Genomic DNA, 141,082 nt, shown 5'->3' with positions numbered 1-141,082 from the left:
TTTGAGAGGCCAAGGGCACTGCTGCTGCGGTTGTGTCTCTGCCCTCCTCCCCATGTTTGCTGGGGGGACCTGCCCAGCTCTGGCACCCTGCTTGGCTCCCCAAGGGCAGGAGGCTTCGAGCAGCTGCCCTGCACTCTGGGCATCTCTAAGCTGCGCCCCAGGGCTGTGAGCAGAGCTTGGGGCGGATGCAGCACAGACCTTGGGGTTCCCATCCCGCAGGAAAGTGATACTGGGGGAGAAGTTTAATGCTGAGTTAGATCGAGGAGCAGCACGTTCAGGATACCCAGCAGGAAGGATCTGCTGTGCTCTGTAGTGGGGAGGGTGGAAACATTTTCATTTATTCCTCTTTTTCCTTTCTGCAACCTCTGGTAAGGGGATAGCTGCTGCTCTGCACCAGCAAGGACAGCCCAGACCTCCCAGAGAGCCCAGCAGAGTGGTCACTGGAGAGGATTGGAAAACTGGGCTCTCAGCTGGCATCTCCCACCACAACCTGGGGCTCTGCAGCGCTGGCTGTGTCCCTGCCATGGGCTCCAGGACACGTAGGCTTCACCTCTCCCAAGCAAAGGACTCTTAGTCTGTGTCTAACGCTTCCACTTGCATGGCGCTCCCCAACCACGCTCTCCCCCTCCACTCTTCCCCCAGGAACACTCCCTTTGCCCCACGCTGGTGTTGCAGGTGCAGGTGGCTCCGGAGCCACTCTCCAGTTGCTGCTAGCCCAGGGTGCCCAGTGACAGCCCTGGGTGCCCACCATCACCTTCATCCTGGCCCTGGGTGAGCGCTGAGGCTCATATGGCTGTGGCTGGAGGAGCCTCTTGCACAAGGGTCCAGAAATAGCGATGCGTAGGCTGTCGGGCAGGGGCTGGGCAGATGCCAGGCAGACAGCCAGACACCAGGCAGGCTGCGCGGGGCCAGCTGGTGGTGGGGAGGAACCGCGGGACCTGGCTTTCAGCTCTTGCCGCAGGGATGCTGCTGCTGCTGTGCTGCAGTCGGAGCTGGGGGCGGTTGCAGGGGGGCTTGAGAATGTGGTTGGTAGCATCTTGTCACCCAGGGCTGGTCTGTGGCACTACAGGGTAATGGGTGCCTGGGTGTGGGTGGCTGCACCCTGCAGCCCCAGAGGAGGAGGAGACTCAGCTGTTTTGCAGGTTTTGGGGTGTTGTTGTTGTTGTTTCTGCAAAGGTGAAAAGAGCACAAAAACCAAAGTGAAAATAAAACCCAGGGTTTTGGTGGGGCTGTTTTGTCCAGGCTGTGCAAGGACACCTGCCTGGGTTGGTGTGTGCAGCCAGATAAGGCCCGTTGGGTGCGGCACAGGGGTGGCTCTGGTCTGGGCATCTTGATGCATGGGGAGGTTTTCTGGGACACCCACCTGCCCAGCTGTGGGGTGCTGGCCTGCCTGAGCTGTGGCACTGCCCGGGCCTGCAGCGTGGTGTCAGGCCGGTGGAGGGCTTCCAGGGGTCTGGTGACCTGTGGGTGGCTCATCCAAGTGCTCAGCTCATGCCCTGTGTTGGGTGAAAAGGAAGATGTGCAAAGAGGGGTTTGCACGGTGGCGTGGAGAGGCTGGTGCCATGGGTAGGAGTGGCCAGGAAGCGTGTCCAGCCAGTGGAAGCGTGTGGAAAAACCACTACGTGTGTGCAGAGAGCTGTGCATGGAAACCCAGCCACTCGCGGGGAGGTGTGGGCTGCCTGCGGGCCCCAGGGCTCTGCTGCAGGGGCAGAAGCTGCACCTTGTGCTGCTGCTGGTGCTGGTGCTCCCCGAGGTGCGAGCGGAGCGTGGTTTCCTGCTGAACGGGGCTGATGTGCTGAGCTGAACCGCTGTTGCCTTCCCAGCAGCTCGTTGTGCTGGGTGGCAGGGCCCCATGCTGCAGGGGCTGTGGGGGCACAGGGCTTGGCTGTGGAGGATGGAGGGGACTCTCTGTCCGAACCTTTAAGGGACAGAGTATGGACAGGCCGTGGTACCAAGCTCCAGCCAGGCAGGAGCTAATGGGGGAGTTGGTGGGGGATGGAGAGCAGCAAACACTGTGACACCGTGGGCACCCTTGGGCAGGGCTGGTGCTGCCCGTGCTAATGGCTTGGGGACAAGGGGAGCATCGGCAGCGGGTAGCGCAGGGGGGTGCCCAGCAGCATTCCGTGGGGTGGCTGGTGTGGGGGGTGCGCTCCGCTCCCCAAAATACCTGGGAGTGGGGCAGGCGAGGGGTAGGAAATGACAGCTGGGGGGCTGCACCCTGTGCTGCTGACTCAGCACCCAGTGACTCAGAGCCCATGGGGGCTGGGGGTGTGGGTCCTTGCCACACCAGGGCTGGATATGGCCCCCCGGGGAGGCAGAGCTATGCTGGGGACAGCAGTGGCTCCTCACCCTGGATGCCAGGTGCTGGTGGCTCCCTGTGCCCCAGTCATGCTGAACCACAGCCTTGACATTGCTACGCTTCCCCCAAAATGTATCGGCTGCATCTGGGCCTGGTGTGGACACCGCTGGGAGCGGGGATCGGGTGGTGGCAGGGTCCCCTCAGGTTTCCCAGCCGGGGTGGTTGCTGGTGCCACCCGCGTCCTGGCACTTCATGCTCCAGTGGCTCTACCTTCCCCTTGTGCCCGGTGGAGCGTTATCCCTCCTGCCTGGTTCCCATCTGTCCCCGGCGCCTGGTCCAGGCCCTTCCCCGCATGGCTGAGCCCGCAGGCAGGATGCGGCCGAGGGCACTGGCAAGGGATGCTGCCCACACCGCCGGGACGGGGCAGCGGTGCCGGCACAGGCTGAACGAGGGCACTCTCTGCACTTGAACGCTTGGCTGGTGCCCTGACATATTGGGGTTGATGAATCTGGCACTTTATATTTCCTTTGGCTACATGCAGCTGGGGAGGGTGGTTTAACCCCTGCCTGCCCATGCCCTGCTCTGCTGACCCCAGTTGTAAGGGGCAGGGCAGCTCCTGGCTCCTGGAGGTCCTGGTTCCTGCTGCAGCCACTGCAGGTGGGGGGAGCAGGGCCAGGAGGAGCCTGTGTCCTTCAGCCACAGCGGTTTGCGGGGCTGGTGAGGCTTTGCTGGGAAGGGGGCACAGCATGACTGGGTCATACGAAGGGGAGAAGACCGTGGTGGAAAGGATGGTGGAGCCAGGCTCCCCCTTTCCCCCCACTCTCCTTGGTGTGGCCTGGCGGGCAGCCGCATGTCCCTGTGCCACCACCATCCCCTCCTCCTCCTCCTCCCTGGTCCCCAGACCCTTGCGGAGGGTCGGCGTGGCTGCGTGCGGGGGGCCGCTAAGCTCGGCTCCCCCCGGCAAGGCAGGGGCGGGAGGCGGGACGCGCTGCCATTGCCAGGCGGCACCTCCTTCCCCGGGCACCCCTGGCAGAAGAGCCGCCGAGTGCCTGGGCAAGCGGCTGTGCCCGGCTCTCCCATCCAGCCCCCGCCTGGGCCTGCAGCCCCCCGCCTCCCGCCCTCGCCCGCCGCCTTTGTTGTGAGATGAGAACCGGCTGGCGGGGCTGAGCCGGCGCAGCCCTCCCGAGCATGGAGCCGCTGAGCCACCGCGGCCTGCCACGGCTCTCCTGGATCGACACCCTCTACAGCAGTACGTGGCCTGGGCTGGGGGGCGGCGAGGGGGGGGCGGGGTGGTGGATCCCCTCTACCTGTTGTGTAATGCTGCGTCGCGCTGGGGAGGGATGCTGTGCCGGCGATCCCGTGTTGGGGGCTCCCGGGCTGAGCTGAGCCCTGGCAGGGGACAGGCGATGCTGGCAGGGGGGTGTGCTCCCCTCCCTGAGCATCCTGCTTGCCCCGGTGACAGGGCAGCGCTGACCGGAGTTGGTCCAGCATCCCTCAGGCTCTGGGGACCCTACTGCCCGCTCTGGGGGGCTGCATGAGCAGGATGAGTGATGGTGGCCCTGGTGCCGTGGGGCTCACAGGAGCTGGAGAAGCCTGACAGCTGGTGGCTGCCCATGGGGGTCTTTGAGTGTTGTGGGGGCTTTCTGCCCCAGGTCCCATCCCTCTGTGGCCATGGGAAGTCACCTCTCCCCCAGCCGTGATTTTTGCAGCGAGCTCCGAGGTGCTGCACCGAGGATGCTGTGGCAACGCAGTGTCGGTACCCAGGGGCTGGCAGCCAGTGGGGCTGGGGGCGTCCTGCAGCGGTCTGGGGGGTGTGAATCCCCCCCCCCCCGCCCCCATCCCACAGACAGGCAGCAGGGAAGAACAAACCCCATTGCCGTGCTGGTCTGAGTCCCGTGGCAGCTGTCTTAGCGGTGGCCAGGGGAATCAGGGACACAGCTAAGGGACAGGGCGGCTTGGTCACGGGGTCCCCGTTGTTCACTCTGGGAGGGCATTGAGCTGCATGGGCAGCCCAGAGGTGGGTTTCAGGGTGCAGTGTTGAGCTTGGAGCCTGGTGTTTGTGGGGCAGCGAGGTTTTATGTGGGTGCATGGGAAGGTGGAATGCTCCAGAGCGGGGGGCACGGTTCCCCCTGCATAGATCTGGCAGCTGCTGTGGCCTGGAGGGAGCAGGGGGACACGTTGCATAGCTCTGAGTCCCCGCAAGTTTTCCAACCCGAAGCCTGTGACACCCGTAGCCGGGGGTCGTATCCAGCAGCGGCAGCCCCAGGGTCCAGCACAGTGGTGCAGCTTGTGCAGGCGTCTGGGCTGGAGCCTGGAGGCCACATCTAGCCCCAGCCTCCACGTCCTCCTTCCCAGCCACAGCACCTCTGCAAAGCGATGGTTCTGTCGTCCCGAATCCTGCTCCAGCCACGCTCACCCTGGAGGGAAGAGACACAGGGGGGGCTGCTTGGTGTGTCCGAGTGTTGGGGGATCTGGGGCAGGGTCCTGCCTTCATCACACTGGGGAAGATGGTGACGGCATGGAGGAGATGCTATTTGTGTTGAGCCACCCTTTGGAGGAGGCCTGCGGAGGCAGGTCCGAGGCCAGCTCACGCATCTGTGTTGTCATGGTGAATTTTCACCCAGGCACAGGGAAACCGCAGCGTTTCCCCAAAACCTTGCAGGCTCTGTGCGGATGTTGGGCTTCTCCCAGCAGTGGGATAGGACGGCAGAGTGTTGGCGTGTGCTGGTGCACTGTTGGGGTGCTGAGGAACAGCATATGCCTGGCTGGAAAGTGAAGAAAATGCCATCCTGTGCTGCCTCTGCCTGGGCTGGGCAGGAGCTGGCTGCTGCCTTTGGCTGTGCTTCCCCTTGGGGACCATCGTGCGGGGATTAGCCTGGGTCAGACCTGGGAAGACGTAGCAGAATGGAAATATTGTTCTCCTGGGGAAAATAATCCCCTGTGGGGATGCATTCCTGGCCCTGTCACCCTCCTGGATTCATGTGCCAGCCCACAGGACCCCTGCCTTGATGGGTGTCAGCATCCCATGGGTGCCAGCCCTTGGTGCATCGTGGGGCTGGATCCATCTCAGGGCCGCAGGGCTGCGTGCGGGAGCCGGGGTTACAAGGCCGTATCAGGTCAGGGTGTCCTCACCCCCCCAAAGTGACTCCTCTGGGCCAGGCTGCCTCCCTCCCCTCGGTCCCCACGCCTGGGGTGGAGCAGGAGGATTTCCACTGCTGCTGAAAAACGGGAGCAAAAATAGCGCTGGGTTTTGGCACGGGCACAGGAACAGGCTGCAGGGGCAATGCAGCTGCGGGGGAAGGAGGGAGGCGCTCGGCTGGGGCTGGCTGGGTGGCAGGAGCACCCCACAGGCAGGGAGACGCAGGGGCCAGCGCCTCCATGTCCCCTCACCCAGCAGTGTGCCCCTCACCCTGTCCTGGCTGCTTGGTGGTTCTTGGTTCCCTCCCTGCAGTGGGTGCTGGGGAGGTCCCTCTGCCCGTGTCCCCAGGTGAGAGCCCCATAAGTACTGCAGGGCTGTGGGTGGCACAGCTGGAGACACAGCTGGAGCCGTGGGGACACGGCTCTGTCTTCCCTCCCGTGGGCAGTGCAGGGTCCCTCTCCCTGGGTGCCTGCTGGGGCACTGCCTGTAGGTCTCATCCCCAGCTCAGGTCTGGGACTGGGATGTAGATCTGCTCTGACTGGGAGCAATGGCTGTGGGAGAGCTGGGTCATTCCTGTCCCCACAGGTCTGTCCCTTCCCCCTCCGTGCTGTCAATGCCACCTTCTTCCCTGCACCGCAGCGGGTGTCACCTCCCGGGGTCCCCAGGCGCCTCATTAAAGCTGTGTTCCTCGTTACCTTGCCGCTGAGCCACCCCAGCCTGGGTTGTCAGGTCTTCCACAGTGTTGGTGCCACACTGAGTGCCCCCGTTTTGCGCGTCCCGCCGTTACACCTGGAGCTGCAGACCTTGGCCTTGGTGGAGGGGAGGCGGTGGAGCCTGATGGCCTCTGAGTTGGTCTGCCTGGTGGGGACGGTCAGCTTTGTCCCCTCACTGCTGCCTTGGCTCCCTCTTAGACCCCATCTAATGGGGAAGGGTGCTTGGGCGAGAGGTTTGGGTTCCTCTGGGGCACCCTCAGCCTGGGGACAGCGTCTGGTTGTGTGGGCTCAGGGGAGCTGCATGGGGTGGGTGTCCAGGGGAGGTGGCCATCATGGGGGGACACCAGTGCTAACGTACCTCATGCTGCCTTGCTCCTGACCAGTGCATCCCAGCATCCCAGCTAGGACCCGTTGAAGGCAGGAGGGATGAGGGACATCCCACCATGAGGAGACAGGACAGATTAGAGCTGGGGATCCCCTTTCTCTGGAGCTGCAGACTGGGGAGAGCTACGGGCTCCCCATCTCTGCCCATCCAGCTCATTCATTCCCAGTCAGCTCCTGGGTTGAATGGGGGCTGCAGTGGCCCAGTGAGGGTGGCACCCCAGTCTCTGAGGAATGATTATTAGCTGCTAATTGCTAATGAAGTAAGGTCTGAGAGGGGCTGTGGTGTCCTGGCAGATCCAGGATGCATTTGGTCCATGTCAGGGCTCTTGTCCATCCCACCCCTAGATGCAGGATGGGACCCCCCCATCCCTCCCCTCCAGCACTGGCAGGGCTCGCGACCTCAGCAGGCTTCACAGCACTCTTTGATTTAAAGATTTATTCACTTTCAAAATGCAATATTAATGTGCTGAGTGGTGTTGGTGGGAATCAGGGGAGTCCTCAGCCACGGTGGCAGGGCCATGGAGGCACAAAGTGGCAGCGGTGTGAGGTTTGGTCTGGGATGGCTGCTCCAGTCCCCGTACGCGCCGTTTTGGGCAGGGTATCCGCCGGGGTCCTGGCTGAGGTCTCCCCACTGTCTGTGCCCAGAGAGCCTGTGGGCACAGCCGTGGGGCTGCTGGGGGAGGGGGGGCAAGCGAGGGGCTGGCACGGGGTTGGGTTGGGCAAACTGTGCCCACGGCCTCTTTGGGAGCTGCCGGGGGGATCTTGGCCACAGGCCCTGCGTGGGGGTGCTGGCTGCACCCCGCGGCCTCCCCTGCCGCAGCCGGGCTCCCTTCCCCCTCCCCTTTGTCAGCATCTCGGGGCTGCTGCAGCCGCCTCTTCCCACCACCACCACCACCGAGCCGCTGCCGTTTCCATGGTAACAGGGTAGGATGTACCCCGGTCCCCTGCTGTGCCCCGGGGACCCACCGCAGGCCCCGAGGCCCCCCCCCCCTGCTCCCACTTGGGGCTCCAGCTCCCCAAAATGGCTTCCCCTGGGCCATGGGCAAAGAGGGGGTTGTGGGACAGCATAAAGCATCCAAAAATGGGTGCTGGCCTGGCATGGTGGTGGCCTCATCCTGCTCTGGGGAAAGCAGAGATCCCTTCTGCCCCCACAGTGTAGCCCAAGGTGCCCACCCGCCATGGAGCTGCCACCATCCCCCTTCTTCTGGAGGGGGTGGGGGGGGTGGCACTGTCCTCCATGCTGTGGAGCCAGGCATCCTGGCACCCGTTCCCACGCTCCGAGGAGGATGGACGTGGGGAAGCAGGGAAGTCGGCGACCGTGGCTGCCAGCCCAGCTCCATCCCTCCCCGGGGATGGCACGGGTATAGCAGCCGCCGGGCCGGCATCGCGTGGGGCCAGGGCGTCTGGCAGAGCAGCTGTCCCTGCACAGAGGAGGCCTGTGGCCTCTCGATGTTGTTAATTATGCAAATATGGGGAAGTGTGTCGAGCGGAGGATGCCCTGCGGGGCTGAGGATGCTCTGTGTGATGCCCTGCGTGCTCAGCCAGGCAGAATGCAGGCAGCTGAGGCTGACAGGGCCGGGGTGGGCTGCGGGTGTGGGTGTGCGTGGCCCCAGGTATCGGACCCGGGGTCAGTTGCCCGCAGGTAGCCGCAGGCTGGGGTGGTTGGGGTGCATGTGTGGTGACCCTCGGCCGTGCTGCTGCCTGGATGTTCACCACCACCCTCTCTTCCCCTGGCAGACTTCAACTATGGTGCGGATGAGTACGACGCCGAGGGCAATGAGGAGCCCAAGGCACTGCCGGAGGGCTCAGAAACCATGCCCTACATCGACGAGTCGCCCACCATGTCCCCCCAGCTCAGCGCCCGTGGCCAGGAGAGCGGGGACAGTGTCTCGCCCACACCCACCGATGGCCTCGGCACAGGGGTAGGTGCTCGGGATGTGGAGCTCTGCACCGGGCGTGCTTGAAGCTGGGGCTGCAGGTGCCCGGCTCAGTTGTGTCAGCAGTGTCGGGGTTGCTCTGGTGCTGCTGTGACCTGGGGGACTGTCCCCTGTCACCCCAAACCCTGCTGGCCGTGGCCCTCTGGGCTCCGGGGTGCACACAGTTCTGCTGCTGGTGGTGAGGGTGCCACGTCTGTGGGACACGGTGTGGCCCTGCCCCGTCGTGCCATGCCGGTGGCAGAGCCAGGACGGCACGGGCTGGTCGGAAAGAAGGAAGGGGTGTGGGGGGTGTGCTGGAGCCCGGCCGGACTTGCTGGGAAGCGTGGGGTGCCCGGGGACCCCCGCTCCGGGGAGCCCCGGGGGACAGGGCACAGCCGCTCCGCCGGGCTGCCGGCTCCATCTAGTGGCACTTGGGGACGAGCCGCCGGCCGGGGAGAGACACCTTGTCCCCCCTCCTCTTCTGGGGAATTTGGATTTAACCCCTCCTCTCCCTCCACTTTTCCGAGAGCATCCTCGGGAAGCCCTGGGGGTTTATTCCGGATGCTTCACAGGAGGGATGATTGGAACGCTGCGGGGCGGGAAACCGAAGGGAAAAAAAAAATGTTTTTCCGCAATATAAGTTTCTGTAAACCCCCGGGGGGTGGTGGGGCTGCCGCCCTCGGTGTGTGCCCTGGAGCGGTGGGCTCTTGGCAGGGCAGCGGGTGCCTCTGGCCCCTCGCCACGGGCCTCGGGGCTGGTGCGGGGAGCGACCGACTGGCCCGGGGCTGGGGGGAGCCCCCCCGGCGCCTGCCGCTGCCCGGGCTGGGGGAGCGGCCGGGGTCCCGCAGCGGGCTGGGGCTTGGCCGGGGCAGGATGCCGGGCTGGGAAACGTGAAGGTTTTTGTTGTGGAAAGAGTTAAGCGCTTAACCCGGATGCTGAGGCAGAGGAGGCGAGAGGTGTGGCTTCCTCCGCAGGGCCCGCTGCTGCGCAGCATCCTCCTCTCGGCACCCAGCGCAGGCCCTGGGGAGGGCGGGAAGGCTGACACCCCCCTGCCACCCCCCCCCCCGCCACCCCCCTGCGCGAAGGACCCTGTCCCGGAGCTGGATCCAAACCACCCGGGCTCAGGTCCTCTTGTCCCCCAGCAAGATGTTGGGCACAGCCCTGCGAGCCCCAGCCCTGACACCCGGTGTCGGGCTTTGGCCACGGATGTGCTGTGGGCCATGGGGCTCGGTCCTCGGGGGCCAGCAGGGAGAGCAGAGGGTGGCCCTGGGCAGGCGGAGTTGGGGGGAGACAGTGGGGGACGCTGGCAAAGCCCTTGGGGGCTGGCGGAGCGTTCTGGGACTGGATGCGGGCGATTAAGCTGGTTTGGTTGGCGCTAACAGGATTGGGAAGTGTTGGAGCTCAGCACCAGCTCTGCCTCCATCTCTTTATCTAGAGCTGCTTGCGCTGGGGTTTAGCAGAGCACTGCCTAACTACCGGCGTGTTTAATCCCGCATGTCCAACCTCGCGGTGGGTGTGGGTCCCACTGTGGCCGCTCACACGGGGTGCCAGGCTCGTCCCATCGCTCTCCGGTGAGGCAGGGCTGGTGTCACTGCCTCTGGGGGGCTGGAGGAGGTTTCTGGTGGAGCATCTCTTCTTGCAAGCTCCTGGCGCAGCTGGGACCATGGCTGGGGCCCCCGGCTGCTGGATGCAGACACAGCCTGTCCCTCCCTCTCCCACCTGGGAAACTCAAGCACCGTGGTTATGGTGTGGGGTTGTGGCCCAGCCTCTGCTGGGGTGCTGCTGGGTTTGGCACTGTGGGTGGCTTTCCCCTGGGCAGGGAGTGTTCCCCACTCTGGGGACCCAGCTGTGGCAGGCGCAGGGTCCCAGTACCCTGGCACAGACCTCTCTTAGCAAAGCGTGGGCAAAGCCTGAGTTGTGACGTGGCCACAGAGCTGGGCACGGGCTCTGGAAAGTCCCCGTGTCTGTGTCCCTTCCCACTTCTTGCAGCAGGAGTTTGTTCCACGCTGGGACAGGCGCGGGGAGGAGAGCTGGCTCCTGCGGGCAGAGCACATGCGGCTGCTGGTTCCCCTTTTGCTGCCAAGGAGTGGGGGGAAACTGCTGAAACAGCTCTTGCGTTAGTGTCCCCTCCTCCAGCCCATTCTTGCCCCATTTGCCGGGGCCCACGATGTCTCTCACAGGCATCACGCTGCTGCTCGTGGCTTCCCCAGGGCTGGGGTCAGGCTGGGGCAGCGGCGAGGTGCCAGTCCTGATCCCCGTGGGATGCGGGGCAGATGCTGCGGGAAGGCAGACGTCTCAGCAGCCTCACCCTGCCCCGAGTCCCCTCTGGCAGGGAGAGGTCCGGTACCCTTCTGGGGGTGCAGAACCAGTTCCCCATATGGGACCTGGTGATGCTGCTGCCCTCCAAGGTCACTTCTTGCTGGTGGCAGTACCCGTGGTCCAACTCCGCCTGCCCAGGGGACACGGGGGGGCCGCAGCAGGCGGGACGGGTGCTGTCCCGTCGCTGGCTGCTCTGTCGGGCGAGGGCGCGGGGGGGGCCTGGCAGGGGGTAGGGGCCCCTTTCCCATGGGTGTCGCCGGACACGCCGAGCTCTGCCGGCGTTGGGAGCACCGGCTCGGGGATGGCGGCGGCCGCGCTCCCCAGCCCTGAGCACCCTCCGCCGAGCGGAGCGGCCCCACCTCCAGCGCCGAGAGCTGCATTTCCTGTAGCGAGCGTGCAGGGCGGAGCGGCGGGGCCGGCTGGGGCGCAGGGCGGCGGGCAGCGGCCCTCCACCGCCGGCGGCCCCCCCGGGGGTGAGCGGAGGCCAGGGGAGAGCCAGGCTGTCCCTCTTGTCCCGCCGCTGGTGACCCCGGAGCTGCCGCCGCCGCCGCCGCTCAGAGGCGGGTGTGCGGCCGCCCGGGGAGCGCCGGACGCTGCGGCCGGGACGCCGGGGCCGGAGGCCGGAGCTGGGGCAGGCGGGAGCACCGGGGATCCCGTAATGGCTCCTTTCCTCCCGCGGCAGTGGCCGGCGTCCAGGGCCGAGTCAGGCTGGGCCGGCTCGGCCGTGTGAGCCCCTCACCTGGAGCCTTGTGGGGTCCCCTCTGACCCCGCTGCCTGGCCAGCCATGGAGGAGGAAGAGGAGGCCATAGGATACCTGGATAAAGTGCTGGAGGACGAAGATGACTCTGAGCCGGGAACCCCCACCAGCCCCGCGTCTCCGTTCTCGGCCAGCGAGAAGGTGGGCGGCGGGGGCACCCCGCTCCCATGCTGGGCAGCGGGTAGGGGGGACAAGGGACATCTTGCTGATACTGGTGACGCCCCGGTCTCGGGGCAGCTCCTGGGTCGGTGTGGCATGCGCTTGTGGGGAGCAGAGCTGGGAGGGCAGCGGGAGCATCACTGCAGCCCCGCTGCTCCTCCAGGATTGCCTGAGGCTGGGGGCGCGGGGCAGGGCTGCGCCTGGCATCGGGTGCAAAGGGCTCGGCGGGTCGCTTGTGCAGAGCGGGGCAAGCACCCCACTTTCCTCCCTTGGGGGATCGGGGGCCACGTGTGCTGCTGTGGGGGAGCTGTGTGGCTCAGCAGAGCCTGTGCCGGATGCTCAGGAAGGGGCTGGACCACATGCTGCCACTGCCCCACTGCATGGCCACCAGTAACCCCTGAATGGCCCCAAACCCTGGTGCTGGGGGGTGGCCCTGGGGGGACCCCTGTGCTGGCAGGCACAGCCCAGAACCCTTCTCTCGCCCACCCTGGTGTCCTCAGGGGGCTGGCACAGGGCTGGAGGAGGGCTCCGGCTCCACTCTCCCTGGGGTCTCCGCACAGGGTGGCCACCGAGCCCTGCTTTAGGGTTGCCTCTCTGGGTCGTGGGGGTCCACCTGGCATCGTCCCCGTGGGGCGTTGTGGGCCCTGGGTGCGGATGGGCCCCTTATCGCCCCAGCTCCTGCGCAGGGCCCAGGCTGAGGGAAGCAGGAAGAGCCCGTGAGTAATCAGTGGCACAGAGCCTGTGAACTCCCAGCACACAAAACTGCTCCCCCCCACACCCCCCTGCTGAGCTGGTCACCGAGGCCCAGCCTTAATGGTGCAGCCTGGCAGGGGGCCATGGGGTGGGCACCCCAGCGGGCACAGCAGCCCCTCCCGGGCTGGCTGGCGGATGCCAGAGTGGGACATGGAGATGCTGATCAGTGGCCGCGCCCACCCCAGGTCTGTGCCCCTCTCGGCGTTTGCAGCTTCCAGGGCTGGCAGCGGCAGGCAGCATGGGCAGAGGTGAGGCAGGACCAATATCCCCCTCAAGCCACCCTGAGCGGCTCATTGCCTGGGGCAACCAAATATCCCCGTGGCTCTGCTTGGCCCCTGTCTGTGCTGCAAAGCCTGGTTCCCCGGTGTGATTTTTAATGGGGAAGGCCAAGGTACACTGGGTGTTCAAGGCAGCCCAGGGGCTGTGACATCCATACCTGGGCGCTGGCAGAGCCTCACTGAGGGTCTCAGAGTCCCCCCAGCCTAGCCACACATCACCCATCTCCCTGCCACGAGGGTTGTGCCACCAGCGTGTCAGTGCTGCCACAGAGCTGGGCACAGGCTGAACTGCCAGCAGCTGGAGGCAGCGGGACCCGCACAGCCCGGGACCTGCCCCGGTGCCACCGGGAAATGACCGCTGGGGTGGCACTTAGCTGGGGGAAAAGGGTGGTGCTTGATCATGTGGCAGCACCATCCACTGCTGGGCATGATTTCATCGGGCGCCTCTGGACTCTGCCCTGGGAGAGTCCTGCCGTGCCGCACGCCGCCCTGGAGCGCTGCCAGCAGTGCCGGGCTCCTGGCCAGCTGGGAGCTGAGAGGGGAGCGAAGCCAGTACAGCCCGTGGCTTCCCAGCTGGCTCCAGCCTGGCTGTGCCGCCCAGCAGGCACGTGCCCAGCCCTTGCCACGGAGCTTCCTCAATGCTGGCGGGGACACATGCCCACGCGGGGATGCCGGGGATGAGCTGGTGGGATGAGGGGTCTCCTCCCGTGACGCTTGTTGGCTCAGCCAGACTCCTTGCTGTGTTGCACAGGGCGAGCGAGATGCTGGCAAAGGCCTGGAGATGCGGAAGCTGGTGCTCTCTGGTTTCCTGGCCAGCGAGGAGATCTACATCAACCAGCTGGAAGCACTCTTGTTGGTGAGCACAGCCTCCAGGCCAGACACCCCCTCCAGGGATGTCTGCAAGCAGGGGTGGGTGGGTGGATGGGTGGATGGATGGATGGATGGATGGATGGATGGATGGATGGACAGCTGGACAGATGGATGGAGTAATTTCCTGCTGGACAGCCTCCCTCAGGCAGGCCTGGCCTGGGTGTTACCTGGGCAGGAGCAAAGGTGCAGAAGCCACACCAGAACCAGCCTTGCTCTGGCCCAGCCACCCCCATCTCGCCTCGCACTGCTGCCAGTGTGCCTGGCGGGGAGGTATTTATAGCCCCGCTTCCTCTTGCGGACTCACTGGCCCTTGTGGCAGAGACGCTGTTGCACAACATGGAGGTCACTGCCGCCATGGGGAAGTCTGTAGGGATGCACAAGCCAGGAGCAGCCCCTTGGTCTGGCTGTCGGCTGGGACCTATCCCGGGCAGTCCTTGCTGTTGGCTGAGATCCCCCTCGTCTGTGTTCCTCTCCCAGCCCTCATCTCAAACACTCTTCCTTCTCCTCCTTCGGCAGCCTATGAAGCCACTGAAGGCCACGGCCACTACGTCACAGCCTGTCCTCACCCTCCAGCAGATCGAGACAATTTTCTACAAGATCCAGGATATCTACGAGATCCACAAGGAGTTCTATGACAGCCTGTGCCCAAAGGTGCAGCAGTGGGACAGCAATGTCACCATGGGCCACCTCTTCCAGAAGCTGGTATGCGCATTCGCGGGGGCTTGCTCCACTTGGAAGAGGAGGAGGGCCGGGGAGATGGAGCACCGTGCTGTGGGGCTCAGCCCCATGACAGCTCAGCTCACACCCTGCCACGTGCTCACCGGTGGCCGTGGGACATGTTGCATCCCTTCCTGCAGCAGCTGCTGCTGCCTGCTCGAGTCCTCCCATCCCAGAATGAGAGTGCAGGCTCCGTGCCCCTCGCCGCAGCAGGGATGCCCACAGCTGGCAGGTCCTGGGTGCAACCATGGCGGGGTTTTGGCTGCAGGTGTGTGGTGTGGTTCTACCAAGGGGCTGGTGGGAGCCCAGGTGTGGGGGTGACCCTCTGGGGACAGGCAGGAGGTCACAGTCTCTTTGCTGCCTGTGGACACTGTGGCTGTGGCTCCCCAGGGTCGCGTTCCAGGTCCTGCTGCTGCTTTGGACTTGTGATGGGAGCAAGGGCTGTGCCCATGGGTGCTGTGGCCATGCTGGGGAGGTGAGGATGAGAGGGCAGGTTGAAGGGTACCAGGAAGTGGCTGTAGCTTTAGCCTCCATTGTCCAGGTACTCATTACCTCTCTGCTGGATTTCAGAGGTTTGTGGGAGCACCGGGCTGGGCAGGAGCCCCACCATCCTGCCCTGGGTGAGGGCTCTCCCTGGGGAGCCGAGCTTGTGGCCCCCCAGCTGGTTATGGTCTGGCAGAGTGTCCTGCCAGGAGGGGACAGCTCTGGACAACACCCCTGGGTGGTTGCCTGGCCTCTCATGCGACAGGGGGCTTCAAGCATCCCGCTGGGTGCCTGGCTAACCCCCACTCCCCGCAGGCCAGCCAGCTGGGGGTCTACAAGGCCTTTGTGGATAACTACAAAATCGCACTGGAGACAGCAGAGAAGTGCAGCCAGAGCAACTACCAGTTCCAAAAGATCTCGGAGGTAAGCTGGTCTGGGGCTGTGCCAGGGGGACAGGGCTGCCACGGCTGGGCTGTCCCGGCACAGGACAGATAGTGCTGTCCCCGTGGCTGAGCCGACTGTGTCTGCCCCGAAGAGATGCTCTCCCTGCCCTGGGGACACTCTGGGACTGTCCCAGGGGCAGGGCCATCGGTGGCTGTGCTGGAGGGTTGTGGTCTGTGAATATTGCGAGGGTTTGCCCCCTGCCTTGTGCAAGCTCAGGTCAGGCTCAGCCCTCACTGCCATCATTTCTGGGATGCTGGGACAGCCTGCACCTCCTCGCCCCATCCAGTGAGCTGGGTGTTGGGTGCTGGGCACCTGTGGCTCATCTGCTGGCTGAATCTCCATACCTGGCTCCTCTATAGAAACAGGGACCTGTATGGGTGCAGCCTGGCTTCCTGCTCCCTCCAGCCCCTCCGCAGTGGGGCTGGGTGTCCTGCTCCAGGGTGCCCCATGGGTCCACCATGTCCTGACTGCTGGGCAGCCTCCTGTACAGTCCACACCCCCACCCCGGCACCCATCTGTGACCTCTAGTGTGGCCAGCCTGGGGCTGGGGGAGATATCAGGGTGCAGGAAGGGTGGGGGGGGACCCCATGACCTTGAGCAATGACCTTCCCCCCCACCCCAGCCCCTCGTGGGCTGCTCTGATGGGCCTTTCCCTCCCTAGGAGCTGAAGGTGAAGGGCCCCAAGGACTCGAAGGAGAGCCACACGTCCGTCACCATGGAGGGTACGGCAAGCGCGGGCGTGGGGAGGGGGATGCAGCCTTTTGTGTGCGCGCGGGACCAGCGCGGATGAATTACTGAGCGGCTCCCGCCAGCGGAGCCCTTTGTGTTCCCGTGTGAGGAGGGGGGGCACGCAGCTCTTTAGGATGCTGGGGGCGTGCAGCAGCCCCCCACCCCCTGCCCACCCCCTCCTCCCCGCCCGCTGGCTGCGCCGAGAGCCATGCTGAGGGGCCGATGCCGTGCCGCAGCCGGGCTGAGCTGCCACGGAGCGGCAGAGATGGCTGCGTGGAGACGGGGCTGCCATGGAAATCCTCGTCGTCGTCCGGCTCTGCTGTAACTGCACCTATGGTGAGGCGAGGGGGGCGGCTTGTGAATTCGGGTGCCGGCAGGGAGCGATGCTGTGGGGGTGCTGACCCCGGGGCTGGCTGTCCTTTCTGGGGGGTGGAGGCTGCGTCGTGCTCTGCAGCCTGAAGTTGGGAGCGTCTTTGTTCCAGGCTCTATTGAATCATCTTGGCTCCGGCACATGCGGCCACGCGCTCGCCTTCCCCGCTGGGCAGGGGCTCGTGCCGGCAGTGGGACAGCGAGGGGCTGGGGCAGGCGGGGGGGACCCCTCTGCCCGGGCTGTGCTGCGGGCATGGCAATAGGGAGGGGTCCCCATTTGCTTGCCGGAGGGATGGTGGGGCTGGAATGCCCATCTCTCTGTGGCTGGGGGTGGGGAGAGGCACTGCATGTCCCTGCCTGCTGGTGTTTGGCCCCTTGCTGCCTGCGTGTGGGTCCCAGGCCAGTGGAAGTGCTGGTGAGGAGCCCTTGTGCCAGGACAGCCCCTCCCGGGGCTCCTCCATGCTTTGCATGTGCCTGTAGTGATGGCAGCAAGAAGGTCCGTCCTCCCCGTGGACCTAGGGTGGGGGAAAGCGGGGTGCACCCTGCCTGCCCTCTCCATCCTGGAGCAGGGCTCCCACTGGCAGCCACAGGGAGCAGGGGCATGGAGTGGTGGGGGATGCAGCTTCTGGTTCAGGGTTCAGCCCTGCATCTTCATCTCCTGAGCAGAGACCCACTGTTTGTCAGGGTGGGGGTCCCTCTCTCAGGACTGGGTGCCACAAAGCAGCACCAGAGCTCTGGAGGGGGCTGTGAACCCCTGTGGCTCATAGCACAGGGTGGGAGTGGTTGCACCTTTTCCTCCTCTCTCCTGTCCTGACAAGCCTGGCCCTGCTTGGCTTTGGCAGTTTGGGGAAGTGCCCCCAAGCAAAGGGAAAAACCCAGAGGCATCTGCCTGGCTGTAAGCAGCCTGGGGAGACATGGGAACAGCCTTTGCCTGCTCAAAGAGCCAGGGAGGAGGAGGAGGGTCCAGCTGCTTGGGATGAAATGTGCCTCTGAAGAGCCCCTGGAGCTGGTTTCCTGCTAGGAGGGTGCATGGCGGGAGAAAGGGGGTGTCTGTGCCCTGTGTGTGGGACAGCTCTGTCCCCCTGCCCCGGACGGAGCCTCATGTGCAATTAATTACGGGGGGGGTGCAAGGAGGGAACATGGAGCAGCAGCATTGGGATGATGTCTTGGCCCCTGCGTTCTCTGTAGGTGGGGGTTTTGCTGCTGCTGGAGCAGCCTGGGTTCCCCTTGCACCCAGGGCTGGCTGGGGTGGGGGGACATAGGGTCTCCCATGAGGTGGTAGAGCCCAGCGAGGGCAGGACAGAGATGGGACCCGCCGCTGAGCCAAAAGGGAAACTGAAAAAGCTGCTGGCTGGTGGGAGTGACGCGTGGCTCTTCCTCTTGGCAGCCACCGCACGGCAAGCTGGCCGTGCCAGTCCCCGCACTGCGCCCGGAGTCCCTTCACCCCGGAGAGGGACACACCGGCACAGTCAGGACAGAGCGGTGTTCACAACGGCCCCTCTGGCTTTGTCACCCGTGACCTGTGGCAGCAGAGGGGAGAAGGACATGGTGGCTGGGTTGGTGTCCCCATCATGCCCTGTCCCCGGCAGGGACAGAACTTGCTGATGCGGGGCCGTGCTGGAGCAGAGCACCATGCGGGAAGCACCATGCGGCAGTTGTCTGGGCTTGTCACCCTAGTGGGGACCCCGCAGGCACCCACAGTGCTGGCAAAGCCCCCGGGTGCAGTCCTGAAATCCAGGGGCACATCAAGCAGCTGCCAGCGCTGGGCTCTGCCCTTGCTCCGCACACCGGCCCCGTCGTGGTTTCTCCTGCCCCCAGCACAGCAGGGCGCGGGGCTGCGGCGCTGAGCCTTGGCTCAGCACTGCTCTTGGCAGTAACGCTGACGGTCCAGCTGTCGCTGGCTCCACGTGGAACAGACCCCAGATGCTCACCTGGGTGTCTCTGGGCATCTGGTCTCCCCTTCTTGCCCCCATGGATGCCGTGCTGGCTCTCGTGGGTGGGAGCGGGGCTGGGGTCCCGGCGGTGGGTGGCTGCTGACGCCTCCTCTCTCCCCACAGCGCTGCTGTACAAACCCATTGACCGGGTGACACGGAGCACCCTCGTCCTGCATGTGAGTGTGACACCAGTCCCGGGTTGGGGGCTGGGGGAGGGCTCTGCCCCCATTGCTCCCAGGGACCCGCAGCCATGGGGAGCGCTGCTGGGGGGTCTCAGGGGCGGGTGCTGCAGGCAGGGCAGTGCCCTTGGGCCACTCACTTGTGCCTGTCCCCTTCCAGGACCTCCTCAAGCACACCCCGGCCGACCACCCTGACTACCCGCTGCTCCAGGACGCCCTCCGCATCTCACAGAACTTCCTCTCCAGCATCAATGAGGACATCGATCCCCGGAGGACAGCGGTCACCACCCCCAAGGGGGAGGTGAGCCAGCGGGGTGGGCAGTGCCTGGGCACAGGGCGAGGGCTGAGCCCTCTGCCAGCCCTTGGCTGGTGTCTGCACCCTGAAGAGCTCCATGGTGCTGGGCCAGGAGATGGAGGGTTTCCTCTAGATGCAGTCCTGTGTGCAAGTTAAGGGCTCTACCTGGTTCTTGCTGCCTGCTGGCACCCTGCTGAGCGTACGGGACTCAAAATGGCACCCAGAGGACATGGACCTTCCCATACTCCTGGTGGCTGAGCCATGGAGAGGGACAGGAGCATCCGTCCCCTGTGGTTTGTTGGCCTTTGCTCCCTGCCCGCTCTCATGCCAGCCCTGCTGCCCCACAGACCCGGCAGCTTGTCAAGGATGGCTTCTTGGTGGAGCTGTCAGAGGGCTCGCGGAAGCTGCGACACGTCTTCCTTTTCACCGACGTGCTGCTCTGCGCCAAGCTGAAGAAGACGGCGGTGGGGTAAGGAAAGCGCTGGGCACGGCGGGAATGTGTCACAAGCCCCCTGTCCTCCAGTGGGCTGGGGGACATGCTGGGGAGGGGGTCAGGCATCACTCAGCGCCCATGCCCCGGCCGCAGGAAGCACCAGCAGTACGACTGCAAGTGGTATGTGCCCCTGGCCGACCTGGTGTTCCCCTCACCGGAGGAGTCGGAGCACTGCCCACAGGTCCATGTCATCCCCGACCATGAGCTGGAGGACATGAAGATGAAGATCTCAGCCATCAAGAGTGAGGTGCAGAAGGAGGTGAGAGGAGGGTGCAGGTGGGACCCACTGCCAGGGTGGGTGCCTTCCTCTGGGTCAGGGGTGGGACATGGGGGGCCAGGGGCGCCTGTGAAAGCTCCTGTCTGCTCCCCGCCCGCAGAAGGCCAACAAGGGGCAGAGCCGGGCCATCGAGCGCCTCAAGAAGAAGATGTTTGAGAATGAATTCTGGCTGCTTCTCAACTCGCCTGCCATCCCCTTCCGCATTCACAACCGCAATGGGAAGGTGAGAATCACAGAATCATTCAGGTTGGAAAAGACCCTCGGGATCACCAGTCCAACCATCAGCCCGACTCTACAAAGTTCTCCCCCCCCCCAACATCTCATTTAAACGACCCTTAAACACATCCAGGGGTGGTGACTCCACCCCCTCCCTGCGCAGCCTTTTCCACTGTCTGACCGCTCTTTCTGTGAAAATTTTTTTCCTAATGTCCAGAGAAGGGTGGGCTTGGGGACAAGTTCAGCCCTGCCTGTGCACAGCCTGCTGCATCACCCTCTCTTTTACAGAGCTACCTCTTCCTGCTGTCTTCTGACTATGAGAGGTCTGAGTGGAGGGAAGCCATTCAGAAACTGCAGAAAAAGGGTAAGTTTGGGGCTGCTGAGGCCCGCCTGGGGCTTCTGGCCACTGCAGGGGTCACAAGGAGGTCCCGCAGGATTGCATCCTGCTGCTCTCTGGTCCCCATGGCCAGCGCTGGCTGCGTCCCTCTGAAGATCCTCTCCTGTCCTCTCCCAGACCTCCAGGCCTTTGTCCTGAGCTCAGTGGAGCTGCAGGTGCTCACGGGATCCTGCTTCAAGCTACGCACCGTCCACAACATCCCAGTCACCAGCAATAAGGACGGTGAGTGTCTGCTGGGCTGGCGGGTCCCTCTGTCTCCAGATGATGCCGGAGCTGTGGGGTCTCTGTCTGGGGACCCTGGCTGTGCAGGGGGACAGCTACCCACCAGGTGGCACTGCTGGAGCAGAGTCGGGCACCCAGGCAGAGCAATCCCGGCTGCAACACGGCGTTGCTTTAGAGGGGTCTCCAGCACCCCAAGGTGTCCCCAGGGCAAGAGCCAGCCAGCCCTACTGGGAACCTCCCCCAGGGATATCCAGCAGCCTGAATGCTCGGGATGTTCGGCAGGGATGATGAGCAGCAGGAGATGTGTCCTCTTGTAGACTTTAGGGACAGTCCTCGGGGGGTTGGGGACATTGGGGTGTCACTGCAGGCACCTAGTGCTCGCTGTGGCAAAGGCTGCCTCGGGGACAGCCACCCCGCACGCTGGCTCCGGGGCACAGGATGTGGCAGCTGAGCCCTGACACAGCCTCTGCTCTTCCCGCCACAGACGATGAGTCCCCTGGGCTCTACGGGTTCCTGCATGTCATCGTCCACTCCGCCAAGGGCTTCAAGCAGTCTGCCAGTAAGTGTGGGAGCCCACCCTTGCTCGGAAGGGGCCGGTGTGATTGGAAGAGCTGGGGTCCAGCATGTGGCCCCGCTCTGCCCACAGTGGTCTCTCGGGAGCCAGTGGGGATGTTCCTGGGGTGCTGAGCGGTGTCTGCTCCCCCAGACCTTTACTGCACGTTGGAGGTGGACTCCTTTGGCTACTTCGTCAGCAAAGCCAAGACCAGGGTTTTCCGGGACACCACTGAGCCGCAGTGGAACGAGGTGAGGAGAGTGGGATACAAGGAGGGGACTGTGCCCTCCCTTTTCCTTCCAGCCACAGTTTTAAAGCTGCTGTGGGGTGCTGAGGCTAAGCCACCCTTTCTCCACACTCCAGGAGTTTGAGATCGAGCTGGAGGGCTCCCAGTCCCTGCGCATCCTCTGCTATGAGAAGTGCTACGACAAGACCAAGCTCAACAAGGACAACAATGAAATCGTGGACAAAATCATGGGCAAGGGGCAGATCCAGGTATGTGCTGGGGCTTTTGGTTATCTTCTCATCCAACGGTGGATCTCTTGGGGCCAGGTGCCTGGGCTGGGGTGGTTGCACTGTCATGATGCCTGGGATGGAGATGCCTGGCAGCATGGGCAGGCAGCTCTGCTTTTGGGAGCGGGGTACAGGGATTGTGGCTCGGGATTGAATGGCAGCAAAGTGGGTGATGGTCCCAGGGCGGCTGCGGGAGAAGGTGGGACAAAGTGAGAGGGGGTCCTGTGGAGGTGGCAAGGCCAGCGGCCACCCCCCAGATGCAGGTCCAGCCCTAGCTGAACTGGAAGCATTTCAGTTCTGTGGCCTGGGGAGGCTGCAGGGAGGGGCTTGGCACCCACCCCAGGGAGGTCTCTGAGCGTGCAGCCCCCCTGTCCCTCCCCGACAGCCGTGGATGTCCCCCTCTGCCACCATCTGCCTCTCCTGTGCCTCCATCAGCCGCTGTTATAGCAACAGGGGTTTCCAGAGCAACAGCTAAGCTGGCTCTGATTGGTGGTTGCCATGCAGGGAGGATGGAGGCCTTGACTGCCCTGAGATGCTCCCAGGTGAGCAGGACTGGGAAGATGGGGGGGGGGGGGCAGGCAGCCCCCAGACCCTGCATCCCCCAGACCCTGCCCCTGCTCTTGGCCAGGCTGCAGGGATGCCCAGGGCAGTGGGGGATGCTTCAGAATGGGGGTGCCCCTGTGTTTTCCTGGTGGGGACCCCTGGTTGGGCTCCCTTCCCCTGCTGTGCTGGGGACAGTGTCACGCCTGGGACATGGCCCTCGACCCAAGGCCACTTCAAAGGGCTGCCTGCTCCGTGGGAAAGTGCCCAAGGGCAGGCCCTGGGGGAGCAGGGAGCAGCACGGAAATGCTGCTGGGAAGGGGACAGCACCGCACCGAGCACAGGATGGGAGATGGGGACTTGGCTTCACCAGAGGCTTGTTCATACCCCAAATCACCCGTCTGTTGCCCTCTCCCCAGGGAAAAAGCGATATGGGGGTGGCATTGGGCCAAGAGGGAGGGCTGGGGCAGGGAAGGAGCTCGACGCCCCACGGGGATCAGTCCAGCTGCGCTCTCGGAAATAGCCTGGGTCAACAAACATGAGTCACACTGAGAGACGTGGGGGTCGGGATGGGGACAGCACAGCTTGTCCCTGCTGTGCAAAAGTCGTGGGGGAAGAAAGGGAGACAGGGGAGTCCCTGGGGCTGCTTATCGCAAGGAGGACCTGGCTGGACAGGGCGGTGTCAGGGCTGGGGCTGTCTTGCCATCACCCAGAGCCACAGCTCAGCCCCTGCCCTGGGAGTCGGGGCAGCACAGCTACGGGCAGGACAAGCAGCGATGCTGGTGGAGCTGTGGGTTGTGGCCAAGCCCCAGCGCTGCCCCCTTGCCCTCTGCCCTGAGCTGTTTAGGCAAAGATTCTGCCCTGGGATGGTCCTTACTCCGGCCAGTCCCTGGGTTCATCGTGAGCTGCTGCTGGTTCCAGTTAGCAGCAGGAGTGGGAGACACAGAGCACTGGCATCAGCAGCTTGGCAAAGGCCCATGGTGTGTGTGTGGGGGCTGCCAAGATGGCTGAACCCCCCCTTCGCAGCTGGCACTGTGCCTGCTGCCCAGCTCTAATCTGATGGCCCAGGCATGTGGGTCGGTCACGAAAGCAGCTTATCAGCATCACAGGCTGGCGGGAGGAGGTCAGCGTGTGAGGGGGATGCTGCAGCCCCTCTGTGGGGAGCAGCGGGGGCCTCCTGAGGCTGCCAAGGTGCCATGGGTGGGAGTCACGTCCTGCCAGCACAGAGGATGCGGTTTGGGTCCATGGAGGGGCCAAGGTTGGCACCAGCTTCCTCTTGAGCATGAGGGGTCTGCAGCGTGGTGAGCGTTGGACCCTACCCCAAGCCCTGTCCCCAGGAGCTGGTGGAGAATGGGCACCCTGTGCTGCCTGGGCCACCGTGGGTCTGGGCATGGGGACAGCTCCGCTGTGACTCCTGGTTGGCATCAACCCTGTTTTGTTGTTGTTACACTCATTTTGTGTGTGGTTTCCAAGGCTGGGACGTGCTGCGGTTGGGGTAGAGATGCCATGGGGGGCTCGTGTCCCCATGGAGAGTGTGTGTCCTTGGTGCTTCAGGGCTCAGCCTTGCTCTGAACTGTCCCAGTGTCTCCCAGCAGCTGGGCTGCGTCCAGTGGGTGCTGGCAGGGGTGCCTGGTGCTGTGGTGGGGTGGCAGACGGATGCTGGGGGTGGGCAGAGCAGGCTGCGAGCGCTTGTGCCCCCATTGCAGAGGCTGGATCTGGCCCCCATGCCCTGGGGTGGGCAAGGAGATGGGCAGCAGGTGCATGAGGGGGTCTCGGGGTGATGGGGCAGGATGGAACAGCCCCTTCCTCAGCCCCCGTTTGATGCACTGTTGAAGGAGAGCCTGTGTTGTCATGGGCACGGTGCCTGCCGTACCCACAGGGAATAGCTGCCTGTCCATCTGTCCCCCTCACTGGGCCAGTGGGGGCTCTGAGGGCTGGAGATTTGTGGTGTCAGGGCTCCCCAAACCCGCAGGGATCCACAGCGTGACCTGTGTGGACTCAGGGGGCTGCTGAGAGGTGGACTGGGGTCAGTGGAATTCCCTCCCAGTCCTGCACCTTGCCGTGTCCCTGCCTGTCAGGGGAAGCAGCAGGCAGGGGCCCCTCCAGGGCTGGGGCGCAGGGCAGAACCCTGCCTGCACCCCATCCCCCTGCCCCACCGCATCACCCCCTGGCAGTGGGGCTGACAGGGCCAGGGCAGGCTGAGGGGGCACGTGGGGGTCCCGAGGTCTAAGGGGAGACCCCAAAAGTCCCATCCCCGTGCCTCTCGCTGAGACCGGCAGAGCCAGCCTGGCTCCTCGGTGGAGCCGGGGATGCTGCGGCCAGCAGCGGCGATGCCTCCCGGGACAGCGGCTGCCGCTGAGAAGCGGCTGAAGGAGAAGGATAAGAGCGGATAGCGGCGGGGGGGAGGCCGGGCAGCCCCTCCAGCCTTCCCGAGCGGCGGCGGGCGGCAGGGCGAGAGTTAAACGCGTGGGGGCCGCCGGGGGGGGGCTGCCTTTGAGTCACTTCCTCGCAGGGGGAGGGAGGCTTTTGGGGCTGCCGAGCTGCCTCTCGACAGCCTGGCTCACACCCTGAAGATGAGCCTTGCCCGCTCGCCTTCCTGCTGCCCCAACCGGGCTGCCCTCGCCAGCCCCCGCCGCCCCGGCCGCCGCTGACCTCCCACCCAGAGCAGAAGGGATGTGGGTGCTGTCTTAACGCAGCCCCGGCCACCCTTGGCCACCGTCTGGTCTCGCCTCCCTGGAGTCGAAGCGGTCATCGCGATGACGGAGGTGCTGGTGCAGCCGGACGGCAGCCCCGGCCCCGCGGGCGAGCAGCCGGAGCGCGGCGTGGAGGAGCCCGAGGGGAAGCGGCCCCCCAACACGGGCGCCCGTCTCTGGGGCAGGGTGCGCAGCAAACTGCTCCGACAGAAGGTGCCTCGAGGGGTGTAGCGGGGGGACGGCTGGCGAGGAGGGTGGTGGGCACCAAACGGGGCTCTGGGACGGCTTCGCCGTGTCGCTGGGTTCTGCCGTGCGGGGTGGCTGTGGCTTTGTGGGGCTGGGGGGGGCTCTGATATCGCTTGTGGGGAGAGGGCTGTGGGGTCTGCATGGAGTAGGGAGACTGTTGGAGCGCTTTGGGAGCTCTTAGAAGCAGTTAGCAGCCTGTGAGGTGCTTGGTTTTCCCCTTCCCTCTCCCTCTGTGTGCTGGTGGGCTGAGCTGTTTGCGCTGGGGGGTCCTGCAGAGGGAGGGCAGAGACCCCCCCCCGCCCAGCCCCAGTGGTAGCGATGCTTGTGGGCTGGTCAGGGCCGGGCTTTTGGGGTGCCACAGCGTACCCCCTCTTGCTTGGTTTGCAACCCCCCTACCCTGGGTCCATCCAGGCTTCCCCCAGCTCACGGCTGTGTCGCAGCCACATCAATCCATGCTGGACACCTTCGTGGGGGGACAGAGAGCAGGGGTGGGCAACGGAGGTGACAAGGGAGGGAACAGCACCGTCACAGGCGGTCCCAGAGCCCCTGTGATCTCATGGGGATCTCGGGGGGTTTCACTCTGCAGGGTCCCCCTGCACGGGGAGCTGCTGGCTCAGGGCTTGGCTGCAAGCGCAGGCAGGAGCTGCCTGGGCCCGTGGGGGTTTGGTTTGGCAGCAGCGGGGCCGAGGTTTGCTCAGCCGTGGGGCTGCCTGTGACGCAGTGGCATTAACCTCGATTCTGTGCCGCCGCCGCTGCTCCCGCAGAGGGGATTAAGGGGCAGCGAGGGCCATGTGGGGAGGCTGCCCGGCGGCTGCTGCCGGCTGTTGCTGCATCAAAATATGAGGGGGTTTTGTTTCCCAGTCCCACGTCCCTTCCCTGCCTGCTGCCAACCAGGAGTCACCGGGGCAGGATGCGGCCCCGGCGGGTCTGTGCATGGTCCTGCTGTGCTGTGGGCGCCTGCTGCTTCTCGGGTCACTCTCAGACAGGGCTGTGAATTGCTGCTTTTTTTGGGGCTGTGCTTTGCCGTCGGCAGCATTTGCTGGTGTGGGGGCTGCTCTGCCCCCACGGCACGGAACAGCTCAGGGACCACCTGTTCCCTGGGGATGGAGCTGCTGGCATGGAGGTCTGGTGGGGGCACCTGCTTGCTGGGGCCAGGGCAGCCACAGGAGGCCAGACTGGGGTGTCCATGGGTGCCACACTGATGAGAAGCAACCCTGGTTGTAGCCACTCATTCCCCATGGCCGTGGCGGAGATGGCCTCACTGGCTGAGTCACTGATTTGCTTCCGATGGCTTCACCCCGGGCTGATGGTTGGGTGACCTCATGGGTGTGAGGCGCGGGGAAAGGACATGCCCAGCCTGGCAGTCCCTGCCCTGACACAGCTATCCCGGTGCTTGGGGGCCTGGGGAGCTGCCATGAGGGTTTGGAGCTATCCCAGCTCCTCACCTGCACTGCCTGGGTCTGTCTCTGCTGCTGCTGCCTGCACAGGAGCTGTATCCACAGTGCACGGCCCAGAGGCATCTTGAGGACAAAATCCCAGGATGTGGCCTTGTCCCCTTGAGTCCAGAGTCAGCCTGTGACGAGCAGCAGGCAGGGGCTGCGGGGGGCAAGCACCAGCAGGACTGGGGGGTCCCTCTGCCACCAGAGCCTCCCCAGGATGCACAAAGAGCTGCAGGGCTGCCGGGATGCTCATCGCCTGCCACGCTGCTGCCTTTTCCTCCACAACCTGAGGTGTTGTCCTACAAGCAACCACCTTCAGATAATTTGGGAAACAGGATGATGGCACGTCTCTGTGGGCGGCTGCAGGGGGTGTTTCACCTCGCTATGGATGAGAGCGGTACCACAGCGGATGCTGGCCTGGGCACGGATACCCCCACTGCTGGGAGTCCCCCGAGATGCAGGAGGGAGCAGCCTGGAGAGGTGCTGGTGCCCTGGCTGAGCAGTTTCTCCAGGCACAGGCCGGTGTTTGAAGCTGGTCAATCTGCCAAAGAGGAGCTGACATCTGGGACAGCAGCACGTCACTTGTGCCACTGTGCACTGTGCTGGCACAGAGGCTGTTCCCCAAGGCCCCCAGGCCAGCAGTTCCCCACCAGCCCAGAACATCCCCATGTCTTGCTGGAGCAAAGCAGCTCCCTTTGGAGGAAAAAGAGATGGTGGTGGCAGCTGAGATGGGGTGTTTGCCAGCGCTGTGTGGGTAGGAGCTGCCTCTGGCTCTGTGGGTGGATGCTCCCGTCCGTCCTCCCACGCCTGGAGACGAAGCATCGGCCGTGGCTTTGCTTCCTGCGGGGAGCCGGCAGCGTGGCAGTGTTGCCGCTGCGCAGGGTGCCAGCATGCAGGGCTGGAGGAGCGCTGGGGCCAGGCACCATGGGGGCACGGGGACCTGCCCCAGCTGCAAGGGACCTCAGGCTGGTGGTGCCAGCTGAACTAACCCAAATTCGGGACCGTGCTGGCTGATGGGAGGGGCTGGATGGGGACAATTCTGCCTGACTGGGGGCAAGCGGCTTCACAGGGAGGCGGTGTGCTCAGGGCAAGGTCCACAGCACTAGCGGCAGCCAACCTGGCTTTTATTAAAGCTTGATTCAGAGTCCCGCTAAAGCCTTTCCAGATGTGAGCTACCAGGGCCGTCGGAGCTGGGGGGGACCCGGGGGATGGGGAAGGCGTATTTGGTGGTTGCAATTAAATTTGTGCTGCAGAGCGAGGAGGCCCACATCTCCCAACCTGGCTGAGAGGTGAAGAGCTTTGTTGCTGCAGCCTGGGGCTCTCAGGGTTGGACACTGCCATGAGCGGCCTGTGTGGGGAAAAAGGCCGAAAGCCCCGTGGGACAGGCAGTGTTGGGTTGGTGTTGGCCGTGGTGTGTGCACGGCAGTGCTGAGGGGGGAACGGGGAGTTGGCGAGGCAGGGCCGGGCTTGGCAGCGGTCTGGCTGCAGCCTCCTGGTGTCCAGACCTGCTGCATGGCCCCACGGGAGCCCAGGGCAGCTGCAGCCTTCCTCCTCCTCCTCCCGCCCCCCCCCCCCCCCCCCCCCCCCCCCCCCGCTGCCATTCCCAGCAGCCGCAGGGCTGGTGGGGAGGAGGTGGCGTGTGCTAACCAGCCTCTCCCGTGCGCTGGGTCAGGAGACATTTCTGGGCTGTGCTGGAGGCCGCAGTGTTTCCCATGGCACCACGATGGCCGAGGAGCTGCTTGGGCTCACTGTGGCACCGGGCTGGGCGTGGGACGATGCCACAGTGCTGCGTCTGGGCCAAGAGCCAGGGCAGCTCGAGCCTGTCCTTGGGACATAGGGTCCTGATGTGCAAGAAGGGACATGAGGCACCCCAGGTCCCCCCATCATGATGTGCGGTGGCTTCACGGGCAGCCAGAGGCTGGGGCAGGGGAACAGCAGCTCCACGGCTGGAGGAGCAGCTCTGGATATCTTTGCATTCACACAGAGCGTCTCCCAACCCAGCAGCTGTAGGAAACTCCCGTGTCCTTGCGCAGTGACCCCGCACGCTTGGTGCAAGCCTTGCCCGGCAGCTGCGTGCACATGGTCCTGGGAGCCCCCGCCAGCTCCCACATCCCATCCCCTTCCCCGAGGGGACGTTAGTGTGAGGCTCTGCCCCACTGCCCGCCTTGTGCATTACAGGGATCGATGGGGCTGGATCGATACCACCAGCTGGGGATGGAAAAGCCCCAAAAAGGCAACTGCACCCTCCTCTGCCCAGCCCCAGGGCCCGGCACCCACTGCGGCACGTGCCGAGGCCTTGGGAATGCCAGCACCTCGTCGGGCCAGCCGGGCACTGGGGCAGCATCAAGTCCCCTGCTAGCCCCGAAGCCAGAAATAGCAGAGCCTGTCATTCCCAGGGGTTATAAATAGCCCTGGCTATGGGGAGATGTTGTTTTTCTGCATGGAAAATGCTGCCCTAGTTCTGTTTCATCAATCTGCTGCCAGAAATAATCCTAATTTCTTGGAAATTTCTTGCTGCTTGGGTGTGGGTTAAAGCACCGCCTCGCAGGGGCTCAGGGGGGACAGGGCAGGAGGCTGAGCCCACCTGGCATCAGGGCATGGCCAGAGGGACCCCAGACCTTCCCCTCTCCATCCTTCTGCTGTAGGCAGCACATTGCCAGGGAAGAGCATGTCCCATGTCCCACATCATCTGTGGGTCGGGGGCTTCAGGGGTGGCAGAAGGTCTGGCATGGGGCTGTGTACCCACGGAGCTCACACAGCATCTCTCCTCACAGCTGGACCCACAGGCCGTGCAGACGAAGAACTGGCACATGGATGTGATTGAGATGAACGGGGTAAGCAGGGCCACAGGGACCCACAGCCCCTCGCTCTGATTGCAGCCCCTTCCCCAGGGCTGTGCTGTGCCTTCATGCAACATGGAGGTGACGGGCCTGGGCTGGGCTGCTGGGACTCACCACCTGTCTCCTGCAGATCAAGGTGGAGTTCTCCATGAAGTTCACGAGCAGAGACATGAGCCTGAAGAGGACCCCATCCAAAAAGCAGACTGGCGTCTTTGGGGTCAAAATCAGCGTCGTGACAAAGTACGTGCAGGGCTGGGGGGGGGCTGATCTGCGCCAGTCCCTGTGCGTGTGGGGTTGCACCATGTGCCCTCGCTCCCACCAGCAGCAGAGAGCTCGGATTTTGCCCTCTGTTGGGGACTTGCCTGTTCCTTCGCCAGCTCCATCCTTCCCACCCATCCTGCCCCTGGCCCAGGGTTTGCAGGGCTGGGCTGGCTGCTGCGGGGTCCCTCAGAAATCTTTGCTTATGGTTCCACTTTCCGAGGCAGGCGTGAGCGCTCCAAGGTGCCTTACATCGTGCGCCAGTGCATCGAGGAGGTGGAGAAGAGGGGCATCGAAGAGGTTGGCATCTACAGGATCTCTGGTGTCGCCACTGACATCCAGGCATTGAAAGCTGTCTTCGATGCAAGTGAGTGTCCTGAGGGATGGCTGCCCTTCACATCATGTTCCCCTGGGAGGGTTCACAGGCACCAAGGCCTCCCTCGTCCCTGCCCTGCAAGTCCAGGGTCTGGTTATTGCACTGCAGGTGTGCAAAATGCACCGCTGTGCCCAGGAAGGGCTGGGGGTGAGGAGGGTGTAGCTAGGAAAGCAAACCCCCAGAGGTCCCAGCCTTGTTTGTGCTTTGGTGTCTCTGAGCTGCCGCCCTGCCTGGCTGGCTCCTGGGAGACACTGAGTCAGGGCAACGTTGCAAATGGATTTGCAAATTGTTCCACATCCTATTGCCCAGCCAGGAGGGAACCACTCGGCTCTTCCCAGCCCCAGCCTGGCTAAAAACAGGGCTGTGGACCCAGTGGTGCTCATCCTGCCTTCCAGTTGGCAGCCTGCCTGGGTGACACGGGGGGTTGAGACCCAGAGGGGAAGGAGACGCAGGAGGTGTCACATGTGGGTGCTCTCTGGACAGATAACAAGGACATCCTGGTCATGCTGAGTGACATGGACATCAATGCCATCGCAGGCACGCTGAAGCTGTACTTCCGTGAGCTGCCCGAGCCCCTCCTCACTGACAGACTCTACCCCGCCTTCATGGAGGGGATCGGTAAGGGCTCGGGGATGGGGAAGGGGTCGGTGCCCAAGCGTGGCTCTGGCATTGCCTGCTCTGGGATGGGAGACTCCTGAGGGTCCCTCGCAACTTGGCCCGCTTGGTACTGGCTGTCCTTGCCAGCTCCAGGCTCGGGGCTCGTGATGCTGCTGCCCAGGGTGCGGGCAGAGCCCTGCAGTGCAGGGACAGCCACTCATGCACCAGCTTCTGGGAGGCATCTGGCCACGGTGGGTCCTGTGGCTGCACAAGATGTCACCAGCTCCTGCCCTGAGCCCTCTCCCTCCTTTCCAGCCCTCTCAGATCCTGCTGCCAAGGAGAACTGCATGATGCACCTTCTCCGTTCACTGCCTGACCCCAACCTCATCACCTTCCTCTTCCTGCTGGAGCACTTGAAAAGGTAATGGCTCAGCTTTGCGGCACCTGGGGGCTGCTCAGCGTAGGCAGGAGGTCAGGACAGGTCTGTCTCGCTGCTTTGCTGAGGGGTTTGGACACTAGTGGAGTTAAGAGCTGCTGTCTGATCCCTGGGATGCCTGCGTGGCCACGGGCTGATCCTGAACTGGAGGCAGATGGTGCTGTACTGGTGCAGAGCAGGGCTGCAGGCGGCAGCTGGGGCCAGCAACAGTGTTGGGCAGGTGCCAGAGTGGCCCTTCCCTCTCCCAGCCCCTCCAAGAGGGTGCAGCCCCAGGTGTGTCCCACCTGCCCTGTCTCCCTGGCCTCTGTCACATTCACCAGGGTCCTGGCCAGGCTGCAGCCTGTTCAGGCTGGGACCCAGCATGCCGTGAGTCCCTTTGGCTGGAAGCGGTGTTGGCTTCTCACAGCTCCTCTCCATGGGCCCCGTAGGATGCTGGACACATCCTAGAGCCATTCTGCCCCACAGAGCACCCCCTGGCACCCCAGGACCATGGTGCCAGCAGGGACTGTGCAGCGCACGGCCGTTGATGCGGGTCAGCTCCGCAGGGAGCACACCACGTCCTCTGGCAAGATGCAGCTCTTGGCTGCGGCAGACAGTGTGCAGCTGGTTGGAAAAGCTCTCCGTGGGGAGCAGCTGGCCTTGGCACGGGATGGGGAATAAAGTGGGAGCTGTGCAGTGTCCCCCTTAGCAGAAAAACTGAGGGCTACATCCCTTCCCACCAGCCCTGCAAAACAAGGTGCAATAATCCCTGTAACTTGCCTGCAGTGGGTGGCCAGGACCCAGAGACAGCTCTGGGGATGTGTCGCAGAGCTGCAGGTGATGCCCCATGATGCTCATCCCAGGGCGAGTGCAGCAATGTGTGGTTTGCTGGGCTTTATCTTGGACCAGATGAAGGCCATCTGAACCTGGGCACAAACAGTTCTGGGGCTCACTGGGGGCCCGAAAGCCGTGGAGGGCATGGGGCTGTGGGCAGGGCGGCAGTGCAGCATGCAGAGCCTGGCCAGAGCTGGCTGCGAGTTTGGGGCTGGGGCTCACAGCTCATGTTACTTGCATCATAAAGCTTTTTTTTTTTCCCTCTGGTTTGGCTAAAACCAAACAGAAAAAGTGATTGATGCTGGGGGTGGGGAAGGAAAAATCCATTTCCATCCTGAGAACCGGGCACAGCCAGTTCCCACATCTGCTCCCCTGGCCAGGGCTCAACCGTGCAGCCTGTGCCGGGGAGCACAGCTGCCTCCTAACATGGCAATGTTGTGGCCCTGGTTCCCTCGATGCAGGCTGGCTGGGGTCCCACAGGGTCGGCAGGGTAGGGAGCTGTGGGGGGAGTGGGTGCGGGGAGGCACGGGCTGGTGTGGAGCTCCCCGTACCCTGCCGGGGCTCGGGAAGGGTGGAGGCCCCGCAGCACATAAGCAAGCAAGGGCTTGGTTGCTGCCACATCACACCCCGGGGCTCCCGGCCAGGCCCAGCAGCTCCAGCAGAGGCCGTGAAGGGGGCAGAGCTCCCTGCCCTGCACCTGGGTTTGCCAGGGGCTGTGAAGGGCAATGGCAAGCCAGAGGTGCCCCGGCGGGGCTGGGAGAAGGGAGAGCAGCACTCGCCCCCCACATCGCCCCATGGTTGCCCCATTGCTCATGCTCCCTTTCTCCCCCTAACCCGCAGGGTCGCTGAAAAGGAGCCTATCAATAAAATGTCTCTCCACAACCTGGCAACAGTCTTCGGGCCGACACTGCTGAGACCCTCAGAGGGGGAGAGCAAGGGACACCTCACCCTGGCCTCCGATATCTGGTCTCACGATGTGATGGCCCAGGTAAGAGCTGTGCTGGCAGCGTGGGGCCACAGCCCGCACCAGCACCCTTGGGGTGGGGAGCAGAGGGGTTTACCTGCCTGTCTGGGTAGATTTGTCACTCTTTGCTGGATGTGGCTGCACAGGGACAAGCTGGGAGGTGGCAGCTCTGCCCCTTTCTGGCCTAACACCCTCCATTTGCCTGCTACAGGTCCAGGTCCTTCTCTACTACCTGCAGCATCCTCCCATCTCCTTTACTGAGCTGAAACGCAACACACTTTACTTCTCCACGGACGTGTAGCCTGCAGGGAGAAGGCACCAGCTGCAAACACTCCCAGCTCCCTGCTGGGGGACACGGACTGGATCACAGCCCCCCAGGGAGACCGGCCCGGACCCAGGACGGTGCCGCCTGCAGCTCCTGTACAATCGCGTACCAGTGGCCCGGTCCCATTCCAGGCACCGTGCCTCTCTGTAAAGTAGTCGTGTCTTATGTCCCTTCTTGTGTTCAAGAGTTGTTTTTATGTATATTTGTTCGACGGAAGAGGTAGTGACTGACAAGGGCTGTGGACACAGGCTTCCCCCTCGGCTAGTTTTCTCCTGGACTCCTTTCTGCCCACTCACTCCTACCAGGCAGCCCCTTGTCTCGCCCAGCTCGAAGCCTGCAGCGTGCCACGAGTGCCTGTTCTGCTGCCCGGCTCCCCTGCTCCACGCCTGCATGTGCAGCACCGGCTCGCTTCAGAGGCTGGGAGCTCACGGGCTTCCCTCCCCGGTGACGGTGACCACCAGCTCTGCTTTGGCTTGCTGCCTGCGCAAACGTCGGACCCCGTGCCTGGATTCTGCTCTGGCCCGAGCAAACCTGCGACCACGAGAGCAGAGGAGTAAGGTGCTGCTTCCTCCTCGCCACGTCTCTTCTGGGTGCTTTCAGGCCAGTCCCCTCTACAGCCCTTATCCTGTGCTTTGCCTGTGTGTGTGTAGCGTGGTGGTTACTTGCCTCGCTGTTATCTCGCCTCCAAGTAGCTTTTTGGGGTAACCCATCACACCAGGCTGGAGCGAGGGGTGCTGTGCTGGTCTCAATCCACAGCAGGCTTGAGGGACAGCCAGCCAGTCAGGTCTGCTTCCTCCGCTACGGGCTGACGCCAGGTCTGTGCCCCAGCACCGATGGGGTCCCATCAGGGCACGTGGATCCCACAATTTCCCCAAGAAGCCATGGTGGGGCAGGGAGCGGGGTCCCTGCCGTTTCCCCATGCCTGTACCTCTGCCATAGTGAGGCGCACGCCCCTGCCAGCCCAGCACTGCCACAAGGGTTGCTGACACCGGCTGTGCCCTGTGGCAGAGCCTGCCCAGGCAACCAGCGTTCCTGCCGTGGCCACAAGAACGGGGAGGTTTTTGTTTCCCTCCTTGGCTGTCCCCGCTGCCCCGGGCAAATGGCAGCACGTGGCCCTGCCCCGGTGCCAGCCAGCTGAGCGCTCTGCAGCAGCTGGAAACCAGCGCAGAGGGACAGGAGGAGGAAAGCCTTCGTGGCCTTCGCTACTGAAGGCAGAAGTGCTTCATTTTCTCTCTCACAAAGCAGTTGCTGCTGGGTGAGCCGTGCCCAGCCAGCTCAGGTCTGTTAGCGGCTCCAGTTGCTGACCCCCGAGGCTGGTGGCTGGAGCCGTCACACCACGTCCCAGGGCAGGACGGCCACATGCCTGTGCTTGCTGCCAGGCTGTGCTCTGGCCACCCCAGCGCCTGGCTCCCAGTACACCCCTCACCCTCCCACGCTCACAGGTAGGTGCTGGTACCTGTTGGGACACAAAACCTTTCGCTCTGTGAGCCGAGTCCGTGTTCTCGTGGGAAAAGCCCCCCCCATCCCCGAATGCGTTGGCCCTGTGCTCTCCTGTGCCAAATGGAGATGGATGGGAAGTGACCAAGCGTATCCCTGCTAACAGCAGCGTTGCCTTTACCCTCCCGACTAACAGACTGTTCCCGGTAGAGCCCGGCCGCCTGCCACCGATGCACCAGGTATGTCCTAAGCCCACCCCCCCCCCGGGGAAGGCAGCACCTGCCAGCCCTGCACCAGCAAAGCAACTAAAGGAGAGGTCTTTCAGTCCCCCTCCAAAGGGCTCACACTCCAGACCCTGCTCCTCTTGACTACCAGCTAAACAGAAGGGAAACAGCATTGCAGAAAATAACCAGGCGTCTGTCTTGGCCCTGGACCCAGTAAGGAGGCCGAGTTTTAGATCTGACTGCACAACAGATCCCTCTCTGTGTGTCTGATTTGTTACATGTGTCCAAGTCTCTGTCCACGATACTGTCATTCCAGATGGAGACTGTACAGCCAAATCCCCCCTGCGACAGTGGCTGGAGGCCCGGTCCACACAGCCCCAGCACAACAGGCTGCGGCCGTCCCCGTGACTGGCTTTTGCTTGTCCCTACAGGAAGGAAAAGAGGGGGGGGGGTGGACTTTTGCAGCTACAGGTAGAATAGAACTGTTAATTAATATTTGACTTTCAAAAGTTGTTAAGGATATATTTTTGTTTGTGTTTTGTTTCAATTTCTGTAGATTCTAAACTTTAAATGGCTGTAAACCATGTGAGGAGAAAAAAAAAATGTTAATAAAAATGCAAAGCCCCAACATTTGCACAAAAGGAGCCCTGTGGTGTTGCTGTTTGCACTAACTGATCACCTTGGCATCACAGCTTCTTCTCTTTCTGTCGTGGAACTCTTCCTAGTTGCACTTCAAGCCAGTGGTATAAGCAGAGGCATTGTGCCAGGCAATATTTTAAGAGACATCTTATGGTTTGGGCTACATCCTTGCATTTCAGTACATTCTGGAGGAAAAAACCTGGACTGTCTGGAGTCAGTCTGGATTCAGCCCAGAATTACTCAAGCTTAAAATTCAGCTGACTTGCACAGCTTCTGGCCTGAGGATACTGAACAGGCACAGCAAGGGACATCAGGCGCTCTGGAAACCTCATCTGATAGATCACATGGTGCTGTCTCCCCACTTCTTTCCATGTGGGAATGGGAAACAATATGCCTCCAGACTGACCATTGCCCACAGTATCAGCCAAACCACCCTGCTAGTTTTGCTCTTCCAGGTAAGCAAGTGCTGTCACCATTCTGGGATGTCAAACTGTGGATGCAAAGGAGGGGAAGGGGGTGGGAGAAGCCCTACTAGGTGTGCGCACTCAATCCGAAATCCCACTGTCTCAGAAAGATCAGGGTGGGTGTTTGCCCTTGTGGAGTGGCTCAATGAAGCCTAAACTCTTCTGAGTATAAAAATGACTCCCTGAGGTCTGAGAACAGAGCTTGGTTTGAAGAGCAAGAGGGCTAATACGAACACAAATCAAAAAGGGAGCAGTTCCTTGAGCTAATGAACATGTTTTGACATCAGTACCAATGTTCTGCAGAAATAACACTTTGCTTCCCACAGTGTAACACTGGGGCACTCAGAAGTGTTTCAGGGACGTGATGGGAAACAGACAGTGCTAAGTGAACGCCCAGTTATCTGTCTAACAGTGGTTTATTCTCACAACTCTGCTTTCTAGTCTCACTATCAAACTGCTGGAACTAATGATGTGAGCCTGTGGCAGTTGAAGCAGTAGCAAGATTATTTGTACTCCCACAGTGAGGTTAAATCAGGCTAGCCAAGTGGCTACACAGAATTATACTTCTGCAACAACCTCTTTTTTTTCCCCTTAAACTGTTTTGTTCATCTGCCAGTAACCACATGGTTCTAAGGCTAAGGGTTCATTTTTTGCTTTTCCCTTTAAGACATGGTAAAGAAATCTGGCTCTCATCTCTGTACTTGAAATAAGACAAGTTGTACAGATGGTGGTTTCTCTTCAGCTGGTATTTTAAGAAAAGCCTGGAACAAACTTATTTCTCCACAGGATCTTACCTCTCCCCAACAGAGTAGCAAGCTGCAAACTGGTAAGTGTTAAACAGTTGCAGCATGTTCAAACACACGGTAACCTAAATCACTGCATTTCTTTTTGGAGATTGTCCTTCTGTCTCTTTTGATGCTAGCAACAGACTTAATCAAAATCAGACCCAAAGGATTGAAAAAGCTCAGAGTCCAGGCTTGTTTCCTGGAAACTGACAGTCAGCTGATCCGTCCTGGAGATACTGCTCGCTGCGCCTGGCTCCCTCCTCACATACTCCCGCAAGTCTGCCTGAAGCAGCACACCAGGGCTCAGAGCCAGATTATTGTTAGTCATTCAGGAAGAGCAGCCAACACCATCCAGCTTGCACTGATCAGGACTCCAAAGGCAGTGGGAAGGTAACCCTGATGGTTCTGCCGTGATGCAGGCTCTTAGCAGCAGCACTGGAACTAAAGGGAAACTTTCTCCCGAGGGATCCCGCTGTTACCGCAGATAGTAATCGATTGCAGCGGAGAAAGCAGCAAACCCTCCACAGCCGATAACCCCTGCCTTCAAACCAGCTGCAACGCAAAAAAGGTGGGAAAGAATGAGACAAAATAGGAAATAGATTTTTTTTCCCAGAAACTAGCTTAGGCTGTGCTGGCCTGAAGAGCTTACACCTGCAGGAACCTGGTGATTCGCTAGCAGGGAACACTGGCACTACCACTGCCCAGGGTGAGGCAGGGAACCTGGCACACACTGGACTTAAAACTACCATGGCTGGACTAGCCCAGCACGCTGGCAGGGTGCTGTGTTGCCAAGTCTCCCTCCAAGGGATAGAAAATGCCAGTGGTCATTGCTGACTTGAGCACGCTCTGATCTGAGCGTTGCGAGTGGCTTTGCAGTTGGACTAGGGAGGGATAGGAAGGGCAGCTACTGCTTTGAAAGTGCCAAGAGGATTAGGTCCAGGACAGACACAACTTAACAAGCTCAATTAGAAGCACTCTCAATAGCACTTTCTTTTCTTTTATGCTCTGCGGACAGGTTTTTTTCTTAAGCAGAGGTGAGAGAAGTTTGATATTTCTAATGAGCAGAGCAGCTCTCTTCCTACTTGGGGCTTTTCTCCAGATGTTGTTAGCACTCAAGGCTTCCCAAAGGCCCCACTGGTGCCTGCTGGACTAAAATCCCAGTGTTCCTGCTCTTTCACAGCTAAATAGAATTGTCTGAATTGACACATGAGAAAGGAGGAAACCATTTTACACACTGTGCAAATTAACAGACTTACTGCCAGTGAAATAGTATATATAAGTAGAGCTCTGTTAACACAAGAGCTGTAGCTTCAGTTGCTCAGTATGTATTTTTGGCTCCCTCCCCACAACACCACAGAAGAGTGTGGAGAGCTAACACCATTTTCAGATTTTTCTCTCAAGTCAAATCTGTTGATTTTCCTCCAATCTCACCGTCCTGTATGACCAAGCCTTCTCTACCCACACATATCTTTCAAGCTGACAGGAAAGCAATAGAGAGCAGTTCTGCCAGTCTGGAGTATGCTCTCATGTTGACATCACCATAACACCATGCAAAGACATTTGTAGTGTTCTGTTAAAAACACCGCTTACTGCTTAAATGAATTAGAGTCTTATCAAAGAAATAGTTCATAGCAGGCACTACCAACCTCTGAAGCCGATTGCTCCTCCGGTGATGCAGCCACTAATAACACTATTCTTCCAGTCTGACTTTCCACGATACTATGGAATTAAAAATCAGAATCAACAAGTAAATACGGAAAAAACACTCAGTATCCGTACTAATACCAAGAAAGATTAAATGACCTTCCAGCCCCTTCTCAGCTGAGGATGCTTTTCCCTCTATTCTCAGCAGATGGCCCCCTGCACTCTCAAACACAGGACTTGCAGGGCCAGAAGAGGAAGGAACGGGTCACCAGGAGAGGTAAGACAAATCCATATGGTGCAATGCAGTGCTATGGCAAAGATTCCCAGGTGAGCCAATACAGCCCCCTGAACACAGCGCTGTGCACTGGTGCCAACTCAGAGATTTTAGAGGCACTGTAACTACAGGAGTGCAACACTGAGCCTGGCCATGCAGCCTGGTTCTCAGCACAGGCGAGAGCACAGCACCCTGCTGACAAAGGTGTACTATTTCTACAGCCAGAGCACGCTCAATTTTCACCAGTGCAGAGATCTATTTGTTCTGCTCCATTACACAAGCAAACACACTTTTCTTCTTAGTTAAGAAATAATTGTCTTTCAATTAAAAGGCAGTACTCAAAATTCATAACAGGCTAATTTTTCTATTTAAGAAAACGGATGACAGATCTACCACCGAGCTGTACAAGAACATTTCTTGCTGTAGGGGCAAGACAAAATAGGCCTGTTACTTAAGAACTTTCATTAAAGGATCCCTTTCTGCATATGGATTTTTTAGAGGTTCAAATTACCATGTTGCAACACACAGTTTGATGTTTTAAAGTAACAAGTACTTGTAGCTAGGGTTTTAAAAAGTAATGCCTATACTTGCCAATATGTTCAGGACTTGACCCGAAAAGGACTTCACTACTGCATGCTCTTCTGCTCATTCTGTCAGACAACAACAGTTCTGAAGACATGTCTCTAAGCTGAAAAGCTCTGATGGCCAAGAAAGAGACCAAACTAGCCTACTCTCTTACCCTGTTATAAAGGGGATATACATACTTATTTGGATCTAGTAAAAGAGATTATTAAGCGTACAAGAAAACATTTCATAATGCTTAAGAATTTATTACTCACAGATTCTACCACACATTCGGTGCAGGAGAACATGGCACCCACAATGGCAAAGTTCTTTGCATAGGATATGCCTCGCTGCCCCATATCTTTGAGGACTTCTTTTGCAGTTGGTGTGCGATATGGATCCTTGGGATCAAACCCAACGTTGGTGTCGATGCCAGCTGTGAAGACCCCAAACGCACCTCCCAGAACAAATCCTGTAAAAGACAAACAGTATAAAATGAACCCTGGCTGGATTCGAGCAGTACATTGCCCACAGGAACCAGAGCACCTCCGCTCCCACTGTCTGTCAACGCTGCAGTGTGAAAGGGGCTGTGCAAGAGTGCAAATGGTCTGTCCCTTGATCCTGCAGACACTGTTGCTGACGGCTTATGCTGAGGAAAGGCTGTGAGTGCCTCTTCCTTTGCAAGAAAGGAAAACAGACAGACCCCACCATGCGACCTGTGACAGCCACTGGAGGAGGCCTCGAGGGAGGAAAATTAAACACGGGGGTTGCTGTGCTGCAGCCTCTTTTCCACCCGCCCCTCTCCCGATGTTACAGGTCGGTGCCCCCCGCCCCCGCCAGGTGGCTGCCCCGACTACAGCTCCCCCTCAACGCCCCGTCCCTCTAGCCTCCCCCGACTCCCTCAACCGCCCCCGCCGCACCTCCCACACAGGCCAGCGCCGCTTTGAAGGCGCAGCTCTCCATGGCCCGCTCCACCATCTTCTGCTCCTCGCTCTTGGGCGGGCTGGGGATGCCGCCGAGAGCGGCGGGGTCCCAGGCGCGGGGCCGCCGCTGGTCTCCCACCAGGTGCTGCAGCAACAGGCTGTACTGCAGCGGCGGGGGGGGCGGCTCCGGGCCCCCCGAAGCGGAGGAAGGTGGCACTGCCGCCATGACCGGCCCCGGCCACCCGGCCCACGCGAGGCGCCGGTCCCGCGGCTCCCGGCAGCTGTGGCGGCGCGCGGGGGCTCACGGGAGTCGTAGTTCCGCTGCGGGGAGGCGCCGGCCGCGCTGCGCCGCGCGGTGACTACATATCCCAGCGTGCCCCGCGGCAGCGCCCCCGGAGAACCACAACTCCCGGCAGGCTCCGCGGCGCGCCGGCGGCGGGCGGGCGGGCGGCGCGGTGTCTGACGGGATCGGCAGTCCCTCGGGACAGCGGGGACTACGTTACCCGGCGTGCTTTGCGCCGGCCCCCTGGCGGCCGCGCGTCCCGCTGCAGGTGAGGTGAGGGCTCCGGCTGCCCGAGCATCTTCGGCGGCGGCGGCAGGTGAGCGCGGCTCCGGGCTCCGGTTCCGGCCGGCGGCCTCGCCCGGGGCAGCCGCAGGTTCGGGGAGGGCTGAAGTGCCGCAGTGCGGGACCGAGTCCCGCTGTCCTGGCTGAGGTGCGGGGAAGGGGGGCGGGAAGCTCTGGAGGTGTCGCCGCGGCGCCGTCCCCCCGCCGTGCCCCCTGACTGACTTCTGGCTGCGCCGGTGTCTGGGGTTGGGGAAACAACAGGTCCCGCGACGGGGCGGGCGGCTGCAGCCTCTCCCCCGCCAACCCTCGAGCGGCCGGCAGGAGGGCAGCCCTCCGCCAGCGGTAACCGGGGCGGGCGCCGAGCCCGGGTACCGCTGCCTGTGCGGAGCGCAGCTCCCGCCGAAGCCCTCGGCCCCGCGCTGCGGCTCCCTGAGGCGCTGCCGGCTGGGGCGGGGGGAGGCTGGAGCGCGGGCAGCCCGCGGTTTTTGCCCCGGCCGCCTTCAAGCGTCGTCTGAGGCGAGAGCTGAGGAGCCTCATTGGCACCTCAGCGTGTGAGCTCCTAGACTGAGCTCAGAAAATACATTTCCACTCTTCCGTGTTTTCCACAGGCTAGGTGAAAACTCCAGAGTATCAGGCCACCTGCGATAGCTTTTTTTGAGGAAACCCTCCCTGGCTGCCTCTGGCGTCAAGCGGCAATTTTACTTCAGGACCTGTGTATCTCAAAAGGGCTTAGAGGATAACTAAAATCTGTCTTTCTGTTGTAAAATGCGAGCTTAGCTCGTGTTAAATCACATAGAAACCGTGGCTCTTGTGTGCTTGCTCTGTTTGGCAATGAGGTGAGAAATGTTGTGTTTTACCCTTGGTAAACAAGGTGCCGTGAACATTAAAAATCTTCTGCATGCTTTGCTTGTGTTTCACTTTGCTTAGCCTGTTGTGCTTTCATGTTTTTGTGGACTAGAACCGGTTTTCTGTTCAGGTCGGCATAAGTGAAGATAGGTATGCCTTTAATATAGTATTCTTGACTTATTTTTTGATCTTTTTCTATTTTAATTTTAAAGTTACCCATAGTCTTTTAACTCCTGAGAAGTAGCTGTGATGGTTTCAATGGTATGCTTCGAAGTAGTGTATTTCAATAAGTGAAAATTATTTAAAATATTTAATAATTATTTTTTAACTATGTATTAAGTATGGAATCTTCCTGATACCCTGAAATGCAGCTCTTTAGAGACCATTAAGTAATCAAATTTCTTTCTTTTTTATCCTTTGCACTTTATCTTGTTTCTGTCTTAGTTTAGGACTTCATCCGTAGATTCAAATAACAATTTAAATTGATGATTTTACCACTATAAGTATCTCATTATACAAAGTTCGTTTTCAACAACTTTCCTCTTAAATTCCACTGCCCTCTACTGGCTGGATTAGTAGGATCCACCTGCCCAGTGCTCTCCCCTCTCAACTATTTTTACTCCTTTTTTTTTTTGTTTTTTGGTTGGTTCTCTTTGTGGTTTTGTGTTTTTTTTTTGTTTTTTCTTTTCTTTTTTTTTTTTTTTAAGGTCAGAAACTGTTGAAAAGCACGCTGTTAAAATGTACTAAACCAGTATCTTTACAAGGTAGAGAAGGTTGCTGGCAGGACGATCTCCCTAAGGAGCCCTGAACTTTAGATTTCAATCTTCTCCTTGATCCAAAATAACCTAGTTAGGCTTTGCAGTGTGACTTCAAGATCAGCCCATTTTCCAAACGCATAAATGGAAGAAAGGCATGTAGAATCTGAGCACTGAGAATTTACATGTATACCTGGAATATTGTTTTGACTCTATTTTCTCTGTTCCCGGGTTTTGGAGAAAATGCAGGGTTACTCTTTTTTTGGTAAATATAATATTTTTATAAATATCTTGTAAATATAATTATATAAAATATTTTTATAAATATAGGTATGTAAAATCTATATCTATTTCTCCTGCTTGGGTGTTTGAATAGTTTTCTTATTTTCCCATTCATGCTGTTCTGTGTTTTACACATGAACAAATACATGTGTTTGAGTATTTGAATAATCTCATCTGCCTGAACAGACTTTTCATGTGAGTGAAATCAGATGGGGGATTAAGGCTTGGAGAGAGAATCTGAGAGTTCAACATATCTTTGATAAATAAGTTTTTCAAATGAAACTTCCAGCTGTTTCTTTTTTATAGACCTGTGAAGCTTTGTTATTGCAGACGTGTATAGCCAATGTATTTGATCCTTTTCCTTCACCAGGCTCTAACTGTCTGAATGTTGTCCCTGAAATGACACTTTCATCTTGGAGCTGTTAAGTCCAATATAAGATCTTAGGTTATTTTTAACCTTGCCTAGTCCCAGATGAAACACTTTCGTTTCGTGTGATGACAGCATTAGGTGCAGATGATCATGACTTTTTCTACAGCCTGCAGTGGACATGATGCTCCAACATGCTCAGCATCTCTTTCAGCAGAGGGCAGCACATGGGATATTAAATAATCTCATTTCACTTGACCTTTACAGTGTCTCAGTCTTTCTCCCATACTTCAATATTCTCCAGAGAGGATAACCCTTGGAAATTTTGTCTGAAATCCTGTTTTTGCTTATGTTCCTTACTTGTAGAGCTCTTAGGTTTTGAATAGGCTTTGACTGTCACTTTTGGCATTGCTATTTTTTTTTTAATTTTTAAAAAACATGTTTTCATAGCACTCAACTTTATTTTGTAAAACTGCCTGTTCCAGAGTCTTTTTTGAAGTTATTTAACTGGACAGGAAGTGGCTGAAGGAAGTCAGCAGTAATTAGATTAAATCCATGGTTTTTCCCTCATGCCTACCTGTCTGCACCTTTTTCCTCTTACCAGAACTGTGATGATCCAGGGAGATGAGAGGAAGAGGGGATAAATTAATGGATATTTTAATGAAAAAAGGAAAAGCTTTCAGTCATTCCACCAGCAGAAGAAAGTATGGCTGCTTTGTAGTTGGTCACACTGCTGACCTTGCCCCTTGTGTGGTAAAGAAGCTTCCAGTGGCTACAAAAGGAAGTGTGCTGGGACCTGCTGGGCTCTGATTCTGTTTCCAGAATCATTCCATTTTATAGTCTTCTCGACTATATATAAAGTCTGATGCTTTCCTGCTTCTCATCCAGGTTGTGAATGTAGTTTAGGTTTTTGTTTGTTTAAAGGATTGTTAGATTTAGAAGGGCATTAAAGAAGTGCTTTGAAATATACCTGAATTCAGTGAAGGAAAGTTGCTTTAATTAACTTCTGTACTTCCCTTGGCTTATATGAGTTTAACCAATTTATTTGAGAGTGCAGTTACTTTTTTCTTCTGAGGTAGCAAGGCTTTCCATGTTGGACAGTACTGTCACTACCATGGCAAACAGCATGAGTACTGAAGAAAGGTTAAATTGTAGCTAGATGGCAGGTATATGGGAGTTAAAACTGAAAAGGCATCCTGACTCACTGATTTATTTTTTTTCTCTAGTTCAATATAAGATAGACTGCAGAGAGAGATATTTCAATAAAATCTCCTTTTAGGATCAGCTGACTTGGTCCTTGTGACTGTTCTGTAACTCAGAGAAGGAGCAGGATGTGGGTTTTCAAGATGATTGTTTGATCCTGCTTGCTCTCTTTAAAGTTTTATATCTCAAAGTGCACGTCCTTTTTGAAAGTAAGGTGGTTTCTTTGTGTTTGTCCCACTTCAGCAAGTTTTGTTTTCACCTATGAAGTTTGAAATGTGCTTGTGTTGTAACTCATGGTCTAAAAAAAGATCTGTGTAAAGTTTCAGACATCATCATCATCTCCCAGGGATTTTAGCTGTTGCTATAGAAGCCTAAATTATCTTTTGAGAGACCTTTCCAATAGAAAGAAGTTGATACTGGAGGAGAGTCGTCATGGAAATATGCAGCAAAAAGAGAAAGGAAATCTCAGTTTGATGACTATTACATAGGTTTAGCCAACTTGGTGAAGTGGTTTTACATCTAGAGATCTGATTCTGCAGATTCTCTGTGTTACATTCCAGTGGACTGGAACGCTACAGACTAGAACCTAAAGAAATAAAATTATTTAACATCTATATGATGAAAGATACATCTTCAACTCAGCTTCATGTTTATCCAGATTCAAATTTCCTCACTGCATAATACCATCTAAAAAAGCAGTATGACAGTATTCCTGGTTGGTACCCAACCCTCCGGATGGGGACACAAGGTCCCTTTTGAGCCGAGTTTGTGGCTGCATTGCAGAAACAGGGCTCGTTGGTTCCCTGGTGTCAGGCCATTGGGGTGGGTGCAGAGAGCAACATTTTTGGCAGCTGCCACCAGTGTTTCTCTGCTGGAAAGGTTCCCTCCAGGTGATGTTGGTAGGCCAGGGAATTTCCCAGCAGCCTGGTTCTAAAGTGGGATGAGCTGTAGCACAGCTTTTTATTATGCTTCTGGCAATGACCGCTCTGAAAGGATTTATAGAGCTACCACTATTGAAATGAGGCTTTCGGAACCAATTTTTAAATGACTAACTAAAAATAGTTTATTCTTGCAAGCTTCAGTGCCCTTTCAGGTTTGAACAGGAGTACTTTGTGTCCAGCTCAATGGTGGTATAAGCAGATTTTGCTACATAAATTTCTTGCCCACTTATACCATCACTAAGCCTGGTTGGTTCCCTGGCCTCAAGCTTTTTGTGCCTTTCTTACTAAAGCCTCCTGATATCTAATAGATGTGATTATGAGTGAGCTGCCTTTAAATATCTATTACCAGTGTCACCATGGTAACTGCTGTAAGAGTTTCTTGCTGGTAGAAGGTTTCCAGCTTCCTGAGATACAACAGGACAAAATGCTTAGGCTGTTGTTTTCACAGTTTGAATGAGATCACATGCAATATCAAAGAGGAAAAAATAACATATTTCTTACTTTTAATAACAGTGAATGTTAATGGTACTGAAAAGAGTAAGATTGATTCTGGAGTCTGTTCTCAGAGAACAGAGGACAGTTCCACGGGCAGGGACAGACCAAGCTTTCCCTGCAGAGCATGCCTTCTGCAACAAGCTCCTGCAGGAATAGGAAAAATGTTGCTTTCCTTGACTGAGCCAACACTTGGCTTTTCTTTTGATACTGTCAACAAGTGAACTGATTAGTCCTAATGAAGGATGAAAAATCGTGACATTCCACTTGCCACAGAAGCAGACTTGCTGAGTGATTCAGTGCGGAGTAGAAAAAAATTGAGCTGGCTTGCGTGTTTTCCTCATTTCTTTGTATTCCCCATCAGCTCTAGGCCCTCAGCTGCAGTGTACCAGGTTAGCAGTGTTAGTTGGGCAATATCCAGAGTGACTTTCATGCTGTCCTGGATTTCCTAATCTTCCCCTTTCCTTCTCTCACATCTGCTTTCTTTCCCAAGTTCTTGCTGTTTGGCCAGTCAGTGCTCTTTTGCTCTGTAATGACAGTTGTTTCTATAGGTGTCTCCACATGACAGGTTCACTAATGTCCCTCACGCCAGCTCTGTCATCTCAGGGGGTCGATTTGCTTCCTTTTTTTATTTATTTATGGTAAACAGGTCAGAAACTCCATAGGATACTTCTTCCTTTTCATGCCATCTGTTCTCTTGCTTCATTACCCTCCTATTTTAGTATCTGCTGGAGATTTTAAATTATCACTTGCTTTTATAGAAACTTGGAAAGCTGAGCACCTATTTCTGCTGCTCTCCCACTTCATTAACTGTGCCTGCTGCTTTTGGCATTTAGGCCTTCTACCTTTCGGTAAGGGAGGCTTCCATTTGTGTAACGGGCTGCTCAGTATAGTTGTTCTGTGCAAGAAAATGTGAGGCTGAGCTCATGGGCCTTGAGGACAAGTGCAATTTGCATTCACTTTGTTTGTGTGTGGGGACAACTGACGTGAACAGAGCCAGAGCGAGCGATACTGTGCACCTCTGTGATGGAAAGAGTTCTGCCTGTCTGGAGGATGAGTTCATGCTGATGAAGCGCTGATATTTGTCCTTACCTGCCTCATAGGCAATATGATCCATATACTGAGATCTTTTTTTGCTGAGCTTAAAAGCACTCATAATTGATTTTAGTTATAATGTTTATTGTGTGCCAAATTTTGGCTGAGGATTTGAAGTCCGAAGTACTTATGATTACTAACCAAGAAATCCAAGGAAATAATTTTCATAAGAAATCTTGAAAGCAGAACCTGGATCTCAGAATGGAATTTGCTTGCATTATACCACTGCATGTTTCTTAATAGTTATTCTGTAAGACTGTGGTTAATACTGGGAGGATCTCAGCTACTTCAAATTTCGTCTGAAGAGTGCTAAGCTGATTTAAAAGTTTAAGCAGCAGCAAACATGTTTGTTCATACAAGCTGTCTGGAAGCAAGGAATTGCTGAACTTGAATTTAGATTATCCCTTTTTTCCTGGATTTAATTATGTTACCAAAGCTGAACTTTTATGCTCTGATTCTGAGTGCCTATGTGTAAAAATATGCATGTCTTCTGCAAAACTGCTGTCTTATGAGAGCTAAAATCAACAGGCACTGTAGATCCTTACTAGTTTGTGATATTTTGTCAGTAATCTAGGTGCCTTTGTTTCCTTACCTGTAAAATAGATGAGTTATTAAGATGCTGCAATGATTAGTTGATTCTATTCAAGTAATCTATAAAAGATGCAGAGTAAGAACAAGACAAAATTTGAGACTTTGCTATATGAGGAATTAAACCTTACCAATAGCTTTTTTTCTGAAATCCTGATCTACATTAGAGGGCTTGTTCGTCTCCCGGGACTTGTACTCTTTGTGCTTCATCAGTTTTCTCTTAATTTGTCCTAGTTTTTGTTGCTGCTGGGCTCCCCGTGATGCACTTTGTGCATCTAGGCATACCCCACAGTTCTGCTTCCATTCAGGGGCTGTCAGCAGTTCCAGTGCAAGTCCCTCTGAAACAAAGCTGACAACTTGGGTCTTTTATTTGCATCACCCTGAAATGCACCAAAACGTTCAGAGCAGTGGGGCATTCCTCCACCGTCCTGTTGGGGTTTTTTAATTCTAAGGCAGCCTCCAGCACGCATCTTCTCCAGTCCTTAATTTTCCTGCACAGCTCTCCATTGTCAGGGATCAGCAAAAATTAAATGAAATGGTTTTCTGTTCAAGGCTCCTTAGTGTTTCTAATGGATACCTGTTGTAATTTGTTTCCTGTTAAGTGATAAAACGCGAGATTTTCCAGCATGTGATCCCTCTCGGACAATAAGGAAAGGGAGAAAATAGAGTTGTGTAGTATTTTGCCTGAGTAGGTAGTAAGAACTTGCTGTGCTACTTGAATATGGTAATTCTCTATGAATTGTTAATGAATGCCACATTATAACCTATATATCAGAAAACTAACAGTGAGGAATAATAAAGAATGGAGATATTCCCTTTTCCTTAAGTCTCTCGTTTAGTCATTGAAATAAAAAATTTCAGTTAAGTAAAAAAAGAACACAAAGTCTTATCTTCCCCTTTCAGGGAAGAGCACCAAGTATTGCTTTTTTCACATACTTATATTTATCTGCATTTTTCATAGAAAAGTGGCTGCAGTAAGGCTATCTTTGGTTTACTGCTGTGTCTCTAAGGCCTGAGAAAGTGCTGATGTTTGAAAATGGCAGAGAAAAATAAACTTTGGATAAATGTGTGCAAAGTGATCGGGGACTTTTAAATATATCAAATACAATTAATATTCCTTTACCACATAGATTTCCTTCCTCATTTTGCCTTTTTCAGTGGGGTGGCTTTTTTTGGTAGACAGATGTCTGTTAACTCTTCAGTGTTCTAGTTGGGAATGACAGAAATGATGAAAAATGCTGGCGCCTCTTACAGGCTCTTACTTTTGAAACAGGCAGTTTCCTAATTCTATTTTTGACTTACTTAGTGGCTGTTCCCTTGGAAATTTTAAAGTTGTTGTCTGGTCTTCTGAAATTTTGGCAATAGGCACCAGAGGAAGCTGTTTTTCTTGTCTCCTGTAGCACTCCATGTTCCATAAAACATAACTGCTTTTTTTTTTTTTCCAGATTTAATGATTCTAGTCTCTTCCAGCAACAAATATTTTTCTCTAGTTGCAGGTCAGCTGGTAGCCATGCCATAGGCTGAGTTCCTCAGGTCTATGAGTGGGAACATGAAGTTGTAACAGTCTCTTAAGCGTGGGGGGGGGGGGGGGGGGGGGAAATCAGAGTTCTAAAAGTCAGCACACACAGCTTTCCTGCAGTGGCGGAGCCTTCTTGGCAACAGTTACAGGAGTTCACTCTTTATATCCACCCATTTGATCAGCATCATCCTGTTAACTGAACAGCAGTTGTTTTTGTCAAAATGAAAAGTGGTGCCCCATGATTCATTCTGCAAATGTCCACTAGCTGCTTGAACTTCCTGACATCTGTAGTGGAACTGAGAAAATAAAGACGTTTGTATCAGTTATGTACAAAAAAGAAGAAAGCATGGAGTAAATGCTGTCCCAAAGCCATGGCCTGACTCCACTAATACCCACTGTTTGATGCAGACTTTCCTTTGTAATTACTTTTGGTTTTGTAACTCCAGACAGCAATGTTCCAAGCCTTATAACTGAATTAGGGACTTGCTTTAAAAAGACGTTGTTATTGACGTAATAGCCTTGTTTATGGAATTTCTCTCCTTTGTAATTAAGATTGTTGCATGCATAAAAGAAGTTAAATATAGCATAAATATCTGTAAATGCAAAGATATTTTAAATCTTGTTCCTTGTGTGAGCCTTTCTTTTTTTCCACATTTTTTCTGTGCATTTGCTTCTCAAATGAACTATGCCACTAGAAATTCTGCCCTTTGCCCATTCCGTTAAGCTGTGTCTCATCCATATTCGTTCTTTTAAAATTGCACAGGCAATGCAGGATTTAAATTCCTCAAATGCAGTATTTTAAAGTTGTATTGATTAGTGGGGTTTTGGTCTTACTCTGTCATACCTTGTTGTGGAGTCGTGGGAGCTAGTGGATTGAGCAGCATGCTAGCAATATGCTCACTGTTATTTTGTCTGTCAACCAAATTTACCAGCTGGGTGAGAACCTGGCAGATTCTTTTAAAAAGTTTATATCACTACTTGAAATTGTTTTCTCATCCTGGCTGTGTGAAAGTAATTATGGTTAAGGCCCTGGACAGGCCACAGGTTTGCTTTATGAGCCTGGCCAACTCATTTTAGCTGTCTGCTTCTGAGCTTTTTGTTCATTAAACAGAAAGGCAATTTTTCAATTCAGAGTGTTTTGTGCTGATTAATTCTTTAGTCTAACTAAAGAGATCAGATAATTATAGCAATAAGTGCTACCAGCAAACTTCTAAATAAACAAATGTACTGTCTGGTCTTGTTGGGTTTTGGGAAATTGTATGTCACTAATCCAGCCTGTCTACCAAAGTTGAAACATGTAAATTCTGTGACTGTCTCACCAGGTCCAAGCATTTTCATTTTTAGGTTTTGCCCAAGTTATATTTATCAAAGCTAAAGATATATTTGTGAATGAAATACAGTAGCTCATCTCCTTTCCCCACTCCCCTCATTTCAGTCCTTTATTTCTCTTGGCTGAAGGATAAGAAAACCTATTGAACTGACAACTGCTCTCCCATATGAACTCACCAGTGGTACAGAGTGTGCTGCAGTCCAAAAAGTGGGTTTGTTTTCTTCAGGCAAGCTATTCAGCAAGATGTATGCAACTGATGTTTCTCCCATTTATGAGTTCAGGGTGCAGGGACCTTGGTTGTTTGCTTCCGAGACAGCATTTTTCAGCTGTATCTGTTCAGTTTTGAAGGTGGTCCATAATCAAAGTGGAGCGAGTAACTTGCAGTCCCTCTGCTGAGTACCTAAGTGACCTTATTGCCTATGGATGCATCACTGGAAGTAGTGTTACTGCCTGAGGGAGGAGGAGCACCGTGCATGTACATCATAATATCTGCAAGAATATTGTTAATATGAATGACAAAGTACTGCCACCTTATCTGAGCTGTGAATAATCTCAAAAACTCTGTTAGATATATAAAAATACAGAGTGGGTATGTTGTTCTACCTGTTCTATGATCACACAGCTTGTCCTCGGGTTCTAAAGAAACTGGCAAAGTAGGCTGCATTGAAGGATTGATACTGTGGGTGTTGGTGAACTTAGAATAGCACCCAGCACAACTGGTTGGATGTTTAGGGACTTATAACTAATAGTGTGTGCTTGAGACCTGCCAAATATAGACCATTATCACATGCTAAATAAGTCATGGAGTGGTCTTTTTCTTGTTCTGGTGTTTTAAGATCTGAAGGCAAGAGTTCCTCACTCTTAAGAATTTATCACAGGAAAGGCAGATCCCAGTTCCACAATCTTCAGAAGGGATTCAGCTTGAACTCAGTCTGTGTCTTAAGGTTTGGTTACTCTGTGATAACAGCGGTGGTGCCAACACTGAACTGAAACATAAATTTGCTCTTGACATAACATTACCTTCCTTTAAGCCCCTTTGGCACCAAGAGTAAGGGGTTCTGGAGGGTGTGGTAAGGTTGAACTGTTCAGATGCAGCAACATTTTCCTAGACTTGTGTTGTAAATCTTCCCTCTCTATTATGAGACTACTACTGTAGCATCAACATTGCTTATATGCTGGGTTCACACTGCTGGGAACGGACCCCTCTCTGCTGTTCAGGAGGGAAGTCCTGATGTGTAGGCACAGTCTCAATGTCTTAGGTCATCAGAGAGTCAACAGCCCCCTCTCTGAACAGTCAAAAAGCCCAGCTGTAAACACCTTAGGTTTCTGTGTTTGAAATTTAGACTTGGATTTGATTTCCCTTTGCATCTCCTCTGTTTCCTCCAACTTGATACTATCTTTGCCTGCTTTAACTCCGTTGAGAACTGTAGCTCTTTTCTTCCTGTTTTCAGACATCAAATTCTCTTCAGAAAGCTTAAGAGGAACGTTCTTGAGCATTGCTCACTCTTGTCCCTTATTTGCCCTCTTCTAAATAAAGAACAGATTGACACTTCTTAGATGGCTCAAGAGAAATCACTCAGGACTGATTGTAGTTACTTCTTGTGTAAAAACCTCTGTCTTAATGTATCTTCCTTCCCTGCACGCACACACTTTTCCACTTTTTTGAAGCAATGATGGAGGCAAGGGAAATGTTGTAAGGTGTCCTGGCTGTGATTGCTGGCATTCTGCGGAAGAGATTATTAGTGTGGAATATAAAAGCTTCTGACAGCTGCTTCAGTGGTTGCCTCTGAAAAATGCCTTCCTTCTATGGCCACCTCTTTGCCCTTCCTACACTGTATGTACCGCATGGTTTTTACATGGTTGGATCATGCAGACTAGTCTGGGTTTTATGCTCTCTGCCCAGCGTCCAATTCTGCTGTTGGGGATGATGGGATGCTGAAAGAAACTTCGTCTGCTCTACGGATTGAAGCATCTCAGTGTTTTGTAGGTGGGATACAAGTGGCTTTCTTGCATAAATCCTCCTTGCTTTGATGAAAATATAATTATTTCTCATTCCCCTGAGTAAGCAAGTGTGCATATGTGTGTGCGTGTGTGTGTTGAATGCCAAAGCGCTGGTGAAGCCAGCTTGCTTCCGTATGTGAATCATTTCTCAAGCAGCTCTCTGTGTCTCACTGCAATGTGGTTTTCCTCTTAGGGAAGCACTCAAGCCCTGAATTTTCAGTCTGGCTTGCACATGCTGTCAGAAGCTAGTGGGAGACAGTTTTCTTTTTATGCAGAATAAAGGACAAGCTTTTACTGTAAGTATTTTATTTTCTTTTATTTTTTCAGGTGGGAACTGTATTATCTCTAGAAGTGCTCTAGGATCAGTAATGTGTTCTGAGTGAATGGACCTGCTTTGCTCAACAACACTTTTTTTTTTGGTAGTATCTCTAAAACTAAATTGCATGAAACAAAAAAAATCTACAGTGCATACAATTCTGCATGAACTGAAAATGGGCTGAGGGTGGTCTAAAAGCCATTACAACAACAACAAAAATCCCACCATGTGAGTCTGACAGCTGCTACTGTATTTTTCTTCTGCTCAGCTACATGGATGTAATGACAGAAGGGTTGAAGCTGTTTCTGTGCCTGTTTCTGCTTTCTTCTCTGGCAATTGAAGGTTGTACTCCAACAGTTAAATGGAGCAGGAGCACAAGCAGACTTTCCTCTGCTACTGCATGTTCACGTAGTCCAGTCGAGAAAGGGCAGAAAGGAGCAAGCTGCTAAGCAAACAGATTTGCAGCTAGCGTCTCTGCAGGGGACCGGTGAAAGCATCAGGGAGCACGCCAGGCGGGTACCCTCTTACAACACTACAGCAAAGAGCTGTGTGGAATCTCAGCAGGACCCTTTAATTGTGGCACTTCAATAGTTGTCCTTAAAATTGTACTGTGGACTGAAGCTTGATCATAAATGCTATTCTTATTACTATTGTTATTATACAGCATGTAACATGGCAAAGTTGTAGAGATGTTAATTAAGTCCTGTATGTGTAGCAGTAAAGGATTACTGGTAGAACTGGTTTGGAACCAGGGATTCTCTACCCCCATCTCTTGTACACAGTTTGTTTTTCTAGCTGTCCCCTACTAATCCTTTCTGTCTCACCTCCAAAAGGGACAGGGTTGTGTGGTCCTTTTCTACCCTAAGTTATAAAGTGCTCTCTGCCCTTGTAACCTTAGCAGGAGGGAGGATATTTGATTTGCTGAAATATAATGTTCTTTGCACAATTTGACAGACAACCAACACAAGAATACCTCATCCTGTCGTGCGCACATGTAGGTACTATCCCTTCCCTTTCTAGTTCAGTTCTAAAACAGTTTCATTTTATCATGTAGCCCACCGAGGTGGGTCTTTCAGTCCATCAGTGGTCCCCTAAGTCACATCTGTAAACCACCAGTGCTGTTGCCTAAATCTGTTCCTGTTCAGTATGAATATTTTTAAAATGCAGAAGTCCTCTAGGTTCTCCTGCAGTTTTGAAGTTATGTCCTCGTCTTTGCAAAGAACTCTTTCTATTAGAAGTTTACACTGTCATTCATATAAATGTTCAGAATTTAGCAGTTTATTAACTTTAAGTGATCTATTCTGCACTTTAATGGAAGATAAATATCTCCTTATGGGATAGATTCCAGATCTCAGTATTTCTCTGCATTGTGATGGATGGGAAATGGGAGTCAGGGAAACATCCCAGCATGTGGCGATCTGTGAGGCTGCTCACTTGCGTACTGTGTGGCAGATGTTGATTTATATTTATTTTTATTTTTTTTTCTGTGGGGTTCTTTTCCAAGGCAAGTGAATGAATGTATCTTTGTACATACACTATTTAGTGAACAATTATGATCCTATTTTTATAAATGGAAAAACTACGGCATAGAAAGATTACATGGCTGAGGTAGTATGATAAATCTTTGCTGGGGCTGTGGGTAGAATCGGGTGGAATCCCCAGCACACATTGACTGTGGTATCATTTCTCCGTGCTTTGAGGGGACAGGGAACCTGCCAGTCTGTGTGCACGTACCACTCAGGATTCCCATGTAGCCACATGCTGTGTGTCTCTGTCGGACATTCCAAAACCCATGATGGTTGCTTCTCTTTCTTGTAGATGCATCTACCCTCTATGCTACAGAAAAATACAATGACAGGTAATTATCAGGCAAACCACTTGTAATTATTCTTAATTTCTTTAGCAATTATATAGCTCTTGCTCTATCTAAAATGAAACCTTCTTTTCTTCCTTCTTGTGGGTTGGCAAAACATGAAGTGTTAACCGTATGTGTCACTTGCTTTGTGCTGTATTCGCTGGGACAGTAGTTCAAAGAACCTGGATTTATGAGCAGTAGCTACCTTGAAATGGTTCTAAACCATTTTGTTCTTAATATGCAATATACTGAACGTAAATTAAACCCATCTATTCAGAGCGGAGTCATATTGGGGAAAGCTCATAGTGACCTATTTCTTTGTGATTATAACATAGTTGTAACTTCAGAAAGGAAGTTTGGTATCAATGCATCGCTTTTACCTTTCCTGAATCTTTTCTTTGACTTAGGTCTTCAAAGAGCAATGTTAGCACTATGAAAACTGGTATTTCTTTCCTTGCTTGCTGTACGTTGAAGTACTTATAACAATGCGTTCTCCAACTTCTATAGTGTGAAATTGCTTCCTAGATATAGCTTTGATGTGACTTGATAAAACTTGGGACTTTATTACATAACCTCTGGGTATGCATTCCACCACTACGTGCTTTCATACACTCTCAGTATGAGAACATGCTGCCCCTGCCTGTCTCCCTACAAATGCATGTTGCCACCCCACCCTTCTGATTATGTTTTTTTTTTTCTTGTGTGCATCCATCAGCAATGCGATGAACATGATTCAGAATTTCTGTGTTTAAGTCTACACTTCTGCCCTGGAGTTAGTGAAAGATCATATCAGTCTTTTGTCCTTTCAACCTTACCAAGACAACGCATCTACTTAACCAGAGAAGCATGGTGAACTGCTTAGTGATAACCAGCATACAGCTGTGCTTCATGGCTTCTTCCCACCACTGAGCTGCCACTGTCTTACTGGAGGGTTAGTGAGCAGAAAATTATAGACAGGTTGGGATTTTTGTCTCCTTATCCCCATATTGTTTATAAGATCAGGGTCATAGGGAAGTAGCATAGTTTCTCTTCTGAGATGTGTAATGGTGACTGGTTAGGTAATCAGTATGAGGGAGGAGGAGGAGGAGATTGGATATCCATGTACAAACAGTGTAATTTAAATTACAGAAGCATGTTCCCAGACATTTCAAAGTACAGCTTTGGCTTGATTCTTAAGCATCAGTCACTGTGCTGGATGACAGTTCTGGGTATTTTATTTAGAGAAGTAGCAAAGATATCTGTAGTTTCCTGTCTTATAAATGGCCAGTATTATGGAACAAGGACAAAAGAAATGCAGCTAAATAAGTCCTTTGTCCATATGCAGACATGAGGATTTTGTTGTAATTTCTGCATTTTTTTTCATGGGATCAAACTAAGAATAAAAGATTCATAAATCTAAAACTCCAGGGAGAATTTCTGTGGAGGCGGGTAGGCAGGCTTCGCACTGTTCTCATCTCTCCATGCCTGGAGAAGTCATCAATGACTCTAATGGTTGCTGTGGGAGAGGATTTTTAAGCAGTGTTGAGACACAGTTTTGCAGTTGCTGACCTGGACTCTGGCAGTCTTGTTGGGATGGTTTCAGAAGCTGAGTTGATGGCCAGAAACCTGTCATTTGTGACTGGCTGGAACTGTCCTCACCTAGGCTGTTTCTGGTGTAGTTTAGACATCCTTGTAACCATTCAGTATATTTATGTACTGGTTAATAAATATCCATTTTAGAGAATTATGGAAAACACACCAAGGAAATAAGCCAGAAATGCCTTAACCAAAAATGTGAGATTGTCTCTTACCACTGTAACCACAGATAAAGTAACTTTGTCTTTGGGAGATCCAAGGGAGTTTCCGTTGTCTGTGTGGTTCCATCTGATAACGGGAAGGGAAAGGATCTATCTCCGCAGGAGTTGCTTATACTGTAGAGAAGGGAACCATGTGCCCTGTAAAGAAAAATCTCATTTGATGCCATATTGAAAGTGCTTCTTCTGAGAGGGTTTTTTTGAGTCCTGCAGAAGAGGAATTAAAGCAAACAAATGAAGTGAACTAGAATGCAAAAGAGTAATTTTCATACAAGGATACAATCTTCAGGCTTCCTTAGTGTGATGAAGATTTTGAAGATGTGACTCTTAAACTGTATCAGAGCCTCTGATAGTTAAATCCTGGTATTTTATTTTATATTTTCCTAACGATCAGTTGGGTGACCTTGGGCATGTATGTGTCTTAATTTATGTGTATTTGCTTCACATCTAAAATTTATCAACATTTTTAACTCCTTGCAAAAGCACCTCAATTCTATAACTGCCTAGCTGTACATAATTTTTTTTTTCTCCACTCTTGAAAGTTTTTAAAAAAATAAAATACTAAAACCACCTTTGCTTGAGGCATGCATAAAACCAGCAGAATTTGCCCTGTTGTAACATGCAGTCTGGACATGAAAATTTTGAAGTGATGTCTTGTTTCCTGGTACTTTACTAGCAAAACATGAAAATTCAGCTGCAAATGAGATTGAAAAGCAAGTCTGCTGAGGTAGACCAGAGGAAATTCCTGCTCAGTGTTTGGAGTCAGGTTTATAACTGATTCTCTTTCTTTGGCCAGCAAAAGCAAGAACCACCTTAGAGATGAGGTTTTGGGTAATGGGTGTATCTTGTCTGTTTCTTTGAGTTGTGTTTGGGTGGAAGAAGGTGGTTTGGTGTGTAATTTTTTTTTTTTTTTTTTTTTTTCTGTCGGGTTTTAATCCAATTCTGATGAAAGCTAACCTTTGTACCAGCAAGTGTCTCCACTTGAAGAGGTAACGGAGGAGGGTTGCACTGAGATAGCCTCAAAGACACTGGCAACAAGGTAACAAGAACTTGAGAAAGGTTTTGCTGTGCCATCTATCTCCACGTTACCAGTTTCTGTACTGGACTATCAACTTCCCTGGTTTGTGACCCTGGCTTGATTCCTGATATCAGCTAAGAAATCAAGATGAGTCATATGGAAGCATCTGTCAAGCCTAAAAATTGTTGTTTGAAGTGAATTGATGTGAAAGGCAGAAAAGAATTCTGTTTCAGCCCAGCTGGCTATCCTGCCATACAGCTTCCTACACGCCACTAGAAAATGCGTTACAGTTTACTGAACTTGTTAGATATTTCTATGTTCCAGTTGATAGTTGGGCTGAAAATAGAGGAGATTGATTAGGTTGGAAGGAAAATAGTGTAAGCATGATGCTGATTTTACGTGCTAAAAAAAAAAAAACAACTGTGCTTTGATTTCACCAGAATGTGTAATAAAGGTTCTGGAATAGTCTGACCTTTTGATGTAATGAAAAGTAACTGAATTACAGGAAAATGGCACTGGGGACTGTGGGGTTTAACCCATCAAAGTCACAGACTTCTGTCCTTTGAGAGTCCTGTCTGCAAAGTTGGTACTTCTGACCTCATTTTTCAGAAATGCTGGGCATTCATAGGTCTCAATGAACCTGCCATCTGGTACATTACTCTGTAGATCTAGTAATGAGTTTTCATAATTCTTTTTTTCATTCATTTTCCCAAAGCAACTTGAATGACTGCTTTTAATTTGACTGCCCTGTTGAGTGAGTAGCGTTACACACAAATGAGCACCAAAACCCAGATTGTGTAAAGTACTTGGGGTACAGAGAAGATAATTTTTATCTCTAGCCCACAGCAGGGCTTCTCCTGTATAACTTTGTTTCTGCAGATATGCTACTAATTTTTATTTACTTAATAGTATAACTGCTAGGTTTCCTAACTGTGAAATAATATTGCTTGTCATCACTCAAATCAACCTATCTATTCTTTTTAGTTATTCAAAGTAAAATAGCCCTTAATAGTCTGCAGAATGTGTTTCCTAGAAATTTGTTCTACAGGACTGGTGAGTTATTCCTTTGATGGATAGTCAAGCCTTAAGATCCAAGAGACCTAGCATTGTTTCTGCTGATGCTGACTGCCTGTGAGAGTTTGGATGAATTCTTAACCCAGTTTTTTCAAGCCATAAAATGGGAATAATTCTAGGCTGGTTCTAAAGACTTATTAATAAATATGTGTAGTGACTAATAAAGAAATGCCTAGGTTCTCAATCTTTAATAAACCAGTAAAATTTCAAGTAAAATGGACTATCTTTCCACTATAAAGCTTCTGCCAACTGCCAAAATCGCCCACATCAAAATTTTCCAAATACCCTGTAAAAATACCAGTGAGAAAGAATGAACTATATAGCATGGCCTGAATTTTTAAAGATTCCAATGCCTGCAGGGAATTTGGAGGATTACTGAGAGAAGAAGCTCTGTTAGGATCAGCTTTACATTTTTATAAACCTGATTATCTCATTTGCAGCACCTATTTCAGAGGAGAGGGGTATTCAGACACCAGCCCTTTTGAACATAAAATATTTTAAAAACAAAAAGCCCCCTGAAAAACCCTGCTGTTCGAAAGTGGCTGGCAGTAGAACTGATTTTGCTGCTCTGAAGGAACATATAGTTGCCATGAACGCTCATTTACTACAACACGGAGCTGCTTCTTACCTTTGTTTCTACATGTTTTCAGAGTGAGCTCCAAGCAGAGCATGCTACAGGAATTTAATTATGGCCCACTAGTGACCTGCTCTGGCTGATGCCAAAGAAAGACTTTGAATCTTGGGATGGTGGCATTGTTTTTGCTTCTGAAGGAAAGTTCCCTGTGAAATGTAAAGAAAGAAATGAAAAATAAAATCATAGAGCTCCAGGCATTGCTTGAAGTGAGTCATCTTCCGGGAAAGTGAGCAGAAGCGTGTCTCATCTGAAATGTATTGAGACATAATGGGCATAAAACTAGAGATTTTTGCCATTGTATTTGCAGAAGCAGCTTAGTTGCATCTCCTGTGGAAAGCTACTTCTTTCTGAGATTACTCTATGGGTAGCCTAGAGATCAAGTCATTGCTCTGGGGTTGTTTCAGAAGGAAGTGCTGATCTTTAGTTAAAATATAGTAGACTTACTTCTATCAATATATTCTAAAGCCACTGGGAGCTATTATCTGGTGGCAGTTTCACAGACACAGATACACTAGGCTTGTGTGCAAAAGGGTGTTAAGCAATATTCTGGTTTAGTAGTTAGACTGTGAATACATACATGCTCCCTCTGTCCTTACTCATGAAAGCGCCTTCCGAGTTGCGTTCAGGTAGTGGTGATCCCATTCCCAAGTTCTCATTCAAGGATAGTTTTTTAGCCATGATTGGCTACTTTTAAAGTAATTTCTGGCTCGGAAAGATGGTCTCTGCAAGTTACTGTTGCCAACCTTGCACTGAAAATCTTATTGACGAAGCAGAGGCTGCCATTTAGTCATTGCACTGCTCTGACAAGCTGGTTCCTAGTATAAGATTTGGAATAGAAGGGTAAATTCCCACGTCTTTTAACTGATGCGTCTTCAAAAATGCTTTTTATATCTTTCTGGATTTAAAAATTATGTTGGCTTTTAATTGTTCATCTATTAAAAAAATGGTGTGTTGAAGAGAAGTAGGTAAAAGTTCTATATGACATTTTTAATACAATTTATTACAAGTTGTCTCTATATGTGCTGTTCCTACATCAGAATTAGAGAAACTTCTTTGCTAATGTTAGGTTTCCTGAATGCTAACTGGCTGCAGCCATTAGATATATCTAAGTTAGTATTTTGGTTAAGTTCACTGCTGCCTACTTACCTCAGTCCATGAGCCATCTCATGATACTGAACTTCTGGGTTTCCCATTTTCCCAACTTCCCACAACTTCCATGAAGCTTTTTTGTTTGTTTATTTTCCTGTAGAAATTTAATTTGGAAGAGAGGAAAAGCTGATGTTGACTCTGAGAATGGGTTTCCTGCTCTCACCAAAGAACAGCAGGACTTCTTTTTTTTAAAAAATTTTTATTTTTTTCTGGAAGTAGTTTTATTCAGTACTTCTCCTGAAGCAGTACTTCTAATAACTTAAATGTGTGTCACTACCTTGGAATGAAAGCAGCTTAAGATGTGTGCAACTTTGCTTTATTCTTTGAAGTACATATAAGGCTTGTGGAAAGTATTGGCATCACACTTCAGAGACTGACATCTTTATCTGTAAGGCAGGTTCGTGTTAGCCAAATACATGAGAAGCCTTACCTCCATCTTTTACAAATGCTGATTCGCATATAAATACATGGGAAACTAGTAAACACTAATAAATCCAAATACGCTCATCTCAATTTTAGTTTCATCTGCTTAGCACAGTAAAATATTAAATCGTCATGCACATAATTCAACTATCATTACATGAAAAAGTTTGCTTCAGGCTACTGGCTGGATTTACTGAGTTGTGGTTTGTTGGGGTTTTTTAAGTACCTCTTCCTTTTACTTCTAACATCATGGTCTAATGAGTGTATCACTCCACTTCAACTTTAAATGTCATGGTTGACTCAAAATTAAATTCTTTTGGATATCAAGAAAGCATCTGTACACCTTAAGGCAGGGAAGTATGAGATACAGTTATGAAGAAATCCAGAGGGTATAAGAAAGCAAAATGCATGTGCAACCACTGGATCTACAAAAAACCATAATCTGCATAATCTGGAGATCTAATCAGAAAGATAGTTTGTGTGTGTAGTTGCTTGTCACCCATATAAATACAGTGAATAGTATACCCATTAAAAAATAGTTTATTAAAGAATATAAATTACCAAAGGCTTGCTAAAGTAGATCATGAACTGTGAGAACACTAAACACTATTATCTAATGTAATATAGCTTACGTATCTGTCAGGGCTTTAAAAAAGGAGCCAAGTGATCATCACAATCATCAACCAACACTACTCTCCTTTTCTAATGAGATCAGTTGATGGCTCCGCACTGTATGTGTTAAGAATTTTAATGCAGTAATGATTATACTTGGTAAAAATAACTACTCACTTTTTTTATTTCTCTATTTAGGAGCTGACAGGTTAGAGCTGTGGAGGACGTAGACAGCCCTCCCTGGAAGAGGCACCAAGGATAAATAGAGGAAATGTCACTTGCTAGCTTTGTTCTCTCTAACACAGTAGCAGAGCATTTGGCATTCCCTCTGCCTCTGTGCAGCAAAATACTCCTTAAATAGGCCATCGTGGCACCTGGAAGGTGCTGTCAGTGTCAAATACGACTTGGGCCCAAACAGATTTGTTTCCCCTGAGTTCAGTGAGTGTTCTTATTTGTGAATGTGAAATACAGTATAAAGCAAATTATGAGATATAAAATGTGTCCTAAGCCCTTCTACCTCAGCCAGGAATAAATTGTTTCAGCATCTCTGTCAAAGGGTTGCTATCCAAGTTCACACTGTCTCAGCTGGACTCCTGTGTGATAAACACCGTGTGCTTACTGCAGGCGCGTTCCCCTGGCTGAGGCACCAGGCTGATCTCTTTGTACATCTTTTGGTTACCTGTTTAACATCCAAGAAGCAAGTTAGCCTCTGCCTACACAAGACTGGTATGCAGCTACATCCTGTGTCTGTTTTAGAAAATGAAGCTGTGGAAGAAAAACATTGCCCGTACTGAAGTGGGGGAAGGGAGGAGGTATCAGGCAATCTCCCCCCCCCAAAAAAAAAAAAAAAAATCAGCTGATTACTTTATTCTGCTCCTGTTTTGGATTGGGCAATGGCTGGTGAAAATTTATGGCTTTAGATCCACAAGAGTTGAGCCAGTTAGCTAATTGCCAGCTGTCTACCTACTGAGAGAAACAGACTAGTTGTTCTTGCTTGCAGTTTGAATTTGTCCAGCTATATCAAAAAAAAAAAAAGAATTCATGTCTATTTGCTGATTCCTGGCAGGATTTCTCCCTTGCATAAGCTTATCTCTGAGGAAGAGTGGATCTGGATTTTTGTTTGCAAAGAAGTTGTTATTTTTTTTTTACCATATTGTGTAAATCTTGTTATTGTGAAACATTTTTATCACTGTGGCAACATCAACTGCTTCTTCTCTAGAAGACTCTGATAAGTTAGATAGCATATTTTCTGTACAACTGAGGAAACTTGCTGCTTATGTGACCTCTAAAAAGTGAGTATTATTTCAGATGAAGATGCTGGATCTAACAGAGAAGTAGTTTTCTTTTTATCCCAAGGTTGTCTTCAATTGCTGTGGAATTTAGTGTTCTCAGTTACTCTTTCAATGTGCTTCAAGCATTCACAGGTGTTCTGTTGTGGCTGATAGAGGTCTCTGGCTTATACAATCCCAACAAAAGTCTGTGTTCCTTCTGTGGTGTTCCGTGTTACTAATCAGTATGAAAAACAAATGGCTGCAGCCTGCTCTGAGGGATTCTCTAGGCTGAGTTTTGATGTGTATGAGGGAATAAAGTTTAGCATGGTCTTTTCAGCCCTTTAAACTGCTCTTTCAGATGATATAAAGACAGCTTATATTTTTGTGTATACAGATATATATATATATATGGTATTCTTTTTTTAGGGTCTGTAGACCAAGTTATTTGGGAAGAAAATGAAGAGTACTGCCAGGCCTTGGAGTGCAGTGGCAAAGCAAGGGAGCCATGGGGTTGACAGAGGGAAATCGCTTTCCACGACCTCAACAGGAATGAAGACATCCAAGTCCTCGACTTCACTTGCCTTTGAATCTCGTCTTAGCAAGGTACTAACCAATAGGGACTGTGCAAGCATTACTGCCTTGTTCCTGGTTAAAGTTTTGGTTTAGTCCTGGAACATTACCATACCCTGAGACTTGGAGTGGTCTTGGCCGCTGTATTAAGCCTAGGGAGACTAGAGTTGTGTTGTGTATTAGACTAATGCACGTTTCTGAAAATATTTTGCATGTCATGTGGGGGACACTGTATCTGTGCAAGGTATGAGTGGGTTCTTTTACACCATCTGTGTGTGAGGGAATTGCCTTAACTTTTGAAGACGGAGAATGAAAAAGTAAATTCTTAGTTCAACTGATTGTTATGCATGTAAAGAACTTGAAAGAGATTTATTAATGGATTTCCAGAATTCCTAAAAATCTGTGCCTCCCTTCCTTCAAGGGAAAATATATTAACAAAAGTTACTACTTGCAATGGAACAAATGCATTTTGTGAATCCTATCACTCTATACTGACATTTTTAAAAAATATCAGAAACTTCCGTCAAAGTAGTGTTTTTAAGAAAATGGAGTAATACACCTGAAATGCTTCTGCATCTGTACCCTTGCAGCCAGCAAACAAAAATAACCTTGTCATCCAAATACAGACCAAGATATCAGTGATAAAAAATAAACTAAGGGCTTCCTGGTTATAACTGTTTCCGATAGTAAAGTTTAGTAAACAGTGAGTAACATGTACAGCATTTTAATCAGAGATCTAAACTTCATTAATTGTCACAGTTTCTCGAGTGAAGGATTAATTTACTTAACTTGCTTTGTAGACTTGTAGATGCTTTGGGCATCTTATCAATGGGGTATTTCAATCTAGTGCTCCAGGCAGGTTCTGTTTGTCATTGGAGTATGTGCTGTATGGCTGAGGCAAGCATCTCTGAAGGAACGCTACCAAAGAGACTAATCAGGGAATCTGATATGATTAATTAGTGTATGGTGTTAAATGCAGAGGGTTTTCTTCCTAATTACAGCTAATATCTTTAAATTGATCATCTGCAAATGCAAGATCATCAAAGTGGCTTCCTTGAAGAAACAGGGTAGAAAAAGGCACCATAGTGGCTGCTGTAGAACCACATTGAAGAAATTACATTAGAGAGGCTGCAAAAGTCTCTAATGGTCAGGAAGTCAGCTTGTTCCATTCTGCTCCTAAGACAAAACCTCTGCCGGAAGGCAAAACGTTAGCTGTTCAGTGTCCTGGAGCAGATCAACCCTTCAGCTGTTGAAACTTATGTGCTCACAGGGTCCAGGAAACCACAGACTCTGAGTCAGAGGAAGAAATGAAAGAGAGAAAATTGGAGCTGAGAGACTTCATTTTGCTTGAAGATTTTACATTCAGGAATGGCTAAATAAGGAGAGTGCTGCTTGTGTACTCTCTTTTCTTTTAACCTGAGCAGTGGTTTTCAGTCTGTGGTTCATGGACCCCTTGGGTGCCACGGCACAACTTCAAAGGAAGTGGGTTTTGATTTGTGAAAACAGTTTAGGTATCCACAAACTGAAAAGGATAGGAAAAAATACTGCTCTAGGGAGACTCTCCAGAGCTTCAGTCTTTTAAAATGCTTAAAAGTATTTTTCCTGATATCAATTAGAGGCTGTTATTAGAAGTACATAGACTGTTACGAATACACACAAATGGCAAAGCAGCTGACCAAAGTTCTGAGATAAATTGCTACTTCTGCTTGTTAAAGCAACATAATTACATGTTTCTCCTTGAATCTTCAGTTCATTGTGCTTGTGTTGCATGGATTTCTCAAGTATGCATTTAGAGTAGACTTGCTTTACCAGAGATCCCCCTCCCTGAAAAAGACCACATAGCAGTGATGTTCCCTTGCTTTTTCATGTCCAGTAAGTCTTACTAAGTAAATTATAGTGATATCTACTAGTATGTTTTAAAAAACATATACTGTAAAATACCCTGTAAAGCAAATAGTTTACCTTCCCCCAAGCTTATGAAAAGTATCAGTATTAATATTTAGAATTCTGCAGCTTATCTGTTCTGAAAACCAATGCTTTTTTTTTTTTTTTTCCTCCAAATGATTTTCTTGCTGGTCACAGGAACAACATACTTTCTTGTGAACAGCCTTTTCAGTTTCTCTTCTACAGAGTCCTACAGTTCCTAGTAAACCAAATAGTATTATGTCCCACCATGAGATCATGGGCCATTTTTGCTCACAGCTTTTCAACAAACGGGGTAAACAGCTGAAATCATACCATGTTTAATTGGGAAATTAAATTTTTAATAGGAAATTGTGTTAGATCTTGCACTGACTGCTCTTGCATTTTATTGTGGCAGCCTGAGCTTCTCAGCCAAATAATTTTCAGATCTTGTCTGGGTCTCCAGCATGTTCTTTGTTCATGTCAGGTAAACTAGTTTAGGAGGCCATGAAGTTTGGTTACTCTTGTTTGACAAACATGGGAAGAAATTGGGCAGTTGCTTGCTGTTGGAATAGCCCAGAAATCTCTTCAGAGGGTTTAAGGTCACCACTGGGGCAAATCTGTGTGATCCTGAGTAGAGAAACAAGAACCAGCAGATACTTTTAGGATCTTTTTTTGACAGACAGATCAAGGGCCAGTTATTTGCTGCTTTGACCCACTCTTGTCAGGCTCTGTGACTGGCAGTTATTGGCACAGGCCTAAACAGCTGACTAAATGTAAATCAGTGAGGAAATATGATGAATGCTGTTCAGAGCAAGATCTGAGAAGCCGCAGTTGCCAGCTAGTCTTCTCCTGAAAACTATTTTCTCCCCGCCTTTCAATTATTTGCTTATCTGAATAGTCTTTCCCATTTTCATCCTTCACTGTTGAAACTGTGGTGTACTTTAACCCACTTCACAAATATTTAGAATGCAAAACAAATACAAAAACTAATAAAAAATTTAGTATGGTTATCAAAGCAATATTCCCACTGGGTTATTTTATGAAAATGTTCCTTTTCTCCCAGGAACCTTGCATTTTGGACTACTTGGTGGGAATATTCAAGGTCTTAATGTTCTGGTTGCTCACAAAAGCTTTGTATTGCAGCTGAAGAGGGCAAGCAGTGATGACATGCTGACAAAACCAGGGGTGACAGCAGCTTCTGGAGTCTCTAGACTGAAGAAGACCATTACAACAGGAGCGATTTCTGAGCTTGCTGAGAGTCGACTGAGGCCCAGTACAGGTAGATACTAAGATTCTGGAAGACAGTCTACTTTATATGAAATGTGCTGTGAGGGTCACTTGACTTACCAAGATACTAGCGGAGTTTTTCTTATCCCTCCCTCGTAGCACTTCTATAACTTATCTGCTGTAATATTCAGCATACAGACGAGACATACTGTGCCTTGCAGACTGGCCTTGCACTGCATCCCACACCCCACGAGTCAGTAAGCTAAAGTTAAGGGGGAGAAGCTGGAGGTTTCCAGGGGTGGTCATGGGTGAGCCTGGCCTGGGCTGTGAGACCTGGGCTGTGAGGCCCGGTCCCGGCCTGGCCTGGCCTGGCCTGGGCTGTGAGGCCCGGTCCCGGCCTGGCCTGGGCTGTGAGACCTGGGCTGTGAGGCCCGGTCCGGCCCCGCCTTGAGCGGCCACGCGGTGGCGCCGGCGGCCCGGTCCCGTCCCGGCGGGGCTGTTGGAAGTGCACAGCCCAGTGTCTCGCCAAGCAGTAAATCCATTTTAAAGCTTTCATTTTTTACGTTTTCACTGCACAGCAATAGCATTCTCTCTTCTCCCTCCACTGAATGAGCAGAGCGGTTACCCTGCTGTTCCGGGGACGCAGCAGAGACGCAAGAACAAAGAGCCAGCCCTAGCATCTCCATGTACAGCTTGTGCTCCTAAGCTACGGTGTGGCATGCTTTCTCCCTCAGCGTTAGCCCCATCAGCTTGTTCCCATTGGTTTCAAATCTAAGCCTGTTTCTAAAGGCAGCGACACCATCTGCATACCAAGGGTTTCTGTGCAAACACTCTGCTTTCCCCCAGGAGCTCAGCAAACGCTTGCTTTTGTCTGCTCCCTGGTGGCATTTCCAAGGGAATGTGAGATCTTATTAAATTTGACCATGACCTCCCTATTTGTCACAGCCTCTGCAGTGTTTGACTGTGTAACAGAACAATGTTACGAACCAGAAAGGGATTTCGGGGGGAAAAAAAAATAAAAAATTAATCTTTATACACTTTCCCTCACCCCTTGAAAGGAAATGATGCGTCTTCTAACAGCATAAATGCTTCACGGTAACCCAAAGACAGATCCTGTTCTGTGGTTAATCGGTGTGTAAATCCTCAAATTTAATAGTGACTAGTGGTACCAAAGGCATTTGAGATTCACCAGCCAACAGAGAGGCATGATGCTGGCAAAAGATGTTTGGGAGGAGTAATGAGGGGAGAAGAAAACCTGTTCGGATGATGCAGCATAGGATCCTGGGAATGCAGCCAGGGAAACAGCACGGCAGGGAGTCCAGAATGGAATACATATGTCAGCTACAAAAATACTAGCACTGGAATAGAGAGCCCCCTTCTGCATGCATGTATAATAACTGGGGTTGGGGGAGGGTAAGATTTATGGTGGTGATTAAATACAAAGGGTAAAATGGTTTATGGAGGTCAAGTTACATCTGGGTATTGTTTTGCCAATTTAAATTACATCATCAGATCTGACCTCATATATTGCTTTGCATCAACATTTGCAGTATGAATGGGAATATTAGTGCTGGGCAAAAAGAGTCCCAGTGTGGGGTTGTGTATAGTGTGCAGATAAACACTAAGAATATATGTGCTACCTGTCTAAAATTTCCTTTTAACTCAGAGAGAACTGTCCCAGGTCTTACAGGGTCTATCTACAGGTATGCATACAAAAAGACATGTATCTTACATATCTTTATTTTCACAGTAGTTCCATAGTTCAAAAGGGTGCTTGGAAGTCTAGCTATATTCCGAGAATGTTGCTATCATGGCCACTGAAAGGTGCTAGATATTAGTGAGCAAGGTTAAAGATGAATGATACTTTTAGATGATTACAGTATGAAAAATACTAATCAGCGTATTATAATACAGTATATTGTTGCTAAGAGGAATCAGATATGACAGAGGGCACAACATGTGCCTGGGAACATTATGTAGAAAAGGAGAGAACATTGTTTCAGCTGCTGTATTTTATTGAAATGGCATCCCACATAGCCTTTGATTGTGATCAAGGCTATATGGCAACGCTGACTGTGGAGCTAATCCAAGTAAGAACGTTCCTGTAGCTGGGAAATGCAGATGTTTTTGTACATAGCCAACTGTGTAAATCTTGAAATTTTGTTTTGAAACCACTTTCTTTGGCTTCTTTGATTGCCTTCATAATTTCTGTATTTTCCTTTCATGTCTTAACTGCAGACATCATGTCTTCCCACCCCCTTGTGTATACTTCTTAGATTGGTCTTTCTTTGTCCGTACTCTAGTGATTTGATTATTTTACTGAAAATATATTAGTTCTAGCTACATTCTGGTGATACTCGGTATTATGGCGTTAAAAGAAACAAGGTATGAAAATAAAAAAAAATCCCTTAAGTTTCTTTTTTAGATGTGACTGTCCAGCATTTGTGTGTCGACCTTGAGCAATAGCACGTGTTCCAAATGCTGCAGATAATAAGTACTTGACATCAAGACTGCTTGTTTAAACAGGCTTCTCTGTATGCTGCCCTTGGTGGAGTTTAAGTTATTCATTCTAGCCTTTTGCTGACATAACTACCCCTGCCTGCCTTGTTGGAAGCTAATGCAGTAAATCAAAAGTGACTTAAAGGGAGATGAGGCCAATCTCATGTCTCCATTCTTGGCGAGTGGAGGTGAGCAATGGAACTGGAGACAGATTCTGGCTGGAATTTCTGTACTGTGATGTTTGGCTTTAACTGCTTTACAGTTTTGAAATCCCAAGCAATGGGAAATGACGTGCAGGGAGGAATACATGTCTTGGATTCAGCTTCCTTATCCACAGTGTTATGTCTTTCCATGTACTATCCTGGAGCAGCAATTTGGTTTTATGTTAAAACCAAACTTACAGAGCTCTTGCATTGCTTTTAATGTTGCAGTAGAACTGGAAAATTTGAAAAGGTCACTAATCTTGAAAAATGTTTATTTTAATGCATGCACTTGTAAAGCCATCCAATCTATGAAGCCACATAGTAAATAAATTATTTTAAAATGTTTGAATAGAGAAATTTATATCTTCATGAGAAACTGGGACTCTCTTCTCCTTAAGGTTCAGGATTATAGGAAATCAGTGATATTTCAGATTCTGATACTTTGAGGTTTGCAAACCAAATAACATTAAATAATGCGACTTGACAGAGAATTTCAAAGCTTCTTATGTGATCATACTTCTCAGGAAGAGCATTGCATGGTAGTGCTGGTATGCAAATGGAAAATTTGAGGTTTAGACAGGTGAAGTCACTTTCTCAATGGATCCCAGAAGTCATTCCAAATACTTGCTCTCAGTTCTGTCTCTCACTCCATACAAACTCCTAATTCAAATGCTTTCTGAAAATTTCTCTCTAGGCTGTCTAGTTTAATCACATTAAAATTAGATATAGGCAGGATGTGTGACTGGACTGAGCTGTGAGCCTGTAAACTGAAATCATTCAGAATACTTTGGCCATCCTCATTTCTTACAAATATGTTAATTTTTATATGAAGCTCTGCTAGCTCCGGTACAAAGTATCAGTTATCCTTGAAATGTAAGTAAGAGATAACTGTATTTTATTCTCAGGCTCGTTCATCAGTTTATTTCTTTATTCCTGAGTAAAGTCTGAATCTATATAGGCCTATTGAATTTGTCTCAGAAACACTAGGAAACTGTCAATAACAATGCTATAATCATCTAACTTATTACTTATAGAGATCCTTGGTATTTTAGTGACAAGTTCAGGATCTCTCTAAAGCTCAAACCATGTTAGAAGACAGGTATTATACCTTCTCACAACAATACTGGGATGTGTTACATCTCTGGAGACCGGGAGAAGCCAATGTAAGGGATGGCCTACTGTGTCATCCTGTGCTCTGTTAGAAATGGCCATTTGTTTTATGCACAAAATGGTAAAATCAATAATTGGTACGCACTTTCAACCATAGCAGCAAGAGTGTTGCTTTCTGTGCGTGCCTGCTGAGTTATTAACATCAATGGTTGGAGAAAGTGCCAATACAGAAGTGTAGAGGAGACAAACTCAAAGATATTATGAGTTTCAATTATCTCCTAGGCATCTAGTGTCGAGACACTGAACTCTGCAGGTTACCTGGGCAGAAGCTACTAATCCCAGAGTGGAACATTGCCAGCAGTAGAAATGAAGCTGTACAAAGCATGCTGTTGTAATAAGCCCAGAAAATTAGATAGTAAAATAAAAATACCAAGAAATTTGGCATAATCAGTGAAGGCTGTAGAAGGACCTGAAGGTTATATTCTGTTGTGGAGCAGTTTGGTTTGAACAACGTTTAGTTTCAATAAGGAGGGCCTCTGTTTTGATGAGTTTTTCTGTGAATTGTCATTTGCATTTCCTGCCCAATTGTCAGAGTTAATGTCCCAATGACTAAACATGATACCTATGTATCTTCAATTCCTTCCTAGTTCTGTTAGAGCCCATACCATTAGCCTGTTTGCCCATCACTGTTTGTTTGCCATATAGTTTATGTAAAAAGAAAAATTTATTTCCTTTGAAAACAGTTGCTTGTAGCTTTTCTATGATGATAGTGATGATATTCAGAAAGGAGAGGCTTTAAATAATAAGGTCAGCTGGCCACTGCCAGCATTGGTGGTAGTCCTGGGGAAGGTATGAGCGTCACTTGTGAAACCTGAACAAGTTCAACTATGATTTTAGAGGGGAGACTGATGTATGGTTTTATTGTGCATATCACTCATTAGATACGCTTCTTTCTCATCAAAATTGAAAATGTGGCAGACTACAGATTTCGGAGCCTCCTGCACATTTATAGAATTGTCATTTCAAGATTCCTGTTTGAGAGTAATATATGGACTCTACTGAATTTACTGTCTGCTTGCCTCTAACTTCTCTGCTTGGCAAGTGCTTGTCACTTGCTGATGTGGGGTAACCATTTAAGTTAATGTGAAGCTAATCCAAACCAGAAGCCTTCTCTACGTGGTCTGAAAATTTCAGAAAAGTATTTTTTTAATAAAAGCTTTCTTTAAAAAAAATCCTTGGAAAAAAAAAATCTAATTGACAGTTTGGTTCTTCATAAGATGCTAATGAACCTCAATTTAGAACAGGAAAAAAGAAAGTGATTTCTTTTGAAGGACAGCTCTCTGACCTTGAGGCCCTCTTACTCTCCCATACATCAGTTTTTGACGGGGCCTGCTTTTTGTGATCTGTCACATCAAAGGACTACCATAGGTTTGTAGAAAGGTTGCTGCACTTTGCATTCATTCTCGTTACTGTCTCATTTTTCTTGTGAAAGATAGAGACAAGTGTGAGAGACACTAATGAGATTGGTACGTTCTGTTCCACAAGACTTCACTAGAAACCAAATGACTGATCTCATCTGGGGTTTCCCAGGAGCAATAAATGTGATTTAAAACTTCATCTGGAAAGCTAGTTGTCTTTTTCTACCCTTTCTAGGTACAAGACACAGTTCTTGCATAATTATTTTCTTATATATATATAAAAAAAAGATATTCTAGCTCCAGAAATTATCTAAAAAGGAAAGGAAGCCCCTAAAAAATTGCTTTGTCAAGCTGTCATTCAAATAGGCAATATGTATTGCAGGAATTTAACATGCAAACCAATGTGGAAATATGCCCACGTTTACATCCATAGCTCTATATGTAGCTGGATATGCATACTGGCGTCTACACACACAGAAATATCTGCAGAGTAGTTTGTAACATATTGGTGCAAATGTGAATCTATACTTTAATCTCTCTGACATTACTTAGCAAGATAGTTCCTCTAGCTGTGATTTCCCCAGGTATCAAGTAATTGGACTAAGTTTCAGCATCATTTTAGAAGATTTCACCCACTAACCTCTAAAGTGAAGGCTCAAGAATTGAGGTAGATCAAATTTGGCATTTCAGATTCAGTTTATGGCACCTACTTGTCAAGTTGCTCTTATTTCTTCTTACAATGATGTTTTTTCTTGTGATAGTCTACGTGCTGAAATGCGTATGTTCACTTCTGATGTCTTTGCTGAAAATGTTTCTGTATGACGTTTGTTGCCATGTTAAATTTTCACATTCTTCTAGTCTCTGCTCTTTCTTTCTCTTTTGTCTTTCCATGGACAATTCTACATCCTAGAACAGCTTGGAACAGGCACAGCTTCACATGACTGTCCTTCAGGATTGTTTTTCCCCTTTGAGAAATATGTTACACTGGTAGGATATTTTAATCAGAAAAGGCACTTATTCCAGTAGCACAGAAGGAACTCAGTAGTTCTTTAATGAAAAAATAGCAGTAGTCATCACTAAACTCGGATATCTGTTGGGTCAACATCTCAGTCCTATGATTCCTTGAACTAGAAAGATCTACTGATGGATGCCTTCTTCTTGTTCTGAAGGTGGCATATGAAGGTTGACTGACATTCTTTTGTTCTGTTGTTGGCTGTATCATATGAACCTTCTTCCATAACTGGGAAGGGAGTGAGAGCAATGCATTTTAGTGACTGTCTGTTGGGATTTCCAGTACCTGATTCTGTAAGGATAACAGTTTCTGAAAGGGATTCACAGGCTGTCTGCAGTCATCTTGCATTATTAAACGGTAAGAATTAACTTCTGCTGACAACACTGTCTGCAGTATGTACATTTTTCAGTTTTGTTCCTGTTCTAACCTACTGTACAATTTACACTTACTGCACTGAATCTGTATTAATACATTCTAAGATTTTGCATGCAATCTCTTGTTAAAGCAGCCTGTGAAATAGAGACCCCTTCCCCTGTTGTACAGTCCCCTGAGAATGACTCTGTTGGCACAAGTTTACCACCCTGGGACCTGAGCCAATTAGGAGGATTCAGTGTGTGGTAAGGATACTGAAATGCTCAATCTTAAAACTATAATGACTCGAGTCATTAAGTTGTTGACAGTTAACTGGCTCAAGCCAACATGTATAGGGAAGATACGTTACAGGTGTGAGCAAACTGTGATGCTCACACAAGCCTTGCTAGGGATACCTAAACAGAAAGGGGAGCATGCTTGGATGGCCCAGCAATAGTACAAATCTATGATCTCTCAGTTTGTTTTCATTTCTTTTCAGGCTTCTTTAGTGAAGCTGTTCAGCAAAGTCAACACAACCTTGCGTTGACTACCTGCCCTAGGTTAATTATCAGCTTTCCTTCAGCTGGTTTGAAGAGAAATGATCCTTAACACAAATTCTCTAGGCCTGAATGTATCACAGCCAGAATGCCTTGGCAGGGTGCCATTGTGTTTGCACTTAAAGAATGGGAGGGAGCAAAAGAAAGGAATGCAAAGCTGGCCTGAGCTAACAACTATGCATATCAGGAGAGGGCTTGGCATTCCTTGTATAATTTTTTTTCCACTGTTTTTTTCAGCAGCTTTTGGCTTACATTAGATTTTAATACTGTAAAGGAAGAAGGAAGGATTGACAGCTACATCTCAGGTGGGTTCCTGGAAGGCTGCAGTTCAGGGCCATGAACTTAACTATGACCTCACCAATTATCATCACAACAAAAATTTATTTTTTAGCATGGTTAAAAATACATTTGCTCTTTATTCTCGGTTTCAATATAGATGCTGTATTCCTAATCCTTTGGGGTCTACTGCTGTGCCTGATATACACATCTCTGTAGATTTCTTCTCCCTGCTACATATGTACTTAGTGCTCATAAAATCTTTAGCATTAATGGAAGAAGTAGAGCATGATAGTGTGAACACTGAATGGGCCCTGAGGGTGGACACTGACTATCAATACCAGTTTGGTTCAGTCTTGGCCAGAAGGTCCAGGTTCTGGAGGTCTTGCTCAGCATCTGTAACTTCTCTAGACCTTAGTCTTCTGAGGGGACTGTCAGCTGTGTGGCACTGCAAATCTGAGATCATTCTTTTGAGCATGGATTAGAAGTTGCACAGAAGTTATGCTAATTCATCTGCTGCGTTGTGAGAGTAGGATGCGAGAAAAGGTTATGTCTGGCAAGTAAGTCCTGTCATTTGATTAGTGAGTTAAAAGAATTATTTATGTCGCACCTTGAGTAATTAATTCCTATTCTCACTACATAGAAAAGGGTGTTTGTGGGGTTTTATTGGCAGTCCCACAAGTGGATAGTGCAAAAGGATGAGTCAAACTTCATGCCTAGGAAGAAATCAGATAATCTGCTTTAGAGATAAAATTGTTATTTCGTTTTTATACCTTTATTACTGAGGAAGGGAAAATAATGTAAAATGTTCAGATAACAAATAGTTGCCCAAAGATTTAGCCATGCATCTGTCATAATTTATTTCCTTGTCACTATTTCCTTGTCACTACGCTAGAAGTCATGCTTGCCATTATTCCTTTTTCTTCACTGTGAGCTGCAAGCTCCATAAAGAGTAATCTCTTATCCATGACTTCTGCTCAGGCTATAGCTGTATTTTAAAATTCATACCTTACCTTTCACTGTGGACTAGGGCTAGAAGCCTTTCGCCTGACATCATTCTCCCTGTCATGGTGTTAGAATGTTCTGACTTAATGTTTCACGCTACTGTCAAAACTAACTGATTGGTTCTTCCAGTCATGACTCTTCCACAGTGCTCAGATTTCAGGTGTGTTTGCTCTGACCTGGTGACTACGCTTTATAATTAATTCAGACTACACCCCATACTGTACTGGAACCCTGTTACACTATTCCCTTTTGTGCTACAGAAATAGAAAGCAGGTGCTGAAATAAATGCTCAGTGTCAGGATTTATCAACCCAAGAGATTATCTTGGCTAATGCAATCCCTCTGGTGAACCCTGTTGAAGAAGAGCAGAAGTCACTCTTTAGTCTGTGATAGAAGACAATCTCTTTGTCTTGGAGATATGTTTCAACAACAGTTGGAGGACATTTATATCTGTACCTTTGAGATGGGCAAGCTGAGTACCCATCCTAACAAGATACAAGATTTAAGAGATTGTAAGATGACTTTTAGAAAAAGAATGTGCTATCAATGATCCTTTTTTATAGAGCTTATAAGGCTTATTCCTTAAACAAAGCATTTTATACTTGGCATGTCATAAGATAGAAGTAGACAGGAGTTTTGTTTAATGTCATCCAAATATAGACAGCTGTATGAAAACTTTTAGCTTCCTCCATAAAGTGTCAGAGCAAGAACAATGAAAAACTTGACGAGTCACCCTCTTATACTGAAATATTAGTAAAATTCTGGTTCCACTGTATTGAATTATTTCAATTTTTTTAAATTTGAAACAATGGATTCACAACTAGCTAGACTGAAAATAAAACATACAGAAATTAATCTGTTTTGAGTCTAGGACTCATTAGGTTTGTTTCTGAATTTGTTTTTAACCCTCTTGTTGAAACCAAGACATTAAGATGATGATTCTGTTAATTATCCATGTAATAAAACTGATCACTGGAGTCATTCAGTATTCTTGTTTCCCATGTACATCATGACTCCATTAGTGAGGAGCATCTTGGTTTCTTTCTTTGCAAGATCATCTGTTGGCCAGTCTCTGGGTAGGCTCTTGCAGTGCAAGTCACAGTCAAAGCTACTAATGATAGTGATACGGTATGTAGATCATATTTGTGGTTGCAGCTTCCAGGTATAGTAGTGGCTATCAGGTTTAGTGCTGGGTTTTTTCAGTGCTTGTGAGGAACTATCATGAGGGTAATTTTGGAACAGTTATTATTCCAACTTAATTCTTATATTCTAACTTAAAACTTAATAGTTTTTTTAGGAATAATAAAATACCATGTCCTTACTTCAGCAAAGAGAATCAGGTTTTAATAGTATTCTGTGTATCCTGTACCTTGTTTTTAAAATATGGATGTGAACCCACAATGTGCTGGCTATTCTCAGCACCAGCTGAGGCTAAGAAGAGCTGGGGATGCTCAAGTTTACCCAGGAATAGCCCCGGAGGATATTGGAACAAATCTCATAGACAGGACTGTTCAGAAAGGGTTTATGCTTCATGGTCAGGTTTTCAGAGGAGCTCAGTCTCCATTTCAGTATCTTTTAGGTATTGAAGTTTTCAGAAGATGCTGAACATTTCTGAAATTTGATTCTCTTAATTCTTTTGGCAGCTTAAAGAGCCATCCTTAACCAGATGTGTGTCTCTTCTCAACAGTGTACTTCGAGCTATGGGCAGGGTCCCTTTGCTCCGTGGTGAGCATGCCTCGGGTGCTGTGAACTGGGGGCAAAATGAATTTTGTCTTTGCTTTGGATGCATTTGGCTGCTCTTGTCTTCACTGAGAGTCCTTCTGCCCTTCACCCCGAGCAGCATTTCAGTATTTTGTTTTGGAATTTACTAGTGTGTAGGCTAGAAACAGCTCTCTGGCCATTCACCCCTCTGCAGCCGCGGCTGCTTTGGGGCACTGAAGCTCGGCTCAAGTTTCCAGGCTAAGCTCTTGTCTGCCGTGGAGCTCGGTTCCTGGCTTCAGTGGGGCTTGATAAAATCAGTGCCTGCCTTTGAACCGCTGCAGTTTGCGCTTGCTGCCCCTGGGTGGCTTACCCTGCTCGTTGAGTCACTCCTCCTTTCTCTGCGAGCTCGCTCGCTCTTTCTCTGCCTCTTTCTCCCCCTGCTTTTATTCCAGCAGTCAGGCAGCTAATTAACTGCACAGGCCGGCCTTCAGTGCATAATATTGTAATGAGTTAGGAGGGAGAGCCACAGCTGCTTCAGCATGAGCAGCAGGCTCTGTTCCTGGTGCCAGGAACTAGGAAGGAGCTGACTTCTTTCTCCCTTTTGAAGTTGACTGAAGCGTAGACGTTAAAGGCTGAGCGAGGCAGGTCCGCCTCTGACACCGAGCATGAGCGGGGCGCCGGGGTCCTAGAGGAGCTCGGGGAAGAGCCGGGGCAGTGGCCGAAGATGGGCAACCAGCCTGGGCGAGCGGAGGAGCACGACCAAGGTCTGTACGGACCCTGCGACATGCCGGGGCTGTTACTGCAGGGGATGGGGTCTTGTTCTCGGCGGGGGGGGTTAACCGCGGTGTCCCGCTGAGCCGAAACAGAGGCTGTTGTCAGAGCTAATGCTGGTGGCTTCGAGCCACAGAGAAATTACTGCTGTTTACCTTGTGCCTTGTAAATGCTATTTGTTAGCGCTCCGTACCTGAGATCACAGCACCGTCCTCAGGAAAGCTTTTTCTGAAAGAAATCCTGTGCTGGTTGGAACAGAATGCCGACAAGGGAGGGACCTTATTGCCTGACAGATAATCTTTTACGTAGTCTGCATGATGCAGCTAAAAAGTTAGAAAGCTTATCTAGTGATGTACACACAACTTGTCGGGATCTGCAGCTTGGCTCTCTTAGCCTTCACCATTGTTCGTGGCCTGAGGCCTGAAATTTTCCAGGCCTTAGAATTTAAAATGATGCCTTTGTGGAAGGTCTTCCCACCATTGTCCTTTCAGAAGTGTAGTGCTTAGCATGTTAATCAGTAGCAGATTTTATAGAAAGCCGTGAGCTAGTATCAGGTATATCTAATTTCCCTTGTGCCGAATGTCTACACTGTACACTAGGAAGGCTAGTAATTTGTTCCTGATGCTGTAGTACTGTTTTTGATTGCCTTTTGATTTATTTTGCTTGTTTCTCAAATACTGAATGAGGAAAAACCAGTAGGCCTGCTGATTTCTGGTGTTTATTTCCTACTTTCTGTTCGATCTCAGAACCCTCTACAGCACAGAAAACTGGAATTGGTTGTATTTCCTGGCACTCTGTTTCTTACTGTTGCCATGGGAATTTCATTCACAAAATTCCATTATAGTTGTTATTGCTTGATAAGGGTTTCTTTATAACTTCAGGTTGGTTATGTAGCTATTGTTTTAAAAGCAAATATATACGTAGCTGATCTCTACTATTGTGAAGAAAAGCAAGAGGCAGACAGCGCTGCATTGCTGCTCTAGGCACAATAGATCAGCTAGCGAGTGCTGGAACAGCAGTTAGGTGTAGTGGAGAACTCTCTAGCAGTATGTTAATCAGCAGGCTAATGAAGAACACAAAAGCTGCCAGTATCCAGTCACCAGAAGAAATGCTGTCCTAAGGGAAACTTAAACTTTAGGCTGGAAAGTATGGCTGCTTACGTCCCCAGGCCCTGGAATCATTCCACTGTCTTGCTGGAACTAAACATGTTACTGTCATTTGAGGAGGGGTAGGGATGGGGAGGTACACTGCTAACTTCTGATCAGAGTTTGAGAAAACTGACTGAATTTGCAGGGTCGATGGTGGGATTTGAACAGCTTATTACCATTAACATAGATGATAAATGAGTGTGCAGACCCCCTGTGGGTTTTGAAAATCTTTCATCCTTTGTTTTCTCTTGTCCTGTGATTTATTTTATTTTTTTATTGAAGGGAAAAGAGTTATGCTTCTCTTGCACCTAAACAGTTTTAAAACTATTCCCAGTTTTTAAGTGTAGGCTGTACTAAGTCTTGTTTTAATATGTTTTCACTGTTTGTAAGGTATGAATATGAGTGAAAAACAGAGAGCATTTTGTACTGAACTACATGCTTAAAATTCTGTTTAAAGATGAAAAAAGTTTCAGGGACATTCCTGCTGACAAAATTAATTCTGACAACATATGCCTTGTTGTGTGAGAGCTCTGGCTTTGGAAGCCAGAGGGTAATGTAAAGACATCTGAAGCAGAGTTTGTGTTGATTTTTGACAACAAGGATGCAAAACCTTTCTTTTCACAGTAGAATGTGATACATGGAGGTGTCTACGTTAGGCTTTGTTTCTACATAGATTAACTTAATTCAACCCTCATTCAGGAACACCTATATCTTGAATGACTGTGGTCCTTTTGGAATAACTGAAATAAAACCCAGAAATGGGCCTCTTTAAAGCTGGAACATAAACTAGATCAATAACTACAAACAGTTAAATCTGACCTGGACACTGAGGTCTTTAAAAATCTGATCCTAGGGTATAGGTTATAACCTAGAGTAAAATGCTTCATATAATGAGAGTATGAAATACTCTTAAAAGGTTTTCCTGTTGAGTGTAAATAGGAATAACAGGCCAAGGGGATGTGTATAGCTTTTGGCTAACAAGGCTACAGTTCTATGACAAAGATATGTTTTCGTTTCAAACTAAATAAAATACAGGTCCCAGAAGGAATACTTTCAGAGTCTGACAGTGCCCATGTGAGTGATCCTGACTCCACAGCTAACAATCAAGATTTGGGTTATAAAGATACAGCAGTGGTAACCCCAAGTTCTGGGTGGGCTGGTCAGTGCTGCCAAGGAACAGGAAGGAAATCATTGCCCCCAAGCTGAGCAGTTTAAAGCTGGTAGGTTAATACAGGGGAATCAGAAAGAAATGTAGCTATCTGAGAGCAGGAGTTGTGGAGAAATGAAGATAGAGTAAGGAGGACATCTTACATTGCGTCTTTCTTGCGAAGTAATCAGCTACTGGTGTCTAATGGGTACGTTTTGAACAGAAGAATCACGAGACTCTTACCAGCTCTGTGTCATCTCTTTTTAAGTTAATCTGCATGTTGCTAGGAGTGTAAACGTGTCTAAAAAGTTGAGATTGTTTGTAATGATGTTAGATTCTACGGGCTTCTTCTGACTTCTAGTTTAAAATTTATTTTCAATCATTTTTACAATCATTTGTAAGAACTTTTGTGGTGTGTGACCCAAGCTTGCATCACTTATTTGCCAAAACTCTGCCTGCTTGCAAAGTGAGTGGTTGCTTTTCCTACTACACCTGGGCGTGCTCCATATTAGTATTTATAAAGCATGTGAAGCGTTTTAGAGTGAAAACACCTATAAAGTAGTACAGAAAAAGATACAAAACAATAGCGAATATTGCTGCATTTCATCAGGAGAGTTAGTTTTCTGCTTCTGAAACAGGCTGCCTCAAGCTAAAGGAACCATTAGTGTATACCAACACAGGCCAGAGCTCCTGTGAAATACTGGAAACGTTTCATGGGAGCTATATGGAAGAATACAGTTTTCTCCAGCACACCAGTATTATTCAGAGAAGCAGCTTTTCAAACATTAGTTTGCCTTGGAAACTGGGAGGCAGCCTGTATTTCCGAACAGGAGCGCTAAGATTCTTTGACATTGGCTGATATCGTAATGGTGGGCTTTTGTTTACCCTCTAATATCTGCAGGTGATGGGATGATTAATATCTTTGGGAAGAGGTGGAACAAATGACTCAAATACGTACAAAAACTTTCTTGAAAGAAGCGGCTGAATGGGAAATGTTAAGTTCACTAGTTGGAACAAGGTGACGGGTGGGGTTATCCAAGGGTTAGACTTTTTTTGGGACTGTGCTTATTTGTAAAACATGCTACATGGGTTGGATGAGAATATCAAATATCAGTGCGTACACTAAGCCAGTATTGATCTGTTTTCTTATGTCTGTTTTGTCCTGGCCTGGGGGGCCTTCATTTTATCTTTGAGGAAGGGATTCTTCAGTGTAGAATATATAGTTTGTACAACATTCAGAGACTTTCAAGAGAAAGGGTATTGTAGAAATATATTATTTCTTGTGATTTCTGGTTTTCTCTTTTTGGGTGTGTAGTCAGATCTCTTCTGGGTGCTCTCTTTAGTGTCTCTCATCTGCTTCTCTTCCTTTCTCCTTTCTTCTAAACATGGGAGCCGTTCATTTTAACTCTGTTATATGTCAGCACGCCATTTCTGCCAAGCAAGAGCTCAAGAGAACAGATGAGTTTAATGATGGGGGGGGGGGGAAGGGAGGGAGGGAGGAGAGGGGCCAGCAAAGCTAATGAATCACATAACAGCTTTCATGGAAATACCGACAGCAAGTCATGTCCTCTTCGAGCTCGGGCAGCGAGCCGTAGACCTTTTGTTCCCAGTGGAGCCAGCAAACCACAATTTGCTCTCCAGTAGATAGTTTAATTCCTTAGTCACCTCTTCCTCCCACGAGTCATTCTTGCATGGGGGATTTACAAATGCTCTCATTCTTCAGAGTAGTAACACACTGTTGATTAAACTGGTATTGAAGATGTTTATTTTCCCCTGGAGGGTAATTTTTACTTGACTTAAGCTTCTTTTCCAAGGCCAGTTAGGGCCAGCTCTGTTGATTAGTCTGGTGATGTGACTTGACTGGACTGACATTATTAAATCATTTCAGAAATACCGACAAACAGATGTCAAATGGCAGTAGTCTTTTCTGCTCTGCAGGCCAGTTGAAAGGAGTACAGCCAAGAAACTATGTCACAATTTGGACTGCCCTCTTAGAGGAATTTAGTCATGTGTATGACTAACTATCTGCCTCTGAAATTATCTATTTGAGGCAGAGTTAAATGATAATCTGAGGTCCCCTCATCCCAGGAGGAGAGGCCAATGAATGCTAAATTAATGGAAGATACCAGTAATTTCTCCTACGCTAAGGCAAGGGCCTTTACAACTGTTTTCAGCATTAGCTGGGAGGATGTGCTGAGCCAGGACCAAAACTTTTACAAGAAGAACTTTTAGGGCATGGCAGGCAGCAGGATGTGGTTTATGCATTTTGTTTTCTGTTAACTGTTTTGCTGATGAAAATTAAAGCTATTCTTGGATGAAGACAGGGAGCTTCTGCTGAGAATCTTACTTGAATGAGCTGGTCAGTAAGACTTGTCCTATGGTTAGAGCTCTGCATACCATGCTTTTGCCCCAGTGCCAGTGGTGTTTTAGGATCTATGAATAATAGATCTAGTATGATAGTAAATGTAAAAGCTAATTTTCTCAACAGTAGTTTTATTAATGTGCTGCAGTTGACTTGACAGTGGCAGAGTGATAAGGAAATAGCCAGTGGATGGTTGTGATTGTGTGTTGGTTCTGACACAGTATTAAAAGCCTTGAATGAGGGGAAAGGGTGAAAGGATGAGGGAATAATGCTGGTCTTAAGGAAAAAGTAAAGCTTGCTTGGTTTTGTTTGAGTTATATTTGGCTTCTCAAGATCTTAAAATTATAAAGCTAGCCAAAAAAATTGGAGCAAGTATTGCACCCTGGTCTTCCCACTGAAACCTGCCAGAGCCCTGGAGGTATTCAAAATTTTGTTTAGAAGCAGTCCTGTATTTTGGAGCTTCTACTAATATTTCAGCAAAGTAATTTATTTTTTCTGTCTTCAGTCCCTCCTCTATTTTACTAATTTACTCTTCATAAAATTTCCTGATTTCCAGTACGTAGCTTTCAGAACAACATGAAGTTGTGAAACTGAAGCAAAGTACTTCTCCGATTTCACTGGCACTGTATTACTTGAAGAGGACTTAATTTGATTTTTCTGTGATTCTCACAGACTGCCACTAGCAGGTTGTCAAATCTTTGATACTTCCATTATTTTCTGATACTTTTCCATGATGTATCTCCAAGCACTTTAAGCATGATGATTAAAGATGATATAAAATTGAGGATCTCTGATTAAATAGACACTGCTAAATTTTCCATGCATCAACTTTTTTCTTCCCATAATCCAAAGTACACGTCTTCACAATTCTCTTTTGAAATGTTCCATCTGTTATATTTCATGGAGCAGTAATATTTTTCCATAAGCATCAGTAGATATGGATGGCATGTTCCAAGGCAGAGTATTCCGTCCTTGTATGATCTGTGCTCATCGGTCAAGTGTCTCATCGGTCATCAGAACTGCAGTTTTCTTCCCTTTTAATCCATCTTTATAGCGTACAGCCAACAAGCTCTATATTTTTATCAACGGCAGAATTTAAATGTAAAGTTCTTAACAGGAAAAAATTTATTTTAATGACTGGAAAAATATGCCCTTGAGAAAATGTAAGGCTAATGTGAGTTTGCAGGGTCCAGCTCTGAGCACACATAGGAGATGTGCTGGCTGACACAAGGACATATATTCTTCCATTTGTTACCAAGATCAGAGAACTGTGTAGGTTTTGTCTTGACTGGAATTTGTTCAACTGCTTAGGAAAAAAGTAAAGACTAAGTAAATATGTCCATGTCCTTTGAGTTATGTTGTTCTCATATTCTTTGGATGGATGCTTTGGTGCCATTAAAAATCATCAGTGAAAGTAGGTCACTACTGAAGCAAGTAAGAATTTTACCAGTTACTTCAGTGAAGTCATATTTATTAATGTATGGAAAGGGGCTACAGGGACAGGGTGCAGTTAGTAATTTGATATACTGTACCTATGTTGGCTGACCTTTCTTCCTCTACTGAATTTTAGTTTACCTTTAACCTTTCTTTTGCATTTCTTTGCCACGGACTGATGACTGATATTCAGGATGATCTGATGAATGGTAATTAGTTACGTTTTTATTGCTTTCAATGATCTGTCCCATTTCTAAACTAGGATGATATCTGAAAATATAAAGGCTACTTCAAAACAAAAGACAAAATGGTTATTGAGGAAACTCTAAATCTTTCAGGACACTGTCCTTCTACATAGCTTCTGCCTCAGGACATTGCAGTAGGATTCTTGAATTTGGCAGAAAAACCTGTAAGGCCATATGATTTTCTAACGGCCTTTCAATTTTTACCTGTTTACCTTTTACAGATAAAAGGTCATTTTGTCTTTTACCTTAATGGTTTCCTTTAGATAGGTTTGTGCAAAAGCATCTTAATACACAGCTGTTTCGATGGGAGTATGTAAAGCAAATGTGAACACACCAAGGAAATGCTTTTGAAATGCCATAGAGGAAAAGGTAGAAGCTGAGCATATTGTCTTCCTAATCATCACTGTTTGAACTGCCTCTGACCAGTCCATCTGACTGGAGAAATCCCATTCTGTACTAAGGATAGAAAGCAGTTTAATTGGCATGAACAAAGTAAAATGCAAAGGTGATTTCTTCCCTGCATCTGGAGGATATTCTATTGTATTTTTCACACCCTAAAGGTCTTCTGTATTTTGACATTGCAGCATTTATAATGAAGGTGTAGAAATCCTTATAATACTCTATAATTATGCCTCATATAATCACTTTTGTAGGGGTTGTTTCTACAAGGGTGTGGATAATAACAAATTTCTTGGCAGGGAAACTAGTTCTCTGCAAGACAGTGAAGAGAAAGACCTTCAAAAGTGTATCTGAATATTTGCTTCATAGACAAAACTGCATATGATTCCTGAAATAAAGCAGAGGTAATTCCCTATGCTTGTGCAGAACAGAACCAGCTCAGCAGTAAGGTTTGTTAGTCACAATTAAGAGCTGGTAAGTAGGGGTGAGACTGAGTTTCCATGAACACTACTCATTGCAGGGACTGGTGTTCTCTGCTTGGAGAAAGCTCACAGCACCATCTCCCTGAGGGTGCAACAGCCCTGGTGTTCATCTATCTGTGACATGGTAAAATAGTTGCTAAATTGCAGCCTGTAGAGAAAAAGTTACATTTTACCTGTTCAAGGGCGAGTTGTCAAAATCCTCTTTTCTCATAAAAGTATAAAAAAAAAAAAAAGACCAAACAGAAGTCAGTCTAAGTCTCATTCCCAAGAGCATGTAATGTTTGCCATAATGCTGTTATTCTAATGCTGGAAAGGGATAAGGCTGTGGTGTCACATCCATGTCTATCTGCAAGTGTCATTACTTGAATGCAAAGAGTGCTCCAGAAAACCAGTGCAATTTGTTTAAATCTTCAAAGGTTTTTAAACCTTTATATAATAGAAGGTTGTGTGCAGAAGACAGCATGTTTTCAGCTGGCTACAGCAATGTACCGAAATATTTCACATTATGTTTCCAGGCCTCCTTAAGAACATGGCACTAACTTTTGCTTAAGCTGAAGCTAAGTATCCCTTGGACTCTCCATCGATCCTAGGTTTACAATATATTTTACCCCAAGGTGGTAGGCACAAACCCCTGATAGTGTTTCTCCAGGCTTTTCCTGAGCAAAAGCTGGTGAGGATGGAGGTGTCAGAAGGGAAAGGACAGTGTTCTTTGAGAGACCGAGGATATTTCCACAGTTGTTCTAGATCTTGATAAATGCTTTCAGAAAACCTTGTTGAGTTTGAAGAATGGACTAATCATGTTAGAAATTACTCTTGGCCTCCTCCACGCATAGTTTCTTTGAGACTGCTTGACTGTGGAAAATCTTTGACTGATCTTTTAATTAAAAGCTCTTTTTTTTAACCAAGGAGTTGAAGCTCTTTCTGCTTTGAAGTGGGCAACTTTTTATAGATAAACATCTCATTATGTTATGAGATTTCTTCCTCTCTCCCCTTCTGTCTCATTTCTTTTCTTGATGCGTCTCATCCTGTGTTGATGGTTTTAATGATTTCAACCCAGTTCCTAGTATCAGCTATTCAGGACAGTGCTAGCTGACTCCCTTATCGCTATACTAGGCAGAGCTAAAGCTCTAGATGAGCACTGGAAACTAAATTGCAGTCCTCTCCCCACGCCCTCACCGAAGCAGTCTGGGAACGACAATAAAACTGGGTTTATTATGTGGTCATCACATCTCAGTAAACAAAAGGCAGTTGTAATACCAATACTGGTTATTAAGCATTAAGCAAACAATTTAAAAAAAAAAAAAAAAAAAAAAAAAGGCTGCTAGCTTTTAAGTTCTGCTTTCTGTTTTAGGGGAGGAGGAACCACCTTTCATGTTTCCATTTTTGATCCCTTTTTTCCCACTCTTTCTGGATTAGTAGGGTTTGAGAATTCATGAGGAAAGAAGTTATTTTGGCTCAGTCAGCCCTGGCCTTTTGGCCGAGTGTGGGGCAGCATTTCCAAGCTGGAGGGTTCAGGTCATGGTTTCCTAATACAAAGCACTCAACAGCAGTGCTCTGTAAAGGAAGGCGTTTGCTGCTCCCGCAGTAGTACAAGCTGAAGTGTTTATGGGAAGGACAGTGAATTAGATCAGGATCTGCCTTTAACAAAGAAAGCAAAAGTGGCAAAAAACCCATGCAGATACTTTTATAGCCATATCAGTCCCATGATTCAATTCACAGCGTGGTCTGAACAGTTAAATAGACAGGTTGAATAAATTAGCCTTCTAATTGTGAAAATGTTGATATTATGCATTTCCCCCACGTAAAAGTGCTTTTTGGTTACCCTTTGTGCTTATAGATGTGATGTCAGGCAGATTTTGGTAGCGTAGAGGAGTTATCCACAGCACCTGGGTTGTCTTGAAGGAGCAGATTCTTCTCATTTCTCTTTCCTGTTAGATCCTTGGACCAGGAGGCTTTAGGTGACTCTTCTTCATTAACTTCCAGCCACAGATCAGATGCTGACATTCAGTTGGGACATCCATTGTATATGCAGTGTATATGGAGGCATGTATCTACTTCCTACTCTGTGATAAGCTTTATTAACTTATATTTATATGATTAATATATTTTATATGTTATATATATATTTATATGTTATAAATATATTTATATGATTAATATATTTATAATTTATATGATTAAATTTAGGGTTGTTTCCATGTTTGTTTGCTTTTTGGTTTCCTGTACTTCTCGAAACATTCAACACTGGTATTCTATCTAGTATAATTTTATTTTCCAGAAATGAAAGTACAACTATCTTGTCACCTCTCCTAACCCAGTAATGGCTGAGCGATGAACTTCTGGGCTAGATTAGCTAGGAAGCAGTTCTGAGCTGAAGAGAGTTATCTACTTGTCTGCAAGCTAGAATCAAGGAAAATCCTGGGATTCTTACTCCAGCTAGCAGTAATTTATCTGAGGAATAATCCTAGTACAGCCATATGAGTTGGAGAAATGAGTTTTCTTCCTGTACCTTAGAGCAAATTCTCTGCTTTTTCTGAACAGCACCCTCCTGGAGGAAGTGTTAGTAAACTTCAAGGATGTCCCCCAAAGCACTTGCTATCACCTTTTGGACAGCAGAAGCCTCAAAACTAACAAGTAGGAAAACAAAGGAAACCCCAAACTTACCAACGAGATCAAAGTAAAAATCCCTTATTTCAGTGAAACATCAGAGATTTTTGTCTCTGTTCACTGGAAGATTCATTTATGGATATTTTTCTCAGGGTTTTTTTTTGTCTAAAAAACCCAGCCCTGAACAGAGTTTGGCTTAAAATTAATTTTGCTGTAGGTATGAGATGATTATACCTGATGTCATCTTGTTTTGACAGGTGCATAGGCAGGAAATGTTCCAGAACAAACAAAATCAGGAAGTGTCACAGTACACAGAAATCCCTATAATTTAGCATGCTAGTTGCACAAGTATATAAAGTCAAGGCCCTCTTAGGGAATACAAAAAATATATATATATTTTTAATCATGAACTTTGATGGTTGTGGAAACTGTAAAATGGGATACAAAGAAGCACCAAATAAGGGTGCCTTTACTTTTAGAAAGGAAAATGCTGGATTCTTGTAACTTCCACCATATTAATTTTGGGATAGCACTACGTATGGAAAGTTTTAATCTTACTTTTTTGGGGGGTACACAAGTAATATAGTTAGCAGGTGACTTAAGGTTTTTGGCAGGCCCACTGGTATTAATGGTTCCCAAAAAAGGAGGCATGAGTTTACCGGAGGGAGTGTATGATATAGAGTTTCTCTGAACATTTGCTAGACCATTTGCTGTGGATGCCTCAATGTTTGTTATGCCAGGTTGCTGGGTACTCTAGAAATCCAAAGCAGCGCAGTGATTTTAGTTGCAGTTACACTGGTAATGTGCACCCACGTTGGCAGACGTGATATACATTGTTGGGTTATTCCATGGGGTTTTGTATACCTCGTTTCAGAGCTGAACGCAGTGGTACCCTCATGATTCTCTTGGTGCCAGAAGCTAATGGCACAGTGAAGCCACTTGGATGCTTCTTGACTCCAGAGCAGATTTGAAAGGGAAACTTGTATTTGTGAAAGCAAAGACTGCACATGCCAGCTAAGGATACATACGCATAGAACAATTCTTGCCTTCTCTTAGCTTTGCCAATGTACTTCACAGATCTCTCTTTGTTCCTTAAACTTCTGATCAAAAGTTCCCCTCTGACAGTACAACCTGCACTGTTTTTGTACTGGGTACAAAACTGTATTATGTTCAAGACAGGCATATCCAAGCTCAAGTTTTCATTTTGAGACTTAACAAACCTTCAGAAAACCCAAGTAAATAGTGTAAGAAATGTTCAGAGGAGCATTTTTGTATGGACATTGGCCTCTGTCTCAGGATAGAGATTTTTAGCTACTCCTCCTGTTATTCAGAGAGGAATTGTATGTGAACAGGCCCATAAAGAAGAAAAAGTCAGCTGAAATTCACAATGAGACTTTGTGAACAGGATTTTGATCAGATCTTGTCTCATTTACCTTCTGAATGCGACCTTGTTTCCCCTGTAATAGCATTGAGCTGTCACACTGTGAACTTGAGCTTCAGTGCTTGTTGTTGTGGCTGTGCTGAGAGCGTGGAACCACCAGATGCCGAGAAGAGCTGATCATCTTTTTCTGTTTGCATTTTAACACTTTTTTGGGAGGGTTAAATGTGACTTTCTATGTGAGAAGGAACAAGATGATAGAGTGGTCAGGGAGAATCCAATAAGCTGAAAATAATGTATTTGTGATCTTTAAGAAATTCCTTAGTTGTGCAGCAGAGGCTCCCTGGGTACCTTCTTTTCTAAAAGCACTGTATAACTTGCTGAAAGGGACGGTGTAAATAGGGCCTTTTGTGGATTCTAAGCGTACTGAACGATACATCTGTACATTTTTGCTTGGTTTAGATGCTAAAATTTGAACTAAATGGAGATGCTTCAAATACAAGGTTGTCTCTCCTATTGGGTTACATTCCTGCCATGGGAGAGTCTCTTCTAGTGGCCACCCTTCAAAAGAATGTCTTACCAGTAGTTCATCTGCAAATTTAAATTGATGAGAAATACTTTTGTCATGACTTAGTCTTTGAGTTACTAGAATAGTGCCTTTTCTTGTGTGCTTCTTGCACTCCAGATCTCTAGACTCATATCTTCTAATTAAAAAATAAGCCAACGTTTACAAAGTCCTCAGCTCTGTCTGTCAGTGGTCTCTGTAATTTTAAATTAGGAATTGCTCAGATCAAGACACTTACTGCTGCTTTTTCTTTGGAACCTCTAATAGTGCAACTTTTCAAATACAGGTATCTGTTTCAAATTAAGGGATCTGTTGTTCACTAATACTTTGCAATATAATTTTAATTTCTTTCTTTGGTCTCTTATTCTTTTCATCTTTGTCAATATCAATACCTGAGTTGCTTCCCTACAGTAATTCCATAGATCAGAATCATTACATTAAGTTTTTAGCCTTTTCCTCCTGCTGCATATTGCACCTATTCCATGGGGAATGTAGTCAGGTCGTCCAGACAGTCCAACAGACCATTAAAATTCTTCAGAAAAAAAGAGTTCATGCTATAATTACTTTTTAATCTCAGTGTTTGCTAGGTGATTAGAAGGCTTTATTTGTGCAGATGCTTCCATATAATTAGTGTTAGATTATCAAAACCACCTTTGTTGTTCTGCAGCCATCTCCTTGTCTTTTTTAAAACTAGGTGGAGTCCAAGTGAACCTTCCCAAAGAGTTGCTGACCTGTAAAGGTGTTGGCTCTATGAGTAATACTCTGCAAATAGATTAATTCAGGAGAACCATGGCTGGCCAAGCCTAGGTTTGCTTTGTTTGCTGTTGGAGAAAGACCAGGTAGCAGAGAGCATTGTCTTTCTGTGGGACCACCCTCAAAGAGGTGGAAAATGGTATGCTCTTCTGAGTTATTGAGGATTATCCAAAGGAGTATCCAACACTCTGGTCACTGAGAAATGCTGACTTGTTCGGCTCATTCCCATTTGTATGTCAAGCAGATCAAGCTGTCATAGTTTCTCAGAGTAAAACAATGTCATCGTTTATCCTGAGTTTTGCCTAAGCTAATGGTGGACCAGAAGTTTTAGACATTTCACTCTTAAATGTGAAGTTCTAAACAGCTTAAGCAGTTTTGAAAATAACAGTAGATGCTAATCTGTGTCTCTTGGCATATATCTCTCTTTAAAAATCTGGCCTTCTGCATCCAGCCCCACCTCATTCTAACCCTGAAGAAGCACTTAGAACTGATTCAGATCTTCATGAGTTGATTTAGTAATGTGCATCCATTCAGTATTTATTATCAAGCTGTCCTACTGTCAGCAGACCTGGATGTTTAAGGATGGAAGCATTAAACAATGTGGCAGAACATGAATAGGGATTTTTGCCTCTGTGTAGATACCTGTGTGAAAGAGCACAGCAGCGCAGGTAAGGGTTGCTGTTATATGTGCCCTACTTCTCAGCAGTTGTTTGCTTTTTCTTATGCCACTGTGGAAATGTGTCAGTTTGTTTCCTGTTAATTAGGATATCAGAAGATCTCTGGTTAGCAGGGAAGTTGGTTTTTAACTGTTTCATTTACTTAAAGGAAAAAAAGGGCAGGGAAGAATAGTGCGTTTCAATGAAGTAGATAAGGGTGCAAAACTCTGAAATCTTTTCATGAAAAAGTACTTTAAAAGAGCCAAATGTACACCAGTCCTCCTTCTGTGCTGTGTAGTCATCATCTCCCAAAGGATATTCCTAGTTCACTCTTAATCAGTCTCAACATCAATCTCAGGATCAGTGCTGGCGAAGGTTGAAAGTGATCTGCCAAGTCCCCTGGGCTCTCAGTTAAGCTTTGAGCTCTTGGTGGCTTAGCCACTTTTGGAAAATAGATTTTAAGCACTAAGTTAATTAAGTTCTTGAAAACTTGACTCTGAGTTGACAGAAGAAGACAGAAAATATAGCTATGTATTACTTTATAGTAGGGAGTCAACAGAGAGTTCAATGACTCTAAGCTAATACCATCTTTTCGGATTTCTCTGTGACTAAACTCAGATCAACAGTGTCATAAAGTCACATATTAATGCATTGTGTTTAATTGTTCATTTCATTGTGTGGCTGGAAATCACCTAAGTGGCACTTGGGTACTGGAGTAATTTTGAAAATGGCACATAAAAGCTGCTATTACGTGCCTTGTAACACCAGCTTGTAAATCTGTTATGAAAGCCTGACTCTTCAGTTCAATGTCTAGTGGCATTCTAGATGCTTTCAGACATCCCAGTTGCTCTCTGTCTGCCTCTCAAGCACGGGACAGGTCTCCCATGGATACTGTCAAATCTTTCAGTTCAGTGAAGGTATTTTAAATATACCTAAAGGGCATCTGAAATGGCACTAGACATCTGTATTTTGGCTTCCTACACTAGGTGTTATAAACCAGCTGAGATTAAGGTACACCTGTGACCCAGGTTTGTTTTGCATAAGAAACTCAAAGTTGGCTAAAAATAGTAATAGGACCGTACACAGGCAAGACTGAGCAGATATGAGCACATGTCTGCGTTACCTGTCTGTTGCTGTATGTTGCCAGTACTAGTGTGGATCCTCAGCAAGATCTGGGCAAAGCCTGAGTTAAGTGCAGTCAGTCTGAGTCCAGGATCTACCCAAGTCACAGCCACTTTCCCTTAAGGTATTGCAGGAATCACTTTTCTATATGAGGCTTGGGAGTTCTGTTCAGATGGCAAAAATTATTAAAATATCTTACCACATGGGAACAGAATTCCAGACCAATGGAAGAATTGCAGTCTTTATTTGGCAGAGAAGCGAAGAGTTAGTGCATGATCTCTTGTTGCAATCTCTCTTGTTTCGCTATCCCTTTCTGAGGTGGGAGGGATGGCAAAGAGAAACAGGACAGTGAAATATCTGGTCTGTTGTAAATGCAGGAGCTGGAATGAAAGAGATGTAATAGTCCTCCTAGAGCAGCAAATAATCGTGAGAGTACAAATATGTCTGCAGGCAACAGTTTGCCTTTTCGAAACGTATGACTTTTAACATTGCAGGGTGCTATGAATAGCTTTCTTTTATTTCATGTTATCCTGCCCTTGCAATTCAAATAAGGTATCCATTGTTTAAAAACATCACACCAAAGATGCATCTGTCTTTGTGCTTTAGTCTTACATGACTGAAATGCTTTCTGAAATGAATCAGTGATCAGCATGATTAAATTACATAGATGAACTCTACATGCGAGGAGACTTAGTACCGACTTAAAGCATGGAAGAATGAATTACTAACATGGTTTTTAAAATATGTTGAAGAAGAAAATGTGTTCTTATTGTTCTTAGTTTAAGAGTTGGCAGGATTAAAATTTAGGAAGAAAGTATAAAATGGAACATTCCCTGTTAATTCAGTCCCTGGAACAGCAGAAGCCCATGGCATTAACCTCTGGGTTATTAATATGTTGATGGAAGGAGGGATTAGGATAAAGGGCAGGTTGTGGGACACAAATGACTCAAAGGCCAGAGGCAATTAATCTTGTATTGATTCCAGTTCTAAAAAATAGATTCAAGGCAGAAATTAGAAGGTATTTCTGTGGTCAAATGAAGTCACTTCCCAACTGAGATTCTTTCTCTTCTCTTGGGTTGGAAAAACAGGTATTTGAACTGTTAATTATGTAAGAGTCAAGTAGAATAAATGTAACTTCAAGGCTAGTGCTTTACTGGGAAGGCAGTGGTATGTGCTAACCCAGAGCACATGGAGTGTGAAGGCAGATAAACTTACTGAATCTTCTTTCCAAAATGTCATGTGTGTCCCCCCTGTGACTACGGTAAAGTGTAACACCTTCTCTCCCTTATTCTGCTATCACTGTAATTACATTAGTGGTACTGTGTGGACTTGACTTCTGAACAGCAATCCTGCGTGTTGCACGTTGGGGGACTGGGAAATGGTTTTCTCTATTCCATAGTCAATTTTCTTCTGGATGTGGATGCCCCTGTGGGAGCTGATGCAGCAGGTGCTGAGAGCTTAGATCAAATATAGATCATTATGTGGAAAAAGTGAAGAGTAATCCTGTTCCTTCTGTGAAAAACATTGTAGCTGTGCTGAAAATAGGATTATAATGGCCTAAGATCATCATGAGGGGTCAACTTTTATCTCATTAAAGTCCCACTTTGTTTCTGACACCAGTGGAAAGTCAGCCAGTATTCCCTGGCAGAAAGTGGTGCAAACAATAAAGCTGCACAGCAGGCCACCAGCCAGGAGCTCCAGGATTCTGATCCTTACTGACTTACTGTGACCTTGGGTGAGGCATTTCATTTCTCTCTCCCTCCCTGTCTTGTAATCTAGAGTTAACAATTATGTTTCAGAAGATTTTTGTCAAATAGCTGTTAATTTTAAAGTGCTTTGAAAATGATAAGCTCTGTATATGTGTTAAGGTTTAATCCCTCACTCTTGAATATATGGCTGATGCTGAAAATGGAGGAATTCTTACTGAGTGCCAAGGCGAGGAATGTGATGATAAGGTGACCTCAGTCTGAGCAAAACAGTTTTGCAGGCAATAACTCTGTGGAGTAATTCAGGAGTAGTTACCAGTTCCTCTGCAGTGGGGGAACACAAACTGAGCTCGTTAGCTGAGGGAGTGTGGGACTGGGAGAATGGGAGGTTAGGTATGGTGCAAAGGGAATGAGAAATACAGTTTCGGGCAGAGGTAGCCTGAGCTTGGATACAGGGGACAGTGGGAAAGAGGTTGTGCTCAGATTTCCAAGAGACTAGTTAAGCTAACAGGCTGGGCAGGGTAGATGAACAGTGAAAATGGGAATGGAGGTGCCTAGCACCATTTTGAACATACAGAAAAGTATTTAATAGTTTGGATTTCTTTTTTCCCAGAATATCTCCTTCAAGATGTAAAACTGATTGTTTTCTCTTCCTTGCTCAAAACAAGCAACACTTTCTAGGAAGTGAAGTTCTGCATGATTCCAGCCACTTCAAACTGTGGTATAGATAAACCCTAGACTGGGTTCTGCAGCTTGGCAGGCACATGTCTGTCTGGTGTCTCCCATAGACCACAACCAGTGTGGGGTGCTGAGCTAATCAGGTCACCAGGGTGAGTGGTGACCGTACAGCCCTAAATGCAGTTCCCACACAGTGGGTGCCTTGGGCTGTGGGGCTGGTAGTTCCATTTAAAACTGCTACACTGCTCAATTTCAAGGTTATTCAGAGGGGGAGTTGCCCATAAAATAGACTTTAAAGTAGTGCTTATACCTGCTTTGGTGCTTTGTAATCAACACACACATGCGTTCTAAACTACTTCTTTTCTGGGCTCTCTGTGGCTTTTTAGTATTGCATGGCACTGTTTTGAGGAGTGCAGTAACATACGTAAACACTTCTACCTCACGAAAAAACCAGGTTGGTTAATGGTTATTGATGGATAGCAAATGCTTTGTGATTTATGACAGAACAAGTCAGCAGAGCACGGAGTCTTACAAAACACATGGGACAGGTTGAGTAAGCTCAGAAACTGCACTGGTTGGCAAACTGGTGAAGTACAGATAATCCCAGTTAAAAATCCTTAATTGTTATTCTTATGTATGCATTTTCCATTGCTCAGGATCATGTTGCAGTTGTCATCTGGTGGTGATTAGAAGCACACTGGTATTGCTACCAGAAGTGCTATATTTCTCTTAAGAAAAGGTGGTTTTCTCAGTGCCATGCAATTTGAATCCGTGTGTAGTAGCATCATTATTTCTTGTAAAGTATCTAATACTGCCCAGGCAGCATTACCCACTACTTACATAATACTACACAGTCATGTGCTGACCAGATGACAGTAATGTCATTGCACTAGTTTGGGCATTTAAAAAAAAAAAAAAAAAAAAAATCGGGGCACTTGCTTTTGTCACAAAATTTTATTATAACGGTAGAAAATCCCCTCAGATTGAATAAAAGTCTGGGACATAAGAGAAGACTTTAAACCCACCCCTTAGGCTCCATCAAAGATGATCTTTAACCATTTTTAATGTGTATTTTACATCTTAAATCTGTAGTATGATTATAGTTTGTGTGAGTACTGCTTCTCTGCTCTGGACACGTCCTACCGTACGTTCAAGACACTCATTCAAACAAGACCTTGTGCTCTCTCGCCTGGACACCTGGGGGTCACCCCACGGGAACCTTTGCCTCTGAGCAAGAAGGAGCTGTGCCCAGGTGGTATTTCTGTGCTGGAAGCGACACATCGCATCATGGTCCATTCAGTTTCCCTCTTGTCCTTCATCTTATGGTGTTAGTTGTGTCTCTGCTGTGCTCCTGCGCTGAGCTCAGTGTGAACACTGTTTACAGGTGCCACAACTTGGCAGTTGGGAGCCCTCGGGTTAAGAAATGGGATGAGCAGTGAGCTGGGGGCCCTCAGCTCTGACAAGTGAAATGAGTCCTCAGGTCTGGAGCTACACCAGCAGCCATTTGAGTTGCCGAGGAAGAGCTCCCATCTCCGCTTGCGCTGCGCCTTTCACTGGGAGCCCGGCGCTGCCTGGCTATGTTGGTGTCTCCAGCTGTAGATGACTAAATGAAGCTGTGTGGGCTGCTCGCTGTCCGGCCAGACTATCCCTGCTATCTCTTCCCATAAACACTGGAGCCTTTGTCCCTGGCCTTATCGTGCCCCTGCCATCACAGAGCCCTTTCTGTGCTCTCCTCCCAGCACAGCGCCTCTGTGTTCAGGGGTCTTTTCTTCAGCCGCTCTTTGTCTCTGGGTGTTTATTGTGCCTGCTGCAGAGTGTGTTTGTTTGGGAGAGAGGAGGAGGGGCTCCTGTTTGTGTGGGGTTTATAAACCCTGTGCATTCTTCAATAGAGATGCTGAGCAAACTGGGTGGTGTTAATATTAACCCTTCACTGACCTGCGTTACTGACAGCGCATCACTGCACTGAGATTTCTTCAGTGTGAAAAATGCTGTGGGAGGGTTATGAATTTGCTTGCTGTGTAAGGCAGGGAGTCCGCTTCCCCCTTTGGTTTTAATGGCGCTTTGATTTTTTTTTTTTTTTGTGAATGCTGCACATGTGTATCAGCAAAGAGAGCCTCCCAAACGTGGGGAGGTGTGACTGATTCTAGGATCTCCCCTCAGAGTGCTTCTGGAACTTGTTTTTATTGCAAACACTGGCTCCCTAACCCTTTCTGTTTGCATAACTGGCCCTTGCATCCTGTTTATGTGGCTACAGCAGACAATCTCCCTTCATTGTACCATATCCCAAAACTTCATGGCTCTGTACTTTAGGGCTTTTTCTTTTGAGTAAGGGCCTGAAAACAGGAATGTCTTAAATTCACAATGTTCACTTGTAGTGCTGTATAGTACCTCCCCTTTGAATCAACTTCTTTTCTTTAACCAGCTTGTTAATACTTTCATGGTTAGGATGGTTCTTATTGTTTCTTCAGTATCCATGGTCCCATACTCCGAGAGAGCACTTTGAAAGATGAAGATCAGCAACTCAGAAACTTTATTTCCATTTCCTTAATGCTTTGTATTAAGTTGGTTGGGGGGAAGAAAAAAAAAGCAACCAACAGTGAAACAGAACAGCATCAACTTTCTACTTCCTTTTGCTCTTGCTCCATAAGAGGATGGAAACTTTTAACATGGAAAATGTCTCATCCATCTCTGCAAGAAGCTGCAGCAACACAATTGTCTTAGTGTTAGAAGTTCCAGCAGATTTCACTGGATCTATACTCTGCCTAAATGTTTCAGAGCTTTTTTTATGATGATCTGCATAAACTGAGCACAAAATAGTTTTACATGTGATAAAACACTCATGTGTGATAAGAAAAGATACCATCTTTAAAAAAAAATAAATATTTAAGTTACTGAACTTTTCCCTAGAAATTAATAGGTTTAAATACAGCATTTCACAAAATAGTGTAAAGAATTTTTATTTTCAAATAATTAATATCAGATTGCAGTTCATGTATTGCAGCATCTACTTGTTATATTATTACACTGGGAAAAAGTTCAGCAGACTGTTCCTTTGCAGGAGGTGGGAGAGGAAGAAATGCAAAGTAATACAAGCCTTTGAAACATGATTCCGCACACTCAGTCATGACTAAACCTATTCAAACCTTCAGGTGTTTTTTCCAAGACTGCTCTAGGCTCTAGTGTTGTGTGACTTGTTTTCGTTATGAACGAACTCAGTTTGCCTCATCTCTTTCTCTTCAAGGAACAGTTTCAGCTGCAAAGCGCACGGGGATTCCAGCACCCCGGGAAATATCGTCATCTGTATCCAGAGAGAGAGCTGTATTGCGTGGTCAAGCCAACACTAGGAAAACACAACCCAGCCCCACCTCTTCTGGTACACCGACTCCTACCAAACATGTGCGCCCCACTAGCAAGTCCAAGCAAGAGAATGAAACTGGTGACAAGGCTGTTCTGGAATCTCAGGTTAAAGAACTGCTGGCAGAAGCAAAGACGAAAGATTCTGAAATTACCAAACTCCGTTGTGAATTGAAGAAATGCAAAGAGAAAGGGTCACTTAATGCTGAAGGAATGGGTGCTTCCAACCAAAATTTAGAAACAGTATCACCTGTTGACATAGATCCACTAATACGGACCCTTCAGGAAAAAAACAGGACTTTTCAAAAAGAGCTTGCTAGCCTGGGAGAAGAAAATCGTGTTTTGAAAGAGAAATTGCTTTATCTAGAGAACTCTCCTCTCTCAGACACAACAACAAGCAGTGGAGGGGACAGCAGCCTCCCAACCCCAACTACCCAAGAATCCAGTTTTGGAAGCCCATCAAAAAATGTGTCGAGAGGTGAAGTGGATGAGCACAGGCAGCACATAAATGGGGGTGCACTGCGCAATTCGGGATCTTCCAGCAGTGATGTGACTAAAGCTTCCCTGTCACCCGATGCGTCTGATTTTGAACATATAGCAGATATACCTTCCAGGCCAACATCCTCCAACAGCAACCACTTCAAAGGTTCCAAATGCTCTACTTCAGGGAGTTCTCCAAATAATATTAGCGACCTTTCTGTTGCATCTCTTACAGAGAGAATACAAAAAATGGAGGAGAATCACCACAGCACAGCAGAAGAATTACAAGCCACTTTGCAGGAGCTGTCAGATCAACAGCAAATGGTGCAGGAGCTGACAACAGAGAATGAGAAGCTAGTGGAAGAGAAAGCTCTCCTGGAGACTTCCTTTCGTCAGCATAGAGATAGAGCAGAACAGCTGAGCCAAGAAAATGAGAAGCTAATGACTCTCCTCCAAGAGCGATCCAAGAATGAAGAAAGCAGAGCTCAGGAGGGGAAGGTCCTTGAACTGGAACAGAAATGCGCAGAAGTTCTTGAAAAAGCACAATTTGAAAGAGAGAAATTGCTCAACATTCAGCAACAGTTAACCAGCAGCCTACGAAGCTTAGAAAGGGAGCATCAGGATGCCCAGCAGGTGATTAAAAGCCTGAGAGAAGAAAATGAGAAGCTGCTTAAGCTTCTAGAAGTGGAACAGCAGAGCAACAGCACAGTGACAAAATCTCTGGAGGACTGTAAGGTTGCCTTAGAAGGCCTAAAAATTGAGAATGGTTCTCTCAAAACTCAGTTAGAGAGTGAGAAGCAAAAGGCTGCAGAAATCAATGTGATGGGATGTACTGCTGACAACTCTGAGGTGCAAGAGATGCTGAAAGTAGCCCACGCAGAAAAGGATCAGTTAGAAGCATCTTGCACTGAGCTTAAACAAGAGCTGCTGAAGGCAAACAGTGAACTGAAGCACGTTCAGGGTCTGCTATCTAAGGTAAAGCAGTAACAGCTGTAAAATATAATGGGTTTTTGTCTGTCCTTCCATAAATAGATCACTGTTGGCCTTTAGCTTGTTGTTGAGCCATTGATTGTAAGTTTCCAGAATTTAAATGGCATGAATTAGTTTCAAATGGAAGCTCGGGTCATATTATATCGTCTCTGTTGCTATATGCATATTTTCCCAAGAATAACTGTTAGCATAGCTCTGTTTATAAATTCAAAACTAAATTTCCCCTAATATCTTCTGCAGAATTTACTATTTTAGTAAATAAAATTGTGTTTATCAAAATTGGAGCGACGAACAGGTCAATAAAAAAGTACTTTGATATTATGTGAATAAATATTAGTGAAAAATCACTTGGTAATCCAGATGGAGAGAAGGGCATGAGTAGTTAGCAGCAAATATTACATTCTGAATAATTAAGCATGATTAATTAGTAGTGAACTATAGGTGTGACTGGTCATGAGAACACAAGGACTTGAGCTAATGCTCAAAGAAGCTGATATTTACACCAACTTGACTAATGATGCATGGTCAAGCTCCAGATGAGTTTATTTTCATAAAACTAAAATAATTTTACAAAACTGAGAAGTATTCTGGTTTGGGATAGGTAAAATCATGGCCAAAATAAATTGATTTATTTTAGAACTATTTTTTTCTGCCTCATTTGGTAGTTTGTTTCTTTGCTTCAGGCAAGCATAAGTCAGTTACTCTTTCTGTTTTCTGTGTGTTTTCATGTGTATTTTCTTGTTCAGAAGAGAGCAGCAATGTGAGGAGTCGTAGGACAAGTGTTAATAAAGCACAAGCCAGTGATTATGTCCCACCACTGCAGAAAGAGTCATAGTCAGTGTGTGCAGCCTTTCCTGTATGGGGAAGGGATCACGAGAAGAACAGTGAAATTGGCTAGTTGCAGAGGAAGAGAGCATTGCCAAAAAGCACCTCCATGATTTGTGTGATTTAGAAAATCCAGATGTCCTTTCAGCTTAAATAGGTGACCACAGCAAATGGAGTTAGTAGAGGAAGCTCCCCAGTGCTTACTGGAGCTGCAGTTTATGAAGAATAAATGAAAAACTGCTGAGTGCTCAGACTCTGTACCAAACTTTTATTGCTTGGTTTGGAAACCACAGATTTCCTCCGTTTTTACTCTTCCTTTCCCTCGAATTAAGCTGTTTTGAATCATTGGCTATTTGTGACACCCAAACAAGACCACAGGCTTCCGTAAAGGCTGCCCTTCAGTCAGGCTGTGCCAGTGCTGCTCACTGAATTGGCAGCCTACACCTTGCTTTTCCTTAACTTGTTCAGACTCAGAGATCTCCCCCCAAACCTGAAAGAATTGATCTGTGGGCCTGAGCCAACAAACTGAAGTGCAGCAGATTCCCCTTTCAGTAATTCCAGATGTCCTGTATCCAGAAATATACTTATCTGCAGTAGCTAGTTCTACTGCGTGCTTTTTCATAATCCATTGAAAATGCACATAGTAAAAGCAGCAGAACTGTTAATGCGGATGAACTGATCATAGGTCTTGGCCCTAAGGCAGTGATATCACTTTAATAATGTGATAAATAAATAGATAAGGAGCTTTCCAGGAATATAATTCCTCTCTGTTCATTACCTGCAGAGATCGGTTTGGAATTATGGTTATCATATAGAAAATTTCATTTTCTTTATAGCATCTTGCTTTGTTATCTTTATTACCAGGAAAGAAAACTGACATTCATAGCTCATCTATGTTTCATGAAACTGTCTCAGTCACATTGAAACTCAGTTTATACAGTGCTTAGAACAAACTTCTTAAATCCATAAGATGCCCAGTAAAATCTCTAATGAGGGATATCTCTTAAGAAATAAAGACAGACTTACAGCCTGCTTTCCTCCCTTCCAGGCTGAGAATGAGTGTGGTCAGCTAAAGGAGGTGTGTGACCAGCAGGCCGAGCAACTGAGCAGAACCAGCCAGAAGTTGCAGGAAAAAACATCAGAGAATGAAGCAGATATAAAAAACCTGAAAGAGACCATTTTCGAGTTGGAGGACCAGGTGGAACAACATCGTGCTATAAAACTTCACAATAACCAGCTCATCAGTGACCTAGAAAGTAGGTGGAGCTGAAAAAAAAATTTCAGTAAACGTATTCAGGGGCCTCAGTTACAGCTGCAACAGGGAGGAGGAGGAGGCACGTCTTTATGCGAGAGCCTCACTTTAGAAATATTCCAATTTGGCCAGTCCTTTCTGTTCATGCACAAAAGTCACTGTTTTAACAGTCAGTGCTACAGGAATAATATTAGTGACAGTGTCCAAGCCTCCTTTAGCAAAGAATGTATTGCCCATTCGAGGAATTGGAATTATTGGCCTTTTAAAGAGCTATTAGGGAAGAGCACTAGTAAGAGCGGAGAAGTGGGGGCTGTGGAAGGGCAGCTGCCACCTGGTGGAACGAGTGGCGTGTGTCTCTTACCCGTGTCACCTCAGTGCTCCAGGGGCCTGTGTCATCACTGAAGAAGTGATCCTGCACGTGTGATTCTGTCCACTTGAGTCTGGTTTAATGCCTCAAAATAATGACGTATTTCAGAGACGTTTGAGTAACAGATCTACTGTTGATTCCATTCCTGATCCATTGACAGGGTATCTTAATTTCAGCTTAGTCTATTTAGTGGCATTACTAGAAGGAAAACCAAATAGGCTACTCTGCCTTCCCTTTTTCACTTTTCACCCTCGCCCTTATGTGTTTAATAATCTTTTCCCTTTTTTTACTGTTCCTAGGTAAAGCAATGAAGCTGGAAGAACAAAAACAAGATACAGAGAAGCAGCTGAAGGCTTTGACTAAGCAAATGAAGGTAAGGCTTAGACTCCATGACAAAGATAAGCTGAGCTTTAATTGCAATACTGGATTTGAGAGAAGCATTGTATTTTTCCAGAACAATTGTAGAAAGTTCTTTCTACATCATTTCATTCTCCGTTTGCTTCACTCATTTCTAGTTGTTCCTTTGCCTGCAAAGGAGAAATACAATACATCTTTGCAAATTACTTTTGCTTTTTTTGCCTGTGAACTTCAGCTACTTTTTGGAACAGCCATTTGTGGTTCATAAATCATCAGTGGCAATGAGCTATTTTCAGCAGCAGTGCCTGTAGTAGTATCACAAGTCTGAATGATCAATAGCTATAGGAAGATTGATTATACTTTTTGTATTGGAGTGTAGAGCTTAGCATCAGTTTCTTCTTTGACAATTTAATTGGTGCTGTCTAGAGAGGCAAGCATTTAGTTTGACCTTGGCGTCATCTTGAAATTTTGAAATCCTGGTGGTTTGTGATCACTGAAAGAGAGATCAATAACTAAGGGCTCAGCTCAAGTTGGTGCATTTTTACAGCAAACAGTTTGGGGTCCTAATTCTTCTTTCTAGGAAGATACAGAAGAGTGGAGGCGTTTTCAAGCTGATCTGCAGACTGCTGTGGTTGTAGCCAATGATATTAAGTGTGAAGCCCAGCAGGAGCTCCGTGTGGTAAAGAGGAAGCTTCAGGAAGAAGAGGAGAAGAGTGCCAGACTGCAAAAGGAACTGGATGAAGTGAAGGGCAGCAACAGGTTGGTTACTTGCAAAGGACAAGATTTGATCTCTGTGACTGCTAACATGCATGCAAACAGTGCTTTGTCAATAACTATTCATTGGCTTGGATGTGCATCTTGTCTGTTTTTAACTCTTCTGACAGATTTTGTTGTCCCCTATTCTAAGATGTTTCTGTACTTTTTCTTTTCGGCAATGTAGTTCTGTCAACTAGGCCATGAAGGTTTTAATCAGCAAATATGAAGTAGTAACAATTGCCAATGTCCTCTTACAGCTTTGTTCTCAATACTGTATTCTACTGTGTTTTATTGCCTTCATAACTCTCTGTGCAGCTGTGTTAAACCATCTGTGAAAAGATTGGTTGGCTACATATTCAATGGGACATCCAGAAGTGAGCTCCTTAACCTGAGAGGAGTCAAGGACTGTGTATGTTCAAGTTAAAATAAGGACTAGCTGGGCTTTTGTTCTGCAGGTCTGATACATGTTGACTGAGTGATCAATGCCAGTACTAGGATTCCTCATCTCACATCTCCTACCTTAATTTGCAAACCTGTGATGTGATTAGCTATGTTAAATGGTCTGGACTGTGGCCTGCGTTAGCATTTATCCCAGAAGTGACTTTGTTATGTAGTGGACCCACCTGTAAGACAATTCCTGTGGTCTCAGTGGTTGGAGGGGGAACAGTAATTGTGAACCATTTAGAGACAGACCCCAGCGTGGTAAGCTGTGTACGTGTGGGTCTTCCCTCTGGGGAGCACAGTAAGAACAAAAGTGACTTTTACAATTGAATCTGGAACCAGTATAAATGCCTTACAATGTGGCTTTTATGCAGTGCATGGCCTTTTATGTACCACCTTTCATTCCAAAAATCACACTACAATTGAAGTACTAAATAAGAAGAGATGGAAAACAAAAGATGTATTGAAAATGTCTAAAGATGATGGTGCTCTGCTCTTTTTTGCATTGATGGAAGCAGAGCCAGCGGAGCTGCAGTGATGAAAATTTGTAGAGAGGGAATGAAGAAAGACAAAATAACACAAACAGTGGTACTGTTTATCAAAAATGTGTGCCAAATTAATTTTGCTCCTCTAGATTATTCCATTTAATTTCTCTCCTGATAGATTCATGGCCACTGGTAGAATAGCCACAGGAACATGGTGAATCCTGCCACTTCTTTCAGGTGGAGTAACAGTCCAACTTTGTTGCACGTATTTTCTCACTGTTTTCCATTCAGCAGTTTCCACAGCAGCTGTACAGTAGATGGAAGGAAAAGGATGGGAGGGTGTGGAGGTGCGGAGGTGTATGGATCAGAATTCCTGAGTTGAAGGCACAGAAATACTTCTTTTCAGAAAAATAAAGGAATGTGTTTAAGCTCCAGTTTCATTATCAGAGTCCCCAGTGGATGCAAAGAAAAGCTGTTACAGTCTGTGTATTCAGACAAAATGATTACCAGACAGTACTTAAGTTCTGGGCTCTGTTTCCATTCCTAATTTGTTCTTAATGAAATTTCTCTTGTTTAGAGTGGGGTCCATATATAAGGTCCAGAATCATATACTTGTAGTTTCCCCTCTTTATTCTTTTTTTTTTTTTTTAAATCTGAAGATGTATTTGATAATGCTTGAATAGAAGATGACCTGCTAATTTGCAAACCGGGATATTTATCTTCTGTGTATAAGGAGCATGGCTGCACTGTCAGCTCTTTGGCATAAGAAGCTCGAACTGCAAATACTGCTTTTGAAATTAGATCCCCAAAATCCATACATAGTAGTTCCAGAAGGAGGTATTCAGACATGTATTTAATTAAGTCGACACTTGTCTCTCCCTCTCTTTCACATACATATAGATATATGTCTGTCTTTGCATCATGTTGACTATCTGTATAGCTTGCTTTGAGTATTACATTGGTCATGGAGCCAGATACACTGTCTGCAGTGGACAATACTTATTATCTTTCAAAGATAGGTGTTGAGACCAAATTCTTCATCTGTCAATTTAAGTATAACTAATCTGACTCATGATGTCCATGCAGAGAGTGCAGAATTTCTGTACTGAGTGGTATGGAGAAGGTAATGAAGCCTGTGTAAGTCTGAACAAACAAAGCACTGAAATTTTAAAACTGTACTGACCTACAAAACAAATTCTTGAAGTCGCCAGAGCTCCTGCTGAGAGCCAGTTCTACACTCCCAGTTATTTTTGCATTCCTTAGGTCACTGTCTTTCCCAACACCTCAGCTTCTTTCACCTAGAAAGTGCTGGGAATATTTTCATTGTTGCTTTTAGTCAACTTTCACAAGTGCTACTGCTCAGAATAGGCAGTAGAGTCTGGTACCTGCAGTGACTTTTAATGCATGCTTAGCACTGGTGGAAACAGTTTGTAGCGTGATACCTTAACACAGTCTATAAAGTATTCCTCATATTTTCTAATGCTGAGCAGCTGTGCACTCAGCTGAATATCTGTCAGTCCCCAGTGAAAGTTTCCTGTCTGATTTTTTTTTTGAAGCTCTGATTGGAAAATATACCTTCCAAATAGCTTGCTACTCAAAAGTTTTTGGCAAAACTTCAGCCATCTCTTGGGGGTCATTAGACTCCACCTCATAAATTGATCTTGAAGCCAATTTATCTCCTACGACATCCTGCCATTTTAATGTTTGCCTGTGGCTGCCTGAGTTCCTGCCTCCAGGTTTGATTTCACCGTTATATTCTTCTAATCAGACAAAAAGTCATTTTTGGTTCAGGAACAACCAAAGAACTTGCAGAAAAAATCCTGATGAGGTCATCAGAATTCATCTGAATAAAGGTAAGAGCCTCCCAAAGGCATCTTTAACACCGATTAAATGTCTAATTCTATGACTAAGAATGTTGGGGGGAGGTTGGACCACCATCAAACAAACGGAATAAGAGAGGAGTTAACCTGTCCCAAGTTAGTGCTGATTGAAACCTACAAATTCATTAGCCCACGTTTCAGTCTTCTATGATTTTTTACATTTTAATTGATGTTATTTCTCTGCAGTAAAATGCAAAATCTTACAATCCACTGTTGTCTGTCTCCTCACAGGTGGTGGCAATTGAAATTATATAGTCTCCATCCTTGGAGGTTTTCAAGACCAGGCAGGATAAGACCCTGAGTAACCTGGTCTGACCTTATAGCTGACCCTACTTTGAGCAGGAAGTTAGACTAGGTGACTTCCTGAGGTCCCTTCCATCCTGAATTATCCTATGATCCTGTATCAAGTTTCATTCTTTTCAGAACACTCGTCTTGGAAATAAATTCGGTTTTGTAGCTGGTTTACAATCATATATTTAAGTGATGAAAAAAAAAAAAAAAGCTATATTGGGTTTGTAACACAAAGGAACAAAATTATTGCTGAAAGTACCCAAATTATGGACAGCTCTTTTTGACTGCATTACACACCCATTCCTAAGCCTTTCTGGCAATAGATTGTTTAGCAGCAGTGAAAGTTTCAAGGTCTTGCTTTGACTCCTTCCCTTTGAGTTCTCAAAATGATTTTGGCAATATAACATTACGTGCCTTGAGCCAAGAATGTGGAAGGAAGACAGTTGGGCTGGGAGTAGTACTCAGAAAACAGAGAAATTATATCTGTAATTAAATGAGCGACTTCTTAGAATAATAGATAAATTTAAGCAATCTTCAGATGGAAGCCTAAAGTGAAGATTGTGATGTATCCCACTAATTTGCTTCTGTTCTTCCTCCTAAAGTCTCAAATGCCACAGCATGGCAGTGTTACATGCTTTTTCTCCTGGAAATAAGCTTGTACTCCATGTGTATTAAACCCTGCTGTCAGTCTGTATGTGCTGATGTGCTGCTCGTTTGTGCCTGTGTTCTGCAGCTGAGTCTGAATGTCTTACGGAGGTTTGATAGTTCATACTGCTCTTACTGAAAGTAAGCAAACTAGAACGTCAGAGCAGGGTCCTCGAAGTATTGTTTGTTTGCTGTGGGTAGTGACTCTGAGGAGTTGGTTCTCTGTGTCACTGATTGTTTTTTTTAACACTGGATGGAGATTATTCTATCCCCTTTGGTGTAAGGACCCTGAAACAAACGCTGAGGTAGAGCAACTTGTTGTCTGGACAGGTTCATGTACCCATTTTGAATGAATAGTCCTAAATAATTAGGAGAGGAAAGCCAGGAACACTATCATCCCCGTCCTTTGAAATTGTTTCCCTGGCTTTAAATGCTTAATTTCTTCCGATCTGAGCAACATGGATTTTTTCTTTTCTATTTTGTATTGTTTGCTCATTACGTCCCAAAGCTGAGTTAGTGGAGTGTTAAGGCACTCCTTGAACTCTCCTAGCAACACTATCAGTATTTTTCCCTTTCCCTTTTATTTAGTGATGATGGGATGATTAACTGTAGAGCACTGTACCTCAGGATAGGCATCATATTGCTGCTTCTAACTTCCCCGATTGTTGTCTGTATCTCCATAGGTGCCTGATCTCTACCAGCTAACACAGCCCTGAATGGATGCATAGCCAGGCCTGTGAGACACTTCAGGACATACCTTCAACTTGCAGCTGAAAAAGGGAAGTTTCAATTTGAGAAAGCACCTCCAGTTTTTTATTGCCCTGCAAAAGTCAAGTGTATCGCAAAGTGTGAATGCTGCTCAGGTCCACCTCCTCCCCATGGGCAAGAGCCTATTTCTTTGTTTCAGAAGGCTACTCTCTTCAGAAGACTCCATGAGGCGGAAAAAGCTCTGAATTAATCTAGAGCCAACTAGGCCATAAGAAGTAATCACAGAGATTTGGGGAACTGAGGGCTTTTTATTTGAGGGATGGAGGTATTTGCCCTGAAACAGAAATTCAAACATGCCATTTTAAGCTTAAGCAAAAAATAAAACTGTGTGTATGTCTAATTTGTAAAATTTAATGCGCATACACATTACAACTTCTCTCTATAGTATTATATTCATAGATATATGTCTAAATCCATGTATGCATACAGATCAGTATGTATACATATGTACACAAACTCAAGCGATAGGTTACTGAAATCTAGCAGGAAAACTGAGTAGAAACATGAAGTTATTTATTCAGTATGAGCTGCTTTGATGGTTTCAGATTTTTAATACTGTATTGACAAGGCACTCGCCACTGGGTGGCATGTCTGACTCAGTGTGTGTCAGGAAGCGGGGTGGTGCCCAAGGAGCATGTCCTGCTATGACTTGCACAAAGAATGTCCCATGTGAGGTTTGTCCTGGCTGTAAGAACTGCAGATGGAGAGGTTGGAAGGAAAAGAATCTATCAAGCCCCGAGTAAATAAACTCTCAGAAAGGAGTCTTTCTCATGCCCTTAACTCAGGTGAAGTATATGATGATCAGGGAGAACTTGCTCAAGTTCAGCTTTGCAACTGGAGACACCTGGAGAGAGCTTTACTTGGATGCTAAGGAGAAATCCAGAAGTCACCATCTCTACCCAAGAGATCATCGGGATTCATTCCAGGACTGGAATTTCATGCTTTGGCTGTGGGATTCTCATCCTTTCCTTCTGGATATGAAGACCTAGCAAAGGGCCTGGTCTCGGAGCAGGCTGAGCTAGTAGAGAATTCTGCGGGATGTCCTGGTTTGGGCATGGCCTTCGCCTTTGTGCCGTGCTACTGGAGTGTATGCATATATGCACACTTCTGTTGCCTTTCTTTTCTGTGCTGGCAGCTGTCGAATGTTGTTTTTTATGTTTAAGAAATATATATTGAAGTGCCAAATAAATGTTTAAGTGTCTGGAATTGTCTGCTGCCTGCCCTTGGCCTCTCTTCTGTTCTGTGCATCAGTAGCTGTGTGTCTCTTCTTTGTATCCCTTGGAGTTCAGGAGGATTCACAACAATGACAGGAGCTGTGTCAGGAGTAGAGTGCAGAGTAATTACATCTGAAAATACGGTTCTGTGGTCCTAGGCCACCTGTAATAAGTCATCAGAACAGATTAAAAATTTCACAGACACATAAAGGCTGCTGTTGCCAAAATCAATACATTAAGCACAGAAAGACTTGCACCTTGTTGGCGGTCTGTTATCCACATATTCAAAACGTAGAAAACAAGGAGACTAACCCTTACCATTAGAGAAAAGCTCACTGCATCTACTTCTCTCACCAATGAATGAATGACACTAGGCAGTGGTTTTGTGAAAAGGACTGCACGTTTTAATTCCTTTGTGGCGAGTGCCCTGCTTCCTCCTGGAGCTGCTCCACTTAAGCCAGCTGCACTCGCAGCATTTATCTATGTAAACCATTCATTCTTGTTTCAAGGAATGCATACAGCAGTAGATGACATTTTGTTCAAATCCCTCCTTTTTGTAGCAGAGCTTGCTTAGTCTTCTTGGATGGCCTAAGCTATACTAAGCTGAATAAATTCTGTTCACAGGGAGTCATTTTTTGGTTTGAAGTTATGGCTTGTCATTGATCTTTCTCTAAGTCATGTTCTCCTATACTGTCCTCCTGAATTAGCTTGCTACTGCAAGTTAAACTCTTACTCCTCTGCTTTTCTATTAAGAAACTCATATATGTACAGATACATGCCATCCCCTTAAAGAGATTTGTCTCTTTAAAAATGGCAGGTACTCGCCAAGTTTCATAACTCTATTGCTTGTTGGCTGGCATGTGTGGTTTTAGTTGAATCAGATAGGTCTCGGCACTATTCCTACCTTTCGTGCCAAGGTTTGCGTCATGAGAGGCCTTAGTTTTTCTGACGTGATTGTGTTTAATCTAAAAGGTTGTTTCAGGGTGCATTAGAAGCCTATTACAAATATACGGATTTAAGATTACAGGAAGCATCCTAACAAAATTGGAACCGGTAGTAGCTCCGGCTCTTGAATCTTCATAATTACTCTGTACAATGACAGAATAATGGCATGTGATTTCTCAGTGGACTTTTCAGTGGCACAGCATAGGGACTGCTCTAGTTACTCTGCCTTTATTTAACATGTTTGCATCCTTTTGCAAAGGCTAGACTGAGACTAGTCTGCGCGGTTTGAGCTGTTCTCAGAGTTAAATCCTAACCAATGAAGTGATGGCTGCCTAGTACCTCTGGCTTGCTTTATTCTCGAGATTTGTCAGTTGGCCTTTCTTACTCTGATAATACTCCATAAACCTGAAAGTGTAACAGATTGTGTTGGGCGGCTAGGTATCTTGAGGCAGAAATCACTCCTTCCTCCATACTTTACTAGAAGCAGGTCTCCTCTAGCTTTCATGGTTTTGTATAACTAAAGTGCAGATGCTTTCACCTGTGAATTTGTTGTTTATGCTTTATGAAGCCACAGAAGAAAATATGAAGGATAGAACTTAAAGTTAGTCAGCAAAACACTGGCTCCCTCAGAGTTCAGTGACTTTTATCCAATCTGCCTCTCTTCCTTATTGGATTAAATGGAGAATGGAACTGAAATGGCTTTTTCTCTAGCCATCTGCCTCTGCAGGCTCCCCTGGCATACAAAGAGCTTGAATGAATTAGCAGAGAAATAGCCAATGTCTGCTTAAAGACAGCACCTCCTTAAGCTCTGCCAGAAATAGAAACATGAGTCACTTATTTTCTTATCCATTGACACCCTTTAGCCCCTTGCATTTGTAGACTGTGGTGCTGAAAGGGAAAGAAAAAGACTCTGGTTTCTATTTTTAGCTCAACAGAAGTTGTTCAACCCCATAGGCACATTCTGGATGGAGTCCTCCAGTCTTCTTAAGAAATAATTTGAGGTTTTGTGTTCATGTAGCTCTTGGGACCTACTATACTGAAAAGTAGGGAAAAGCAATGATACCTCAGAACCTGTAGATCAGCCTGCATTTCTTAAACAGCCGGGAGATCAGGAGAGTAACATATAAATACTCTCTTTTTAAGTGACTAGACTTTGTTATCTAATTGCAGCTTTTCTAAACTAAAGCTAGGTAATTACACTTGAAGTCTACCTGAGAACTACCGGGTAAGTATAGCATCAGTGCTAAGCAATGTCAGCTAGATCTGTAAAATGCATAACTAGAAACAACAGTTACACTGTATGATTGCATTTGCTGTTTAACACAGCTGTGGACTCTCCTTTACTAACTCCTCTAAGTCCAGCACCTAACCTTGACTTTAGAATTTCTTTTCAATGGAGTAACTTAATGACCCTTCCTGTTAAAATATGAGCCTTATTTTTATTTTGAATTTGTCTGTTTTCATTCCTGCCATGGAATTTTGGTATTGTCTGCTAGGATGAAGCACCTAACAGTTTTATTCCCCATATAACTCCTTATGGATTGTGATTGAGGGTTTACTTGTTCAGCAGATGTTGTTGATAAGCTGTAAGAGTTTCCAAAGTTTTCATTGTGAAGTATATTTTCGGGTTTAATTTCTATGGCTCTTACCTGAACCCTGTCCAATTACTTATTTTATTTTCAATTATGGCGTTTAAACAGGTAACAATTACTCCAGCAGTGGTCGCACCAATTAAAAACATAAGAGTGTAAAATAACATCTTTCTTTGGTTACTTTCCTCATACACTGAGGACCACGGTAGCTCCTTGGCCCCTGTGCTGTATTGAAAACCCATCTTCAGGTAATTATTGATGATTACTCACAAGTCACATCAAATTGCTTTTCTCTGTGATAATCTTCCATCCTATGTGAGGATGGGAAAAGGGGAGGATATGGTTAACAATGCAGAAAGGTTTTTTTGACTCAGTGATTTAATGTTTGCCACGCACTCCGAGAAAAAGACATGAACATTCTAATGAGTGGTCCATGTTCTGGGTATTACAATAAAAGATGTGCGTCGTTGGATTTGCCTTACTACATGTAAAGACCTTTTAATCTCTGTTTGCACTTCCTGTTGCCCCTGACTTTGATCTGGTTTCTGCTTTGCAGGCTGACAACTGAAGAGGTAGAATCTCTAGAGGCAGATACAACCAACCGCTGGCAAGGAGTCTGCATTAGCAGAGCATCTCCCACACCATCAGAATCTGCAGCCACTGTGAAGTCACTGATAAAATCATTTGACTTAGGATGCTCAGGTATTTGAAAACTGTATATTGTAGTAAAAAACTTTTCTAGCACTGAGCAGGTAATTTTTGCCATTTTGTGCTGCTTCTTAATTTCTGTCAGTGCTTGGTACACAAATATGACCTGTGGAATGTCACTAAGCCAGTGGTTCTCTGTTCTGACGAGAGGGAGATAGTTGGTTTTTTGAAATTCAAATCTTTCCATGTTTTTTCCTTGCAGGTAGCACTGGACAAAATATCACGGTTCACAAGGTCCCCAGGAGCCCTTTAAGTGGAATTCCAGTGAGGACAGCCCCAGCAGCTGCTGTTTCCCCCATGCAGGTACAAGGAGCTCTTTCTATCCCTGTAGTTTTAAAACGGGTAGATACAGTGTTTGCTACAGCATGACGTAGCTTCAGCATCCCACCATGCATATGTAGACAAGGGGAAGGGGAAACTCATCTGTTTATTTGCTGTGAAACATCAAATGCTGTAGTGCTAACAAAAAAGGATCAAAGTGAGTTTGTCTTTGACTTCAGCTTAGAGGTCTCAGTGGACGGATGTGAACTCTTTGGAATACAGTTCTGAACTTTAATCACTGTTGACTAGAAAATGGGTTTCGATTATTGGGAGTGAGTTACAAGAAACATCAAGCTAAACTAGGTAGCTAGCATGTGAGTTGAGAGACATGGGATAAGTTTCAAAGATGTCTGCTCCCAGTTATCCAGGAAGTTCATACAGTGCTGAATGAAGAGCTCTTACAGTTTGTTTTTTTCCCTGCTGAAGCATAACTGCTCTGGAAGATAATACTTCTTATGTCACTGCACCAGTTAACTTTCTGTTAGCAGTTTTCAAATCTGTGGTGTAATGTTATTGGAAATACTGTTTTTGTGAAAGATGGAGAAGCAAATGCGCTGTGCTTCCCCATTTCCTCCACATATGCTGAAGGTGGGATACCATCAGGCTGCTAACCTTTCTAGGCTAGAGAGGCCATTGCATGTTTTTTGACCACTGGAATTACAACAGGATATTCCCCTCTGAATCTGGGTAAAAAACAGTTACGAGGCTAGAGTGTTTAGGTGAGTGTTGTGAAGAATCAGATGACTTTGAAAGACTACTTAACAAATGTGTGAGTGCATTTTCTTCAAAAAATCAGCAAAGGAAGTTTAAAGAATGGGATTAAACAGAGATCTGGGAGCCCATTAATGCCTGATTGAGGGGTTATTAATGCTGAAAAGTGATGATGGGGCTGCAGAGACAAGAATCCTTCAGACTTATGATTCAGGGTGCTGGGGACAGAGGCAAGGTTAGGAACAAGCATTCTTACTTTGGGTTTGTGACACTAGATTATGTTTGGCAAGAGAAAATGTGGTCCAAATAGAAATGCAAAAAATAGTTCAGGAACCAATATATTACCAGTTAAAAACATAGTCCCTTTGTCCTTTTATTTTTCACAACCATTTATCCAGCTCTAGGTACAGCTGATATCTTATTGAAAGATTTCTATATCCCAGCACCTGCTTTGTGATCTTGAGATAGCAAAAACATCTCTTCTTTCTGCTTGCCTATTTAAACATGATGGCTAGGGGTTTTTTAATTGTCTTTTATACATTTCTTTGTTTCACAGAGACATTCTGTTTATAATAATGCCAAGCCAGCCAGCAAAGGTGTTGCCAGACACACAGATCTTTCAGACCTTCCACTTGCAGGTAAGTTGCAGTAAATGTACAAATGTTGCCTCTTTTTTACTAGCAAAAGCTTGTCTTTAACTCTTGGCCTCATCTTCTCGTATGGTCAAAGGAAATATGAAAAAGTGTCTTCAGAGTCTTTGTTTTAGAGAGCTTATTAATCTTGTCATGTTTCCACTCTCATCTTGATCATAGCCTTAGAAAACTAAAAAATAGCTGATTTATTATGGTTTGCCAATACAAACTTGCCGCCTTTATTCCAAAGTATCTGTGGCACCTCTCTAATCCATGCTGTGGAACTGGAGAGGATTGGATTTTGTTCAACATGTACATATCTGGAACAAGTCCAAAGCACTGTCTTTTGAGGGTTTATTTGTTTTTAAATTGAGCTTCATTTGAAATACATCAAACATTTCGGATACCAATGTGACTGTTTTAGGAGCAGTCATATTTGGGCTTGAAATAGTTTGTTTTGAGACTTCTCAAGAGATGCATTTGTTTTTATTTCACACTTTGCTTTTGTTCTCTTGTCATTTAATATTCTTTTCTATCAGTGTTTGTTTCCCATTTTCTCTAGGGCCCTTTATTTTGATTATCTAGTCCTGAATGTAGTTGTTGCATTGGAATCAAAGCTAGTAACAACAGATTATTGAAATTTTAAGGACAGATGAAATATTATATTCCTGTAGTGAAACCTCAGCGAAACTGCAGGGAGTGACAAAAAAAATCAGTCATAACTTCTTCATTGGTAGACTGGATTTTCTGCTATAGGTTGCTAGTACAGGAGAGAAATTAGAACTTGTCTTCATTTTTAGACTCTTCAGATAATCTGCTAAACTTCTTCCATCATTCAAAGATTAAGAGATACTGGATCTGAACAGCAAAAATATGTTATAGGGTAGTTGGCAGCATAAGCAAGTAACATTTGTCTATGCTACTGGCTTCTCTTTTGCAGGAGTAAATGCTAAGCAAGCAGAAATTATCAGTGGAACAGACAGAGTTTACTTACTTGTATCAATTGGTTTCCAGAAAATGTCTTGCGTAAGAGTATACAATGATCCTAAAGAGAACATAAGACCTTTTTAATCTCTACCTGTTTACTGTAGAGTGAAGAAATCTGTCAACTGTGTAATATAATGCCAGTCTTTAATATGCCACTTCAGGCCATGGATTACTGTTATTACCCATAGACAGTTGTTCTGTGAAAATCTGTTGAAACCGACAGATATTTTATTAGCCATTGTACGGTAAAAATTTATGGTTGCTTATCTAACAAGTTCCTATATTTACAACTTCTCTTTATACCTGGGTTTAATTTAGTTCCAATAATCCATAGCAAAGGCTTACTCACTATAAAGTTGTAATAGCTCTGGTTCCAATCTAAATAATCCTAGAAGGCAGTTGATTCAAGCCCTATGCAAACAACACTGAATTAAAAAATATCCCCAAGGAAATTCAGAGTGAAGTAGTCTCCATAATAATAATCTTCTGGCTGATTCCATCTGACCAGTATCACAGCAGGGTTCAGTGATGTCCTTAATATGACCCAAATGTTACATCGTTGGGAGAAGAGAATGGATTACTTCACAGAGAGAGCTGATCTTTGGCTAGGATCTTTTCATTTAGAATCAGAGATTTACTGGTTCTGTCCTGGAGTTTCTAGCAGCCAGAAATAAGTCAAAGGAAGTATATGACTCATGCAGTGCAAGTGAGACTCAAAGTACAAAACTGGATACTGCTAGCCTGCACCACTTCAGGCACTAGTGTGTAATTCAAGCCAGTAATCACAAAGTTTCTTTAAATTGTGCAGATAGATAGTGCTAGCAGAATGTGATTCCTTAATCATGTTGCATATTTTTCCTGTTTCTCTTTATAAATGGCCTTGTCTTCTCCCTCTTTTTTTTTCTTTCCAGCTAGATACTTCAGTAGCCTTTAAACCTGTCTGGGATCCTTCCTTCTCGTTGCTTTTACTGTAGAATGCATGAACACATCCTGAATGATTGGCACAGCACATCCTAATTAGACCATGCCATTAGCCAGTCCAATTATGTTAATGACAATTTCACAGTGCTTTTTTTTTTTTGCAATCCTTATGAGCTAGTGAGAAACATACTCCTTTTCACAATAGAAACGTACACTCCTTTTGCAGTAGATCTGTTTCTCTAAGTAGAATATTCTTAGGTTTAAAATGATCCCAGGAATCATGCCTGTCTGATTGCTATGGCTATTTAAATTGGAGGCAATTCCCCATAAATCTAATGTAATGAGGAGCTAGAAGAGTCGTACACATTTGCGATATATAGTGAAAACCAACAAAAATACTTTTAAAATGTATGCTGTGTGCCATTTCTTGCTTGTTATGAATAGATGGTGCACACAAAGAAGGGACGGGTGAGTGGAAGGAAGGGTGACCCTGACTGAGTAAGGTGTATGCAATTCAATGCAACAAAGCTCTGCCAACAGCCAAGTTACTGGAAGTGAGACTGGGACTGGATGCTGGCCTCTTCTATCTGGACTTCTTAATAGATAGGAACTTAGCAGCCCCTTATGCCGTGGAAAGAAGGTACAGAAATGCCTATTAGCTCTCAGCAGCCACAAAGGCTGATGTAGTCTTATGAAAGCCAGGAGCCAAAGCAAGGGCAGCTGTATGCCTGTTGGAAGGATGTGTTTATCTGGCAGCTGCTGATACCCACACTCCTGTTACTGCTGAGAAGTAGTTTAGGACTGATTCAGTGATACTAGCCTTTGCTGAAGCTGAGATAAGAAGTAATTCACACCTCTATGTGATATGGCATTAATTGATAATTAGCATAGGGAGGTAACTGAAAAGGAGGAGGAAGAGTTGTGTTCCACATTCAGCTGATTTCTGATAACAGCTCATAACGTGCTGGCCATAGATCCTGGCTTGTTGACAGTTTGTCTACAGAACCAAAGCAACCAACTTTCCCACTCTACCTCATGACTGACATGCACAGGGAGATAATTTGATTTCTATGATTTCTCTGGCTTCTCTTCAAAAACCTATCAACATTAGATTCTATGGCTACTAATTCTGTTGATTTTATTGAATTTATATATATACATACACATACATAAATATAATAAAATATATTAAGTAATACATGTAATAAAAGTATAGATGCATCCGCTGTGAATATATTGAGACTTCCAAAGTTCTGTCAGATAGCATGCCAAGCATCACGTGATAAGTGCCTTCTACTGCTGCCTTGAGCTGGGTTGTATTCAGAAGACAAGAGGCCTTCTTGCTGCAAGTCTGCTAATGGCAGAAATGAAATTATTGTACTAGGACTGGTCAGTCATATGGTGAAGATATCTGATGATTAGCTTTTGAACCTTTAGGACTGAAGGTTTTGGTATTTCCCCTCATTCACCTGAGTCCCCTACCCCCCAGCAGGAGTATCAATCACAGGAAACCAGGCAGTCTGTACTGTTGAAATCATCAAAGCCATTCCTTGTTATGATCACCTCTAATCTGCTCAAGGTTTCCTAGCCCCATGTGTGTTTAATGAACAAATGAGTACATTTGTTTAGAATCAAAACAAGAGACTACATATTGTGTGCTGGGTGGCAGGACAGTGATTAATCAAATTCCTCAGACTGCAAGCTGACAGCTTTTTTTTTTTTTTTTTTTCATTCCCACAGACCTTCTGAAGGGGAGAAATGAAGAGATGAAACCAGACCATTACCTCCGTAAAAGCCCTTCCCTGGAATCCCTGAGCAAACCCCCTATGGCCTTCAGCAGCAGAATGCTTACCTCTACCCCCAGCAGCTTGAAACCCCAAAGTAAACTCAGGTACTCACCCAGTTGCTTGTGAAAAACAGCACACTGAAAAGATTGACAGCATTACCTGGCACCAAGATGAATGTTTTAATCTGGTGGACCCCTGTCTCCATGGAAACCCTGCTGACTAGTCTGTCCAGTTCAGAATTACTGGGCTCTGTCAGATCCAGATATCAAAATTCAGATTATAATAAGTACTATTATCTGTAAGATGAGCAATCGTGATGAAATGAGGATAGCAAGCTTTCAGGAGCCACCAAGTTGTATACAAGAATTCCATCGTGTGTACAAGTGGTCAGCTCTCATTATCCTACTGTGTGTTATAGTGAGTTAAAAACTAAAAGCTTTGAGGTCTAAGGGAAAGCTGGACACATAATTTTCTTCTGTCTTGAGAAAAAAAGTATGTGTTTTTCTCTGATCTCCTCAATTATTTCCAACAGTAGAAGCTGTAGAGTGGAGATAATGCAGGTGTTTTGGTTGTTGGCCTTTAACTGTCCTCTAGGCCTTGACTGCAATACAGCTTCTAGATTTCTCAATTTATTCAAGAATAGCAGCTCAGTTGGATGTGAATTTGTGTTACAGATTCTTTAGATAGTTTCTTCCAATTCTACACCCTAAATCCTACTTTTCAATACATAAAGCAAAGAGATTACTTAAAAATTTTATAAGTAAAGCTGGTGAAAATAATAGCAGAAATGATGGGTTAACACATGCCGTTGAATATCCATAGGCTGCTGTTTCTTCAGGTCTTTGTATGCAGTGACACCAACTGAATTTGTCTCATCTAAAGGCAAATATAGAATGAAAACATTCTGTTGCAGTTTGGTTTACATTTAGGTTCTGTACTGCCATTCTGCTTTGTCATACAGATATTATTTACACACTGGTAAAAAAATAACAGACTTCAAGCCTATTTATCTTGTTCTCCCTTATGCTTCCCTGGATTAGTGTGGAGAGAAAGGACCCACTAGCAGCCCTGGCTCGGGAGTATGGTGGTTCAAAGAGGAATGCTCTGTTGAAATGGTGCCAAAAGAAGACTGAAGGTTACCAGGTGAGGGAATAGGTGCATTCTTACTTTTCTCTGAAGAATAATTTATCACTTTCCTATAGGTCTGCAGTAGGCAGTGTCACTTTGAAGAAATGTGTGTATCTCAGTCTGCTGATTTTTGCATGTTTACTTCTACTAGTTGTTTCCATGCACTTCCTTCAGATTTCTATAACACTGCAGTCCCCAATATTACATTGTCATAAGTAATTTGTATACAAAACCCAAAATATTTACTGCATTAACAGCCGCTGATGGTGAGACACAGTGTGTATCCACAACTTCAATTTGGCATCAATTTTTGTAATTACATTCTGCTATTTTTTCTATAGACTTCTGTGTGTGATGTGCTATTGTGAGAGGTTTTTTTATTGGTCATTTCTGTAAAACCAAAGAAATACTTCTTTGTGTGGCCTTGACCAAATGAAGTTTGCAGCTTGGGGCCCCACTCTTTCTAATCTGCTGCAGTTTAATGGGATTTTACAAAGCAAGTTTTGACTGCTTGAGAATGTGTTACTGCTTTTCAGAGTGATTTTTCTCTGTTAAACAGGCATAATGATTTGTGTGCTCATCAAGCCCTGGCTAGTGTTTGTATGCAGTTGAGTTAGGCCTTTGGTTCTACTTGTAGCTGAGCTGTAGAAGGCAATTATAGACACCAGTTCATCCTGCGATATATGCTGGGTGTGCAGGATTGTCTTGGTTTGATATAATATTGCGATTTTTCTTTCTTAAGAATAATATTGTTTGTTTCTTAGAGCAGAAGACAAAAGCAGTTATCACCACATGATATGCACCCTGGAGCAAGTCTTTAATAAAAGCAGAGTCCATCTTTTAAAGTAAATAATAAAATATTTTTTTTCTTCATAACCGGCTCTTTATGAAGCATTTAGCTGCAGGGTGCAGGAGTTTGGAAGAAAAGACAGTAGCTTTCCTTTTAAATAAGCTGATCTATGAAGGCTTGAGTTGTTTCTTAGCACTGGCATATTCATCTGACTTGCACCAGTTTTACAGGACAAGCATCAGAGAAAGCTCCTGACTTTAGACACACCTTAGAAAGCCTGGGTTAGTGTTTAGCCTCCAGTTCTGTAATACTGCCTAACAGGCTACAGTGCTTTCCCCTGATATTGTATGCTCTGTGCTGTCTTGATTTATTTTATATCTCATCTACTAAAATTCTCCTGGTCTTGGATCTGAAAATGGGGGGGAACATTCCCATTCAGTCCTCAGAAAATAATTCATGAAACATTCATGAACTTTTCCAAGTCTAATTCTGTTCAGCCAGGAAACCCATCTCTTGAATAATGCTTTCTGCTGACAGTGTTGCCCTTTTTTGTTTCAAATGGCACATATGGTGACCTTCCTCCATTTCTCTTACAGCAGTCTAACTGTGATAAGTTCACTGTCACACGTGTTCCCTGAGAGTTGGCCTGTAGTTTTCTTTCTGTGATTACATTCAAGTTGGACTAAATACATTGCTTTTAGAAATTATTGTGTGGCTTTGCAAATATAGAGTCCTGTCCTGATTCTGAGGGTACCAAACTTGGCGCCAAGACTGACAAGTATTCCCTCCATGATAGAATAGAAAAGGAGTTTTGTTTTTCTCTGCTGAACCCAAGTAGTGGAGCTGTGTATCAGATAGCAGGCCACCCAGGAGGTATGCAAGGCAATCTGGGTCTGTTTGTTTTTCCTTTTAGTATTAGTCTCTGGAGGGAAGTATGTCCATGCTTCAGAGGACAGTGGAAGTCTTTGCTTTATATATGGCTGCTGGAGTGTTGTTGCTATGTGACTGTCCAGATGATGTTTCAGAAAAAACTCTGTCATTTTGGTTCCTGCTCTGACGAGTCTCTTGTTCTATTCATGGCTGTCCTCTGTTGCTACTCCTTCTAAAGCAGCAGAATGAGTTTTCAGCAGGTTTTGAGAACAAGCAGGTAAAGCACTGACAAACACTGCATAATCCAGGAGAGTAGTTCAGACTCATGTGGTGGGGGGCCTTATTACCCAGAGTGGAAGATCTCAGAGTAGAAATTGAAGTCAGATGAACCAAAGGACAAAAATGGTATTGATTTATGCTGAGAGTCTTGCCCCTCTGTCTTCACTGCTTCATTTAGAGGCATTATCTCTTGGACATTCTTCCTCAGATTCTCATTCCCATTACGCTCTTTGTGGTGCATTCACTAACTCTTCCTGAACTTGCTTTTCCCAGACCCTTGCACTCTTATGGTAAGGCTGATATTAAGCTCCACAGGGAGTTTTTATCATTCTTGAGTACAAAGAACTGGAGTGGAGTAACAAATGTCATCCTCCTTCCTGCCTTAGCCACTGCAATAGTGGGAATGAGGGAGTGAACTCCACCAAGCAGAACCCTGATGAACTACGTGACTTCTTTTCCATAGGTAATATCCCTGTCTGTGAGGCATCATCTGTGCAAATCCCTGTACGATCTGTCATGTTCTTTTTAACCTGAAGCCCAGAATCACAGATAAGATGCAAAATGTTTTCAGCTCCATGACACATTAGAATGAGAGAATAAAAGATTTGCTCCTTGGCTGCCTAACTTCTTTTTTCAGTGGCAAAATGTGCTGCCTTTGAGGTTTAGTAACAGTTCCTGGTCTGAGCTGGGAAGGAAGAGGGAGATTCCTTTCTGTTTAAACTATGGAGATACCAGATTTCATTAAAAAGTAATAGCAAAATGAATTAGAGTAACTGATACTCACAGTAGCAGCTACTACCCATGTCCCAGATTCCCTGAGGAAAGCTGGATTAGTGACCCAGGAAGGGATCTGGGGATAAGACCTAGGGACCAGCACACAAGGCTCCACATTTTAAATGCTTTAATGCATACAATCCATAAATAATTTAATTATCCTATAGATAGAAATTTACATCCTGCTCCTGGTGTATATCCCTGCATTGACTACAGTGGGAACATTCCCTGGTTTTGAACTTCAACATGTTCCCCAGGAGGCAATCTCATAAAATGAGGGGGACACTGGAGGGAGTTGAGCGAAGCACAACACAAATTAGTAGTGGCCTGGAGGGTTTTGTTTGTTTTTTAAAAAAAAGAAATTGCATGAGATTACAGTAACTGAGGGGAAACATGAAAGCATCTATGTTTCTCTAATCTGCCACGTCATTTCTAAGATCCCTATTTAAACAGTGATTTGATATCAAAAAATATATGAATGCTAAGGAGAAAGAGTAATTATTTGGAACATGAGAACAGAGTCACTAGAATGAAAATAAAGTGGAAGTTCAGTATAATGTCTAGGAGAAAAGAATATGAAAGTGGGATTACATAAACTGTGGCATGATGATCATATGATCTCAGTTGTCATATTTCAATGCCTAGGTGAATGTTACTGGCATTCTGACCACTGATTTTGAATAACTATGCAGGGGAGGTGCTAAATTATGCAGGGGAGGTGCTAAATGCACCTCAGCAGTAAAAAGAATTGTAGTGAAATAAGGCTTTGGGCTCAGTGGCTTTGTGCAAAACTTCCTTGAGGAAAATCCACATCATAAAAGAAACAACCTTAATCTAATGTATGGTTCCCTGTAAGAATTGTGCACTGGCACATGATCTGTTTTGCCAGACATACATAGACTGTTTCTTCTGCCTCTCTGAATTTGTTGACATCATGGTGTATAATGTAGGATGATGAGATGACCAGACTTGAGAACTGCTTTTGTGGCTCTGGAACTCAATTACCACAAGTTCTTTAAACCACAAAGTCTGCTGAGAGTAAGTTACTTATGTTAAAATAGCTTTTTCTCTGTTGTCTTGTGGTTGGTTTTTTTAATCTATTTAAAACAATTATGCATCATAGCAACAGTGTGAAGTAGAAATTGGGTGCCTCTTTTCTAATAGACTCTGTTCCTATGAGTCTTAACTCCTGGAAGCTGCTGAGAGTCATTCTTGTTGCATTATCACCTTCCATAATCATATCATTAGTGACTGTGGTGTTATTTAAGTGCCCTGGTTCTGTTTGCTCTCTGTGGAGACCATTTGTCAAGGGGCCAAACCTCTCTAGATTAAATCTATTACTATTCACAGATGTATTGTGAAAACACGGAACATCAAGAGGCACTTAACCCGTGATCGTTAGAATTGAGGATTATTGTTTCTGCCACATATACCCTCTACAGAGAGGGGAGGGAATTGCTACCGTGTTAATGAATATGGTTCGCTTAGAAGAACTATTTTCATGTTTTTTTCCAACCACTACACTCCATCCTATGGCACAGAGGAAAAGAGAATCTGAGGCTGACTCTTTTTTCCAGTGCACAATCATGGTTATTCTTTTTATCAGTTATAACAGGACGCATTTGGGATCCACTTGTTGAAGAACCACCATCTCTTATAGTAAAGCTATGTCTGTGATTTTCTTAAGTAGAGGAATGTTACATAGCAGGAGATGAGGAATGTTCTAGAAGTGACAAAGGAAAATGACAGCTATACCTCTGAATATTTTTGTATTTCATATATTCCCAACCTATGCAGTCAAACCATTGCATTGTATCATCTCCCTGACTATGAGAGGGTCAGTACACCAGCTTGTGGATAAAGGCAGTGGGCATCTTCAGGAGAAGAGGCAGTGCTCCCTGTTAGCACTGACACCACTATGAGATGTCTGATAAATTGGTGTTGGTCTTACTGGTATTTGTGGGACCAGCCTCAGGTCCAATTTCATATCATCTGGAGGAATCTCAGCAACATGGAGAGAGACTACTAACCATAGAATCTTTGTGTAGCTTTCATGTTGTACAAGTAGTTCCTGGAGAAAAGAATTCCTTTTAATTATTTTACATAAAATACACTAGCAACTACGAGCAAAGCTCTAAGAAAATGATTTATTTGTTTCCATGCCTTATTTGGAATTATTTGACTTTGCAGTAGGTCCCAGGAACACTGTACAGTTTTAGAAAATATGCTTAGGAGTTTGTAGAAAATATTTTTAGGGTGATACTTTCTGACATTGTATTGTAGAGTCTAAATTAGCAAAATACAAATATCTGTATGCCCAACCATTCTGAATATTTTCCTCAGAAGTTGTGAATTGGTTTTTGAAGTTTCGTTTTCTTAGAACACGGGTAACTTTAGGGTTCTGGTGAAATATCCCGATGGAGACCACAGCCTGCATAGTTTCCAGAAATACAGATTGACATCAAGAGGATTCTAAATATTTCAAGCTTTATCTTTGCCATATATATTAATAAAAGTGCCTTTCCTGTATAGTGCCTCAGCTATTCAGAAAGAAGAAAAAAACTCTGCCCTGAACTATTCCCACTATTATGGCTAGTTCAGCCTTGAGAGACAGAAATTGGAAACAAATTACTTCCAAACATAACCTAAAAGTCATTAAATGCAGTTCTGAATGCTTTTACTACTAGAAGCATAAAGCTGATATATCAGACTGTGTAAACGTTAGTGTCTCTGCGTAGTGCTACATCCTTCATGTAGCAAAGATGCAAAAGCTTAGGAAGAAAAATAAAAGCTGTTGCAGTATTTGCTGTTTGTCAAGTAATTATAGCAAGAGACTAGTTGACTAGTGGCTTGGCAGTGGATATAATATAAAGCTTTTTACCATTTTGTATTCAGTTTAAACTCAGACTAATACTACCTTGTTTATGAATTTGTGGCTTTTTTCTCACAGGAATTCGCATTCCTTTTCTTTTTGTGCTAGACAGTATTTTTTCCATATCCTCTTTGTTCTCGAGCCCTATTCCGTGACAGTATCCCCTGATTTTTCTCATATTTTTTTCAACTCGTTTGCTGGCTGGCTGAGATCCAGCACAGATTAAGTGTGGCCCAAAGATGTACAAATGCAGATAGACTGATGAGGATATAACATACTCCCTTTGGTCAAGTGGTCATGGGGCCAATGCATTCTTAGTAGGAAGGTGGGTGCTCTCTGCTGCTAGGACAGCCAGCCAGGACAACTATTTTTTGAGTGCTGATGCATCAAGCAGGCGTATTCCTGGGCTGCACATTGTGGGGACCTGCTTTGTAGTAGGTCCAAAAGCTCCTTCATGGCCAGCTGTACATTTACAAGTCTGTGTTTGACGGTTTCTTCCTTATTCTGGAAAATAAGGGTTATATTTAGAAACAAGAAGTCTCTTATTTCTTTGTGCGTCATTAGTGTGGGTAGTTGACGTTATCTTCCTACTTAAGCAACTAATGTCTCAATCTTATATCTTGACTGAGCACTTTGCCTCACACTTCAGTTATGCACCATCTTGGACCACAGAGAGCAAACAGAGACTATATTGCAAATGCTACCACAGTCCTCAGGGTTTGTGCTCAGGCTGGCAGCTCTAGTAAAGAATCAAAGAGCTGAATGGGTCACAAACCAGGATCGACCTTCTCAACCTCTGAATCAGGGCAGAATATAATTCTTGGGACTTGACTTGTGAAACAATTGGTCAAGCACTTCCTTTGACACTAATATAATGGGGCTTAGTTTTAAAGCCTTGAGAATCCCAGCATAGCTGTGCACTGTCCTAAAGAAATACAGAGAACCACCCGATTGTTTCTTAATGACAAGGTGGGTATGGGAGTGATTCTCTTACCCTTTTGTACGTTACGTTTTGTGTTTGTGTCAACAAGTAGCATAAAACTACTTCAATATGTTTCCAATTTTTATCAATCTTTCTCTCTCCCTTATATCAACATTAACCAGGTTTCTATCTAAATATTATCTAATTGTGACAAGTAGATACGTGGTGGCATTCCGTAATTCAGCAGTAAAACTTTGAGGAGTGGATGTACAGGTTTTCTGGCAACCTTTCCAGCTGAGGTCTTTCAGGCAACAAGGATAGGAGGCCCTGTCTGCTGTTACTCACAGTTTGTGTGCAGCTTGGAACGGCTGCATTCCCACAATACTGTGATTTTGTGTGCTGAAGATCATCAGCAAAACAAATAACTCCCACTTTGTGTGATGTGGGTGAAGTAAAACACTGAACAAAACCCCTCCAGATTTAAATGGCAGCCATCCATTCATTCTAAGCAACGCTGATGGCAGAGTCTCTCTCTTCTGGGGAGGACTGGGAATATTTCCCTTCTCCCACACCAACCTGTGTGCCTGAGATTAGAGGCTGCTGGCCAGAGCCTGCTGAGCAAGCAGGAAAAAGCTGCCTGTCTTAATATTTACCAATGCCATTAATGCAACAAAGTTCTTTTTTAGGGCGAACAATGACACTTGCCCTAAAGTACCATATGCTAGCACATCCCTTCTGTTACGAGGGGGTGCACATGCTTAGTAAGAGCTCTGCATCCACAGTGCTTGTAGCATTTTGACATTTAGAAGTAGGACATATATGCAATGGGTTTTTCCCAGGAAGTTATTAGTATATTCTGTGAGTTTCTGAGAGATGGGTCAAATTTCTGGCAGTCTTTGAGTTTTTCTGACTTTTGCCAAAGAGGAGGATGTTGACTACAGAGAGACTTATCTACGCAAAAGTTGCAGGGAGTCTTGGTAATAACTATTGAGACAAGAGGGATATTCTGTGTTTAAATAAAAATTGACAAGAAGTTGGTCAGGAATTTTGCTCCTAAGTCTGCTTTGGACCATCTTTATGACCTTGGCAGTCTTGCATAATACCATTGCCTTGATTTCCCTAGCTATTAAAATACAGGTCATCATATCATATATCGTTGGATGATGATGAGTTTCAGTAATATTTGGAAAGATGCTCTGATAAAAAGGACAATATTGAGAGTTTTTAATTAATGAAAATATGGGCTTAAAATCTCAAGATGTTCCTTTTTTTTTTTTTTCTCCAGAGTAAATGTTTTTCTAAATTAAAACGCTCACAGCTGAATGTGTGCATGCATTTTCTCTGTATTTCCCAGGGTTGGGTCTGGAAAATAAGAGGTGCAGCCAAATCATGGCACATTGGGAATAATCAGGTTGATTACCAATATGCAAGGCCCCTTCACAGTGATGCCAATGCATAAACATGCTTCTCCAGTGTAGCCAAATAACTTGAGCCAAACTCTACCTTTTTTCACATAAGGGGCTTTATCCTATAAACAAATACAAGTCTCTTGATTGGAGGGATAAAATAAACGCCCATGCAGCTCTCTCATGCGTAACTTTCTATCCTGCTGGGTAATTTTAAAAATAGCATTTACATTCTATCCATCCCAAAGTCCAAGACGCTTTCCTTGTGTTGCCTGGATGCAATGACAATCAGTGAAAACACTGAATTGATTGGGCACCACCTGGAACGGCTCCAAACTGTGAATTTAACTGGGAGAGAGCTGAGCCCTGCTGCCTGTTCCATGAATATCCTTTGCTGTTGAGACACCTCTCCCCACCTTGTCTCCATTCTTTACCGTGAGCCTGCTGCAGTCTGCAGCCCACCCCCTCATCCCAGGAATTCCAGGACATGACTAATCTCTGAACTGTTCAATACAGATAATTGGGAATAGCTGTGGGAGCAGTCAGTGTGGTCATTAGCAATTCTGCACCAGGGCTCCAGGCAGGAAGTAGCTGTGCTGCTGTCTTGGCCACAGAGAGAAGCTCGTTCCTCCCCCTCTCTCTCTCCCTCCTTCCCCAGAGTATCTGTGTGGTCCTTGGAGCTGTGCTGCTGCATCTTCACTCCTTCAGCCCTGGGAATGAAGGAACACAGTCCAGTCTGTTTGTGGCATTCAGCAGTGGTGTCATTTATACGAGTTGGTGAGAAAATTGATGGAAGTATTGTGTAGCAAGCAGGGAGTTGGCTTTCAGCAGGTGAGCGTAACAAAATTTATATTGAAGAGCAGAAAAGAGAGGCATAGCAACCATAAGAACTCATCAGTATCTACTAGTATTATTACAATGAGAAGAATTAGTTAACTTCTGGTCTTGCCAGTTCTCCCTCTCCAGATATAACTAACACTGGTTTTGCACACTCACTGAATGTGACAGTGCTGTACATTACAGAAGTACCAGTCACACTTGATATATCTCTTTTGTCATCATTACCTCATGTCTGAAATGGCCCAGAGATGTCCATAAAATTGCTTCTGCTTATATCAGCTGTCATTTGGTCCTGTATGTTTGTGTGATAAAAATCCAGCTCCCTGTGAACTCAGCATTATACATCCTCTCTCTGTTGTTCAAGTGGAAGCTGGTGTGCAAAGTGATAAATTAAGACCCAAAATGAGGAATATGTACAAAATCCCTGTTACTTTACTAGCCTTTAGTGTGGCCTTTGAAGTAAGTGACTTTAGTAATGAGTATGTTGTCATGAGGTAGTGTACATTCAAAATAACACATATTATTTGCTAGGAAAGGTTCAAATACATTCACTGTGTGTTATGTGCACTGTGCCAGCGACGAGTCTCAAGCCTTTGTTCACCAGAATTGTTTTCATTTTTAAAATGAAAGTCTTTCTATTAAATATATATATCTTTTTATATATGTATACAGTCTTTATATATTAAAATGCAAATAAAACCTAAAAAATGTGAACAAAGTATAGTGAAATATTTGCCAGTCCACATAGTGCTGGGAGCAATAGATCTGCTGGGTGTGAATGGATTCTATTTGGCTCATTAGGGAGGTTACACACATGTATAGATACAGTGATGATTTCAATGTCAATAATAACTGCTTTTCACCTTGCAAGCAGAGGAAATGGGAGGTCACATAATTACTTCATCACAGTTTACCTTAAATATCTCCCATCTGATACTATTATTTTTTATTCTTATGAAAGCTTTAGCTCTAGAAGCACCAAATCTCTTCTGTAATCAAAACATCAGAACTAAGCTGCCTTGTAGAGGTCGTAGACCTCCTCAATACCTCATGAAGAAAGAGCTGAGCTTGAAGAGTGCACAGATCATGTTAAAATGGCTTTACAGTTTACTCTGAATAATACCTCTGAGACAACTCCTGTCAGATGAGCTTGTTTTGAGCACAGAACTTTAGAGAGCATCATGCTACCTGTTATTGCCAGTCTGATTCAAGTAGGAAAGGTAATGAAAAAAACTGGAGATACCTGACTTTTTGGTATCATCTCAGTTCTCTGGATTTTGAGACACTAAAATAGTTGAAGCTGAAAAATCTTTGTGGAGGATACGTGACAATAAGCTTATTAAATTTCCTCTTTTTAGATGTCCTTGCTCCATGTGACTACTGTAGTCAACTGAAACTTGTTGCTTTTGCAAAAAAAATATAGTCATAAGCTCTCTTTCTAATGTCTTCTCTGTGCTGAGAAGGCTCATTAATTCACTTCCTGAAGCAAATGATAAATGGTAAACTCAAGGCAACACCTGTGGCAGCAGTGGAGCAAGGAGCAAACAGAACCTAGGAATGTGATGGGAAATGGCGTTTCTTTATTAAAAGGAATGTAGTAAATGGGATAACCTTTAAAGAGCTGGCTCCAGCTCCTTATAATTTCAGTGTGCTGTAATTACATAATTTAACAGCATTTCTGCATAGCATTTTATGTAATCTGAGCTGTGTTGTTTCATTCACGTGTAATCAGCAATAAGATGCATGATTTACTGACATGGCTGGTAGAAACATTAGAAATATGGTTGATGGGGATAGAAACGCAAAGTTTCAAAGAAAGGTTAAAACAATTCTTATGGAGACTGCAGCTGCCTGAACCATTGAACTAGGGATATTAATACAGCCTGGAGGATAGAAGGTCATTTGGCTTCCTTCCCAATCTTGGCTAGCCACTTAATCTCTATACAATAAATAGTATTGCTGTTCCACAAGTTATTCTGGATTTTCTTTTTAAATCAAGAAGCATTACTTTATTGTGTATTTCATTTAAGAGAAAAAGATTTGTAAGGGAATTCAGAAAGGTTCCTGGTAGTAGATTGACTAAATGTGATATGTAAATCACTTTAGACTTGCACTGAAAATAGCTGTGTGCAATTGTCCAAGTCATCTGGGTGCACCCTGTAATTACAGAAGAATCCAGGCAGACTTTAATTTTAAGCATTCGTGCCTTTCATCTGTGTTAACTGGACCTGACCACACTTCTAATTCACCCATATTTCCAGTAGATTACCCAGATGTTTCATATCTTTGCTGGAGAATTTTAGATGAACTGGAGTGTTCTGTTTGCTCAGAAGTCTGGGTCATGCCGAAAGAAGCTCCTCTTCACTTCTATTGCTTCTTAGGAAGTATTTAGAACTTGCCTATCCAGAGCTCAAAGTTTATATGCTTCCTTTGAGAGAACATCTTTGGCTGAAGCCCACTAACAAGTCCTCAACCAATTAGGGTGTAATAAATCCAAATTAGATTTGCAGTTCCATGCAGTTATTGTTAAAGATGGATGGATGTAGGTAATCTTTGGAAGTTGCCTTTCAAGGTACCTTGATGAGACTTTACATTAGAAAGGTCAGAGTTCAGGTTTGCAGAAACGTGGCTTATGAAAAGGAGGTTCCTGTTCAGACATCTGTGTCTAAATATAACCACATAAAAACACTGAGCTGTAAGACTTAATCTGTGGAGGAGCTGTGGGTCTCTGGTTAGTAATAAGCAGGAAGGATTGCAGAAAGTTGAGACAGTTGAGGGGGAGCTGCTATTAAAGACAAGGCAATTCCCTTTGGTTTATTCAATATATTTATTTTAACTGATTCTGTCTTCAGTATTTAAGTTTGTATTCTGTGTAGGCTGAACCTCAATACTTATGTTCCTGGTGTGCCATTCTGTACGGATGACTTCTGAGAGGCAGGAGGGCATGTTGTATGCTGGGAGGGGAGGGTGCTAAGAATGATGCTAAGGTCATATTTATTGCAGTCTTTCTTCCACAGAGTTCCAGGCTAGCTTCAAACTGATTAATGCCTATAATTTATCATTCTGGGTCTTACAGAGAAAATTATGACTCAGAGAGCCATTGCTGTGGGCACAGTAACATCTGCGTGGTGGGAATATCTTGTGTCAGTATTTTAACGTTCTCAGGCTGTAATGAAGAGTGTATGATGTCATTGTTGCTTTTTACTGAAGACTTGGAGTCAAAGTTCTAGTGAAATCTAATGGTGTGGTTGTTTTTTCCTCGGATAAACATGAAATTGTTTTTAGTGAGAACAGATCACACAGATTTCCCTGTGGGTCTTTACCGTGGCTCTCGTAGCGCTCTGTTATCTGCAAGCAAAGGTCCTGTTCCTGGAGCGGGGGGGCTAAGGTTAATGACTTGCAGGTGTCTACCATCTTTTAGACTCGGCCTGCCACTAATATTGTAGATAAAACATATGCTGTCTAAATAACATTGTCTGAATTATTTTTTTTTTACTTAATATCAGGCACTGTAATATTCATAGAAATTAACTGTACTGGGTACTTAAAAACTGCACTCTGGTGTGCTTCCAGATCCCAGTCTCTTAATATTCCCAGTGCATGTGTAGTAGTTCACTCATGAGCTTTCATTTGAAGTGAATGAACTATTTCCACTGTCAAGAAGCCTGGGAACTGCACTGGCAATAGTTTAGTCTGGACACCTCTATGCTCTACACAGTACTCTACTGCTATCCTAGCAAACTTTGTACCCTCACATCTTTCCATGCTCCTTTTTTTCACTCCACACAGGGTATGTAAAGATGGTTATGTCATCATGCTATAAAAACACCCCTCTTCTGGCCTGATTTTCACGTTCTTTCAAGATTTTCATCTACACCACCCCTAACCTCCTCAATTATTTTCTTAGCAGCACCATGGAAGACCCAAGTCAAGTGCTGCGTAATATGGATATGATATGTCTGCTCCAAAGGAAACTAGTAACCCTGAGCACTGCAGACCTAAGCTACTCGGCACCCCTTGACCCATGGGTCAGGGGTTAATCTCTGGTGCAGATATCTTTAGCAGTGTAGATCCACTGATGGCATCCTAAAAATAGACATTGGGGTACTAGTGACCATGAGACATACAGTGACCATAAGATGGCTAATTCTTCACCCTGCCTAATGAGCACTACAGCTCAGTTTGCAGTCCCTATTCCATTTTTGTGTTTCTCCATTCGTTCTGCATACACTCGGATGGTGCATCTTCCTCCTACAGGATGCCATCCTATATAGGTTAACTTCTAGGCCCCTCATGAGAAGCCACATGCAGTTTTTTCGGAGCTTGGGGCTTCTGCTGTAAGCACACTGGGAGACAGAGAAATCACCAAACTCTCCATCCTGCAGTTTGGAAGTGTGTATTAACAACCAGCCTGTACACAAAGAGCTCCCTCATATTCATGTGTGTTGAGAAATAGAGAGGTGTGGCAGACTGAGACAGGTTCCACTGCCAAAATAATCAAGAGAAGTGAATAGTTTCCAAGGTGTTCATTCCCTAAATTGTTTTCCTGTTTTGTTTTGGTTTTTTTTCTCTTTCTTTTTCTCCTGGCTTCAGTGGAGCCAGAGTTCTGAGAAATCAGAGTGCCTCTATTTTGAGTTAATTCCTCTTGGTGTGATGTAGTGGGGAGCTATTACAAATAAACTTGCAGTGTAGTAAAACACAGAAGATGGCTTTTCATTTACCATGTCCTTATATCCCAAACTGAAAAGTAGTTAACACAGAATCCAAGATGAAATGCCAGAGAGGGGTTTATACCACGTATGAAATAGAAATGCATGTCTTCAAGGGAAAAAAGCACAATTCACTAATGCTTGTTGCATATGAAAATGACAGCTAAGTGGTTTTAAGTATGTCTAAGAGTTTGTTGTACTATTAACTGAACAGTTGAGCTGAACTTTCAAACATTCATTTTGGGTTTGCATTTAGGACAAAAATTCAGATTTGAGTTTTTCTCTGCTGGTCATGAAATACCACTTTGCAGTAGATTTCATCTGTTGTTTAAGTATTGTCAGCAGAACCTCATCTTTGAACTTTTCCTTGTTTGTAAGACTTGGATCCAAGGCTTACTGAAGACAACTGGCTGGACGATGCTGTTGGAGATAGGATTTTTGGACATAGCTCTGATTTACCGTGGACGTTAGCACTTCTTATCTCTAGATATTGTTAGATGGGAGGTATAATTAAAACTACAAAGATGAGTAAAATTATCAAACTGATGCTGGGCTGGTGAAATACCATAGGAAGGAACAGTTTTGTATCTTGTGTGTCTCATAATAGCATCATGGAAATGAAGATAGGCTATCGTGTTCCCACACAAACATGACTTGCCGCTTTGTCTAGTCCTATTGCTTAACTAAGGCTTTGTTTGTTCCTGTTTCTGTGGCCTTTGGCGGGGGGACAGGAAAGGACCACCTCCATTTTCCATTTCTATCGTACAATATAAAATGAGAATATTGGCATTTGATAGTAAGCTGTTCACTGATAAAATGTATTGGCCTCAGTAAAAACACTTCTGTAATTTGGCAGTCAGTCCTTTCCCACTAACTGCAGACTGATAAATAGTAACTAACTTGTTTGAAACATCGAGAAGCAGAGTAACCCAGCTTCAGCCAATTCCATAACAGAGTTGGACTTCTGTGGTGCAACTTCATGGATTAAGGAAAGTCAAGACAGATTTCAGAGCAAAATATTTTTTTTTTTCTTGTGATGGTATTCAGCCACTACATCACTTTTCTTTTATTTCCATTGACAGATGTTAATAGAGCAAAATACACTGTGGTGGCTGATGCAGTGCGGTAATGTCTGCTGCTGATGGCCTGCTTTCTGAGTCCATTAGACTTGTAGATTTATTGCAGCCAGAGTATTTTAACCTGCAATATTCTGTACTGCTTCAATTTGAGTCATGTTTGGTTATGGACATTTATTACTAACCTGAAATCCTGTCTGACTGGACAAAGTCCAGGTTGGACAACTAATCAGTGAGGCATTGTAAGTGAAGAGCATATGCTAAAATACTTCCTGTCTGGGTTTTAGTGCATCTGCATTAGCTTTTGTATGAGTGATGCAGTAAAAGCTTTGTCTTTTGGGGAGTCTTGAAAGAAAACGGAAGATAGCTAAATAAAGAAAATGAAGTGGTAGAGAGTCTGAGTTGAAGTTCATCACGCAGGAAGAGAGGCTGCTGAGAATGATTTGAGGGTAGCTCCACACCTGCCGTCAACGTGTGAGAGATGGTACAGTACCATCATGTCCTGGAGCCTTCCATGCTCCAGCAGCTGTTACTTTTCTAAGCAGTATCACTTAGTTCACTGTTTTGTTTTTAGCTGGTATTTGGAACTGCAGCTGCTACTAACTACAGCAGCAAAACTTAACCATGAGAATTCCTTAGTGTGCTCGTATGGCCAGTCAGTGCAAACAAGAGCATTAGAAAGGTCACCTTGTTCACAGGATCAGAACTGGGACACAAGCATATGTTTAACTACAGCTGTGCCTCGCAAGCAGATCCCTCTGAAGAACCCCAAGTGCGCTCTGTACCCCCAATAATCTTTGTATTTTAAAGGACTGCTTTACAGATGGGCTGACTTTACAATATCACTTTCTGTTTCTGTAATCACACTAATCCACCTGAACACGGCATGTTCTCGACTTCAGTTGCCATGGGTAGGGAAACTGGGTTTCCTCTGTGCACTGAGTGCACCCTTGTAATAGGTTATGTGACTAGCAAAGAAGAATCCCACCCTCTAGCAACAAGGGGAAGGAAAACTTTTTTTGGCCAGTTAAACTTGCAGCCACATTAGGCTATTTCTTTCCAAATGTTTCCTTTTCACTGCCCTCCTCTTGGAGCTGGCAGTGGTGGGAGTGTTGCTACAGACAAGTCAGATTTTTCTAGCTCAGCTCTGGGGTCTCAACTAGTTGTCTATTAATCTCTCCATGCCCCCTGAAACATTGCTTCCTTGAGCAAACTCAGTCTTGTTGTCATGTTAGGAAATCTGTGAAGACAAGATTTAAAGATTTCTGTTTGTTTCTGTTCCATAAGGATCTTGTATTTTACTTTGTACCAATGTCAGAGCCACAGTTATTTGTGGTAGGAGAGCAAACATCAGGAAACCTCTGGTCTCTCCTCAGCTATTTATGGCTCATTTTGTGAATTAGGGGAGATGATTAAATTCTGTATCTCAGACTTCCCATTCTTTATCTGCCTTTTGTTAAGTGCTCTGTGATGTGCAGATGAAAGATGCTGCTTTGATAAAGAATGTGAGAATGCAGACATGCATTCATGCAAATGACTGCAAACTGCACACATCTGCCCAGCTCTTGGCAAGCTGCCCACTCAGCCATTGCTGTTGCCAAGTCTGAGCCTCCCTCTCATACAAGCAAGCACATTATTTAGGGCTTGAGGACTATTTTAGTATTTCATTGGTTTGATCTCACTTTTGATAAGGGGCTGAATCAAGTCATAATTGTTAATTACACGTTTTCATTAAAGGATGTCTTTGGTGTGTAATCAGAAAGATAACAGGAGTCAAATACACTGATTACACTGTCTCATTGTTCTACCAATCCATCCCTCTGTTACACATCCTGAGACAAGGAAGCATAAAATCAATTACAAAACACCATTTTAAAATACCAGTGACTTCTGTGGTAGGTGCTGGGGAAATCATATTTCTGCCATTGACAGGGTCCAGATAAGTCCTTCCTCTTGCCAGCTCAAGAAAATTGCAGCTGCAGCACATTCTGCACATGCTATTTCTCACCTTCTAGAAAGTATTGGAGAGAATCTCTTTGTTTGAGGCCTGATGGGAAAAACATTTAACTCCTTCATAGTCCCTTATCCAGGACTTTGAAACTTGCCATCCTACTTGGTATCTTTCAACTTGACATGAAAAAGAGTGGAAGAATGGAAAAGGTAAACCTATGGTCCTTTAATACTCTGTTTCATGAATGCATAAAAACTATTGTTTGGAGATTTTTTTTTGTTGTGTAGCACTGTTCAGAGATGATTCATGTTTTCTCTTACAGAATATTGATATTACCAACTTCAGCAGCAGCTGGAGTGATGGGCTGGCCTTCTGTGCTCTTCTGCACACATACCTGCCTGCACATATTCCTTACCAAGAGCTCAACAGCCAGGATAAAGTAAGTGTCATTGTGCCTGCTCCTATACCATTTTCAGAATTCAGGATGAACATTATCCATTTTGAGGGGTATGTGGTGGAGACACAGTGTTGCAAGATCTTGATTGATGTAAAATAAGTAGATGGGAGCAACAGTAAGAGGTGAGTGTCAGTTGAGAAGTTACAAAGCAGACAGGATTGATGAAAGGGGAGAGGAAACCAACAGTGAGCACCCACAGAGAAACGCAGGGACTACTGGAGAAAGAGTGCCAAGTTTCCTCAATCCAGTGAGTGCTGTGGATAAACATGAAGATAGCAACCCTTTTGCAAGGCTGAAGCAGCACACATTAAAAGTGCTAGATCATTAGGCAGACAGATCATTCATGGAACTACTTGGACAGCAATGTATCCAAAAGTCAGACCGTGTCAGCACATTCTGAAGACCCTCACAAAGGGGAGAAACCTGGATTTACTTCAGACAGCTAGTATCTATTACAATAAGAATGGTACTATATAGAGGAAAGCCTTAGTTAACACCTCTTCAGAAACATTTCACTCATAATACAGACAGAACCTCAGTGGGGGTTTTGGCCCAGTTGTAATCAGTTTTACAAGAACCTGCTTGTCAAAAACAGGGCTGTGGCTTGGCCAAAAGTAGATGAACTATTCAAAGACAAAGAACTTGTTTGTGAGCATACCTTACTAACACAAAAAAGCATCTATGTGAAAATATTGAACCTAGTGTGTTTCATTTAAATTTAATGATGAACCAGATGCAAGGTAGGGTTCAGAAATCATACTTTGATGATAATCCTTTTGAACTTCTGTTTTATTTTTACAGAAAAGAAATCTGCTGTTAGCATTTCAAGCTGCTGAAAGTGTAGGCATCAAACCCAGCCTGGTGAGTAACCTTCTTTTAGCAAGAGAAGATTTGCTGCATACACTGTTCCAAGGCCTTTGTTGTCATGTGGCCAGTCAGCTTGCACTGAAAATGTTCTGGTAGTGCTAGGAAAGGCTGCACCACCACCTCTGGAAGTTCATAGTGTTAGGAGAACTTCCAGAAAAAATTTGTAGAATCATGGAATTAATATAATTTGAAGGAACTTCTGGAGGTCATCCAGTATTGAAATGAGAGTATTGATTATGTCCTTCTCTTGGAAGCAGATTGCAGGTGATTCCTGTTTTTCCAGATTTGCCTGTTAGACCATTTTCTTTCCTTTTGTTTGAGTGTTTTAAGAAACACAGATAATTTTTAAAGCTATTTAAAAACCCTTTTCAAAAATCAACAATACGATAACAAGGAAGAGGTAAGTTTAATATGAAGAGAAAAATATTACGGGGTTTATGAGCTAAATGCAGACATGCAAAGAAGCAGCCGTTTAAATGAAGTTATATAGAGAATTGATCTTTGGAGATGAAAGAAATGGATATGGCTGTTTAACTAGGTTGTTAACGAGTTTCAGAATTGCACTAGGCCAGTAGATCATTCCCATGGACATTTTTTTTCACGTGGCTTTAAGGAGCTCTGGAATGGAAGCAGTAGTAGTGTTCAATAGCCACAGGTACTCACTCAGAGGACCCAGTGATGTTCCCAGTGCTGGTGCTTGACTAAGTTTTGACAACATGTCTGTCCTGTGCAGGAGCTCAGTGAGATGATGTACACAGACCGACCAGACTGGCAGAGTGTGATGCAGTACGTCGCCCAGATTTACAAGTACTTTGAGACCTGAGATGCAGAGCAAGAGGTGGACAGAAGTGGGGAAGAGAACAAAGAATGCTACAGATGCACTCGATCACTTTAAAAATCCACTTGCTCCTCTTCCACAACCAACCTAAGCTCTTAGTTTGAAAGAAAGCTCTTCCATAATTTTGATTACATCAACCAAATAAATATCCATCGTTCATCTATAAAAACCAAATTCATCTGTAATTTTATTCCCACAGGGAAATTGCATAACATTTTCAAACATGCGTGGGATATTTCTGAAGAGGATCCCTTGTGCTAAACAATGTTTGCCTCAAACCAGACTCCACTAACAGGAGACCTGCTACAAAGTGAAGCTCTAAATCAATGTGGACTATGCTGGCACTCAAGGGAGGCTGGGAGATTAATATTAATACAAAAGCTCACAAAAATGCTGCTCTTGCCAAACGTGCTTAACTCATCCCAAATACATGTTGTTTTCTTGCCTCCACATATTTTGTAAAACATCGTGACAGATGCACATAAGTGTGTAGAACCTTAACCTGATTTATTCTCACACATCTGACCCAATAAGTATACTAGTTAGCTTGTCATAGCTTAACCAGCAGGATAATAACAGAATCATTTGTAACTCAGAAACCACATTCTGTTCCATCACAGTTAGTGAAAGAACTCTGAAGGCTCCTGTTAGATTCTGAAGGTTAGGACTTCATTTCAGATCAAACAGAAGTAATCTCTTTGAGGAAAAATAGGTTTATTACTACAATTTCATTACTTGATTACTACAGGAAGCCAGACCTCAGTTTCCCAGCTGACTGTGCAGGCACAGTTATCATAGGGATATTGCAAATGCAGTTTACTAGCTTTAGTTTGCAAGGTGCCAGTGATCAGGTGATGACTCTCTAAGCAATACATCTCAGTAGTCCATATTTTTGTGGATTGAGTGGAGTAACTTCTTTCTTCTGTGTTGATCCTGTACAATCAGCACAGATACACAATTGCTCTGTAGGGGCATGAATCTTGAGACAGCCTGTGCCCTGTCCAATAAAATATAGTCCACAGGGCACTGTTACATGGAAGTGATGTTACCCTGTAAAGGAACACAGTAATATATTCATACCAATGGAAGTTGCAACTTCACAAGTTACAAAAAAACGTAACTGGAACCCCTCACTGTGTCCTGGAAATCTCTAAGGCGCCAGAGAATAGCTTTCCAGCTCAATAATGCTGTTAGTTAAATGTCTGAAAGATACTGTTTAATTTCCATTATACCATTTCTCTTATTTCACCTCATGAAGTTAAATTTTCTGTTGTTGTCTCCAAGGATAGCAGGATCAAACAGGCTGCTTAATTTGTTTTAGGAGCAGGTCTTGGAGAGCGTGCTTTGTACAGGACCTCATTAGAAGGTTTCCTACCTGCTTTAGATTATGCTGGTAGAAGAAAGTTGTTGTTTAGTTAGCATGTTTAACCCAGTGACCAGACTTGATGCTTTGTGAATGTTAATCATAGGGAGCTAGGGATCGTTTCTCTCTTACAAAAAATAATAGTGCATGCTTACTGCTCTTAACTCCTGAAAAAAGGCTCATGAAGTGGAAACAAGCGATTTCACAGAAGAAACTTGGTTTCAGGTTTTCTGGGGCTTTGCAGGTGGCTGATCTCAGCTTCTGGCTTTGTTGTTTGGATTTTTTTTAACTGCTATTTAAATTAGTATTCTTGGTTTTCTCACAGCAAAATACAGGATTAAGGGATAGATGGCAGTGGCCAAGGTCAGTGGGTGTATTGAACAGAAAGGCATTTGGAGGGAGGAATGCAGTGTATGCCTATTTCACAGTAGAAGAAAAGCATCACTTGCTCTTAGTTTTAGCCGAACATTTCTTCTAATCCATTGCACCCAGGAAAGTCTGATTCCAATCTTTTGAGAGCCTGTGTGATAAAAAAGGACAGTGACACGCACTTACAGTGCCCTTGCACTCTCTGTGTCATCCTATACTGTGAGAAAGCAGTTGTAAATGCTGGCCAGAGGTATTTCTTTGCAGGAGAATACTTTCTAGATTGAATTAACCCTCCAGTATTTTTCAGCAGGCACTCTGTCATCCCTAGAGAACATAGGATGAGTTGCTCTAAGTGTTCTCAGATACAAGTCTCCTGTTATGTGATAAGATGAAAGAGCAAAATAGCTGCTAAGCAGAGTTGGTTTAGGAAGGCAGTCATGCTGCAGAGCTCCAGTGCCTTGTGGATGCAGCAGGCTCTTTTCCCTTGAGGTGTCCGTTGGCAGAGCTCCCAATGCTCTCCAACGGGCTGTAGTTCAAAGCGGAGTGAAGTCAACACAGAAAATTCCATATTCCTCAGTGGGCTTTGGATCGGGCACTTGCAGGGATGAGAAAAACTGTTTTAATTCCCAGCATTTGGTAAACAATTCAAAGTCAGAGGGCTCCACTTGATCTGAAAAAGATAATCTTAACCCTCTGGTCCCTGGAAGTGTGTTCCATGTGACTGTCAGACATACACTAAATACATATGTTGTCTGATGGGTTAGTATCATTTGCTTCAGGCACTGTTCTGACATTTATTCTAATTTGTTTTTCCAAGACTTATTCTAACCTTACAGACCATTCTGTTTGATCTAGCAGCTTTTTTTTTTAAATTATTTTTGCAAAGTAAAGTGTCTGTCATCTCTTTGCAGCTTATTCTCCTGTGTCTCCCAGTAGCACAGACCAAACACTAATTCTACCCAGTTTTATGGTATACTCTTAATTTTTTTTTACTTATCTAGGAGTTAGAACAAGGAGCTGTCTGTCAGTAGAGAAGATGATACTTGGTTTCACCATTTGCTCAGTGTTACTTTTCAGACCTCAAACCTGCAGATCATCTTTTTGAAACGCTGATACTTTGAGAGATGCTCTTCCAAGTTATTTTTTGAGATCAAGAATATTGTTTATTTGTTTATTTAACTGTTAGAGTATTGTGTTATTTTTTTGTCGTTTTGAGCCTTGCACAGTTACATTTCTAGACCTGGATTTTCCAAAATTACTTGTGTTTTTCATGCTGCCTTAAAAATTTGAATAGGAATTTAAATTTGTCCCACAAAAGATGCTGCAGACCAGCCTGATTTTCAGAAAGTCTACAGGCCCTTGTAAGACATCTCAAATTTGAACTGCAAAATCAATGTACTCGCTGCCTCTAAAATTAGAGAGTTTGTTAGTTAAGTTAAGCTAGAGGGTATAAAGATAGTCTTCATAGAAGTTCTGAGAATCTTCTGAAAATGTCCTAGAATGGAACATGTGATGATACGACATGGATGGTGTAATGCTTTGTGTCAGTAACGGTTTTCCTAAGCTGCCTAAATCCTTTCTGACTTTGCCTCTTAGGAGTAATGGATCTTTCCCTGATGCAGGCAGGTGAAATCTCTTCACCATGTCACCGTATGCTCCCTAAATATACAGGCACTCTTAAACATACCTGCACATGCTTGTATGTGTGTTCTTGGGTAGTCTGCCAGACTACAAGAAACCAAATAGCTGATTTTGGATGAGCACGTGAGAAGAATGGTTAGGATGGGGATTTCAGTGACGTTCCATGGAGGGGTATCGCATCGTGTGACTGTTGTACTATAGCTCTTACAGAGGAAAGGAGGTGAGCATGTGAAAAGCATCCAATCTGACTCCCAGAATTCCTGGTGAGACATAGAAAGTACAAATTGTTTCATGGCTTGGGAAGGTACAGAGGCGTTGAGAAGTGAGCCCAGAGTCAGCCCTCTAAGAAGGTTTTCTAGAAAGGCTGATGAGCTGTTTCTGAAAGTACGCGGTGAAACTGCATGGAGTGAAAGTCCAGCATGTGAGGGGTGGGGCGTATATGGGACATACATACCTTGGCCTTTGTGGACAGCAAAGGGTCTCAGCTTGAGAGTCCTTACTGACTGTTATCTTGAGTGACATTTCTCCTAAGGGGTCATCCTGAGGTGGATCTCAGAAGGTGAGGGGAGAAGAGAGCACAGCTTGCTGCCGTTGCAGGTTCCCCTTTCTGTGCCTGTGGCAGTGACAGAAATGCCAAGGGGGCAAAGATTTCCCATTTCTTCCTGTGCTGCAGCAAGGCAGCCCTACTAAGCAGAGTGATTTTTCACTTGTGCACATTCTCCAGTTCCCTCTCAGTGAGACACATTCTCTTTCAGTTTTGGCAGGTTTTCTTTTTGTGAATGAAGTTGGTTTTTATGGCTTTTCTCTATGATTTTTCTCATTTCATATGTGCAACCAGTTACATGCGAGTTTTCTGTCCAAACCAAGTAAGTGCACGCTGGCAGAATGATCAGTTCTCCTTGATTCCTGACCTGGAACTCTTCAAAATCTACCTTTTTGCTTCCCTGGCATTCCCCCTTCCTCAGGGAGGGGAATGAAAACACGAGCGTTGGCTCTTTAGTTTGTTTGTACCTCCCTCATCTTTCCGTGCTTACGGTACCAGGTCTTCCAGCAGGAACTATCTGACAGGGCCAGCTGCTCACAGAGCTGTGCCTTGTGTATCTGATAGAAGGCAGAATCTGTATGGGATGAGGTTATGCATTTTCCCGTCAGAAGAGGGCTTTTGCCTAAAAAGACTCAGGGCACTGAGCATTAAGATATTTTTAAACCCAGCAATAACTTCTACTATGCTAGACTATATTGGTTTTTACCAACTCCAGTGCCGTTTAGACTCACTCACCAATATGGTGTAGAATCAAGCTTATAACTGAACTGCAATTAACGTTTTTCTCAACTGATGGTCTCTACGTTTTTGACTTGCACGTGTGCCAATTCCACTGGGCAGTGCTGGACACAATGTTTTTATTGATTGTTGGTCCAGGTTTGAGTTTGTCATATGGGATAATCACCTCTAACAGTCAAGTACTTTTAGCTTTCTCTATTGGGTACAGATGTTACATCGTAACCTAATTTATACAAAGAGCACATTAGAATGTATATACTAGGCATTGCCAGATTTGGACATGCTAATATTTAAAGATTAACATTATTAAAATGTATGATGCAAAAATCTGTGTAATATTTCTAATAAATCTTTTTCTGTTTCTGATGTTTGTTGTCGTGTTTCAAATATCTACATACAAAAGAGATTCTTCTGCAGTCTTCTGGGTAACAGGACTCTCAGGAGAGTTTTTAAAAGATACTCATGGTTTATTGATTCTCCTATGCTGGTAGCAAAGAAAATTTGGTCAGAAGCTTCTTTTCATAAATATATCAAGTTCCATTGTTTAAGTAACTTAGATGCATTTGGATGCCTTTCGGAAGATTGTCTCGGGGGTAAAGGAGTGCAAGAGATCTCTCAGTTTCTGAAACAAATAG

General features: G+C 46.4%; 3 protein-coding genes across 11 annotated transcripts in view; 2 read left to right on the top strand and 1 right to left on the bottom strand.

The window, feature by feature from the left end:
* ABR (ABR activator of RhoGEF and GTPase) overlaps positions 1-35,234 on the top strand; it is a 41,916-nt gene extending 6,682 nt beyond the window's left edge. The window contains exons 1-23 of one of the 7 annotated variants that reach the window (XM_074923275.1): positions 3,392-3,548; positions 8,273-8,461; positions 13,479-13,573; positions 14,104-14,289; positions 15,103-15,210; positions 15,893-15,953; positions 18,387-18,439; positions 18,603-18,743; positions 19,085-19,206; positions 19,324-19,489; positions 19,608-19,730; positions 20,012-20,087; positions 20,238-20,342; positions 20,827-20,901; positions 21,049-21,146; positions 21,259-21,390; positions 29,101-29,160; positions 29,297-29,406; positions 29,652-29,791; positions 30,284-30,418; positions 30,713-30,818; positions 32,487-32,634; positions 32,822-35,234. In XM_074923275.1, coding sequence (XP_074779376.1) covers positions 3,488-3,548; positions 8,273-8,461; positions 13,479-13,573; positions 14,104-14,289; positions 15,103-15,210; positions 15,893-15,953; positions 18,387-18,439; positions 18,603-18,743; positions 19,085-19,206; positions 19,324-19,489; positions 19,608-19,730; positions 20,012-20,087; positions 20,238-20,342; positions 20,827-20,901; positions 21,049-21,146; positions 21,259-21,390; positions 29,101-29,160; positions 29,297-29,406; positions 29,652-29,791; positions 30,284-30,418; positions 30,713-30,818; positions 32,487-32,634; positions 32,822-32,911 — 2,580 coding nt within the window. In that variant the 5' untranslated portion in view covers positions 3,392-3,487 and the 3' untranslated portion in view covers positions 32,912-35,234. Of the gene's footprint in view, positions 1-3,391; positions 3,549-8,272; positions 8,462-11,215; positions 11,673-13,468; positions 13,574-14,103; positions 14,290-15,102; positions 15,211-15,892; positions 15,954-16,250; positions 16,297-18,386; positions 18,440-18,602; positions 18,744-19,084; positions 19,207-19,323; positions 19,490-19,607; positions 19,731-20,011; positions 20,088-20,237; positions 20,343-20,826; positions 20,902-21,048; positions 21,147-21,258; positions 21,391-24,478; positions 24,855-29,100; positions 29,161-29,296; positions 29,407-29,651; positions 29,792-30,283; positions 30,419-30,712; positions 30,819-32,486; positions 32,635-32,821 lie in introns of those variants that run through there. The other 6 variants (XM_074923274.1, XM_074923272.1, XM_074923277.1 and 3 more) reach the window with 6 other exon arrangements.
* Positions 35,235-36,057: 823 nt separating this feature from the next.
* On the bottom strand, positions 36,058-40,164 carry TIMM22 (translocase of inner mitochondrial membrane 22). Its single transcript, XM_074923281.1, has 4 exons — positions 39,887-40,164; positions 39,242-39,438; positions 38,131-38,203; positions 36,058-37,036 (listed from the first exon to the last, which is right to left on the bottom strand). The coding sequence occupies exons 1-4, from the start codon at positions 40,113-40,115 to the stop codon at positions 36,960-36,962; spliced, it is 576 nt and encodes a 191-aa protein (XP_074779382.1). The 5' UTR covers positions 40,116-40,164; the 3' UTR covers positions 36,058-36,959.
* An 11,816-nt stretch (positions 40,165-51,980) lies between these two features.
* Positions 51,981-140,813, top strand: SPECC1 (sperm antigen with calponin homology and coiled-coil domains 1). 3 transcript variants are annotated; one of them, XM_074922495.1, is made up of 15 exons: positions 51,981-52,169; positions 62,445-62,621; positions 65,637-65,772; positions 96,546-98,113; positions 100,002-100,209; positions 100,872-100,945; positions 101,510-101,688; positions 110,503-110,648; positions 110,857-110,957; positions 112,243-112,324; positions 115,967-116,117; positions 117,054-117,156; positions 133,953-134,069; positions 134,889-134,948; positions 135,688-140,813. In XM_074922495.1, the coding sequence occupies exons 2-15, from the start codon at positions 62,475-62,477 to the stop codon at positions 135,775-135,777; spliced, it is 3,162 nt and encodes a 1,053-aa protein (XP_074778596.1). In that variant the 5' UTR covers positions 51,981-52,169; positions 62,445-62,474; the 3' UTR covers positions 135,778-140,813. The 3 variants fall into 3 exon arrangements, with proteins under 3 accessions (XP_074778596.1, XP_074778599.1, XP_074778597.1); XM_074922498.1 differs by lacking the exons at positions 51,981-52,169; positions 62,445-62,621; positions 65,637-65,772 and adding an exon at positions 76,314-76,615 and having other exon boundaries at positions 96,552-98,113; XM_074922496.1 differs by lacking the exons at positions 51,981-52,169; positions 62,445-62,621; positions 65,637-65,772 and adding an exon at positions 76,314-76,615.
* The last annotated feature ends 269 nt before the right edge of the window (positions 140,814-141,082 follow it).

The sequence above is a fragment of the Athene noctua genome, chromosome 19 (genome assembly GCF_965140245.1).
Source record: "Athene noctua chromosome 19, bAthNoc1.hap1.1, whole genome shotgun sequence".
Lineage (NCBI taxonomy): Eukaryota > Metazoa > Chordata > Aves > Strigiformes > Strigidae > Athene > Athene noctua.
This window is presented reverse-complemented; position numbering and strand designations above follow the sequence as displayed.

Excerpts from the sequence above, each read along its gene's own strand:
- TIMM22 (XM_074923281.1), bottom strand. The coding sequence starts at position 40,115 with ATGGCGGCAGTGCCACCTTCCTCCGCTTCGGGGGGCCCGGAGCCGCCC. Across the intron at positions 38,204-39,241 it reads CCGAATGTGTGGTAGAATCT|TATCGTGGAAAGTCAGACTG; the intron begins GTGAGTAATAAA and ends TTAATTCCATAG. Across the intron at positions 37,037-38,130 it reads AGGAGCAATCGGCTTCAGAG|CTGGTTTGAAGGCAGGGGTT; the intron begins GTTGGTAGTGCC and ends TTTGCGTTGCAG.
- SPECC1 (XM_074922495.1), top strand. The coding sequence starts at position 62,475 with ATGAAGAGTACTGCCAGGCCTTGGAGTGCAGTGGCAAAGCAAGGGAGC. Across the intron at positions 65,773-96,545 it reads TCGACTGAGGCCCAGTACAG|GAACAGTTTCAGCTGCAAAG; the intron begins GTAGATACTAAG and ends TTTCTCTTCAAG. Across the intron at positions 98,114-100,001 it reads TTCAGGGTCTGCTATCTAAG|GCTGAGAATGAGTGTGGTCA; the intron begins GTAAAGCAGTAA and ends CCTCCCTTCCAG.